Consider the following 141,888-nt stretch of genomic DNA (forward strand, 5'->3'; position numbering starts at 1 on the left):
AGAAGTTCTGTTCTTATTGTCCCCCAGTTGCCGTTTGGACGCAGCAGCTGAAAATCTATCTGCACCGAGCAACAAATCTGGACCCAGCCACGCCGCAGAGTCCGCCCTCAGCGGAGATTTCTGGATGGATCCTTGGAGCAGATAATTTACAACCAAAGCAAAACACAAGGAGAGGCCTTTTTATTTGGCACAAATGTTTCCTATTAAAAGCCTTCGGAAGCCCTGGTAACTAGAGCTCCCCTCTTCCTGCGCAAGCTCAAGGTGATCATATTTGTGCACACAGCGCCTCTTGAAAGAATCCCGGGTTTGGATGCTGATCCTGTCTGAGGAACAGTGTGGAATTGGACTGTGAAAAGGGATACGAAGGCAGAAGCATGCGAAAGGGGAGTGTTTCTGGGTTGATTTTAAATGCCTGCCCTGGAAGCTTTGTGGTTAGTGATTTTCTGCTGCTGAGAAGTTCCAAACAGGCAGGGGCATTTGTGGTAAACCTCCAGAACCTTCCGGAAACAGAATTGCCCCAAAGTGGAGCTGTTTGTGTGTTTTGGAGGATGGGATTTTTGTGGCCAGCCTTCTGGGACATCAAATGAGTTCAGTGCCACCTATTCTTTGGAATGGACCACCTAAAAGAAGTTATTGTTAAGTTTTGTTTTGTTTTGTTTTCCTTTTTTAAGATTTTAATTTAATTCTTTTTTTCTGTATTGGCAAAGACGAAATTTCTAGAGACGACTAGGCTCAGAAGCTCATCTTGTTGAACCTCTGGATTCCTCATCCAGATTTCCAGAATGGTCACTCCATGTAGCCATGGGGTGTTCTCGCTGTGAAGGAATAACGCAGCTCAGAACCGTTTTCACTCAGGCTCATGAGTAGATCTAAATAGAAGTAGCTGGAGGAACGCATCTTACTGTTTTGGAGTCAACTTGGGGGAAACTGCGTCTGCTAAGGCCTGAGGAGAATCCTCACGTGCAAACACCCAAGAACTAGCCAGAGAGCTCCAGGGGAACAATTGGGTAGAAGCTTTTCTGTGTCCTGTCGAATAAAAGCCCCAAAGAGAATTCAGCCCCAGAGTTGATGTCACCAGTGTTTCTCTCCCGATGCCCAGCAGCCAGGAGAGCGCTGGAGCCTGTCCTTTATTCCCAGAGGAATTCCTAAGTGCCCTCCTGGGACAGTGTAGATTAAGAAGCTGACACGAAGACCAACACTAGAGATCAGTCACCATTTCTCAAGTAGTTATCATATGTCAGGCGCTGGCAGCATGAGGAAGGTAAATTAGAGAAAGAATTCAGGCCATTTTACAGATGAGAAAATGGAGACTCGGAAAGGTTTGGTCAATGGCGCAGGCTCACACAGTGAATAAGTGGCAGGTTCCGATGCGCGGGCCTGAGTGGGCCTGAGATTCTGCTCCTGCTGCCGCCGCTGCTGCTGCTGGTCCACCCACCGCACTGTGAGTAGCAAAGATTGAGTGCAAGAGTCAGCAGATGTTTTGGTGAAGGGTCAGACTGTAAATATTTTTGACTCTGCAGACTGTACAGTCTGTGTCATAGCGATTCAACTCCCCTGCCATAACACGAAAGCAGCTGTAGGTAATATGGAAACAGATGGCCATAGCTGCATTCCAATAAAACTTTATTAACTAAAAGAGGTGACAGCACGGCCTGTGGGCCATAGTTTGCTGAGCCCTGACCTAGTGGATACAAAATGTCCACAGCTCATAAGGATGTTGGGAAGATGAATTGAATTAAGCCTGTGCTGAGGCAGATGCTGCTGATTGCTGGCCCAATGTCCGTTCTCCCTCCCTTTCTTTCTACCAGATTAGACCTTGTGGCAGTTCTCACTGGTTAGCCTCCCTGGCAGCTAAGGGTGCCTGTGTGACCCTGAGATGGCTGATGAGATGTGAGAATGAAGTGTGTTGATGTCAGGAACGGCTATTGTTTCCCCTTGTCCTTCCTCTCATTCATCCTGCCTGGAAGGCTGATGTGATGCCTGGCGCTGGAGCAGCCACAACACAACCATGAGGCACAAACTACAGGCTAAGGACAGCAGAACAGGAAGCTTCAGGGGAGGAAGGTCCTTGCACTCCTTTCTGAGAAGCTGCATCAGCCTTGGACGTCCTACCTGCACGCTTCCTGTATAGAAGCCCCCCTCGCCCCCCTTTTTGGTCAAGCTATTATGGATAGGTTTCTGTTACATACAGCTAAACACAGTCCTACCAATTCAAATACTGAGTCCAGTGCTGGGTACATAGTGAGCACCTAATGAGTGATTGTTACTCAGTGTCAGAATGTCAGAAGTAAACTCTTTGTCCTTCTTGGGCATCTTGAATGATAGGTAGGGTGGGTAAGTGACATGTTTTGGCATGGAATCAATTTTAATGCTTATTTTTTCTCTTGAATTCAATGAGCAGTTAGGAGGCTGGGCCCAGCACGGCCCAGACAGGACTCCCGTCTTGGACGTATATGTTGATTTGAGCTAGTATCGCTGGGACGTGATGGGCTCCTGACTTCATGTAACTGCTCTGGGCGACACCACACTCTAATGAAAGCCGGAGACGTCCTGCAGTGCAGAGACCTGTTTCTCTTTCTTGACTCATCGTTTCTTAAACCTACTTGACCAGGAAATCCTTTTTCCATGTGAACATTTTGATGAGAGAAAGAGAAAGGGCATTTCAGGTGATGGAACAGCAGAAGCGTGGAGGTGGTGTTTACAACATCAAATTCATCTGGAAAACGGGGCTTCGAGGAGGCTACTTGAAACCAGAGAGAATTATCTAGATCCCCAAACCTTCCTGTCTGTTGGAGAGCTCAGCTCCTGGGAGAGATCTGTGTCCACATGGGGCCACTTCCAGAAATGACTTCTCTGAGTCACGTTTCGTTGTTTTATCTATAAAAATTCTGCCTCGGAGACAGACCTGCTTTTTAAACACAGGATGGTTTTATCTGCTCGGCCTGTTTACTGCTTGATGCCAAGAAGGCTTTTTAAAGTCCCAGATGCCTTGAACTAACCTCCAAGCAAGCGGGACTCAGTGTGGCCACACTCAATGGACTTGTTTTTTCTCCTTCAAAAATGGAAATGAAAGAACCAAATGTCTGTAAATTAAATTTTCTGGTTATAAAGAGGCCTTTGAACCCCTGTAAATCATCCTTTTGTATTTCTGGTTCCCACCTCCCACCCCCAGCAAATTCCCACAAGACATTTGGGAATCAAAGAATATTACCCCGTAAAAACAAAATGAAGGCTACAGGGCCAGAGACATGGAGGGACATGGGAGCCACAGATTACGGCAGAGGGGTGGGGGGAAAAGGGTGGCTTGAGGCGTCGGGAGCTTCTGCCCTTCCCTGGAGCTCTCAGGACAAAACCTCAGACATGATATCTAAACAGCAGCTGCAGGAAGAGGTCTAGGTTTGAGGTGACCGCAATCTTTGCAACCTCTTTGATGTCTGAGGACATCATGCTTCCTGGTTTTGCAACTGCTGATAATTTACTGGGAGCACATTCTCCAGAGGTGGCTGGGGAAGGGCCTGGCTGATGAGGACACTGAGCTTCAGACCAGGAGAAGTGGACCAGCGCCCGGCAACACCCATGTCTAGACTCTGCTCGGGGACAGGGGTCCAGGCTGGGGGTTTGGGCTGAGTTCTTCAGGCTGTAAGAATTAGGCACCCACTCCAGCCACCGCTAGGAATGTGATGGTGTCATAAAGACACCCGTGTCTGGGGAGCTGGGCACAGGCAACCATCAGGCCCCAGGAAAAGTTGGAGTTAGAAGGTATTTCTGGGTCAGAGGCTCTTGGGATTCAGCTGAAGACCTTTGCACTTGACGATGCCTTCACTAGGAACACGCTTTCTGTTTGTCACACGCCCGGCTTCTTCTCAGACATCACCTTTTCAGAGATGCCTCTCCCACCTGTTGCTCTCAGCCTCTCTTGGCTTTCTTCTCTTCTGTGGCACTTGTTACTCCTTCTTGTTTCTCATCTGTCTCCCCCAACTAGAATATAAGGGAGTTTGAATGTCTTTCCACTGCTGCTACCTCAAGGCCCGATAAACTGTTACATGGTAGGAACTAAATAAATACATGTGAATGAATCAATGAATAACTGAAGTCCCAAGGCTGCCAGGTACAGTCGTTCAGGGTGTGCACTGCACAACTCTGAAGGTCACCCCTCTCAGAGACTAGGATGGGAATGGTGATCCATGAGTGTGCAGTGCACAACCTGTACCACTGGACACAATGGCCCCGAGCTCCTCTGTAAAGCCAGCTTGCTCATACTCTGTTATGGCCATGCTGGCTTCACTTTCTACCTCTTGACCTGCCCTGATTCCTGCTTTCTCATGGCGCACCTCATTTTCTCAGAATTTCCTACTTCAGGTACCTAAGAGAGTGAATCTGATAAGACTGGCTAGTTGTCTTACTCTAAGCCAGCCATGTCATTGGTCACTCAGGCCAGCTTGAAATGGTGGCCCCGAGGTGACCTCTTCTAGCTTAATTATCTCTGTCCTAGGAGGGGGCCGGGTTGCCGACGGCAGGCACCCGTGTTTATCACCTGCCCTGCCCATGCCCATGCGAATACCTCATACAACATCCCAGCCAGGCAACGTTATTATTATACCTGTTCTACAGGTGAGGAGAGCTCAGAGGCTGACATCAGGCTGTCTGTTTATATTCGACTCCGTTGCTTTGTGGTAGTGTAAACCTGGGAGAATTGCTTACTCTCTCTGAATTTCAGTTTCCTCATCTGTAAAATGGGCATAAACATACTAATCATGTTGTGAGGATTAAATGGGGTCATGCAGACAACGTGCCTGGAGACCGAGACTATTAGCTTGGTTAACAAGAATGTCTGCGGGTGTGTTTTCCTTCCATCTGACACAGAAGTGCTTTACGTTGCTGCTGAGTGGTGTGGATGGGGTGGGCGTGGGGGGCTCAGCGTACACACACCCTGAGCACTAGGTGAAAATGCGAAAAGTGGATTTTAGGGTTTGTGTCCCTGGGACTCATCCGGGGGCACGAGCCCTTGAAGGAGAAAAGGAAACCACACTTGAATACTTGGAACCATGGCCGTTGTTCTTGATATCCACCTATCAAGGCCATTTTGTCACCTGATCTACCCAGTGAGGCTGGGCTGTGTGATGAGCCCCGTGGGGGCTTGCCTGCCCTCACTCAGCACTCGGTGACAAGGTGTCAGGGACAGTCCAAGCCCCTGATTCTGAGTCAGGTGGTAGTCCAGACGGAAACCAAAACGTGTTGTCAGGGAATTCACACGGCAAATATTTGTTGGGTATCTACTACTACATGCTAGACACTGTTCTAGGCTCTATTTTTGGTAGTGGACAAATCAGACCAAAATCCATGCCCACACTGCAGTGGGGGAGAGAGCCAATAAACCAACAACCACGGAACTCTGTGATATTTCAGGTGGTGGTAAGTGTTAAAGAGAAAAAAGAACAGGGTGAGGAGGATAGGGAAGGCAGGGAGGGGAAACGCTGTGACTTTTGATGAACCTTCTGGGCAGACGGAACAGCAAGTGCAAAGGTCCTGAGGTGGGCATTTAACCACAAGGTAAAACCTGGGGCAAAGCTGATGCTTCCTGCTTTAGCCGGAAGAGCCCCTTTGTGTAGAATTGCCAGATATAAAATACAGGATGCCCAGTTAAATATGAATTTCAGATAAACCATGACTAATTTTTAAATACAGTCATGGTTTATCTGAAATTCAAATTTAACTGAGTGTCCTATATTTTTATTTGCTAAATCTGGCAGCCTTACTCAGTGGTCAGTCATCGTGTGAGCTATGGAAATAAAAGTTGTGAGCTGGCTTTAGGGAGAGGTCTGCCTGAAGTAAATAAGCGAGTCAGAATCAGGCCGCCCAGGGTCTGGATGCTGGCGTTTCCCTTCCTGGGCTACGTAGTCTGGGCCAAGTTCTTTAACCTCTGCACCTCCATATCTTCATCTGTGAAATGGGAGACATATCATCTAATTTCAGGGCTGCTGGAAGATTCAAGATAATCTGCAATGTGCCCACATCAGATAGCTGGATCATTAATACTAATTCTTATTTGTCTTTGCATCATATGTAAGATGAGCTCAAATCTGTTCATCTTCCCACATTATTTTTTTCCATGAGTCAGGACTAACCTATGTAGAGTGACTGTTTCCCAGGTGGGAGCCAATCAAATAAAACGCTTTTTGAAAAAAAACAAAACAAACAAAAAAGATGAGCATTAACATAATTAACATAGTGAGAGGCCAGAGACGAGTTCGGGTCCAATTTTGGCCGGGAGCAGGGCATAGGTTCAGTCTTTTCAACTTCTCACTCGGTGTTCCTTGAATAATGAATTAAACGGACATGCTTGAAATGCACCAGCCTTCATGGTTCTTTGGTTGGGGTCAGGGGAGGTTGGGTACATCCTCCAAACCCAACAGAACCATTTATAAGGCCAGGGGCAAACTGGTTTCGTGGAATCTGAGTGGTAGACGAGTTTTCTTTTGTCTAATGGTTAAAAAACAAGTTGAATTATTTGCCAACACATACACATGGAGAGCTGTCACATACAAACCGAAATTTCCAGCTTCTCTTGAAAATTAGAGCTACCTGGTCACATTGGAATCAGATTCTTGGAGGGCATCCCCCATGTAAAGGTGGTTTCTGTCCACCCTGGTCCCTTCCTCTCCCTATTGTATCTGGGCCCCATGACCCTGGCCATGTGTCATTGTGTTATTACTGGCTTATGGTCCCCAGTCGTGGGGTTAGGAGGAAGATAAGTATTCCTCGGGCCTCGCATCATGGACCCTACATCTCTCTGTTTATGTGCCTGCCTGGTGCCTGTAGGCATGTAAGTGTGTAACAGAGGAATTAAAGAGGAGCTCAGCGGTGCTCCGGGCATTCTTTGATCCTGCTAGGATGCCCACTGTGTGCCTGGCCTCCGCTGGCGCTGGGAGGTACAGACAGGACCAAGACAAACCTTCTCTTTTGACGTTTCCCAGGGTTGAAGGACTCAGGCTGGATGAAGAGTTGTCTTAGCATCAAGCAAAAGGGAAAAAGTCTGCTCCCCGCTCACTAAACCACATGGTGGTTAAGAGCCTGGGCTGCGTAGACAGATGTGGCTTTGGATAATGATTCCATCACAGATGACCTGTGTGACTTTGAGCAAGTCCCTCTCTGAACCTCAGGCTCCTTCTCTATGGTCTGAGAAGCAGAACAGACGCCTCCATGTTTCGTGGAGGGTGACATGGGCTAGGGCAGTGCAGGGCTTAGCAGGTGCCTGATGGAAGGGAAATGCTTTGGACTTCTCGGCCACTCTCATTCCTGTCGGGGAAGGAGGAAAGGGCTCCCTCCAGAGCTGAACCCAGAGAAGTAAATGCTCAAAATCGAAGCAGATGTCCTCCAATCAGGGAAGAAATAATAGTTATGCTAGTAATAAACAAAACCGCAGCTTCCTGCTGTATGAGAGACCCTGGAAATCCCGGCTTGGGCGTCAGCTTTCTCTGGAGTGTGTGTGTGTGTGTGTGTGTGTGTGTGTGTGTGTGTGTGTGTGTTCCATTTGGAACTGTGGCTACTGCCACTTAAGACTAATAGAAGCTGTTTAGTATTAAGTTGGTGCAAAAGCAATTGCGGTTTAAAAGGTTAAAAAAAAATCGCAAAAACTGCAACTACTTTCACACCAACATAATATCTTATTGCTCTGTTTAAAAAAATTGTCAAGGAAAGCCCCAGAGTGGCAAGCAGTGAGTCCGCAAGCAGTGAGTCTGTATCTCCAGGGCAATGAAAGTTTGCCTGGGAAGCTGCATTTCATCACAGGTGTGCTACAACGGTTTCCTCTCCAGAGTAGATCGCTTTGCACGCAAAGATTTTAAAGCCTGTGCACGAGGGGGCCCTTGCCTTCTAATCCCTGGAGGTCTGAGGCCCAGGTCATCAGGCTTCGGCCAGGTGGGTGGATGGAGAGAGCAGTCCTCAGGTTCCCTCAGCTGTGCTGGGTGCCCCTGGGGAGCCCCCAGGCCAGCTGAGCCTCCTCCCGGGCAGATGGTAGAAGAGTTCTGCCCATGAAGATGAGGTCCCCACCTCCCGCTGAACGTGTGTGTCAGCAGAATTCTTTTCTTCTTTTTATTGCCTTCGGGACACATGCTGACTTGGTCAAAATCGCTTCGGCAAGATGTGACTGATGATGTATGAAATGAAAACTCCTTGCCCAGTGCTGGGAGGCCAGCGAGCGAGCGAGGGGTGCGGACACTTGGCTGGGGCGGGCCAGACACAGTAACACCCCTCACGTTTCCAGCCCATCTTTCATCCAGGCGAGCTGGCCCCAGGTGTGGAGCAGACTGGGGCAGATCGGGTTACGGCCTGGGAGTCCAGCGCTGGGTGCCTGGGCTTTGGGAACCACAAGTGGGGGTGGCTGCTGGGGGAAATGGGATAGGCCCGGGAGAGTTCCTGGGCCCTGGATGGCAAGGGGTGGGGGAGGACAGAATGCAAGGATTTTCCTTCCACCTCCAATACTACTTGTCTGCTCTGCCCTCTTGTTCGCGGACTCCTGCACCGGATCTCTCAGAGTCAGGATAAATTTGCTTTTCTCTGCGTGGCTAAAAAGCAGACCATCATGAAACACTGTGTTGTTATTTTTAAACTTAGGAGGCTTTCCTGTTAACATATTTCCCTTTTCATCCAGATGGTGTGTAGCTGACTTTATCAAGTGCTTACTCTGTGCCCCAGGCACCTTGCAGAGTCCTTTACATGAATTGAATTAACTTCTGAATCCTCCCAGCAACCCTACAAGACAGCCACTATCAGTCCCCCAATGACACAGATGGAGGAACTGAGGCACAGAGAGGTTAAACGCTTGGTGTGCAATTGGAAGTGGCGGGGCTGGACTGAAACCAGGTGGGCGGGCTGCTGCCTCTCCCCCGACTTTCTCTAAACAACTGTGAAGCCTTTGCTGGTGGCCTCAGTTCTCACATCAGCGTCTGATGGAATCCCTGCCTGCGTGTTTGTATTCATTCATTCATTCATTCATTCATTCAGAAAGCTTTCTCTGAGGGCATGGTGACGTCTTGGGGGCTCCTTTGGGGAGAAAGCAGGGAAAATAAAGAGCCCACCCCTCCCCCAACATGGCTCACAGGAAAGAGAAGGCTAAATAGGGGGCTGTGGGAGTTCAGAGGGAACCTTATCTCTTCTACCATGTTTCCCCGAAAATAAGACTGGGTCTTATATTAATTTTTGCTCCCAAAGATGCATCAGGGCTTATGTTCAGGGGATGTCATCCTGAAAAATCATGCTAGGGCTTGTTTTCTGGTTAGGTCTTATTTTCAGGGAAACATGGTAGGTCTTGGATATGGAAAGCATGTTGTTTCGTCATCTTGCGTGAGGAAAGATGGCGTCCCCAAGGAAGGGCGGTGGGGGGAAGGTTCTAGGAGATGCCTCAGCCTGGCGCCTGCACCATCAGCCCTCAGTGCGCCATGCTCCCAGGTACTGGCTGTGCTTCCTAGTATTCATTCAGCAGGTACTTACTGAGCACCTGCTGTATGCCAGGTTCAGGTGGCCTCAAATGAGATGCACAGAGGGGTGGCTGGGGGGTGGTGGGGGGCACAGGGCAGATGATGAACAATCAGTTGTTTTTCATATGCAAATTGGTAGCACCCATACCTGCTGCCCCCACCCACCCCAGCCTCACTTGCTGGTTAAAAAATCTCCCTGCAAAGATTTGAGAGTGGATTAAAAAGCAGAGAAGGCTGCTGCAGAGGAATAGCATTTTAGGTTTTGCTAAGAAGCAACCACCTTCATCTCAGCTGGCATTGGAGATGGCAGGGCTGTCGCAGTGGCTTTGCCCTGGGAGGCAGGGGCAGCTCTGGGCAGCCTGGCGTCTGCTTCTGACTCTGCGGGCTGTGCCCTTGCTGGTCGCTTTGCCTGGGATGCCGTTCCCAGGGGAAGCCTTCTCTTTCTCACTCTCCCAGGATCCAGGCCAATGGCATCGCCTCCAGGAGGTCCTCTTCCCACCTCCCACCATGCCACCTTGTTTATTTCCCCGTCACTTATCACAGGCTGAAACCATCTGGGTTGCACACTCTCTAGTGGACGCTGGACGCCAGCCAGCACCCCTCCGCTGCCTCAGAGGGTCCCTGTGTCAGTTCCCCCCTCCACAGTGCCCATCCCTGTCTTTCCTCCTTGTGACCCTCCTGTGTGTCCCTCCATTGCACGGCCACATCCTTCCCTGAGAGAATCCGTGGACAGGCACTGCCTTTCCTCCCGCCCCCAAACCAGATCTGAGCTTCTTGCTTTGTCTCCTGTGGCCTGAAAGCCAGCCTCACGAGGGAGGCCACCCTGGGGGCCTGCTGCGTGCTGCACCCTCCAGCCCAGCACTGTGCTTGGCATTTTCAGGGTCCAGCACAAAATGAAAATGTGAGCCCTTTGTTCATAGATTACTAAGAGTTGTAATATGGCAACAGTAAAGCATTCACTACTGACGTGTGGGACCCTTCGGAGTGTGGGGGCATAGGTGCCTACATAGATTGCACACCCGTGAAGCCCACCCTGACACCGAGGAAGTGCTCAACAAACCTTTGTTGAAGGAAGGTTGTCAATGGATGAAAGGCAAGTGGAAGGGTGTTCAGAGTGCCTTGATTGACAGGTGAGCAGAGGCCCCGCCCTGGGCACTGGGGATTCAGGGCGGGTTCTATCTCGCAGCCTGGGGCCTATGCCACACGGCTTGCCTATGTGATGTGAGTGGCTGGGACCTGCAGCCTTGCATTTCTCTTCTCCTTGCCTGGACTCTGGCCTCTCCTGTCTCCACCCAAGTGGCCCCTCAGGCTGCCATCTTGTCCAAAAGCCCCCATAGGGCCACCTGGCAGAACCACCTCTGTTCCAGGAAAGCTAGCAGACCTGATTCCTCTGTACTAAGTAGCTCTTGGAATTTTCTCCCTGCTGCTAGATGAGGCTTAGCCAGATCCCCTCCCAAAGGAAACCCCGTCCCAAATTCATCCCTTGCCTTTCATCCCAAATGCCCTGGGCTGACGCTCCATCTAGCCCCTTCCAGGGGAAGCACAGGTTTGTGGGGCAGCCCCAAGAGGGGAAGGAGGCCTGGCTGAACTTTGACCCAATGGTCCTCACTGCCACGCTGGAGAAGTGTGATTTTGATCCCGTATTTACAGAAGAAGAAACCAAGGCTCTGAAGAGCAGTCCTCTTACTGTTCCATAACAGGTTCCACGTTGTGTGGGGGACCTGTGCCCATGCCCAGTGTGAACTTGGCTCAGCGGGTGGTTCCCTATTGTTCGTGGGGTGAACCAATGAGGGGAGGGAAGAAAGGAGGCCAGGAGAGGCTGTCTGTCCAGTGAGGTCCCCAGCACAGACCCCCGGCGGTGAACTGGATGCAAACTGGATGTCAGGCAGGGGCTGATGGGGAAGGTCAAACAGTGGTTGGGGCTGGGGGTCTGGTCTCAGGCGGAGGTGTGACTGGAAATAAACTGGGCCCCAAAGGGAGGAATGCTCCAGCTCACACAATGTCATTTATTTATTCAAAAAACAGTTGTGCAGCCCTTGTGGCTGCCAGGCCTGGGGTTCAAGGCACTTCCGGTACAGGGCAACTGAGAAAAGCACCGACCTGGTCCCCCAGAGTGTTGCATTTCTAGTGCGGGAGACAAGACGATAAAGAAAGCACGAATAATTCAAACAGTGATTCCAAAGGGTGAGAGGAGTTCAGGAAAATTAAACAAGAGTGTGTGTGGGGATGAGGCGGGGAAGGGACCTTAGCTACGCTATTCAAGGAAGGTCTCCGGGAGGAAGTGGCACCTGAGTGGCACCTGGAGGTGGAGAGTCGGCCAGCCCAGCACTGATGAAGGCCGTGGGGGAGGGATCAAGGGAGGGCAGAGAATCCTAGGCAGAGGGAATGGCAAGTGCAAAGACAACCTGGCGACAAGTTGGAGGGGCACAGCGGGGTCAGAGGCTGGAGTGACAGGGAGGGGGCAGAGCGACAGGAGGGGCTGGGGACACCTCCTTTGGGAAGCCTTCTCGGATGCTCGCGCCCCCTCGCATTCCCCCAGCTTCTTCCACCACGGCCCGAATCCCACGAATCCAGCTCAGGCCTCCTTCCCGGTCCGGATTGCGAATCCCGGGAGGGGGAAGGCCGGCTCGGATTCCTCCCTCGGCATCCCTGCGGCGCCCGGCCCGGCGCTGGGCACCCTGTGGGCACTCGGTAAATATTTGTAGAGCGCACTAGAAGGAATGAATGAACCCATTGGGCGCAGCTGGGGGGAGGGCGGGGCCGAGGGCAGGTGGGAGGCCGCGGGCGCGGGAGGGGCCCCTGGAAGGCCGTCCTCCTCCTCCCCTTCGTCCTCCTCCTCCCAGGCCCCAACGCGTACCACTCTGGGGCTCCCGAGGCGGCCTCTCGTGCGATCAAGGGCTCGCAGGGCCGGGAGAGCGACCCGGGGTCCCTGCTCTCCGCGATCGGAGTTCGGAAGAGGGTGGGTCGCCTCCGCCCGAGGGCCAGAGCGCGAGAGGAGCGGGAAGAAGGAGCGCTCGCCCGCCCGCCCGCCGTCTCGCCGCCTCCCCGGCGCTCGCTCTCCGGGCTCCTAGGTTTGCTGGCTGCTCCTCCCACCCGCGCCCGCCTCCTTGCTCGCTTGCTCGCTCGTTCGAGCCGGTTTCCAAGCCCTGCGGTGCGCCAGGGCGAGTGCGGGGCGAGGGGCCCCGGGGCCAGCGCAGAGCCGGGGGGCGGTGGTCCGGGCAGAGAGCAGCGGGCCGGGGAGGGGCCATGTCCGGCGCGGGCGCCGCGGGGCCCGTCTGCAGCAAGTGACCGAGCGGCGTGGACGGCTGCCTGCCCCCCTCCGCCACCTGGGCCGGCGCGGGCCCTGGGGCCGGGTGCCTGGAGCCCGGGTCGCGCGTAGAGCCGGCGCGATGCACGTGCGCTCGCTGCGCGCCGCGGCGCCCCCCAGCTTCGTGGCGCTCTGGGCGCCCCTGTTCCTGCTGCGCTCCGCCCTGGCCGACTTCAGCCTGGACAACGAGGTACACTCGAGCTTCATCCACCGGCGCCTCCGCAGCCAGGAGCGGCGGGAGATGCAGCGCGAGATCCTCTCCATCCTGGGCTTGCCCCATCGCCCGCGCCCCCACCTCCAGGGCAAGCACAACTCGGCGCCCATGTTCATGCTGGACCTGTACAACGCCATGGCGGTGGAGGAGGGCGGCGGGCCCGACGGCCAGGGCTTCTCCTACCCCTACAAGGCGGTCTTCAGCACCCAGGGCCCCCCTCTGGCCAGCCTGCAAGATAGCCACTTCCTCACCGACGCCGATATGGTCATGAGCTTCGTCAACCTCGGTGAGTGAGGACAGGCGGAAGGGGGTGAACGTCTGGGTCAGGAGGCGCTTTGGAATAGGGAGGCGGGGGCCGCTTCTTAGGTCCAGCCCGCCCATCTTTCCACGCCGGCCCTTTGCAAAACCATAGTGCCTGGCCAAGAGTCTCCTACCCCCGGTCCGAGTGGACCCCAAGCTGTGCGCGCCCTACTGTAGGGAAAGCCAGGCTAATTTGGCCTTGTGGCGTTTTGGGGAGCGAAGGACCGGTCCGAAGGCCCCTTCGGGTTAACTTGGCGGCCGCACCTCTGGAGAAGGAGGCGCCCAGCGGCCGCGGCTCAGTTGAAAGCGCGGGGCTCGGTCATGTGAGCTGTGCCGGGCCGGCGCGGCCCGCGCTACCTGGATTTAAAGGGCCCTGCTCTGCGATGCTGCCTTCCCGCCCTTTCTGGGCCCCTCTCAGCCCTGCCGAGCCCTGGCATCCCGGGCGTCGCGCCCCCTTCCCGGCCTTAGTAAGCCCTACCTGTCCGCTCGCGGTGCGCCTGCCCTAGCGTGCTGCGCGCCCTGAGCGCCTCGGGTCCCCTCTCCTGGCCGCCCCCCTCGCTCTCAACTCTCCTGGCTGGAGCTGGGGAAGAAACGTTGCCATTGCGAGCTTTCTATTTTAAATATTTAATGATAGGTCCCGGGCGGGCAGAATCCATTTTCAGCGTTTATCACATGTGGCGCGCAAACCACGGCTTTTGGCGATTGGGTGGCGCGGGATCTCGGAGGAGACGCCGCCGGGGGCGGCTGGGGGACCCGGCTCGGAAGTGGAGCCGCGACGGCCCGGGGGACGCGAGGCTGGGGCTGCGGCGGGGGTGCGGTGGCTCTCCCTCCATCTGTGCACGCACACTCACCAGACTTGCTCAAACTAACCCCCGGCAGCGCGCTGTAGGGCTGATGATCAAATATTTGGTTTCCGAGATAACACGCCCCGATAGCGCTGTTTCCTGAGCCGCTTTCATTCTACATGTGTAACTTGCTGCGAAAATCCGAACAGAGTCAAGACAGCAAACTTACGCCCACGGGCGCTGTGTCAACATGGAAATAATGATACTCAAGCCCCCCCCCCCCCCCGCCGAGCACAGGGGGCGTGGATGGAGGGCTCGGGGAAGCCGGGATCACCCTTAATGCTTCCCGCTCCAGATAAGGTCCCTGGAGGTCCTGGGACGCCATTGTCTTCCCTTAATAATAGCCAAAAATCAAACAGTGAAACAAGTTTCAGCGAGCAAGGGGTGGGAGGTTTAGATGCCAAAATAACTTCAAGAAAGTTTAAATTATACTAAGCAGCCTGTTAGAACGAAGCAGCTCCATATGTCCCGGTTTAGAACAATCTCCAAGATGTATGAGGTGGAAAAAAGCAAGGTGCAGATGAGTGAGGTTACATATGTGCTTGTAGATCATCCCTTCCCACTGGAAGAAACACCAGGAACTGGAAATAGATTTCACTGGGGGGTGGGGCGGGCCTGGCCGCTGGGGCTTAGGCAGTGGGAGCTGGGGTCTGAGCTTTTCTTGCCTGCACTTTTGTCTGTGGCTTTCTGTTTTGTTTTGTTTTGTTTTTACAATGTGTATTTATGACCTATACCAGAAACTAAAGAAAAAAATCCCAATACATACATATACATAAGTAAGTTAAAGCAGAGCTCTGTAGCTGTCCTGAAGCCTGGGTTAATCAGGGCCCTTTCTCTGGCCAGAATTTATGGTATCCTGTTCTGTTGGGTACCCATGACTACCTGTGAACACAGCAGGTCCCAGTGGCTGCCTTCAGAGCCTGGCTGGGCTCATTAAAAAAATATTTGGAAGCCCTGGCTTCTGTGGAAGGCTCTGCAAATCCCATGCAAAAAGCACCATACTTAGCTCATGGACCAATAGCAGGGGCAGACCTACGGCTCTCCCTGCCCCCCCACCAGAGAAGGACTAAGTTACCAAGTGGGTACCCCTGGGAATCTTAGGGCAGGGTTGTTTGCTCCCCCTTGGTGGTGGGAGCAAGCTGAGACTTGTTTGGGAAGGCCGCAGCTGGGTGGTTTTCCTCCTCTGGCTGTACACACACCTTTCAACCCCGTTAGTCCCATTTCTTTCATCTTGAAAGGACAAAGACCGGCTTGTCTGAGCCTCTTAATCAGGGCTGGCTTTGGGCTTTGTGGGACAGTCCTGACTTTCTCAGGTCTTGCTTTCTGGAACCTCACTCCAAATTAGACGGCAGAGTGGCTTTTAACAGAGTGCGCTGACCTTGTTTTCTTTCTTTCTGTCCCTAAAACGCGAGGTAATTAGTTGGGTGAAGACTTGGACGGCAGTTTGGCGAGAGTTTTCTGTAGATGCTTCGAAGGTTGACCTATTTCTGCTCAGCCCAAGGATCAAATTCCTGTCCCTTCCATTCTGTCATGGTCCCAGATTTTCTCCCCAGGAGGGGCTTGGCGTTGGCAGGAGGGGCTTGGCGTGGGACTGGAGGGGCATGTGCGAGACTCTCCTAGAAGCTGAGTTTGCTCAGAAAGCTCATTTTTCCTTGGATTGCAAATCATATTAATCTGTAACATACAAAGTTTCCTAAAGGTGGGTTTAGTCTGACACTTTACCTAAGTGTAAGAAAATGTCACTTGTCCATATCAAATGATTACTTGTTATCCTCCAGGGGCCCTGGGGGGAACTTTGGGGGACTTAATGGAGATCTTGAGGGGAGGCTGACTTTCTCCACTGGCCTCTCCTCCCCCCACTGCATACCGCCACTGTCCTGAAGTGCTTGGGAGACCTCTGCCTGAATTCTGAAGGCTTTTGCAGACCCGGTGCCTTTATTCTTCCTTCTGTCTGCAGCCAAACTGGTTTTTGTTCCTATAAGTCCTTCTCGGAATTCAAGCTTTTTGCCAGGCTGAGCAGGATCTAAACTAGAGAGGGAACTGGAGGAGAATTTACGACAAAACCAGGTGCCGAGAATAAGGACTTCAGACTGCACCTTATGACAAAGACCAGCCTGTACAAGAAAGCCCGGTGTCATGCTGGCTGAGCTGCCGAACTGAGACTCACGTCTTCCCAGCCTGGACCCCTTCGTTCAATGGCGAGAGTCGTAAACTGGTTTGGATTAACAAGCCCCCGACTCCTCGGAGTAGACTTAATTTTTGGAATTCAAAACAGTCTCTCCTCTCTTACATAGTGCCCAGGCATTGTGAATTCTGCAGACGGAACCCTGGGATGGCCCACACCATTCTTTCTTTGGAGAAATTCAGCAGCTTCTCTTGGAATCTTCTAAAGAAGCCGGCTGGCATTAGGAGTGTATGATGCGTGTTTATCTCTGGTCCGGGCTGTGAAGAAACCAAATTTGTTTAATCTTCAAAGCTAAATTTAAAAAAAAAAGAGAAAGTTGGAAACCTATCACGATTGGGCTCCGCGTATAAAAGTGGCTTTTGTGAATATAGCTGAAGAGCAGCGAGAGGCCTTGCTGTTTGACTTCTCCTTCATACCATCTGGCTGTCCTTTTTGTTGACAAGTGTTTGGCATTAAGCGCTCTCCCTTTGCCCCTTAAGAACAGGCCCTACCACTGTAGAGTATTAGAAAAAGATTCTGTTACAGTTTAAAAATTTCCTTCAGGGAGTGCTTCGAAGGGCGCATGGGCTGCAGCGTTTGCAGCTGTAACCTGGCTTGTGTTAAGATTTGGAAGGGGCCGTTCCACATTCCAGTACTCCAAGCGCCGGCCTTCACTGGTAAGCAGCCAGAGGTTAATATAGATGTCACACAGGCTTTCCCCCTTCTTTCTTTTTTTCTTTCTTTCTTTCTGCAGAGTGCCTTCCCTATAGGAGTGCACCAACAGCTGTGTTTTTAGTAACCCTTTCAAAATCACTTCTTTTAAACCTCGTTTTCCCACTTCTATAAATCAGAGATCTTCTTCCCCCTTCTCCCAAGGGTGTATGTGACCCAGATTTGAACTTTTTTGATCTTCTTTGTATTTCTCGTCTGGAACCCAAGCAGTTTAAGGCTGAGCCCTGGATGCCCGCTTGGGTGGTTATTTTTGGTTTTTATTCCAGGCTTGTCATTCGGTTGGGGAGTGGCCCATCGCAGGGGTAAGGGAGGTGGCCCAGATACAAATCGATTGCAGAGCAGCAGAGGAACGAGTGTCTGAATGCAGGGGGTGGGGGAGGATGCTGCTTCCGGGATGCAGCTCTTGTGAGCGGCAGTTTGGGGCCTTACCTCTGTCGACATCAACACAGCTGGCGCGCCATCCCTGACCACCAGAATGCCTGCGAGGTGCGCCAATGTCACATGTCCGCTGAACTCCGAGAGAGGTGATGACTGCATTCCAGGGAAAGTCCCATCTAAGTCGATTGATCACCGCGATCGCTTCAATATCTTTCCCCCCCTGTTGGGTAAGGTCATATTGGGTCCATTGCAAGAACCAGAGTGTCCTAACACCGCCCCAGTCCCCACCCTACGCCGGCCTGCCCATCCATTTAACCAGCTGCGTGTCCTGACTGGAGAGTCCTTTGCACCAAATGGCTGGCCACCTTAACTTTTCTTGCAATCACTCTTCAGACCTAGCTGGGGGCTGTCGACACACTGGGTTTTTTTTTTTTTTTTTTTTGCAAGTTGCTGCAAAGCTTCGCCTTAATGCACTCTGGCAGTGTCACCAGGGGTTGGGGCACAGGCAGGGATGTGTGGGACCTGTCATGTTATTGTCAGAAGGAATGTAAGGATTAGCCTTTAAAGCGTGGTGGTGGGGGAGCGCTGCAGCTGTGTACACTTATTGTAAACGATTTAAGTCCCACTGGTAAAATCAATATATTGCATTGCATGACCCTCTGCTTTTAATTAGTTTAAATCAAATGTGCCGGTGCCATTTGCCTCCTCTCGCCTTCATGGGGTGAGGAAACACCAATATTTACATAGAAACTGTTAATTTGTGGTGAAAATGATAACACATTTAGCTTTACACACCCAAGTGGCTCCAACTTGATGGATCCCAGATCAACGCAGAGTTGCGGGGTGACGTCACCAGGGCGAGGGAGCAGAGCGGCAACATGAGGGACATTTGTCGCCCAGACCCTGGAGGCCAGACGGAGGCAGGTGGGTGTATCTGTGGGTGAAGTGCCCTAGGATGCTAGTCTTCCAAGAAACTAGCCGATTCTTTCATTGCCAGCCAGAAATGTTGAGATTCAGTCACATCATCTAAAATCTTTTCTCTGAAGCATTCTTACGAAATTGTGAAGAGGACACTCGCCTTCTGGTTGTTTTGAGTCTATTCTCCCCGCCGGCTGGGTCCTTTGCACAGGCAGCTCAAGGCACTGCGCTTTATTTATTCCAGAGCTTCAGATGCTTTTCTTTCCAACTGCTGAAACAGTTTACAGAGAAAGGGGGTTCTTTCACTGCAAACCACCCCGTGTACGATCACGGCTATTATGTGAATCGTCCAGTATGAGTTGTGTGTTCAGTTGCGACTGAATTGTGGGGTTTGCAGCAAATGACATTTGACAAATAATATTTGACAGAAATGTGACTTGGTATTTCTTAATATGGAACAGATATTTCAGAGTTACCCTTCCCTGGCGAAACATCGCACGCACCCAATGCGGAATGGCAGTGCCGTTGCATACCAGGGCTGCTGCTGTGTGTTTTCTCCTCCCGAAAGTGGAGTGTTTATGATTTGGGGGGACATTAGGAGCACATGAAGTTTGACACTTACTTATGTGAAACTCCGAGTAGCATGTGCGATGCTGTCCTTTCAACATTTGTGTCGGAAGGCATTGTTGGGAGCCGCGCAAAGCCTTTGCTGATCCGCGTGGAGTGGATTGAATTAATGACAACTCAGAGAGCACCAGTTTTAGGGTAATTGCTTTATTGTTTTGGAGCCAGGGCGCTTATAATCCGGTTCCTGTACAAACATGTTTAACGTGTGTTAATGCATTTCCAAACCAGAGCCTCTCAGCACAACCCTGCTTTTCATTAATTGATGTCGGTAGCATGGTACAGTATTTCAAAGGGCTGGCCAAGTATAAACTGTGTTTCCAATTTCCTTCCTTTCCTGAGTTTGGAATGCCAATGTTAATTTGTTTCCATGCAGGAGCAGGGGCTGCCAACTGCGGCTTGCTCTAAAGGCTTCCCGGTGAAGGCTTCCAGCCCTCGCTGATGCTTGGAGCTGCCTGGCCAAGTCTCCTGACACTTTGCAGCTAATTCTGGATGATATATGGAGTGGGGGGTTGGGGGGCTTTACTGCCGTGTAACGGAAGTTCTCGGTGACAGCGGAGGGTGTGACTTGGCAGGGGAGAATGGCACGGCATCCACAGTGATTCTCTTTAGACACAGCTTAAACCCATGTGTCTGTTTCCACTAGGGTTGCAGATCAGCTGCGTGACCTTGAGCAAGTTACTGAACATCTCTCAGTTTGTTTCCTCGTGTTATGAGGCTGAATAGTAATCCCCTTCGCCACCAATCCTCGTGAGGACAAAATCACAGCACGTGTGTGTGGAGCCTGGCACACAGTAGGTGCATGATAACTGGTAGTTCTTGTTATTACGGTGGTGGTGTCCAGACGGCTAGTCACCTCGGTATTAGTCCAAATGTCAGTTTTTAAGTACTCAGTCTTATAATACCGAGATTAAGCCACCCCGTGTTATTTCAAACATGTCAGGAAAATGGCGTGTTTTCCTCTTCTTTCAGAGATCAATGAAATTTGAATGAGCACACCAAACGTATCTGAAGATGAGGAGAGCATAACGCTAATTCCTTCTCTCGCTTTTAGCATCTATGGCTATTTAAAAAGTTTACTATTCAGGAAGCTGAAACGGAGTGAGGGTTATACAGGAACTCTGTACTATCTTGCAGCTTTTCTCTAAATCAAAAATTATTCCAAAGTAAAGTTTTAATTTTGAAAAATCACATTACTGAAATATTTCTTCCCACCCCTTTCTGGAAGATGGTCAAAGTACAAATTGTCTTTTCCTTCAAGGGCGTGACAAGCCCAAAGCATTCATTGACAGAACAGCACAACTTCCCTACTTTTTATTGGAGCAGGTGCGAGGCTGCCCCCTCCTCCCCCAGCTGCAGCGCGGCTGTGACAAAGGCCTTGTGTGGGTTCAGTGCCTTTGGAAGCCTCTGAAGACCAGAGGACTCGGAGCGAAGCCGGTCTTCAGGGCCCGAGAGGAGGGGTGGGCTTTCTCGCTCAAGGCTTCCCGTAAATTCCCTCCAGCTCTTTCTCTACTTGTTTGAAAAATCTGACCTAGTGAGTATTGAGTTTCCCTGCATCTTTGAGGTCACGTGTTATTCTCTCACATCTTTATCTCCCCAGAGTAGCTTTCAAGTTTCCATCTTTTGTTGTCTGGCTTAATTAAATTTGGCTGTGAATACAAACTTGCACTGTTTCCAACATCGAGGGCTTGCAGGTTTCTAAGCACTGGAGTTAGGCCTGTACTGTCTTGTAACACCAGCCTCTCTCTCTTGCTTTCATGTACTTTGGAAAAAAAAAAAAAAATCTAAGCACTTAGCATGACAGTCAGTCTAGAATGGTCCTGTAAAGCTCCCAGGGCTCATCTGCCCAGCAACTTATCCACACACACAAAGGCAGGCGAGCTAGTCTGTGGTTTCCATGACTTGAGTTTTGGCCTTTGATAAAGGACTTTTTCTTGACTGTTTTTTCAGACATCCTTACTCTCTTGCACTGCCTCCCAGAACTCTGGTGACACAGAAGGTGCTCAGACTTTGGCTGTGACTGTGCACGGACGAGATGAAGACATGTCTTCTGAATGGTTTTTAATTTTGCATCCCCACAATACATTTTTGAGTACACACCCTAAATAGAAATAAATAGTATAACTATTACTGTTTTAGGATAGTCGGTACTTTGTAAAACAAAGACTGACACAGATATTTAGGAGGAGCTAAAGATAAAAATGATACAAAAATGTTATCGTGAGCTAATTACATGTTTTATCTAATTGATCGTTATTAGTTGATACAAAGAGTTTGCTTAATTAATGAGACAAATTTCACCAGTTTTGCTATCACTAAAATTTTCAATGTGCTGGAATTTGATCTTTCAAAATTGTGGTTCAACTGTTTGGGATCAATGAGCGAAAGGTCTGGTCCTAAATTTTGATAATTTTGATCCTTCGTATGTCTAGTCTGTGTAAATGGAGTTATCATGTGGTAACAAAGAACCCCACAATCTCAGTGAGTTAAAACACAGTAGGTTTGTTGTTCTCTCAGATTAACTCTTTCGCTGTGTTAATTGATTTCAAGTTTTTTTCCCTAAAATGTGTCAGAAATTCACAAAAAACAAAAAGTTGGTATTTTGACTATTTTATGCATTTAATAATAACAATTTGAGCTGCTTTGTATATAAATGACATTATTTTATGTATAAAAATTTCGGATATATTCATTCAGATGTATCTGACCATTGCGGCAAAAAGGTTAAGTTATGGCTTCACCTTGGATTGGTAGTGGGCTCTGCATACTGGCCAGGAGGTAGGGTGCTCAGATCCCCAGGCTGATGGAGATGTCACCCTTTTGAATGTCACCAATTAGTGTGCCACAGGGGAATGACAATGTGAATTGTGCATGGGCTTTTAAAATTTCCACCTAGAAGTGACCTGATCCAAGGTCGTAGGAGGTTCCAGTTCCACCCCTTGCTTGGAAAGGGGAGCACCAGAAAGAATCTGGGAGATGGCAGCAGTGATTGCCACTCTATCTCAAATGAAGGCCATGTCACATGCTAAAGACATGGAAATGACACAAGTGAATTATTGGCCGTATTACTAAAACAAGATCCTTATTTTTTCAGTCTCATCCTCCAGTAATGCAGAGATTGTTGAAGCACAGCTAGTAAAGTTTCACCTTCCCCAATGCCCACCAGTTCTTGAAATTTACTTAATTGTGATTGTAGTTTTTTTGTATCCCATTGGATCCCTCTTGCCTCCCAAGTACTTGTACCCCACTTTGGAGACCAGTGTTTCTAGAAGCTTCCGCGTCACTGAGATAGTCACGTGGTTCAACAAGAATAACCACTTCTCTTCATTCCCACTTGTAAAACAACTCACCTCTTTAGGACTTGTCTTTCAGCAAAAGCAAGCTTCAGCTTTAGTCTGGTTCACTACCCAGAGAATTAAGGAGCCTGCCTCTGGTCCCAGCTCAAGTGGCGCTTGTCCTGGCTGGCGTGTGTCCGGGCTCTGCAGGGCATTGCCTTGTCATGAAGTCTTGCTGTGCATAGGAGAGCGGCTCTTTCTTCCTGGGCCTCAGAGGCACTTCCTAGTCCAGGCAGGATCTTGCATGGCTGAATCTAGAAACTGAATTCAGAGACTCCTTCATTATCTAAATGCAGCACCGAGTGAGAGGGTTGAGTTGAGATCTTCCTGTAGCAGTAATGGATTTCTAACACCTTCCTTTATCAGGCTCCCCATTGAATTCTCTAGCATTCTGCAGAGCAAGTACTGCCATTCCCAGTTTGGGGATGAGGAAACTGACGGGGCCCAAACTTGCAGAGCTAGGAAGTGCTGGGGTTGGCATTTGAGTCCAGCTCTTGCTGAATGTAAAACCCTCCACTTTTTCCTCCTGACCTCGTGGGGGTAGGTGAATGGGATAGCGGGCCACAAGGAGAGTTGTGTTGAGACCACCAAAACAGACGCTGAGCCCTTGATCTTGACTTTGTGGTTTGGTGAAGCACCTTAAACCTTTCCCTTTCATTATCCATCCTACTTCTGATAACTGCCCTCTCCTCTGTCTCTATGGCTTAAAAATAATTGTCAGGGCAAAGGGCCCCAAGCGTCCATGGACTTGGGCTCCTATTGCACCGACACCCCCTGGATGGGAAATGCCAGAGGCAGCTAGAGATTGGTATTTTAATAGCAATATCTCAAGACACTATGGAAAAGACCACGGGGATGGTGTCTACCACATGTAGCAGAATAAAGATCGCATATGGTTTGTAATAGCATAAAATCACCAGCAGTCTAAATGTCTGCGAGCAGGGGATTGGAGAAATAAATTTGTAATCAGTTTATTTATACATTTGTAATAAACCAGAAGGGAATGCGAGGACTTCTTTTTTTATGTATTGACATAGACTCAAAACAGAATGTCAAGAGGAAGAAAGCACGTTGTGTGGAAGTCTGTAAGGGTGGAAGCATTTGTCAGTGTGTCACACACACACACAAGGACCCCAGCAGTCCTGTATGTGGTCTGTGGGTTCACGGCCATGTAGCAACACCAATGGGAACGGAAGCAGCCGGACTCCCACCCATTGCCTCTGTAGAGGCAGCGAAAGGCAGGGGTTGGGAAGAAATTTTAAATAGACTCCAACTGTTCCTGTCAAATTTTCTTTCTTTTAATGGTAAGGAATCATTGGGAAGTACAATGTGGTGTCCTGGGTTGGCTCTGGGACCGGAATGAGGGCATCCGTGGAAAAACTGGGGGCATCTATCTGGAAGAAGTCTGGCGTTTGGTTCACAGTCGCATGCCAGTGTTACTTTGTTAGTTTGACAAGTGTCCCGTAGTCATGGAAGATGTTGTTATAACATGGAGGGAAGCTGGGCGAGGGTGCGTTGGAACTCCATACTGTCTTTGGAACTTTTCTGTAAATCTGAAGTTATCCTAAAATAAAAGGTCGATGTAGGAAACAAAGTAACCACTGTATGCTAACTCTTGTTAATCCTTAGTTGTGGGTACCTGGATATTGGTTACATTTTTCTCTGCATTCTCAGCAATTCCGTTTTCCCAAGCCCCAGTGAACTGGAAAACCCTCCTACTGGAGACTGTGAGAGGTGACTGCTGGTGCGGTCGCTGTTCCCAGACTTGGGCCCCTGGAGAGCCAGTCTTAGAGCGTGTTCAGGGTACCACACCCCAAGGGCCAATCATTCATCAATCCACAGACCCACTAACACGGCAGGGCTCAGCCAGCAAACCCTGCTTGGCAGCACCCCGAGACCTTTAAAACTCTCTGCCTCTGTTCATAAGAAACCCAGTAGAAAGCAGTCATTCGTTTATAAGCAAGAAAGAAGGGGCAGGGGGGCCACTGTAGGTCTTTCAGTTTTCTTCTCGGTCCTGAACTTTGTAAAATGCCCCCCACCATCTTTCCCCTTCTGAGGTTCCGTTTTCTGACTGACTTGACCTAACAATTGTTGAGGGAGAAGCCCTTAAAAATGGCAGTGGGGCCTCAGAACCTTCCAGGGCTAGTAAATGTTTATGGGGTGGAGGCCCCAGTTGGTCATTTCCTTTAGGAGGAAACAATAAATGAAGCTACTTGCCTTATACCCACACAAACCCTGAGCCCCTCACTGTCTTAATATACTGGTGATGGGTGGGGTGGGGGGATGGGAAAGGGGGTCCAGCAATCTCTGAGTATCTTGTGGCTCAAGCACCCTAGGGGCTTGGAAGTGCCCCTTGTAGGCAGGTTTAGGACAGGGGGTCCCAGCGTTGGCACTACTGACGTTTTTAGCCAGACAGTCCTCTGTGGGGGGAACGTCCTGGGCATTGCTGGAGCTTGGGCAGCATTCCGGCCTCTACCCACCAGGTGCCAGTGGCACCCCTCGCTAAAGTGGTGGTGGCCAAAAATGTTTGCAGACATTGCCAAATGTCCCCTGGTGGTGGTGGTGGTGAGAGGCTGGGGGCAGAATTGCCCCCAGGTGAGAACCACTGGTTTAGGGTAACTTGCCTCAAACTTGGAAACTGCTTTGGGAGCCTTTGCTTCTGCCTCATCTGCCCGTGGCAGTGAGTGGGGAAAGCAGCATTTCTAGACTCAGGGGTTATTAACCGTCTGAAAGGAACCCAGATTGCAATCAACACGGGAGCCCTCCCCTGGGAACACAGCTCTGCCTGCGTTGCAAACACCCTGGAGACAAAACTGGAGGTCAAATCTCCAAAGAGTGGGCATCGTCTCCCAGGAACCTAAATATTTTGACAGTGCCTTTTGCCCAGGGATACTAAAAGATTCTTAAACACAGTCTTAGAACTGGTCCCATGTTTCTTAATTCCACAACTTTCCTCAGGAGGAAACAGGGGAAAACACCCTCTCTTTTAACTGTTCCTCTCTCTGGGCAGGTAACTTATTGGGGTGAAAGGACAGGTGAGCAGAGAAGCTGCATTTTTCCAGGTTTCACGTAGCTCAAAAGCTGCTTTTGAAGCAGGGGAACGTGGGACCAAATCCAGGCTGCTATCTGCTTTTGTACAGCCTGTGAGCAAGAATGGTTTTTATAGTTTTTAAAGGGTGATACATAATCAAAAGAAGAATAATATTTCATGACATGTGAAATTAGATGAAATTCAGATTCCAGTGTCTATAAAGCTTTATTGGAACACACTCCTCGTTTGTGTATTGTCTGGGCGCTTTCACATGGCAAGGACAGAGGTCAGTCATTGCAACAGAGACTGTATGTTCTCCAAAGGCTAGACTATTTAGTATCTGTCTCATTATAAAGTTTGCTGAGCCCTGCTTTAGACAGTCTATACCCTCAGCCTGGGAAAAGGTTAAAAAGTTAACAAGCCTGAGTTTTTATCTGCCCCTTTTGTCCCTCTGCGGATGCCGAGTGGCACACAGACACCCTCTCTCCTGCAGGGTGTTCAGAGGGGCTTCTTCTAGTTTGCAGAAACTCTGATTTAAACAGATTTCTCCTCTGAAGACTTCTCAGCATCGCTAACGTGAGGTGCGTTACAAATCCCCACAAAGGCCATGGAGCACGTTGCACGCTTCTTCCTAAATTTGTCGTCCCAGCAGCCCCCACCCATGTTCTGTTTTCAAAAAATTCTCCTGAAATATTTTAGGTGGCAGTTAAGATTCTCTGTGGTGAGACCACGTGAGTCTAAATCCCACCTCTGCTAGTTGTTAGTGTGGTGACCTTGAGCAGGTTACTGAACTTGGGATCCCCATTTCCTCCTCCGGGTTAATTTCGGCGCCTGCTCTTGGGCTGCTGGAAGGGTCCCCTGTGCAGAGACAGGAGGAGAGCCGAGCACGCCGCCCGCATGGCAGCAGGCGCCCGGCACGTTCACTGCTAGCAGAGACACTGTCACTTGCCAGGCCCAAACCTGGGCTGCTCTGCAGCTGGCCTGCCTGTGCGGGTCCCAAGTGCAGCTTCTGGCATTAGGGCGGTGAGATTCACTGCCTGCCCATCAGGATGAGAGCAGGAATTTGAGCTGGGGTGACCCCCCCCCCCGAAACGCGAAGCCCAGCTGTGTTGACTGGGCATGAGACAAACCAGGAAGCTGGTTTCCTTATTACGAATCCTGCTATTCTAGAAAGTTGTCTCATGCTGATTTAACATCTGTGTTTATCGATGCAGAGTTTTAACGCAACACCAAACCATCAGGACCTACATGCCTGCCAGCTTAGGGCACAAACAACCCCTCAGATTTAGACACTTGACAGTGGGCTGGCCTGCTCTTAAAAACCAATCAGTCAATCTGTCAATCACAGAAAATTGTTCTCTCTCTCTCTCTCTCTCTCTCTCTCAACTCCGTTTGTCAAACTTAGTAGGGTAGCATTTCCTGTGTCCCCCCCATTTTTTGATATGGACAGTTGATATTTCTCCATCTTAAGCGAGGATCCACCCATGCCAGTCATTCATCCAATAGCACGATTCCCACACTTGTTTCTGAGTGAGGAAACTGAGGCTCAGGGATGATCCATCACTTGCCAGCTGTTGGGACAACAGGTCTGTCTGGCTTTGAGTCCAGGTCACTGGTGTGTGACCTCAGGCTGGTCACTGGAGGTAGTGAAGCGCTGTGGGCCTCCGTCTTGGTCAGCTCGGGCCGCCCAGCTGGGTGGGCCGAACAGCAGACGTTTATTTCTCAGCGTCCTGGAGGCTGGAAGTCTGAGATCAGGGTGCCGGCACGGTCAGTTCTGTTTCTCTCCCGGGCTTGCAGATACCTTCTCACTATGTCCTCACATGCGGGGAGAAGGGGCTCTAATCTCCTCCTCTTCTTAGAAGGGCACAAATGCCATTGTGGGGGCCCCACCCTCATGACCTCATCTAACCCTAATGTCTCCCAAAGACCTCATCTCCAAATGCCATCAGGTTGTGGGGGAGGGCTTCAGCACGTGAGTTTTGGGGTGGCATAATTTGGTCCATAGCAGTTTCCCTGTAACATGGGGTGGCTCGGGGCGGCTGGGATTAAATGAGATAATGGCAGGGAGCTCACATACATGGAGTCCACTCCTGGGACCGCCTTTGGGGCCGCGTCTGGCTGCAGAGTCTCTTGTGGGCCATTCTGTGAACATGACGATGGACCACCGTCTGAAACCCTGATAAGCCCGCTGGGGACACCTGTAAGTTCCTCTCCGAGGCTGTATCTATGACTGTGCGTTTCCTTAAGTAGCTTCACATTAAAAAATTGTATTTTTGTTACTTACTCCGCTCTCATTATGGGTTTTGACAAATGGCCTGGGCACTTGGGAAAGAAAAGTGTGACCTGCAGTTGTGCCTTCCGTGGGGGCTGAAGGCAGTGGGTGAGACAGAAAATGGTGCATCGAAACCCCTTAGGAAGCTGCCATGAAGAATATAGACACGCTCTGTTGCTGATGGTAAGTCCCTGTTGCTGCTTTTTCTTCTGGCCTTGAGGCAGAGTACTGCCTCTTCCATTGAACATGAGATGAAATAGTTGGTTTAAGTTTCAGGTCCATTGTACCAAAATACTTACCTTTAAACACTAGCACCAGCCTCAGGGACAGGAGACGCTGAGAGATACATACCTCCCAAAGCCTGCTCCTCGCTTCCGTGGAGATGAGTGATGTCTCATTTGGGACTTGTTCTAACTCACAGAACACCTGCCTCAGAATGGCCTCAGCGCTAACACCATGTCATTATCTCCTACGACAGCAAATCTTCACGGAGGCGATTCCAAAGCAAGCCCAGTGATGTCATCCAGATGACCATGCTCTTTCTACTTTCCCTCCATCATCCTGAAATGCCTCGTGCCTGTTACTTCATGGTCGCAAGGTGGCTGCCACAGCCCCAGACATCACATCCTCATACAATCTCATATTCAAGGCAGGAGAAAGGGGAAGGGCCCAAAGAGCTCTCCTTGCTTATTTATCTCTTGGTTTTCCTAGAAGTTCTCTGGAAGACTTCTCCTTAAGTCCCATGGGCCACACTGGGTCATAAGACCAGGAGGAAGGGAAGGTATGAAACTGGCCTATGGCCACCACTGTGGAAGGTGGGTGAGGGAAACTGTCTTTGAAGTGGTTGCTGGGTAGCGACATTCAAATGATATGTATTGTTTCTCTCTCCCTCTTTGTTGTTGTAGCCTGTGTGGTCTGTAGTTGGATCTACATAAGTTATTTGCACATGGGATTTGGCTCAACTCTATGCACAGAGACCCTCTGCTAGTTTCCAAAGTCTCCAAATAACAGTGTGCTAGCGTGAGTATGTGTAGGTTGGTTGCAGGTTGGCATTATTCAGCCAGGGCCTCTGCAGCCCATGGAGAGACTTTAGTTTCTCTTTAAATTCAAACCTATAAGTAGGTACAACTTTAACCCTAACTTTGAAGAGTGCATGGGACTCCATCCAACAGCCACTTGTTTGCTGAGAACAAACTTCATTTTATCTACAGAACCCTCCTGATCTCCTTAGATAAGGGGCAGGAGTTGTTGCGAATGACCCGAGCAGGTCAGAAATCATTGTCCCTTGGGAGGACACAGAGGCCAGGTGGGGTTTGCTCCGAGTTCTGCTTGTGAGACAGGTGGTTCCCGTTTCCCGTGGGGCAGAGGATGTGCAGATCGTGATACTCGAGGCATTTTAAGAATCTATGTCATTGTTTGCTGGCCAAGGGTGGAGAGCTGCTTGGGCGAAAGGCCTGCCTGTCCCAGTAGCACCTTGTAGGCACACTGACAGCCTGAACGAACTTCTTTTAGTAAGTGGGTTTGGGCACCTGGGTTCCTTCTGCTTGTTTCCGAGAGAGACAGATGCGAGAGCGTCTGGTGTATCCCTAGGCCCACTGGTTGGAAGAGATGGTCTGGGGAAAGGAGGTAGAGCTATTCTCAGAGGTTGGTTCCGGGCGGTGGGTTGTTTGGTGTGAACCAACGTGCACGTAACAGAATTCTTTGGTTGCAGGCTAAAGAAATCTGTTCAGAACAGTTTAAGGACGAATAAAAGGAAATGAATGCATCCTCAAAGCTTTGGGAGAGGACACAGCAGCAAGTAGAAAGTCGTTAGAGAATCCAAGGGTGATTCTCTCCACATCCCTCAACTCTGTCACCGAACAGCTTCCCTCTTCTCCCTCTGGATTCCTCTGCTACCCTGCCTGTTGGGGGAAAGCTGGCCGTCCACACCCACTTAGCGTTACAGCTACCTGACTAGCCACATCCTTGCTTTCCCAGCATCCCGAGCAGGTCGGAACGGCCACGGGTGCTGTTCTAACCAGTGAGACGCAAGAGGAGGTCTGCTAGGGGGAGAAAGGGGTGGGAGGTGGTTCTGAAAAATATTTTGCTTCCTGATGAGTGACAGCTGAGCAAACAGTACTCTCTATCCTTTCCCCCGCTTCCCCGCCTTGAATATGGTTCCGTGATGTTTGGAGCCATGGCGGGCCTCTTGTGACCACGAGGTAACAAGCCTAAGGATTAAACGTCAGTGTTCGGACAATGGCAGAGCAAACAGGCAGAAGAAACTTGAGCTCTTGATGACATGGTTGAGCTACTGCACCCAGTTCAGATTCCTGGGGAGAGACTCTTAGGCAGCTCGAATCACATGTTCCCTCATGAGTCACTTGGGTCCAGAAGGTGGATCATGCTCCACAAACAGGGTTGGTGGGAGTCAGCCTCTGGCCCCTTGTGGCTGGGTTGGGGGTTTGGGGGTATGCCTGCTAGTCAATTATAGCTGTGTTAGCCATTATAATAATAATTAATTCATAATCATTGTCATGGCAATCATTCAGGTGGGGGCTATGACTGTCCTCCCTGTTGTATAAACCAGAACACGGAGCACAGAGAAACGAGGAGCTGGCCAGGACGTCCAGGGAGTGCATTTGAATTGGGAGGTTTAGTTCCCGATCCCGCCCTTTTTGACTTGATTCTGAACTGTTCCTCAGGCTGGGTTTGGAGCAGGTTAGTAAACAGCCTGGCTGGTGGGAGGGGCACGTGTGAGGGCAGTAAAACATAAGTGTTTCACCGCTGTGAGCTTCAGGTACAATATCCTCTTTCTTTGTCAATGTTTCTGAAACCAAGATGTCTTGAAATTGGTAAACGTGTTGGTATGTGTTCCCCAAAGAGCTGTCATTAACTTGATTGCACCTCTTACAGTTGAGGAACTATGGTCACAAATACTTCTTCAGTAGAACTGGAGATGGATCGAGCCAGCCATCTTTTATTGTTAATAAAGCTATTTATTAATGTGTAGTACGTGTACAGAACAGTGCACAAATCAAGAACAGGTAGGAATTTTTGCAAAGAGGGGAACACACCTGGGTAGCCAGTGCCCACCCAGATCCAGAACGGGACCCGACCAGCTCCCAGAACCCCCTCACCCAAGGTGACCCCTGTCCCGTCTTCTAATGGCATAGAGTAGTGGCGCCTGTTTTAAAACTTTGTGTAAGTTTAATTGTACAGGAATTCTCTTAATTCAGTGCTAATCATTTCCAATGGTTTGGAAAGATGACCTCGTTTCCGACTGTTATCATGTAAACCGGAGGCTCGCTTTGAAAGTCTGTTTGCAACTCTACTGGTGACATTCGACCAAGGACCCAAAATGTCATTTCAAAACCATTATTTGGTTTGATCTTGAATTCGCTTTCCTCTACAGGTTCAAAGGACAACAGTGCAATTTTAAGGGTGTTTTGATAGTTCAGCTTGGGAATTCAAGTGCAGGTTGTTCAAATGTGAACATGAAATGAATAAGGCTCTTGAAACTCTTATTTTGAAAGGCAGATGGGAGCCCGGCACGAAGGAAATGCAGAACAATCTCTTCCTTAGCTGCACCTGCACTGCCAGGGCCTAATGAGTTTAGGTTGATGGAACCCAGACCCCAGGAAGGATTATAAATTCTCATTTGATTTGATTTGCTTCTAAAATACCTTAAACCAGCTGCGTCTGCCCAGCTGACCCAGGAGTCTCTGGCTGCTTTGGGGGAAGGTCTGGGCAGGCACCCTCCTGTCCTGGGGAGGGTGGGGAGGCAGAAGGGGGGAGGGCAGCTCCTCTTCCACCCCAGCTACTCCCAGGGCCTGCTCTGGTCTGGCATATGTCGCCACCATGCCCCATGATGGCTAACCTCTGTCTCTTTCAATTCTCACAACAGTTTCATACTGGGGCTTCTTAATGTCCCCATTTTATGGAGGGGGAAACCGAATCTCCCAGAGGTGGGTTACCTTGTGCTGAGTCACCGGTGGTGAAGGGCAGAGCTTGTGTTCAAACCCAGGCCATAGGTCCCCGTGGCCCATCTCTGCCCTGGTTCTCTGCTGTTTCTGGAGCTGAGTGAGGTCAGCGGGGGGTTTGTCCTCCCAAGGGGGCCGATGGGGTAGTTTCCACAGTCTCTTCACTAACATGCTTGGGAACCTGCCACGTGCCAGGCAAATGAATGTGGTACCTAGTGCAGTGGAGAGCAACAAAATAATAATAGTCAACATCGTTCGAGACTTTCCTGTGTGCTGGCACTCCACAGATGTCCTCTAGCCTGTGATTCTCAAAGTGGGGTCCCCAGACAGGCTGCGACGTCACCTCTTGAGAGCATGTTAGAGAGGCAAGTTCTTGGGTCCCACCCCAGCCCTGAATGAAGAACACTGGGAGATGACTCACTGAAATCAGTATTGTCGCCTTCCCATTGTACAGGTGAGGAGTGACTCGCCAAGCGCCCGGGGGGCTGTAGAGCCGGGACCCACACCCCAGCCCCGCCCCATGGTGGACACCTATGTTTGTGCCCTTGCCGTGGTTTGACATCTTACAGTTAAAACCTACACGACAGTCAGTACACAGGTCAACGCGCCAATTAATAAAATGACAGCAGCTAAGTTCTAGGAAGGAAACAAAAGAGGCTGGGAGGGGAACGTGGCCGTGGGGCCATGGCCACCAAGCTGAGCCCAGCTCAGCCGAGGGAAAGAGGCCGCAGTGCCGGGCCTGCAGCACAGCCCCTGCCCCTGCTCCTGAACTTGGTGGGTCTGATGACTACACAGTGTGATGTCACTCACCAGGTGACAAGCTCCTAGGTGGCCCTGTGACGGAGCAGGGGTTGTTGTGCCAGTTTTGCAGACAGAACCGAGAGCCACGGAGCGTCCAGCGTCCATCCCAGGCCCCTCGCACACAGCCCTGGAACGAAATCCTCCCAACGTCCATGGGACTTCTCTTTTTGAAGAAAAACCCTCTCATCTGTTTCTGAGAACATATATTTGTACGCTCATTGGCAGAAAGCGCTTTTTGTCATCGTGTTGCTCTAAGAAGCCAGGTCACGGACCCTACAGAGCAGTGCGGTCTGAGAGAACTTTGTGTGACGATGGAAATGTCTGCGTGTGTGCCGTCCCATACAGGAGGCACTGGCCACGTGTGGCTATTTAGATTTAAATTAATTACACTGAGATAAATGTAGACATTGAGTTCCCAGCCACATTCCAAGTGCTCGGTAGACACATGTAGTTAGTGGTGCCGTCGTGGGCAGCGCAGATGGAGGATTCAAGTTTAGACCACACGTATGTATGTAGGTCGAAACTGGTAGACTGTTGGCAACTTTTTATGGTACGACCTAACAGAAGAGAAAGGGGCATTCAGACTAATTAAATCCATTCCTTTGTTACAAAGGGAAGAAGAGGCTGAGGGAGCCCCGAGTCTCTCCCACCTCGCTGAGAGCCCAAACGGGGCCAAAACCCAAGTTTTGTGACTCTTTGGAGGTTTCTTCACTCAGGGACTCTCAACTCAGCACGGTTGACAGTGGGGCTGGACCAGTCCCTGTTGTGGGGCTCTCCTGTGCATTGCAGGATGTTTAGCAATGTCTCTGGCCTCTACCCACTGGACACCAGTAGCACACAGAATGAGCCCAGGCATTGCTCAATGTCCCTTGGTGGGGGAGGGGAGAGGACAAAATTGCCCCTCATTGCAAATTGCTAGTTTAGCTGAAAATAGTAACTAGTTTCCATTCTTTGCCCTCATTTTCAGTTAACCAAGAATGGGATAGGGACCAAGAGGTCCCTGGGGGATGGGTTCCTCCCTTTGTGGAGATGGGGTGCCCATGGGTAGAAGGATGGCTGCCTCGGTTTATGTCGGAAAGATGGACATGTGCTTACAGCCCATTTTTCTTTTCAGCTCTACCAGCGTCTGGGTCTTTTCAGGCAAACAACTGGCTTCAGCCCTGGGGATAATTAAACCCATCTTTTCTCTCTCTTCCCGCCCCATCCCCGAAACCCTTTGGTCCGTTCCATTCACAATGATAACATTGTTCGAGCAATACTGCACACATGTTGACACTGAAGTGTTTAATCTTGCGGTACGGTAATTCTCTCTGCCCCACTCCCACCCCACATCTGCGGCCTGCAGTGCTGAGGACAAAAAGCCTGGCTGCCAGCGCTCTCGCCTCTGCGCCCTGCGTCTCAGGACGCAGCCCCCCTGCGTCTAACAAGGAGGCAGTGTCTCTGAAGACCCTCTCAGAGCTCCCGGCCCTGGGACTCCAGGTGGTCTTGTTGGCAACCCAAGCATTTGGTGGAAAGTTCGAGAGTTGAAGCAGCAGCTCAGGGGCGGGGGAGACAATGCCTCTTGTGTGCCCTCCGCCAGGCAGGACCCTGCCCGCCGATTTGGGGGGCTGGGGAGGGATGATGGGGAAACGGGTTAATGCCACGAAATCTGTAAGCTGCCAGCCTCGCTCAGGAGTGACTCTGGCCTTGGGCCAGAGCAAAATTTACAAACCAGAGAGAGACCTGAGTGGGGTGCAGAGTCTTCACTCTCTGAGTTTAGTTTTGAGGCAGGTGAATGCTGGGACCACGTGGTGTGTGCCAAGAGCTTGGTATCCTTGGTGTACTTATGTAACCGTCTTCACAGCTGTGAGGTTGGAGGTGGTTCCCGGGGCGAGGGAGAGAGCGTGGCCAAGAGCTGAGGACCATACGAGTGTTCACACCAGCCTCAGCGTCCACATCTGTACGACAGACACGATGCATGTGCGACCTCTGAGCAGGGGTTTTGTAAGGATTCAGTGAGACGATGTGTGTGACACGGGATGTGGTGTCCAGGCCAGTGGGAGGACTTGTGTCATGGTGGCCATCCACCTCCACCCATTAGGAGGGCTCCTAGCAAAACAAAGCAAAACAAAACAACACATCAGAAAATAACAAGTGTTGGCCAGGATGTGGAGAAATTGGAACCCTTGTGTGCTGTTGGTGGGAATATAAAATGGTGCAGCCTCTGTGGCAAACAGTAGGATCGTCCCTCACAAATTTTAAAATAGAACTACCATGTAATCCAGCGATTGCACTTCTGGCTATCGATGCAAAAGAATTGAAAGCAGGCTTTCAAAGAGATATTTGCACATTCATGTTCCTTATTCACAGTAGCCAAAAGGTGGAAGCAACCCAAGTGTGCATGGATGGATGAATGGATAAACAAAATGTGGTCTGTCCATACAATGGAATGTTATTCAGCTTTGGAAAGAAATTGTGACACAGGCTACAACATGGATGAATCTTGAGGACATTGTGCTACGTGAGATGTCAGCTACCAAAGATCAAATTTTGTTATGATACCACTTACAGGAGTTACCTAGAGTAGTCAAATGTATAGAGACAGAACGTAGAATGGTGGTTGCCAGGGGCTGGTGGGGACTGGAGAGTTGTTTAATGGGTACAGAGTTTGTTTTGCAAGATGAAAAGAATTCTGGATATCGGTTGCACAGCGCTGTGAGTGTGCTTAACTACTGAACCGTATGCTTAAGATGGTTAATTTTACGTGTTTTTACCACCATTAAAAATGAAAACAAATGTAAAATGGTGGCCGCTACCTAGCTGAGGGGTGAGGTCGGTGACAGAGTTGCAATCCGGTTGGGCTTTTTATCAACTTCTGTCCTACAGCAGGACCGCCGAGGGCTCTCACACCCAGTGGGGCGGTCAAGACATACTCATTGAATGAGTGCAGCAGGACGCAAGGAGTCAGTGAGGCATTTTCTTGGCAGCCTCTGTCAGTTTAGACTTTTATGAAATGTTCCTTTTCTCTGGGTTCAGGGCCGTCTCCTCCCATCTCCTGTAAGAGCTCAGCAGCTCAGCGTATCGTGCTCATGCCATTAAGAGAACATTTTCCTGTTAGAGTAGCTGGGGATGTCTGCTCCGTTTTCCAGAACTCCCAGTTTATGGCATGCCTCTGGCGGCATTTCAAGCTCCTTAATCTTGCCATGTAAATCTTTGCATGAGTGAAGAACCATCATCGACTTTCATATCCCAGAGCTGCGTGGCCGTAAATCGCCTACTGACAGCAGCCTTGGTAAGTAACATCAACCCCCGTGAGTTCTGGCACTCTGGCGTGTGCCAGAGCCTTCTGGATGAATTGTATTCCTGTGGGAAAGGAAGGAGCCTAGGTTGGAAGTTTTGGAATTAAATGGGGGTGGGGGATCCAAAGCAGTCAGGGGCCCTTGAAAACTCACTTCTGAATTCTGGTTCTATCTGGGCTCTGGGTGGTTCGGTTGGTTCCTAGAGCTTCCTCCTCATTTGAAGGGGCTCACGGAGTCTGTCCCCAGCCATCACTGGAGCTCCTTGCTTGGTCCGATCTCATGGAAACCAGACTCCGAGTGAGGAGCAGAGTGCTAATGCTGGACTTGCAGGGCCTTCACCCAGAAAGCGTGCCTTTGCTCAGAAAATATTTGGTCCTGTCTCACAGCTTCGTGGCATCTTTGGGGAGAATGAGCGAAACATGCGGTCAGGAAGGTTAACCAGGCTTTTTCTAACAACCGTGACGTTTTAGAAGGACCTGCGGGGCAAATAACCCATTTACCAACTCCTCCTTGCCCTGGCCAGGAGAGGGCCTGCGTGGCTGACAGCCCTTCCCACAGTGCAAACCCCTCATCAGCAGGTGCCCACAGTCTTACTCGTCAGGTGTCTTTTCTGCGTGGTTGTCCCCACGAGAGCTCCTTACTGAGGTCTCTGAGCTGCTGATGGCCAAATCCAGTGAATGACCTCTTCGTCATTCTCTTTTTATCTGAATCTCGCCACCATCCGGTCATCTTATTCTGCCTGTGCTCCGTCCGGCTCCTTCCCCTGGGCCCAGTTCTGCCAGTGGCCACGTTCTCCATCTCCCACGTAGCTGACGTCCCCCCCAGTGTCAGTCCAAGGCTATGCTGGTCTTTCTCACTGTATGTGCATTTTCCCCACAAAACTTACGCATAAGCCCCATTCAGCAGCCCCCAAATTAAACTTCCTTGTTGTTGTTTCAGACCTCTCTCTTCTCAACTGTCTGGTCAAATTTTCCACTTGCGTTTCCCACAGGTCACCTCAAGTCTAACCTGTCTGTGACTACCCGTGTTTTCTTCCCTCCTACTTCACCTGCAGAGCTGTTCTCTGACAAGTCTATCTGCCGGTGGCATTATTGCCTACTGGGCCATTCTGGCTAGCAGAAGACAGCCCTTCTCTCATCCTCTCTTTTCAAATGCTGACATTTGATCCATTGTTGACGTCTGTCTACTCCCATAGCTTCACTTCCCGTCCATTCCATCACTTCTGGAGTCCAGACCAGTGATGAAAACCAGTCATTTTTTCAGGCAGCCAAGGTTGGTAGTGGTTGCCTGCGTGTCCAGTTGAAGCAAAGAGTGTTATGACTGTTTAGTGATACCTACCTTGGGTGCAGGAAGGAAGAAAGGGGCCTGCATGCTCGATATGCATTATCCTGGACCAGACCTTCCTCTGACCTCCCTGTCTCTGATTTCACCTCATTCTCTACCTTCCATAGTGTTGCCAGGGCTCTGTCTAAAATAGATTTGGTCAAGACACCGTCCAGCAGAACAATGGGCCAAACCAGTGATGGTTGATGGGGTCACTGGTTGAGCCGGTACCATGGCATTCAAGAACCTTGCCTTTTTCCTGTAACTGCCAACAGACTTCTTCACACTCACTAGCAGGCTCTTTGCGTGTCTCTCAGGCCTTCAGCCATGCTGTTCCTTCTGCCTGCAGTGCCCTTCCCTGTCCAAGGGGCCAGCCACCCTCCCTTGTTCCTTAGGACTCCATTTACCATGTTTCCTGTGAAGAAGTGCCTCCTCCCTCACACCCAACAAATGCCCTGCGATTCACTAACATTAAGTACAACGAACAGTTTCTCTAGGGACTGTGTCTCATTTGGCTCCATACCTACCTGCTACCCTCCAATTCTTGACATGGAAGTAGTGAGACGCGTACACTAAAACTGACCTCCCTCTGGCCCAGCAATCCCGCCTCAGGGTGTGCACACAATAGAAACGTGTTCACCAAAAGGCAGATGCAAGAATGGTCATCACAGCACAATTTGTAATAGTCCCGAATCGGAAACCACTCAAATGACCATCAAAAAATAAACTGAGGCCTCTTCGTGCACTTCAGCCCTACACGGTATTGGAACGAGGGAGCCACCAGTACAAGCAGCCACGTGGTGGGAGGTGAGTGAATGCGGCAGACGCAGAGGGGACACTGCCGCAGGCAAAGTGAGCCTGTGGCGTCCACGTTAGGACAGCCATCACCACGGGGAGGGGGCCTCCTGGGGACATCCTTGGTGCTAGTAATGTATGTGCTGTGTCCTGCTCTCAGTGTGTTTACATTGAGAAAGTTCATCGAGCTTCATGACCACTTCTGATCTGTGTGCTTTACTGTGCATCTATTATGGATAGAACGGCTTCAGACTAGACAGGAATTACACGGAGGGTAATATACTCAACCTAATAGACTCACAGAGCCCTAAATAGCAGGCAGTGCTGGCCACTGGGGGGTCAGGATTGAGACGGTCATTGCCCCCGTCCCTACAGAGCTTGGTCAAGAGGTCATCTTGTACTTGGAAATTGTCCAAGTGTAAATAAAGCAGCTTTCATGGCCAATGGTCACCTGGAGGTAACCACCATTACTTGGGTGTGTTTCCTGCCTGTCCATTTCCGGGCACATATATGATTGGGCTCATGATGGCTTTGCTCAGCACTGTCTTGGCTGCAAATGTAGTGACGTGACTGTAGCTTAAAGGGAACTTGTTTGAACGGTCTCCATAGAACTCACATGTTGGAAGAACTGGGGAGCAGGCTCCACGTGTACATGGGGCAGAGGCCATTCCTGAATGTCGGAGGGTCATGAGAGGGGACGCCGGTCATTCCTGTTCCCACCTGCCCCTACACTTTATTGATACCCTGCAGCCCAGAATTTGCCCTCCCAGGGCGAGCTTGAGGGTTATTATTTCAGGCTTTATAAAAGGACACTAGGGTCAGCTTTGGGGACAGTCACGGGGCTGGTCGCTGTCAGGATGATGTTTTCCGGAATCCATTTTCTTTGGACTTACGGTTTGGTCTCGGGGATTTGGTCCCTTTTAATCCTTTGAAGATGAAAGTCTTTGTCAATGCCTGTGAGCTCTTTAGACAGTGGGGTGCTGGAATGTAAACGGCGGCTGAGAAAAAGCTGGGTCTCCAGGCTCTGGGTTTTCTTAAGAAGCTTTCCTTTATGGGCACAGCCTGGTATCAACACTAGACATTTATTCTAATGTCCAAGTCTTGGGTAATCAGCTATGGTAACTTAAGAAGATGGTGTAAAGACGTATTTTCTCCCTAAAAGTACGTACGTGCTTCCATGTACTTTAGCAGTGACAATTAAACTATCTCAGTCCCCGAGAAGGAAATGGTGTGGATTCCATGCCATGGGGTAGCTCCCATAAAAAATGGAAACCTCGGGACAAGACTTGGAATTTCGTTTGGACTTTGAGTTATTCACTGTTCTTTAAAAAAAAAAAAAAAAAAGGCTGTTTTTTAAATGACTATTCTTTCTAATAAATCGCAAAATTATTTTCAAAATGTGATTATGTGGGTTTCAGGAAGAACAGGATGGTAACATGGTTCATGCCTCTCATTGTCTTGAAATAATGAATGAAGGAAATTCACTCAGAAAGCCACCTCAAAGAACCAGGAAATATTTGCAAAAAGTTTAGTTGGACACTTTATTCATTTACCTTCTTAAAAAAATAAACTGTCTAACGCTAGTATCTTAACTGTCTGATATCTTAAGTGTCTGAACAGTTAAGATACATTTAATCTTACATTAAAAAAGGTTACACCTGCTATAAATAACTTGATATTTGTGATGATGTGTCAGTGTTTTCTTTCTTCACTGGGTGTGACTTCAGTGATTGTAACTTTGTTACTGTCGTGCTTATTCAAACTTTACTGTTTACAGTTTCTTTACTGTTTGATCTATTGTGCTTCCCCCCCCAATAATCGTAGCTGAACGATGTAAATACCCACAGTACATATTGCTTCTTCTACGCCGACTGTCACTCTCTTAGCTCATTTCGAGGTCCTGGAACGATGGCAAACATGAATCGCTTGTCATTTGCCAGGCGCTATTGTTAAGGGCCAACTCCTAGGACCTTCCCAACTGCTCTGTGGGAGGGTCCCAGGACGGGGCTACACACAGAGGTTACGTGAGTTGGCCCGGGCCACACAGCTGGTAAGTGGCACAGCTGAGATTGGAACTCAGACCACTTGGTTCCAGAGTTTAAAGGTTAAGAGTTCGTCTAACTTGTGACCTTGGGCAAGTTACCTGACTCCTTGAGCCTCACTTTCCTCATCTGTAAGATGGGCATCAATTCTGCCTCCCCAGGACCCGTCAGATGAGGGCACAGAGTGGAGAGTGTGCTCAGCAAGCCCTCGCAAACATCTCGTTTGCCTTCGGGGCTCTCCATCTTCATTGTAACCCGGGCGTCCAAACCCCCATTCTCTTCTCGGTTGGTGGTTGTGTTTGCCAGTAGGAGCTGTTTGAGGCGTGGTCTGACGCGACGCCGGGAGCAGGGAAGCTGGGGTTGCTGGAGTCTGCCTGCGTTCCAGGCATTGTGCTTGGGCTCCTGTGCGTGATCACATGAGCAGCCCCTTGCTGAACGTTGGAGCAGCGCGTTCCTCCAAAGCATTCTTTCTGGCCTCTGCTGGGGAAGGAGAGGGAAGGTGGTTGGGAACAGAGACTTCATCTGTGCCATCGGTGGCATGGGGGCGGGGCATGGCCTGTGGCACGCGCTCCTGTATTAACCCCCGTACGTGGGAATATCTAAGGGACTGTTTCATGGAGTGGCCAGAGCAACCTAAGAGTTCACAGCAAAGGGAGGGAGCCACAGGAAGGCAGGCTTTGTGAAACAGGAGCAGCCAGGTGTTGAATGCTGCTCCCGGGAGGTCCAGCAAGGTGGTGGCCATGCAGTGTGCTTCCCATTTTGTTAAGGGATGGTCTTTGGTCACCTCGGACCTGGTGGGGCTGGGAGGCAGTGCGGGCACGTTTGCTGGGTGCTCACTCACTGGGGTTCCGGGGGTGGGCGCACGGACGGCTCGCGGGGGTGCAGGATACTCTCCAGGACTTGCTGCTTCACCGGCTCCCAGCCCCCTGCAGAAAAGCACTGGAGGAGGCCCCGAGCCGTCTCCAGACTGTACCTATCTCCTTCTTAGACAGACTTGTCGTCTCCTCCAGGCACACTCTAGATCTCCCTGGTACAACATACTCTGGGAGAGCGGCTTGGCAGTGTTACAAACGCTGAGCACACACAAGCCCACTCCCCCGCCCCACAAGTCGCCAGAGTGCAGGTGCCCGGATGCTTGTAGCAGCATTGCTTGGAAAAGCCCAGATGGCACACAGCCCAAATGTGCGTGAACGGCAGAAGGGATAAAGGAATTATGGCACAACCAGACAGAATATTATACAGCAGTGGGGCTGCATGAACACCCACAGTGGCACGGATGAATCGTACTCACTTGTGGGGGGGGACAGCGCAGCCAGGCACAGAAGACAGGAACGGGCTGTATTATTCCCAGTTTTGGATGTTCAGTAACACGCACAAGCAGCCTGTCATTAGAGAAGCTGGGGGAGGGGCAGGGGTACTGGTCACGTTCTGGTTCTCCATGTGGGAGAAGGTTCCGTGGGTGGGTTCGCTTTGTGACATTCGCTGAGCGGCACACATCTGGTTTGCGTACATACTGTACGTATGCTGTAATGCAATGAAAGTTCTGACAAACCAGCAAAGGAACTCTCCTTCTGAGCTGTTGGCGCTGCCACTGAGACACGTGGTGAAGGCCTCCGGTGGGGGTGAGACCTGGGTTCGAGTCCCAGCTCTCCGATCCTGGTCAGGCCACTCAACACCTACTGGGTCTCAGGCACAGCTCCAAACAGCGTGCAGGGTTGAATGAGCTGGAAGGGTGACCGAGGACAGACCCAGGACATTTCCACAGTGACAGAGTCAAGGCTGCTTGCCATGCCCCTCACCCTGGGGTCCCCTCCTGAAGCTCAAGTAACCCCCACGTGGCTCCACTTCCCAGAGCTGCCACCAAAGACCCCTTCCTTCCTCTCCACTTTGGTGTAAAGGGAGGAGTGTGGCAGGACAGCTGCAATCCTGGGGGACAGAGGAACGGTTTCTTGGGAGTCTCTTCCTCTGGCTGGCTCTCCACATGGAGCCCTGGATTCCAGCAGCTGCAGTCCAGACACAGGGCCACTCCTGAGCCTGGCCAGAGTCCCCTGACCGTGAGGACATTACCTGCCTCTTCTGCCCAGTAGGGAACAGCCTCATGTGTGGAAAATATCTCAACGCCCCCTGCCCGCACTCCAGTATCTTTTAGAACTATTGTTAAGGTTTAACGCGGATTTTTTCTTTTCAATGGAGACCTGTAGGAAGGGGCCTTGGGCTGCCGGTGCTGTGAGCCTCTTTCCTCAAAGGCATTGCCATCTGCTTTCAGCCGGGGCAGCCCGAACTCAGCCCGAGAGCTTTCGGGCTCTTTCAGATGAAGCACGCTGGTCATGTTTCTCCTCTCTTCTGGCCAAGCTTGTTCCCCACCCCCAGGCAGGAAGTGCATGTGGGGCTGGGTCTCCCGGGAGATGAAAGATATCTGCAGATGCCGCAAACATGCCTGAGTTTGGCCCTTTTGCATCTTTCCAGCATCTGAGGACTCCCAGCCTCATCCCTGCTTTGTTTTGGTCCAGAGGATGCCTGGTCCTCGGCAGCACAGGTCCACTCCCAGAAATTGTTCTTGGGCTCATCTACTCCCCTATCTTGGTGTTTCTCGTCTATGAAATAGGCATAGTACCTTAGACTCATCTCACGGCCAATATACAAGACAAGCGCTGGGGACCTCTGCCTTATTTCGTCCTGACGTCGTTTCCCAAAGCCCGCCCCAGACCCTGCCATCCATCTCTTTTTCTGCTCTCAGCCTAAGGCTATAGTTGTAAACCCTGCTTGCTACTAGAAACGTCTGAGGTGCTTTAGAAAGGACAGGTTTCTGAACCCCGCTCCCCAAAGATACTGACTCGGCTGGTTGAGAGTGGAGCAAGAACAGCAGCCTGCTGGAGCCCCGTGTGTGCCAGGCTCCCCACCTCCCTCTTCCGTGAAGTCACTTTGGGAAGTTGAGCTCTGCCGAGATGAAAATTGGCAGCCACTACAGACAGGATCCCAGAGAGCCAGTTATTGCACATTTACCAGCCCGCCACAGGGCCAGGGCACCAATATTTCCTCAAAGCTCCCACAGTGACTATCACACACAGCAGGGCTGAGCTCCACTGGCCGAAGGTACCCCTGATCTGCCTGGTAAGGCTGAGGCTTGCTAATCATAGCTCACAGTTCTCTAGCCCGCCCAGAGCGTAAGCTATTTAGGTGAGTTAGATCACGTAACTGACGATGACAAATGAAGGAGGATTATTACCTCCATTTTTAGATGGGGAAATCAAGGTCCAGGTAGGTCACTTGGTACCTTGTCCAGACCACACAGCTAGCTGGATTTGAACCCAGGCCTGAGCTCTCGGAACCTGAGTGTGTCCCGGGCGTCTGGGGTGGCTGTAGTCAGTGCCCAACTCTTCTCAGTGGGTTGAATGCAGAGTCATTGCTCTTGTTGTTCAAAGTGACTGCAAGGTCTGAGCCTGTGATGCTCCTGTCTGCAGCGGGTCAGTCAGTGCAGGATGGGCAGTTGTCCCCAGGGGTCGCTGGCAATGGGCCCGTCTTCATCTAGCTCAGGCCAGATGCTTCGACTCGGAGCGAGGAGAGTGAAACCCAGTTACTAATGAGCTTTTGGTGCCTGTGTGTGTTTTTCCCTTTCCAGTGGAACACGACAAAGAGTTTTTCCACCCACGCTACCACCATCGGGAGTTCCGATTTGATCTTTCCAAGATCCCAGAAGGGGAAGCAGTGACTGCCGCGGAATTCCGGATCTACAAGGACTACATCCGGGAACGCTTCGACAACGAGACCTTCCGGATCAGCGTTTACCAGGTGCTGCAGGAGCACTTGGGCAGGTGGGTGCCGAGCTTCCTGCCAGGACAGAGGCAGAAGCGGGTGACAGCCAGAGGACGGGGCTACACTGGGGCCGGGATAGTGACGTCTGCTTCCCCCCGGGACACCCACTGTGTGCCGGCCCCTGTACTGAATCTTCTTTTTAAAGAAGGTGTATGGTGTATGTTGCTCTTTTAAAACTGTCACCATCCGTGAATCCTGTGAGGAATAGGGGTGAGCCAGTGAGCCTGGGGTTGTGTGGCCTCATGTGCGTATTTATGGTTGGTGTGTGTCTGGCATGGAAGAGGGGGATGGGGAAGAGGAAGAACTGTTTTTGAAGGTCTACCTCTCCCACTCATCACTCTGAAACCCAGCACACGATGTCAGGCAACCCACCACAGTGGCCATTTGTAATAAAGTAAGGGGATGAAAACCCCTCAAACCAAAAATAAACAGACAGAGAACTCTCAGCCTTCCCAAAATCAGGAGGTCAGGGACCAGAAGTTTCTGTTGAAAGACTTGAATTTCTTGAGACACTTTCATTTCAAGGTGTTCTGAGAAGACTAAGAGAGTGGGCTGGAACATCGAACAAGTACAATCTGCAGTCCCAAGGTGACATGGCCAAGGTCATACTACCCAGTGGCTGGGCTTTGGGACATCTCAGGTGTCAGAATTTGACTGCTCCCCCACTCCCCCATCTCATGCCATTCCTTGGTAATTAATGGAAGAAAGATGGATAGGTGTCTCCTGACGGGCAGTCCTAGCACGTCCGGTTGGCATGGGGACTTGTTACCACATTGGGACATAGGAACCATCACCACCTTGTTTGCCAAGCACCGTCATTTTTGGGGTCATCTTAAATACTGAGAAGACCAAACTTTTCTTGAGTGTTTCCGTTGTCTTACATTGCTAACCTCATGTCATATTCACAATAGTCCTCTAAGGTGGTGGCTCATCTGAGAAATAGGGAGCATTAAGACCTAAAATCAAAGGTCTTCCTTACCTGAGATCACCGAGAGAGAAACTAGACAAATTGGAACTTGAGTCCAGGCGTACACAAAATAATTTCTCTTAAGAATTTATTCTTGACTAGGTCAGACACGTTCGTAGTATAATGTTCAAAAGAGAGAAAAGCAAGTACAGTAAAAATTAAGGCTTCTTCCCACCGCGGAACCCCAGTACCCCGTCCCTTAGGCAGCCTCTGCTACCAGTTTCCTGGAGTCTCCTCAAATCAGCAGGTATAGTTCTATATTTTCATATGTTTGGGTTTATATATTTTCACAACCGATCTCTCATCATGTGTTTTCTCCCTCCCCGAACCGTCGTCACTCGAGTGGAAATCTTGACTGTCCTTCCATGTCGGTTCCCACAGAACGTCCTAGTTCTTTTAATTACCACACACCTTCCGTTGTGTGGGTTGTGCTGCAAGGTGTTTAACCAGTTTCCTGCGGGCACACAGTGGGCTCGCCTTTTTCCCACACCATAGATGGCACAGGGTGGGGTGGGGGTTGGGAGTTGGGGAGGTGGGGTGCAGGAGGGATAACTTCGTTGGCACATTATTTCACACTTGTGCACGTCTATCAGTGGGATACAGTTCTAGAAATAGAATTGTGGGGTCAGAGGGCGCACACATGGGTGACTGAGTTTAGAGTTTGCTAAACTGCTGTCCGCGGAGGTCATGTCGGTTTATACTCCCACCAGCCACCCCAGAAAAGGCCTGTTTCCCCCTGTGCTCGTCAACATGGTCTCTTATCAAACTGTGTTGATCTTTGTCAGTCTGATGGGTGACACATGTTATCTTAGTGTGGATTAAATGTGCTTTTAGAGCCCCCACTTGAATGTACGGCCTTACGGGACTGGAATGTGTGTGTGGTGTAGGGGAGGCGGCAAACAGCCTTGGCCGTCACCTCTGAATCTTACTGCAGGTGCCCTAGTTACCCCTGGCAGGCTGTGCCCTGGCCACAAGCCCAATTACAAGAAGAAGCATCGAGTTCCTTCTCGGGGGGTGACATATGTTTGCTCTGTACTCTGACAAATCCCCTGGGACTCTTGAACAAGAACATATGTTTGACTTTTCTCATGAAGGCAGATTCATTGGTGGCGAGGCAGGTACCACCCAGAGGCTATTCGTCAATTGCCCACTTGTGCAAACCCCGAGCCCTGCTCACGCCCGGGCCTCCTGGCGGGCTCCCCAAACCTGCCTTCAAAATCTCCATCAAGAGGTTTAACCTCAGGAATGTAGCTGCCCCAAGTGGGTTTGGCTGAACAGAACTGGAAGGGCTGGCTGGTGTCACCTGTGTGGTTCTTTCTGCCAGTGCTCCATGCAGGAGTGTGTTCTGCTCTCTGGCTGGGGTTGGTGGGATGCTGTCGGTGCATTGGGAGCTTGTTTTAGGACTGCCAGCATCCTCGGACACTGCTCTCGATGTGAGGGGTCCCCATGGGTCCCACCCTTCCCGTGCTCCCTGCGGGGGGGGGGGGGGGCACTGCAGACCCTGTGCCGGGCAAGCCAGGCCAGATCGGACGGTGCCTCCCTCATGGGGGTCAGAGGCCACGGCGTTTGGAGACACGTGACAGCCCAGATCATTTATCCAACCCCCACTGAGCACTCTGTGCCAGGCGCTGGCCTCGGAACTGGACTGTGGAAGCGAGCCAGCTCGGCTCAGGAGGGCAGGGACCTCGTCGGAAACGTGGGCTGAGGGGTGTACTGGTTTCCTGGGGCTGCCCTAACGAAGCACTGTGAAGCGGGTGGCTTAAAAACAATAGATCACTTTTCTCTCACAGCTCTGGAGTCCAGGAGTCTGAAATCAGTGTGTTCACAGGGCTGTGCTCCCTCCGAAACCTGTGTTCTCTCTGTGCGCCTCTCTCCTCTTTTTATAAGGAAACCGTCCATGTTGGATCAGGGACCCGCCCTACGCCAGTCTGACCTCATCTTACTTAATTCCATCTGCAAAGACCCTATTTCCAAGTCAGGTCACATTCCCAGGTACAGGGGTAGGACTTGAGCGTATCTTGATAGGGGATATAGTTCAACCCATCACGGAGTGCCGAAGAGAGGCAGTCAACAGGCAAGGCAGTGAGCAGACCACCGGGCCTGAGAAGGCACTTGAGCAGCCATTGACGGCCTTATTGAGGGGGGGATCTTTGAATGACAAGAAGCATCTGACAGAGGGACGCTGCAAGGCCTAAGGCAGGGGTGAGCCAGCGAAGGAGGCTTCCAGTAGGACTGCAGGTAGGACGAGGGAGGTGATGATATGGGGACAGGCTGAGCCACTTAGTCCTTAGATGAATAAAAGAGGAGCCTTTGGCTTTCCTACCAGGCTGCCAGCAGCTGCTCATCTCTCTGCCTGTGTCAACCTGCTGACATGTGGGCATCTGTTCCATTATGGTTTGAGGTGGCTACCTCCTCGACCCGACCCTGCCTTGGATCCACAGGGCGGGTCTGGAGGCCCCAGGGGAGGCGAGAGGGTCTGAGTCACTGTGGCTGGAAGAGGGATGGGCAGGACAGCTGTCCCGGGCTTCCTGGCAGGCAGCCTGGGCAGGTGTAACAGGTTACCCCCGACGAGCAGCTTGGCCACAGGTGATCTGTGGGGATGCCCAGCCTAGCTGGGGTTCCCGCCTCTGGGGGTTTCGGCTTGCTGGGAGGCCAAGTCCTTTGTCAGCACATGTTGGAGCGCCTGCTGTGTGCTGTGCACTGGAGAAAGTACCCAGACCCAAGTACCTGCCCTCTAGGAGCTCACATTCAAGCCCGGGAGGTGACATGGTAGGTGTAGCATACAAAGCAGGGCAAGGGGTGCAGTGACAGGCAGTGGTTGGGACGAAGGGGCTGCTCTCTTTAGATTTCTACATTTCCTTCCTGCATTTGAAAGAAGGAAGCGAGTCCCTCATTCTCTAGGAGTTAAAGCGTTAAAATTGTTTTTAATTGTTGTTTTTTTTTTTCTTTTCTGGGTGGGTTTTGTTTTATTAATCCAGAAGCAAGACAATCTTTTTATGTAATTCCCCAGGTAGGATAACCTAGCTATTAAGAGTGGATTTGAATCCCAACACTATGTGCCAGTGTGGCCTTGGGAAGCAGTAACCCCTTGGAGCCTGTTTCCTCCTGTATATAGTGGGGATCATGATTGCATCCAACTCCAGGGTTGTGGTGAGAATAAAGGAGGTTGACGTATTTACTTAGAACATAGTAAGTGCTCAATAAACTTTTATTATTAGTATCGTCACCACCACCACCACCACCACCACCATCTTCACCATCATCATCGTCACAGGGAATGCAGAGATCTTCCCAGGAAAATGGAGAGCTCCAGGTTTTAGCTATGGCATTGCTTTCCTCCCTCTCTGCTAAATCTCTCAATTTTGCTGTCTTCAGTGGGGTGAAGGCCTGAGCTTGTGTGAAGATGGGGACCTTGTTTGCATTTCCTCAGCCTGGGGCTATGCATATTTTTAGGCTGAAGACCTGTGGCTGGTCTGATTCCCTGAGAGGTGCCCAGATCCTGCCCCGCGCCCTGCTCTGTGGCCAGTCTTCTCTCTCTGCTGAGGGAAACACAGCCTCACCGTTGCCGGCCGCCCAGCTGTGTGGAGCTGGGACATCTGGCTCTCTGGCGAGCCTCTGCCTGAGCAACAGGAAAGCGCTGGGGATGCCGAAGATCAGCTGGCTTGGGGAGGGCGTCTCTCCCCTTATGTGAGCCACTTTGCACCGAGGCCTCTTGATCTCTCGGAATCCAAATTAAATTCCAATAATGAGCCTAGCTGGAGTCCTTCCACGGCCCTCAGGCCCTGCTTGCACTGTGGCCCCAGACAGCTGGAGAGGCTGCTGGAACCGCCCTTGGCGGGCTGTGGGGCTAGTGGGGGCTGAGAGGCAGGTCTGGGGTCAGTGGCCTTGGCTCCAGTGGCCTTGCTTGGGGGTGACGGTGGGGTGAGGGATCCGAGTCTTTCCCTCCTTTTCTGGACCCCAAGCCCAGGGCCTGACCAGCTGGGGCCCTGCTTCCCAGAATTGGACTGACTCTGTGCCCTTTGGCTCAAACTCTGGTTCCAGCTGAAGGTGAGGGTGTTTGGGGGTGGGCGTTGCCCTAGTTAACCAGTTTCATTCGTGGAAACTAGACCGGGCATTTTCCATCCTCCCCCCTTCTCTCCTCCTGCAGGTTCCAATCTTGCTCCCCGCAGTGCTGCTCTATCTGTAGGGGATGTGTGTGCTCTGTGATCCATCCCTGGGGGAGCCACAGGCCTGTCAGGGCAGCAGAACACACTCGAAGGGTGTCCGTCACTGCCCAGGTTGAGATGATGTTGGCAGCTGGATGAAAATGTCTCTTGGTTTGTCTCAGGGACTTTGGCTGCCAGGAGCGTGACCTCAGAGTGGTCTCCTGGGCCAAGATTGGATCAGCTGCAGCCTGAGTCACTGATGAAGAGGGTGCTGTCCCCGCAATGGGCCAGAGAGGGACCCCGAGGGGGGCGGCTTTTCAGCTCCCTTCAGCCCAAGGCAGCCCGCACTGGTGAGGAGGAAGGAGGCAAGACTTGTGCCCCCGTGCTGCCCGGGTGGGGGCTCTGTCACCTGCAGCCCCCGGCGGCCCTCCCCAGGGCTCCCTAGGGTTTCACCTCCCCAAGAGGAGGAGGCATCACTGGTCTCCTCAGCAGTGCCCCAAACCCTCCAGGAACACATGCACCTGTGCAGGTCTTACCTTTCCTCTGAGAAGGATGCTTCCTGCAGAGTTCCCCTGATTGATTGATGCAGAGGCATTCTTGTCCTGTCACAGCTCAGCACAGTCACTCAGTGCCTGGGGACCAGTGAAATGCACTTCGGAGTCTGCTGGCTGGGGTGGCGCCTGAGCTTCTGCATTTCTGATATGCCCCAGCGGTTGTCCTCAGATTTCGGACCACGGAAATGGGTGAGAAGGTGCTTGGGTGCTGTGTGTAGAGCACGTCTTACTGGGAGAGCAGTGCAGTCCCGCACCCCAGCCAGCGCCAGGGCTCTTCCCATCTTCATCGAGCTAAGTAAGGCCAAAGGCTCAATAGTGAGACTGACTTTTTCTGACTTCGTGTCTGGGCAAAGGGACATGGTCACCGTCCAGAGCACCTCCCGCCACCCGCTCCAGGCTTGTCATCATTTGGCGAGCTGAGCACTTCATCTTTGGGGTGTACCTTGGATGTCATCGTACAAAGACTTCTCATCCCATTTACAGGTGTAGAGACTGCGCAGAGAGGGGAAGTAACAGAGAGATCATGCAGCTAGCAAGTGGCAGAGTTTGGGCTCGAACTCAGGTCTTAGATTCTGGCGCTCACGTGCTTGGCCACGACGGTGCTGTGGTGCTTCCTGTTTGTACTGATTCCCTCCCCTGGGGCTCAGAGAGGGCGATGGTGAGGCCCCAGCTGTGGTTCTCAGCTGTGGCCATGCATGAGAATCACTAGGGCTTTTACAACCTGGACACAGGAGAGGCTGCAGGTGGGGCTGGGCATCGTTAGCCAGGGCTGTGAACAGGTGGCTAAGATTCCTTTTCTTTCTCCTGTGTGAGCCGTCTCGTGTCCACGAGATGGAAAGGGAGAGACTCCTCCTAGTACAGGTCACCATGTGCCCTTTTGCCTGGCCTCTCAAAGACAACTATTTTTCTCCCATAGAACTGAGCCCAAAGTGTGGTCCGGGCCCTTGACTGACAGGCTCAATGGCACTGGCTGAGGGTGGAGATCCCTTTGGGTTTGGCTCTAGAATCTTCCAGAAGCTTCCGGAGCCTTCTTGCTCCTCTTGAAGGCCTACGTGCCTGGTTCCATGTCTCCTGGCTTCCGTCGCTCACCACTACACCTCAGCCCCAGGGCGTGAGCTCTGGTTTGGAGCTGCTTTCTCAGGAGTTTCTGGTTTAGCTCCCCAGTGCCTCTTCAAAGGCAAAGAGGGAGCAGCTGGCTGCCAGGGCACCACTGGACCATCCTGAAAGGTCAGAGAGAGGAGCCAGAGAGCAGCCTGGTCAAGGATGCCTCGGCACTTTCCTTGCTGCCTTTCTCTAGGCCCCACTCCAGATCCCAGCTCGGAGCTGCTTGAGCAGGAAGGAAGGGCCATTAAGATCTCTTGTTTCCCCTTGGGCTCCTCTCACGTGTGAGCCCCCAAGGGGATCACTCTGGGAAAGGCTTGCATTCTGCTACGCCTCGCTGGACAGAGACGGGGCATGCGGTGTCCAGTCGAGTCAGTGCTGGTCTCCGTGCGGTTGGCCTGCCCTGCTCAGCATCCCGGAGCCAAATGGCCCCTTGGCTTCCTGTCCTGCGGGCTGAGGCCATCTGGTGGGCCTTGGTGGTTTTTTTGATCTTTGTGCCTTTTATTTCCTTGCGTAATCCGTCGCAAGCCTGGCTTTGCGGGAATACGGGTGATGGTGACAGATCCCATTTCTTTGGTGCTTGCAAGGGATTAGGCCGGTGCTTACAAGTTGCACGCATCGTGTCTCTGCCTCACAGTAGCCTTGAGAAGTCTACATCCTCCCGTTTTGTGGATGAGGTCCCCGGGGCACAGAGTGGTCAAGTGACCCTCCCAAGGCCACACTCTAGAGGGCGAATTCCGAACCAGGTAATCAGTATAATTTCGGGTGCCGGGGTCCCACCCTCTGAGTTCTGATGCAATGGTCCCAGTATCACCTTGACACTGAGAATTTGTAAAGCTCCCCAGAGTGGACTTGCTCTCTGCTCTGTCCTGTTCCTTTGAGGATCTGAGGGACCTTGGATGAGTCACTTTGCCCATGTAATGGGGATGGAGACACCTGTGTAAGGGCTGAGGACCGTGCTCGTGAGTGGCAGCCAAGACTCCCCAAGGTGAGTGGGAGGGGAGCGTCTAGATGTCTTTCTGGGAGAGGAGAATACAAATGGCGACATCAGGGAGATTCAGGAGGCACTTCCTTCATATCTGCTCTGTTCTCATCACTCCACATGGATTTAATGCTTGACTGTGAAGGTCAAGGTGAGCACATGTCCCATGCAGTGGACCCCTTGCACACCTGCCTTGTGGGAAAGGGCTGCTCCTTTTACATCACGACTGATTTGGCTGTTGCCTCCCAAATTCACCTTGTAATCTTCAGCCCCTCTTCTGTGACAATACTTCTCTCAACTGGGAGAAGAGACGGCTGCCTTCTCGAACGGTGGTGATGACACAGGTCATTGTCGAGAGCGCTGACCAGGCGACATTCTTTAGTCCTTCCTGTCACAACCCCCAAGGGAGGGACCATCACCTACCCCGTTTTACAGACAAGAAAACTAAGGCACAATAAATACCACATTAGGGGTTAAGGAAAGAAAGCTTGCATCTTCCCCAGTCCCATTTGTTTGTCTTTCTTGGCTGTGGATACACATTTTCTTCTCACGGCAATCCTAGAAATTGGGTAACGGTGGGGAAGTGTATGTTCTGCAGAAGGAAACTGAGGCAGAGAACAGAAAAGACGTGCCAGCTTGTCCCAGCGGTGCGGACGTGTCCTTTGTACCTGGAGACTGGTACATAGGAGTCATTCAGTCAAACGCATTCGCATGAATGGATAAAAGAAGGAGCTGGTCTTCCAGGGCGTGGGCTTCGTCAGTGGACAGACCATCTTGCATTGAGGTGTTTCCAGTGCCAGCGTGGTGCCTGGCACCAGCGAGTGTCGCTGAAGGGGCACTGACCCTCCTGTCACTGTCCCAGCATCTCCAGACCTGGGCCGGTCCATCACCGCAAAGCTTCCCACGTGTTCTCTCTTCCAGAACTGAAACCCGAGAATGCCTTGTTTTCAGTCTTTCTCCAGCATCTGAGCCCAATTTCCAAAAAGTGAAAATTGCCCATAATTATAATACTTTTCGATCTTAGGGAAGTTCCCCTGTGATGATTATAATTATATTATTTAGAGCTTGTGTGCCAGTGGGAACCCAAGGGTAGATTGATTCTCATCTGAAAATAGGGGAAACGTTGTGTGTGTTGTGGCCCCGGGCCCCCGACACTGGAATGGATTTGGGGGAGAATGGGCGTTAGTATTGGGGGCTGGCTGGATAACTTGATCCGGCGCTTAATTCCAAAAGCACTTCATACTTGGACCTCTGCTCGCCTATAGGAGCTTATTTTTCCAAATGTATTAACATCTGTGTTTCATATCAGGGCCTGTAATTGCTTTAGCCTTTTTGGCAGGAGACAAAGAGAATTAATATTTTTCAATTTGGTCCTGAGCGGTCATCTGTAGCTGGGAAGAAAAGTGCCTGCTCAAATGTGAACTCAGTAAGGATGCGGAATGCAGGCTCACCAGAAGATAATGTTTTACAGGAGTCAACCGTGGTTAACGAAGTCCTCGGTGATTCCAAACTCAGGGCGGAAGTAGGCCTCTGGGTAAATGCTCAAAGTTCTTCCAAACACTGGTTCTTCCTTTGTCTTTCTCCTGCCAGCCCCCATCAGCGCCATTTTCTTTTCTTTCTGCCTCTGCAATGCCCATAGCTTCCCATTTGGCCAATCCAAGAATGGAGGGAGGAAAGCTGACACCTGGTCTGCATTCCAGCATGCATGCTACCACTGCCCATCTGGGACCCCACGCAGGCATTACTAATGGATAGCAGCACTCCTTCCTGCCAAACCTGGAGTTGGCCGGGGTCCTCAGCACAGCTCCATCGCATGAGGCAGCCACTACTAGTGGAGCCAAGCTGCCGTTGACTGAAGCCTGCTGGCCATGAGTCTCAGGTCGGGTTTCCCTGAAGATGACTCTGAGACGAGGACTGTGTGTGAAAGTGAATGGTTAGCAAGTGTTCCCAGAAGATGTAGGAGTGTGTGAACGTGTGTCTGGAAAGGCAGGCAGCTGTGCCGTGCAGTCCCACGAGGGTGACTTAGGCTCCCTCCTTGTGCAGGGACTTTTGAAGGCAGAATTGCACGCGTCACCCCAGTCGGGTCAAGGAGCTGAAGTGTTTATAACCTCACATCCATCCGTATTTAAGACAGGAGTTCTCAGCTTCGGCACTGCTGACATTTGGGGTGGGCCATCCGTGTTGGGGGCATCTATTCACTGTAGGGCCCCCACCCACAAGATGATACTACCAAGCTTTGACAACGCAGAGTGTCTCCTGACGTGGTCAAATGTCCCCTGGGGGGCAGAATTGCCCCTGGTTGAAAGCACTGGGGGGGGAGGGAGGGGTGTCACTCCCCAGGCACATCTAACCTGGATGGTCACAGGTGAAGTGAGTGCCAGCACCTGGCAGGGGAAGCGCCCTGGAGCCGTGGAGCCAGGTAGAGGATCTGAGACCCTGCACTCCTGCACAAGCCCCGGGAGGCCACTCACCCTGACCACGCTTCACCCCTGCCTTCTTCCCACCTTCCTGTCCATCTTGCTCACCGCTTTCCACCCCCTAAAACACTGCTCTGCTCCAGCCCTGCACCTGCTCACAGGCTTCTGTGGGTCCCATGGTCATGGACGGTAGGGCTTCTTGAGTGAAAACTGGATTATAAGGGCCTTTTAGGGAGAGGATCTTTTTTTCTGGCTCTTCCTCAGGGTCTAGTTGGGGACTCTTTAAAGGAGACACTTGGATCCGCAAGCAGGCTTCTTTTTCCCCTCGGTGTTGTGGGTTAGGGCTGTGGGCTCAACCTTTGTTTCCGCGGCTGGGCCCATAGGTGGGGGGTGCAGGGGTGGAGGAGGGGGTTTACGAGTCAGGTTTGCAGTGATGCTGAATTAGAACGAGGAGCACCTGGAAAAACCTGTCCTTGTCACGGGAGGGAAAACGGGGCTCCTCCTTAGAAAGCTTATTTCCGAAGGAGCCCTGCTGGGATCCCTTTACACGCGAGGTTCCATGTGCACGGGCCCTGAATCCCTCGGGGGAAAACCTGTGAGTATCCACCTGACAGGACGGTCAGGCGTCAGTGGGGTAAAGCACGGGTGGCACTGGCTCAGCAGGTGGCCTCAGCCTCCCCGCTTCTTGCCACCACTCTTTGGTTTATCAGAATGAAGTCTCAGACACCCCTCCCCCGCTGCATGGAGTTTTTCTGATCTGCCCTTTGTTCTTGGAACCCTTGAATCTGGTCATCGAGACACATGCTTCTGTCTGCAAAGTCCCCTGTTAAGTTCATTTCCTTTCTCCCTCGTCTGCCTGCTACACTTCACTTTTCTGCCTCTGGTTTGGGATCTTAAAACAGCCTGGGGTTCTTAAAAAAGAAAAAGTGAGGAAAGATGACCCGGCACGATAACTGTGTCTGTGTTGGTTTGTTTATTCCTTGAATGTGCGTGAAGAGGCTGAATTTACCTCCTTCTATTTTGGTCTGGAGCTGGAGGCTGGAGGAAATGGGGCAACCAGGGAAAGTCTCGGAAGATGAGTCTCCTGTCCTTGGCGTCTCGCCCGCCCACCTCCATGATGCCAGCCGCACGCAGCTGCCCAGCAGCGTGGGATTTCCAGGGCCACCTCAGACGCTCTGTAATGCTCTCCACAAGGCCCGATTTTTCGGGGGGCACCCCAGAGGTCATTTTGTTTCACCACAGATCTGTCTCTCTCTGAGCACTGCCGTCACCAGTGTACCTCACTTCTCGTCACTTGGGAGGTTGAATGGAATGACAGGGCCTCTGGTTTCCGGAAATTCTGGGGCCCAAGCCCTGGAATCTTAAGCAAGGGGGAGCAAGAGTTGGGTCCAAAAGTAAATCTGAGATTGGCTTCCTTCCCAGCTGCGGCTCCCTGCCTGTCTTTGTCCTCTTGGTTCCTCTTGGTTCCTCCTGACACGTACGGGTGAAGGAGCTGGCCCTGATGAAGTGATGGCACAAAAACGGACGAGGTGAACCCCAAACAACCGGCAACTTCCATCGGGGGGTCGGCTGGGGGTAACTTGGCACCCCATCCCTGATTCCACAGGCAGGCCCATGGAAGGTGGGGCGTGGAGGTGTCTGGGGGCTGACTAGTGTGCGTGACCAGTGGGGTTGGGCTGGGGTGGTGGGCTGAGGCCCAGGAACTCGAGGCGCGTCCATTTCTGGAGGCTCCTGAGTAATTTGAGAAAACATTCACTCTTCCTCTTTTACGAACACAAACTATAGAAAGTGGCACCAGAAAACCTCGTTGGCTGGTGAGAATACTCCAAAGGTACCAGCACATCCACGCGATGTGTGTTTGATATTCACTTTGAGCCATGCTGCTTTCTAGGTGCTGGGCGACAGCAGTGGCCAGCAAAGTAGGTCCTTGCCCACAAGGAGCTTACCATCTGGTGGGGAAAGAGGAAAACCTGCAGAACTGGGCAGACAGGTTGAAACAACAGCCTGAGTACTGGAACGGAGGGCCTTGAAGGTGTCTAACGAGGAGGCGTCCATTAGTGGATGCTTCCCTGGGGAGCTGGAGGATGAACAGGTGTGATGGAGGTCGAAGGACAAGTGTTCCTGACAGCTGGAACAGCATGTGCAAAGGCTGGAGCACTTGAGGCTGGATGTGGGAGAGGAGTGAGAAGGGGTGTGAGGGATGCGGGGGGACAGACCACCCAGGCGCTTATAGGTAGGGTGATTAAACGCCCCCCCCGTGCCTCCTTCCTCTCCCCAAAGTTTCCCAGTTCGGACCATCCATTTCATAGTCTCCCTTATTGTGGAACACATTTGGGAATTTGGGCCTTTTATCCTAAGAGCTAATGAACGTTTCGTGGAGCCAGGCCTGTTCTAAGATGTTGTGTTTCGATGAGGGTCAGAGCCATGTGGTAGTGAGCTCCCCGCTTTAGGGCCGGGGCAGCTTAGATCCAGCGGGAGAAGGCTGACATTGGCATTGAGGCCTGTTCCAACCCAGAGCCTTGAGACTCTGGCTCTGTACTGGCATTGGACATTGCATCCCATTTAATCCATTCTTAGAACACGCCTCACTGTTATCCCCTGAAGGACAGACTTTGGCTTGCCCAGGGTCACTCCCCTGGGATTTTACTATAACTCACCAAGGACCCAAAGCCTTTGTTGTGATGCCTACACCCCTGACCCCCCAACGTGTGACCCAAGGACCACCCCGGGGACTTCATCACAAAGAGGGTCCTGGGCCCCATTCAGACCCCCTGATTGTTTTCTCTTGCTGATAGGTGCATCCCTGATGGGAGAGAACCTTCCATTTCTACCTGGGTTCCTCTTCCCGTGGCCCACGTGTACCCACAAATTCGAGAGCCTCTTTATCGCAGGCCATTGCTGGGATAGACATTTCTTTGCAGCAGGACTTCTCAGAGCCTTTAAAACGCTCATGTGCATTATGAAATCTCAAGGAGCAAGGACCGTGTGGTGCTTCCCAACCTTATTTAAATGCAGAGCCTTTTTTACTTTGGACCCCCTCATTTTCCTCTCTTGGATATCCTATTAACAGGAGGCAGTTTTCAAGACCTTGATAAACTCCAGACTCTTCATTTTGCAGATGGGGAAACTGAGGCCCAGACTTCAAGGGCCTGACTTGCTTCCTGATTTTGACAACACGAGCCTCCTGGACTCTGGACAGGAGTGGACTTGGCCCTCCGGTGAATGCCCAGGTGGTGGGCCGGGGAAGGGAGGAGGGAGAGAGACAGACAGACAGACAGACAGATGGTCACGGGGAGGGGAAGCTGTGGGCTGGTGACTTGTGCCCTGGCTGTGGGAGGAGGACCTCATGCTTCTTGGTGTATTTTTTCACCTTTCTCCCAAATGACTTAATTTTAGTCTTCCTGGATAAGCACCGTCTTAAAGTGAGTTTATAAAAAGCCTCGGACCTCCCTGACTTCATCTTCCCGCCCTGGGGACGCCAGGGATTGCTTGGTGACTTGGTAGCAAGACAGGGCATTCCCTGAAGCTGGAGGTGGGGTGCTGGGGCCTGGGCTGGGTCCTCCCCAGCCTGGGGCTCAGATGGGGCGCTCCCAGCGGCCACACCCGACTTCCTCGTGGCTCCTTTGATCTCCTTCCCGGTTTCCCTGCAGGGCTGGTGTTTGCATGCTGGTCTGACTCCAGGTGCGTGGAGCTGGCTCCCCAGCCTGACTCATCCTGAGCAGTAACATGCCTGCTCTCCTCCATGACATCACGTCAGCCTGGGAAAGCTCTGGCTTCTCCATCGCTCTCTGTCTCTCGCTCTCTGTCTTCTGAGGAATGTTCCTCAGGCCCAGCAGCAATTCACAACATGCAAGGTTTTAAAATGTCCAGCCTTGCAGTTTTCCAGAGCCGCAGGGTGAGGATGAGAGCAGGGGTGAGGGAGAAAGTCTGCCGGTAACTGGTAACCGCTAGTGGTGAAGCCCATTATTTCCACTCCCTTGTAATACTCTTCCCAGCTTCCCTGTTCTCTTAGGACCAGATCTTCCAGGGGCCAGAGGCCGTGCAGGCTCCAGCCACTGTCCACCTGCACACTCTCCGTGCACCTGCACCTCTCCTTGTCAGCGTCTCTCGTCACACTTCGCACATTCTGTTCCTTCTGCTGGAATGCCCTTCCTGTCCTCGTCACTGCAGGGCCCTGCTCATCGCTCTGCCTTCCCTCAGGAGACGCTGCTCACACCCAAGGCCAGTCCTTCCCTTCGTCTGCTGGCCCAGAGGACCTCCTTCTCCTTCCCGCTACCCAACCGGGGTTGCAGGACCCCCGTGCGGCACTCACAGCCTCTGGACCCAGAGCTCCGTCTCTGGCTGCCATCGTACCTCTGGCTCCTAGCAGAGCTCCAGAGACACAGGAGCTGCTCAGGGAGGGTTTCAAGGAACGAAACTACTAGTTCCTGTGGCTGCTGGAACCAGTTACCACAACTTAGTGGCTTGAGACAACCCCAATGGACTACCTTACAATTCTGGTGGTCAGAAGTCCTAAATGGATACCGGACTAATGTCGCAGTGTCCCCAGGGCTGTTTCCTTTGGAGGCGCTAAGGGTCAATCTGTGTCCTTCGTCTTTTCCAGCTTCTAGAAGCTCCCTCGTTCCTTGGCTCATGGCCTCTCGCCAGCAATTGCATCACTGACCTCTGCTTGTCTTCACATGTGACTCTCCTGTGTCCCTCTTTCACTTACAAGGATGCTTGTGATTACATGGGCCCACCTGGATAATCCGGGATCATCTACCATGTCAAAAATCTTTAATTACATCTGCCAAGTCCCTTTTGACATGGAAGACAACAAATCCATAACATCTGGGAATTAGGACTGGGACGTCTTGGGTAGGTGTGATTATTCTGCCTACTACGGAATCTGAAGTTCATTTCCCTCTCTTTGATGGGGGACCACTTGGCACTGGGCCAGACTCATTCTCCCTTTGACTTTCTTCCCTTCTTCTAACCCTGGGGAGGGATTTCTGGCTGGGGTGACAGATGGCTCCACGTGCCGCATGTCACTTCCTGTCTGGGGCCTGCCGCTCGCCACCTGAGGACACTTTCTTAACTCCTCTGTACCTCAGTTGTCCCATCTGTAAAGTGGGGATCGTGATTGGATGTACCTCTTTGGAAGAGGAAGGATTAGGTGAGAGAATGCCATTTACAAGCTAGTGCACAGTAGATGCCCAGAATAAATTGTTGGGGTGCTGAGGCCTCCAGCACCAGCCACACGTCCTGGAGTGAGCTTAGATGACTCTGAACGTGGCCCTTCCAAACCCCAGCATGCGTCTCCTCCTGAAGGTGATGGGCTGTGTCTGAGGGACCCCAGAAGGTCGGGGGGGTCAAGCTGGGTCTGGGGCTGTGACGGCAAGAGTGTTTCCATTATACCACCGTGCACTGAGGCCCAGAACTGGGTCCTAATTCTCACGCAGCCACCAGCGGCATGTGCACAAGATACAAACTCTGGGCTTCCGAGCTGAAAAGCACCTGGAGTAGATTTCCAAGGTCTTGTCCAGCTGTTAAGACCTGACAGCTGGGACCCTCTGGCAGGTCAAAGGAGGTGGCATCCCCACTGTCCTGCAACATAGGAGGGAAAAACAGTGAAACAGGGTCCTAAGACTGGACTGGGGCTGTCCCAGGTGCTGCGGCAGTGGGTGCTGGGTGACCCGGTGGGAGTCCGTGCTTCCTCTGGCTTTCGCTCTGGCTGGAAGTCCCCAAGGCCAGAGGAATCCTCCAACTTCCCACCTCGGCCTCGTTTTGCCCGTTTCAGGGCTGGATTCCCTAGAGCTGTGTGTGTGCCACATGCCAGGGGTGGCACCCTGCATCCCACAGGGGGCTCTTGCTGGATTGTGGGTGAAAGCCCTTGATAGTACAGTCTCTAAATAGTCTCTAAGGAGCCAGAGGACTAAAAAAAAAAAAAAGGACTTTCCATCTTCCCACGTTGGAGATTTAAAAATACGCATTTTTCCATCGTGGTGGAACTTTCCAGGGGAAGGTGGGCTGAGAGGCGCTGGATGGTGTGTGTGGCTTCTCTGGCTTTTCCCTGTGGGTTACATTTCCCCAGTCCTCATGGGTGTCCCTGGGTGGGGGAGCCTGCAAGCCCCAGCAACACTCTATCCCCAGGCTGCTGGTTAAATATTAACACCCCTCACCACCAAGGAGTTGGGGTCACCGATGGTTCACGCCTCCCAGAGAGCAGGGCTTTGGGGAAACCTGTGTTTCAGGAGGGGAGAAGGTGACCTCCTGAGTCTGGCTGCTATTTCCTTAATCAGAAGCAACATGAGAAGAGGGAAGAAATGCCGAGTTCATACCCCAGGTCTGCTGCCTCTCTGTGAGCTGGGAGGACGAGGCAAAAGTGTCCACACCCCTGCGAGAGGGTGAGAGCCAGGCCACCCAGCTCGCCCAGGTTTGTTCCACAGTAGAACATGGAAATATATTGCCCCCAAATGGAATCTCGCTTCTTGTAGAAATAGCACTGTGCTTGCTAAATTGAGACAGTATTGATGTATGGGTGTAGACGGCAGCTACATACTTGAGTGAATTCTTGCTGAAACCCGAGTATGGCCATATTGGCTTTTCATGAATAGGTGTGTAAACCTTAAAAATATTATTTGCGTAATGATGTCATGCTCTATATTTAGGGCTTATGTTGGCCTTATCGAAATTTAAAAAATACAGATTTATTGAGATGTAATTCACATACCATATAATTCACCGTTGTAGAGTGTATAATTCAGTAGGTGTTTTTTTTTAATGTATTCAGAGTTGTGCAACAAATAGCATTTTTCAATGTTAGACTATTTTTATCACCCAAAAAGGAAACTCCATGGCCACCCCTGGTCTTCACTTGGTTCTCCCCAGTCACCGAGCAAAGTGGTATTATCCCCACTTTATAGAGGAAGAAACAGAGGTGGAGGAGTTAGTTGGCTTAACACTTGCCTTCTCTATGCTCTACCACCTAGATCTCATCCCCTTCTAGAATTTTCTCTGCCTCACGCAATGTTGTGACAGTAACATGCACCACGCAGGATTCAACAACTTCCTGAGGTGACATAAGGAGGTGACGGGGCTTAAGTACTCAAGTTCTCAGGTCAGACTGCTACACCGTATGTGGGTTCTGTCACTTCAAAGTCTATCCACGTGGACAAAGGCTTTACCTCTGAACCTCACTTTGCTCACCTGTAAGTTGGGAACGATAACCTCCCTGTTGGGGAGATTCAGAGAACTGGCGCCAGGAAAGCCCCTAGATTTTCAGTAGTGGGGAAGGTGAAAGAATGCATTTAGTTAGTTACCTTGGGGCCCTTCCCCCTGAGCCTTTCCCACCTCTGCTCTCACCTGGGCTGGGTCGGGGAGGCCAGTATGTTCAATGTGCATAAAAATGTCACAAAGGGCTTGTTCAGTTCCTCCTGGTTATAAGAACCATTGTGTTTTAATAAGATGCTCCCAGTGGCAGCTAGAAATTCCCCCTTTCCCACCTGTCAGTCTGGCTTTGGCTGCTGAGCCAGGTCTCCTTTGTCCTTTTAGAACCTCGTGCCCAGGTCTTCCTTCTAAAAGCAAAGCCTGTTAGTCTCTTATTCTCTCCACGTCCACCAGGCTCTCCGGTCCTGATGCCTTCAAACGAAGAAGGTTTGGCTCCTCCAAGCATGCCTGGAACAAAGTGCAGACTGTGGAGGACGGGAGCTGGTGCACTGACGTTGATTCACAGATGAGTCAACACTAGCCTGTAGCATCTGCCCCTGGGCGTCACGACCTGTAACAAGAGAATGCTTAGTATCGTTTGGCAAGGGCTTCACGCATCAAAGGCCTGGTTCTGTTCCCTAAGTTACGACTCATTGTTCTACCGCCCAGAAGGGCCTATCCAGCTATCTGGTCACATTTTCCGACACATAACAATTTTCCAGCAAAGACACCACCCAGGTTTGTGACTTCTGTGCTGTAATGTGGTTGTTCCTACAGGGGCGCTGGGAGCCTGACTCAGTAGGGGAATTGTTTGGGTCCCGAGTGCTGTTTCTACTCTCACTGAGTTGTCGAGAACAGTTGGCTGCTTCATTGACAATCTTGGTAGCTCTCCATAGCCAGGAAGGTCATTGAGGCAAACTGGAGATGAAAACAGCAGGAAAGTCTTGTTTGTGAGTTTAAAATCGGTGTGAACATTCCCCAAGCCAGTTCTGAAACTACCTCTGGAAGGGCACTGAGGAGTGAACAGATCGTGGAGGATTGTCTCATGGTGTTTATTCAGTTTGGACGTGAGAGTCAGACTCAGGGCCTTCCAAATCCTTTGTGGCTCTAAAAAGACCTCTTCGCTTCTATAAGTGTTAGAGAGGGGAGCTTCTTACACATCCGAAGGGACTTCAGTCTGGCTGGCTAGGGGACAACGTGATGTCTTGTGGCTACGTTTTGTTGGTTATAAGATCAAAAGTCATATTCCATTCACATACATTATATAATATGATTAAGCAGGTTCTGAATTTAGTTCTGGCAGTTGTTGGGTAGAGGGGACTTGGAGGCGGGGGGCTGGGGCGGATAACCCCTGTTCCCACCTTGTGGTCTTGGTGCTACTGTCCATCACCGTGGAGCATCCTGCCCTCCCACGGCAAAGGACTGGACATGGACTTGACTAGGCCCATTAGATTCTCTGCCCTCAGACTTTTGGATGGAGAGATGCCAAGAGGGAAATACAGCTCAAGTGTATTCCTTTGACAACCGTGATGAGACAGCCTACACCGTCACACTTCCCTTGGCTCCCGTGTATTTCTCAGCCTGCTTTGCCATCCCTACGTAGGCTTCTCTGAGTGAACAGTTAATCTCTCGCTACACTTCCAGTGGGTTCTGAGTTAAAGTCAATTTAAGACACTGGCTACCACTACCGATTTAGTCCCTGAGTGCCTTCTCATGCGTCTTGTACATAGTAATGTGCCTGGTAGATGTCCAATGTGTTACGGCATGCAGCAGAATTATAATTTGGCCAAACTCACAAACGTGGAGATCTCCAGGCCACACAGGAAAGACGTAGCTTTAGGAGGGAGACTTGGGGACAGGGCCCGTAGGAGCTGCATGCCTCATCCAAAGGGGGCGTCTGCTCCTCAGCTCCAGCCTGGCTTAGTGGGTTATATTACAGTGAGTTTACTGTTTGATTTGCCAAAGGCTCTGAAATGACGGCAACTACACCTGAGCGAAGGTCGTGTCCAGAAGAACTGTTTCACGTGTGGTCCCAAGCTGGGGTTTGCAGGTGTCCTGGGCGGGGTCCTAGCAGTGAAGCCGGGCAAACAGCTCTGCCTCTCTAAGCCTCAGTTTCGAGCTCTGCACAATGGCACAGCTGTACTCAGAGTCGGCGTAGACGTGACGCGGGCAGGCATTTCAACCCAGGGCCGGGCACGTGGTAAGCGCTCCATAAATCGCTGCTACATCTGATGTCTTTTTTGTGTGAACAGAGAAAATTCCCCTTAATTCTCGGGGAAATTAGGTCACTCCAGGCACGAGGCAGATTGTCAGTTCCCTGGGCCAGGCGCCGATTGGGTGTTGTTTATCGGTGTACCCCATTGCCTGGCACAACACAAGGGCCCAAATATTTTAATTGGCTACTGAAGGACTCCAACTATTGCAACTGAATTTTTATGAGTGTGAAAGAGACATTATGATACTTGATATATTAGAATTCGACTATCTAGGAATGTGAAACTCCATCCACCCGTCCATCATCTATCTTCCATCCACTACAAGGCCAATTGTGGTTTTACTCCATTTGCTACTGTAAAATCTGAGGAAGAGAGAATTAAAGGGCTACCTCCGTTAATAACATCAGTGTCCTAACACCTGGTGGGCTTATGAAGAAGTTCTGTGGCCTGGAGACGAAGAGTGTCTGCTGCACTGGTACCCGATTGCCTGGGCTCAAGCCCCCCCTTGGCAGCTTCCTGGCTCACTGACCTCGGGCAAGTCATGGTTTTACCCCGTATTCAATGGAGATGGTAATATCCCCACAGCTTAGGGTTGTGACAACTGAATGAGATGCTGTGCATAGACCCCTGGGGACAGTGCCTGAGAAATGGCGAGTAGTCCAGCAGCTGTGAACTTCTGTTCCCTGAGACTTCCAGCAACACAGAAGCTGTACAATTCCTGTCTTCCCGGACTCTGTCCCACAGGCATCCCCCTAACAAATCTGAAGGGCGAGTTTGCCTCCTAGCAGCGCCCTGTCGCCTGTGTGTAAAGATACGTCTTGTGCACTCCCTTTCCCCAGCACAGCTACTAAGTGTCTCCAGCCTGGATCTTGGTCTGATGCACCCACGTTTGGGGGACTGGTGGGCCTCCTCCCGCCTCACACGCTCCTCGTCTCCGTCAGTGGCTGGACGACTGGGTGACTGGGCTGTGACGTGCTGACCTGGAGCCTGCGTCTCTGTCCTCCTCTCTTGCAGGGAGTCGGACCTGTTCCTGCTCGACAGCCGCACCCTCTGGGCCTCGGAGGAGGGCTGGCTGGTGTTTGACATCACGGCCACCAGCAACCACTGGGTGGTCAACCCACGGCACAACCTGGGCCTGCAGCTCTCGGTGGAGACCTTGGATGGTAAGTCCTGAGCCACTTCTCCAGCTGGCGGTGATGCAGCCCATGCTCCTGAGCTTATGGAGGATCTCAGCAGTGTACACGCTTGTTTCCATCAAGGAAAGGCTTCCCTGGCCCCTTTCCCACTGGTACTCGGTGTTCAGCCCTTTGATCCAAACTGAAAGCAGCTCCTGGCCCTTTTGCACGAGACGATGACACAGTTGATCACTGCTGGCTTGGGTAAGGCCTTGGGGCTCAAAGTGTGGTCCCACACCTGGGGGTCAGAAAAGCAGAATCTCTGGCCCATCTCAGGGCTGCTGCATGAGAACCTGAACTCTAAGGAGAGCCCCGGTGATGCCTGAACACGTAACAGTCTGAGACGGGCTGTTGCAGGCTCCTCCACCTCAAGACACAAGACATCCTGGGGTGTCCTGTGCCGTGTAGGATGTTTAACAGCGACCTGTGGCCTTTACCCACCAAATGCCACTAGCACCTCCCACTTATAATACCCAAAAAGTGTCTCCGTGGCTGAAAATTCAAAAGTTACAGATGTGTGCCATGGTGAATAGTTTCCCCGTGACTTCCCCCAGCTGCCAAGTTCCATCTCCCACTGGCAACAGCCGTTTTCATGTTAGTGGATATCTTTTCAGAGATGTTCTCTGGGTATTCAGGCAATTACATATAGATTCTGCTTCCTTTTGTATTTTTCTGCCACACATAGTGGCAGAGTATTAACAGTGTCTTCACCCACAGCCTTTTTTTCACCTGACAACTGTCTTTCGGCCATTAAAGAGCCTCCCCATTCATTTATAGGCTTGTGTGTGTGCACACGTGTGTGTGTGTGTGCACACCTATGGCATGAGTGTGGTTCTGCCCCTTGCTCACTGTGGGACTCTTTACCTTTCAGAGCTCAGCTCCTCGTCACACAGGTAGTAAGAGGGCCTGCGTCATTGGGTTGTTCAGAGATTAAATGAGTTAATACTGAAGGAGTTTAAAACCAGTGCCTTAACCCGCATGGGAACCCCCTGGGTGTCTTGTTAAAATGCAGATTCTGATTCAGCAGGTCTGGGGCGGGGCCTCAGAGTCTGCGTTTCCAACCAGCCCTCAGTGGTGCAGAGGCCACCGGTCCCTGGGCTGTGCTTTGGGTAGCAAGGGCTGAGAGCAGGAGCTGGCTCAGAGTCCACACTCCCTGTATGAGAGCTGTTGTTATAGTTACTGGTATTGTTGTTATTACCACCAACAGGGACGTACCCAGTCCCCCCGGAAGGACATCTAGGTGTTTTCTAGTCTTTTGCTCTTACAAACAGGGCTGCTGTGGAAAACCGCGGGGTACACGTCACTGTCCCCTCCAGGGAGTGCAGCTGTAAGCTCAGTGCCTGCAAGCACTCTGTCTAGTCATGCTTTTGAGAGGTAGTGTTCATTTGCCCTCCTTAGAGATCATTCCATTCGCACCCCACCGGCAATTCCCGAGGGCACCTGTCTCCCCGTCTTTGTCAGCACAAGTTTTCAAAAACTCATCCTGCTCTGCCAATCCGATAGACGATGAATGAGGTCTTGTCCTTCTGCTTTGCTTTTCTCTCTAATGTGTGAGGCTGGGCCCTTCCGCAGGTGCGCCCTTGGCAGTTTCTTCCCCGTGTACCCGTCTGTTCACACCCTCTACCCACTGTTCTGATCAGGTGTTGGTCTTTTTCATCTTTATCTTTTAGGGGCACTTGGCCCTTTGTGATTTGAACTGCAAAGTTTCCCAGTTTTTTTCGTTTTTCTTTTTACTGTGGCCATGCTGGGCTTTGCCAAGTGGAGGTAGACGGTGTAGCTGTTTTACAGCCTTTGCCTTTATCACTCCTGGGCTTTGCTTCTTTTCCTTCCTATTAAGGGCCTCTACTCTTTGGTCTGCCTGGGCTGCAGAAAACCAGAATTACACACCCAAGACCATGAGCCATAGGGGAGGGAACCACAGAGTTTAGGACCACCCTTGTCTTGTTTCCAGGCCAGTCTTTTTTCTACTGATGGTCCCCTCATCTCCTCCTCAAGAAGGCACTCAAAGGTGCTAGGTTTTTCTATTTTTTTTATATTGTGTTGGCAAACTATGCTCAGCGGACAGAATTCGGCCTGCAGGCTGTTTTTGAGTGGACTGTGAGCTAAGGATAGTTTTCGCATTTTTAAAGGATTGAGAAAAATCAAAAGACGCCTATTTCGTGACATGTAAACTTACATGAAATTCCCACTTTAGTGTCCATTAAGTCTCGTCACACAGCCACATTCATTGGTTTCTACGTTGTCTAGGCCTGCTTTTGTGTATAAGAGCAAAGGTGAATTGTTGTAACAGAAAGTCTATGGCCCATAAAGCTGAAAATTATTTTCAGAAATGTTATTTACAGAAAAAGTTTGCAACCCCTGCTGTGTACCAGCATTTCTCTAACTGTGTCCCGTGAAGCGTCGGTGGGGTTCCAGGGAAAAGGGAAGGGGGTTATCATTGGTTCAGTGTGAGAAGCATGAGGATGGATCTCTGCAGGACTTATGAGAGCTTTTGTTTTGCTGCTGTCAGTTGTAAGTCTGCTGACAGCACAAGGAATTCCAAGCTTATTTGGCAGTAGAGTCATTCAACTCTTCTTTTTCCTTGGAAATCCTGTGCCCCTTGTTGGGGATACAGTAAAAGTGAGGCGAACACAGACATGAGTCCTCTTCTCAGACTGACCGTTCCCCTGGACTGGTAGGCATTGGCTAGACCTCCCAACCTGACCCCAATGAGTCCTGTGCTTCTCTGTCCTGTCTGCTCCGCTGGCTTAGGTGGCCCAGGTTTGGTTTTTCTCTTACATGATGCTCAACTCTGTTCCCTCCAGTGTTAGGTTTGCCATCATCTTTCTCCCCCAAAATCAGGGTCTTTGTGCCCCTTTGCCTCCGGCTGCTGCTCCCCCCGAGGCTGTGGGTTAGGTTCTTACCGACGTGGCACAGCCTGATGGTTACAGCGTCGCTCAGGAGCCGGTCGGACTCCCCAGGTTCAAATCCCAGCTCTGCTGTGTCTAGCCACGTGAGCCAGGGTGAGTCACGTAATGTCCCTCCCCTGGAAAAGGCGGTTAATAACAGTTTCCACCTCCCAGGTGGTTGTGAGGGGTTGTGAAGGATTAGATGAGCTCACGCAAGCAAAGAGCTTCACCACCTAAAATGCGCTGGCTCTTCTCAGCACACATCAAGTGCTGTACGTCTGTCTCCCGTAACCCTCACCGTCACCCAGTGAGCTAGATGCTACTGTCACCATCCTGTGGTCCAGGGAGGAAACTGAGGCCCCTGAGAGGTGACAGGGCCCCACATCCTGGCAGCTGCCCGGACCCAGTGAGCTAGATGCTATTGTCACCATCCTGTGGTCCAGGGAGGAAACTGAGGCCCCTGAGAGGTGACGGGGCCCCACATCCTGGCAGCTGCCCGGGGACCGCTCTGCATCCGCGGGGAGTGTAGCATGGTGATTGCAAGACGCTGCCTAGAGTCAGGGTAGGGATTAGACGCTGTACCCCTGACTCCGTGCCCCGTCTCCTCCCCTCCCAGGTGGGCACGGGGGCGCTGGGCATGGGCACCACCGCCCTGGGACTTGGCCTGTCCAGGCGCTGTGCAGGCTGTTTGGTGTGGTTGCCTGGCTCAGGGAAGGGGACAGTTTATCAACTGGCCAGTTGGGCCAGTTAGGCATGTGAATGTTTAGACTTTTGGGGGATGAGATGGGAAGCAAGTGAGCCTGGAATTTCTGAGACCATAGGCTGTGAAGTTCTTTTTTTCTCCCCCTGCCATGGTAGTTCTCCAGCATGCTGTCCATCAGAATCCCCAGGGAGGCACGGTGAGCATACAGATTCCCGGGCTCCGCCCCAGAGCCACTGGGCGCGTCCCTGAGGGGGGGCCCGGGAATCTGCCTTTTCTCACAAGCTCCTGGGTAACTTGGAGACTGGCCTGGTGATAACCCTCTGGCAAAGCTGTGCCTTATGTTTTAGGGTCCCCCATTCATAAGATGGTTCACTGGCTCCTTTCAGGTTCCAGGTCTAAACCTTTTCCTGTTAGATGTCTACACTGGTGAAAGACCAGCAGGGTCTGCTGGGGAGTCTGTGGATTCTGGGATCCGTTTGCTGGGCAGCCTGGTGCCCACCTACTGTGTGCCAACCCTGAGCTGCCTGTAGAGACAGCCTGGTCCCTGCCCTGGGACCTCCTACCACATTAACATAAACTCCAAGAGCAAGGTGGCCTCACACTGCACCTGGACAAGCGGAGTCCCTGGGCGGTGGCACCCAGGCCCAGCTCCCAGCCCCCCACCAGGGAGGGGAGGAGATGGGGCACCGAGTCGGATATGGCACCCAGGCCTTGTTTGGACTCGCACAGCATCTTGCTGCCACTAAGCAGCTGCTGGGATATGGAGCCCCGTCACCTGTCAGGGCCTCAGTTTCCTCACCCCCCACGAGCACCTGGTGATAATGACGCGGGTGAACTTGCTTGCATCCCAGGGAGGCACAGACACCACAGGGCTTCAGAAGCCTTATGTTTGGCACGAGGAGCCTCCTGCTCACCTGGTCTCCAAATGCCTCCCTAGACCACCCAGGAAGCGTGTGTCTGTCCCCGCTTCCTCTAGCTGCGGCCCTCCTGTTAGTACCCCTTGGAGCTGCACAGCTGGGCCTCCGCTCTGGGAGTGTTCCCCGGGGGGGAGAAGCCCATAAACTCCCCGGCACCTGTGGCTTATCCAGAGCCAACTGGGGAGCACCGTCTCATCTCTAGGACAGGACCCCGCGGGAAGAAGGGCTGGCGTCTGCTTGTCTTTCCCTTTGTACAGAAGAGAGAGGAGAGGCTCTCCCCAATCCCAGCCAGGGGCAGGTGGGAGAGGAGAGAAGGAGGGGCGCCCTGAGCGGAGGGATCTGGACACATCCTGGCCCCACTGGAGAGGGCAGCTGGCCAGCTGACAAGGGGCTGTCCAGGTGGTGCTGGGGAGAGCTGAGCCCTGGCTGCAGGCCTGGCCCCGGGCTCTCGGCTCCTATGCCGGGCCAGACGTGGGACAGGCTAGCGGCTCCCGCACAGACGGCACTGCTCCCTGAGGCAACGTCCTGTGAGCTGGGGCAGCTGGTCTGACGAGGTGCCTGGTTGGCAGGAAGACCATAGTGAATTCATGCAGAATGCTGAGCCCTGGGCCCAGCGCCCTGTCTGTGCTTATGCGGGTTAGATATTATTGTTGTTGTTGTTGATGTGTTTAATCGTCACACTGACCCTGCCCAGGTGGCACCACTGTTATTGCCAACATCTTACAGATGAGGAAACCGAGGCTGAAAAGGCCAAGGAACGCGACTGCAGTCGCTTAGCTCTGGGTACACTTGGACTTCGCCACGGATTCTGACTCCAGCCCTTCTCTCTTTACTGGAAAGCCTTCTGACAAAGTGGTCACCGGGGACCAGACTCAGGGTAGTGTGTAATTCACGAGCCCCTGCTGGGTACACGGCCAGGCCACATAGACAGAGAGCCCAGGACCCTCCAGCATCCCGGTTCCCGCCCGGCTGTTCTTGCCACATCCCCTTTCCTGGGGAGGAGGAAGCTTGAAAAAGAACCCAGAAGACGCTGGGCTTCGCTCAGGACTAAGTGAAGGAGCCCGCGACACAGAAGTGGCCAGGGCTGCCTCCCTCCATCTCGTGGGCTCCTCCCTCCATTAAAAAAAAAAAAAAATTAAATTCATGTTTTATGACCACGTCGGTATAAAGACGAATATAATCCTGGCTGGATTAAAAACTAAAACATTTTCTCCGACCCTAAACAGTTCATGTTTTGTCTTCTGATTTTAAGAGACATTAAAACATTTTCATGGGCCCCTAAAAGCCTCGTAGGCCTGGGCACCGTGCCTGACGGACAGGTTGGCCCTGGGCCCTGCATCCCAGGCCGAGGAGGGATGCTGCGCTCTCCCCGCCGCAGCACCTGGCTGTGAAAACCAGCTCCTTGCAGTCAACAGCCTCTTCGTCTGTTTGGGACACACATTTATTCACTCAACAAACACTTGTGTGTTCCTCTGATGTGCCAGGGACTGTTGTAAGCACAGGGGGTACGGGCCGGACAGAACAAAGCTTTTGCTGTCACATTGCTCATTCTCCTAGGAAGAGGCAGAGTGTGAAGGGAGCGTATGCTGGAGGTCAAGGATGAGTCCGTGAAGACAAGCTCTGCGTTCTGAGGATGGCTCAGGAGGGCCGTTCTCCCGATCAATACACTCGGTGGGCCCGGTGCCACCGTCCATCCCAAAGCCGTGGGCAGATGAAGACTGCTTTGCACTGGAGACTCTCTTCCCTGCAGCCATCGAGGCACCTGGTCATTTGTTCCCAAGATGAGGACGCCAACGTCTTGTCCTAGTTTACAGGACCCCTCTCCTCTCCCTGGTCCACAGAAGAAAGCATGTAGAGGCTCACAAGGTTAGCATCCATGAGCCCTGCCTCTCTGATCCCAGAGCACGACCTGGCAGTCTCATTTCCCCACCTCACACCTCCTCCTGGTGGGCTTCCAGCTGCTGCCCGACATCCCCTGAGCTCCATGACCAGGAGGGCCCCTTCTCCTCTCCCCACCCAATCTCTGCTTTCTGGAGTCACACACATGTGCATTCTGGATGTCTGTTGTGCAAAGAGCCTCGGGCTTCCCTCCTTGGATGCGAGCACACGTGTCCCTCTTGTCAGTCATCCAGATGGGATCGGATGGAATTGCAAGGCATGTAAGGGATTGAGGGCGTATGCCGTCCAAGTGGGATGCTCGTGCCGCAGCAGCTGGGACCGGCCCGGGAGGGGAGCCGTTCGCCCACGGCGGCTGTGGAGGCCGAGCCCTGTAAAGCTGGGCTTGGCGAGTGACCCACCCCCAGCACAGCTGGCTCCAAGGTGCCTGCCGATTGCTTCACATCCTGTTTGTCCAGAAGCCAGAGCTAGAGAGAAAAGGCCTTGATGACCCAGAGGCTGGGATCGGTCCTTCCAGGGCTGGGCTGGCAGTGATGGCCGGGACAGGATTGGGTAATCGGGGCCAGGCAGATGTCACAAGTGTTAACTCTGGTGTCTCTTGTCACTTGGGCCTGGGTCTGTCGAGAGAAGTGGCTGGAATTAATGTGTTTTTCACGATTAATGAGGAACATTCTTACGCTGTGCGTCTCCGAGGGGCAGCCGATGGCCTGGGGCCTGGAAACTAAAGATGCCACAAGAAAACCAAGATGCCACCCTGTGTGTGGGCGGGTGGCATCCTCTCCTTTCCCACGAGGCCCCATCTGTGCTCTGTGCCTGCCCCGGGGATCTCCCTCTGGGCTGGGCCTGCTGATTCTGCTCGTGCCACTGGGCTGTGTCCTCCCCTCAGAGTCCCGTGTCCTTCCCAGAGTCCAGTACCCACACCACCGCCCGCCTGGCTTTGCTCCCTTCCTTCCTACCCCAGGAGGCCCCGGAGGTGCCGTAGGCTCGAGTCAGCTGGACCAGGGTGTGGACTCCGTCTCTGCCCTTCCCGGCAGTGGGTCCTGGGGACATGGCTTCATGCCTGCGACCTCATTTTGCTCATCTGTAAATATGGGATCAAGAGTCCTGCCCATGAAATGGGCTCAGCACAGTGCCGGGCTCAGAGCAAACACTCAGAATGGGTGTTCCTTTGTTGAGAACCAATAACGGACAGAACCAACTCTGTCAGGAAGACTTTCGTTAGCAAATAATAGAAATAGAAAGCCTTATCTCATGGGGACATTTATGGTTTTCTTTACAAGTCTGGAAGTCAGTGGAAGTAGAGTTGGTTAGAGAAGAGGTCAGCAAACTTTCTGACATGTTCCAGATAGTAAATGTCTTAGGTTTTGTGGGTCCGACATTCTCTGTCAACTGCTCACCTCTGCCGTTACCAGCGTGAAAGCAGACAGACGATATGTGGATGGATGCACATGGCTGTGTTCCAAGAAAACTGTTTGCAGAAACAGACGCTGGGCTGGGTTTGGCCTGCGGGCTGTCGTTTGCAGACCCCTGGGCTAGAGTATCAACAGCAGTTAAGCCTTTTTCCCTCCTGGCCCCGCCATGTTGCGTGTGTTGGCGTTGTGTCCTGAGACTCATCACAGCACCGTTGGCAAGACAGCTGGCTCCACATCCCTAAGCGTGGAGGAAGGAAGCAGATGGGCTGGAGGGAGGATGTTCTCTTCTTATGGGAGGAATTCTTTCTTAGGGAGGAAGACATTTCTGAGAAGGCTGCAGCATCCATCCTGGAAGGAGCTGCAGGTGAGGCTGGGAAGGGTCTGATTGGAAGCCTCCTTGGGTGAAGGAGAGCAGGGACCAGGGGGCTGGGCATGGCAGCGGGGTCTGCAACCAGACGCTCGGCCTCGCCGGACGCTCCTAGGATTGGACCTTCTCCACTCAGCTCTGGAGTGGGAGCAGAGCCTGCTTGGGCAGCTGCCCTGGCCTCCTCAGGTCGCAGGTGTGGTGAATGGGAACAGGTGGACACCTAGAGTGTGCAGAGACTGGGAAACAGGCCACATGACGGACCTCACTTCGGTGTGATCACAGCAACGACAACGTTGGTCCACACAGGCTCCTGTGGATGCGTCTCACAGTATTCACGGTGGTCCAAGCGGGAAGCAGTTGAGATGTCCGTCACCGCAACCTGCGTTCATGCATCCTGTGGAACAGCGCTCAGCACCAAAAAGGAATGGACTGCTGAAATATGCCACACTGTGGGCAAATCACACACAGGCAGATTGACATACGCCGGGGCAAAGGACTGTGGGAGTCCATTTATATGAAAGGCCTGGAAAACGCAAAGCTAGAGGAGGACCAGTCAGTCTTTGCCAGAGGCTGGAAGGGGTGAAGGTGTGACCCACAGAGTTTTTCCACCTCAGCAATACAGACGTTTTGGCCCAGATCTTTCTCTGTTGTGGGCCGTCCTGTCACTGTAGGACGTTACCAGTGTCTCCGGCCTCCCCCCACTCGAGGCTAGTAGCATCCTCCCCAAGTTGTGACAACCAAAAATGTCTCCAGACGCTACCACATGGCCCCTGGGGAGCAGAGTCACCCCGGGTTTCGACCCGTGAAATAAATGGCAGCACAAGGGCATTTCTTTGGCGTGTGGAGATGCTCTGCGTCCTAACTGAAGTGGTAATTATGGGAATCCATACATGTGTCAAAATCTACAGATCAGTCTACCGAAAAGAGCTCACGAAACATTTAAAAAGCCAAAAAAATCAAACAAGCAAAACACAGCTCAGAGAGGCAAGCCATGAGCTCCAGTAAAGAAGAAGCCAGTGAGCTCCTTGCCCTGGGCCCGCTTCCGTGCCTGTCCCATGGGCCAGACTCCCCCCCTGTCACCGTGCTGCTGGCTGCGGAGGGCTCAGCTATAACCTTTCTATCCTAACTTAAGGCACACTTCTTGGCAGATGAAACACAGGACACCCAGTGAAATTTGAATTTCAGGTAAACAAATAATTGCTTAATACAAGTATGCCCCACCTACTGCAAACATTATTCATTTATCGGAAATTCACATGGAACTGGGAACCCTGTATGTTCATTTGCAAAATCTGGCAACCCTATTCTTGGGAAAATCTTTAGGTGGTTTTTTTTATGTTTTTTGTGTGTGTGTGTGTGTGTGTGTGTGTGTGTGTGTGTGTGTTTCATAACCTGTTAAGCCCTTGGCTACAATATCAATCTTTTCAACTTTCCCAACGATACAGACCTGTGTTAAAATATGATGTATGTATCTTTTCTTTTTTTCTGCCTCAGTCAATGAATCCACCTACCTCAGTTCCTCTGCCAAATACATTTGGCCTGGCTCGCTATTCACTGTCACTTGTCCCGGACATTTAAATACAAATAATCCAAACCAACGCTTGCACGTGCTAAGTAAAGCCTGTATATTTGTAACATCATAAAATCAGAAGGAATTCCTGTCCCAGCCAAACAACTTGTCCTCTCCTGCAATATAATCTTTCCCGGCCTTTTCGGGGAGCGTTAAAACAGAACTGGTCTTTATGTATGAACATCCCCACAGATGTTCATGCAGGCTTTAAATGTCTTTCCTGTCACGTGTAATCACACTGTTACTACGTCCAGCCCCTCCCTTAGGGGCTGCTCTGAGGGGCCTCTCCTCCTTGGGATCCACGAGAGCCTGGGCCTGTCTTGTTCCAGGGATGACCCCCCGGGGCGCAGAGCCACACTCGCCTGGACACTGCGCCAGGAATGTTGGTGACTAACGGCATGAGTTGTTTAAGGGGTGGTCGCTCCCCCATGCCGTGGCCCTGAATGTAGTGGCCTCGTCTTGGTAAAGCCCCACGTCGTCTCGGGTTTTGCAGTTAAAGACTTGGCTGCAATGAACTTACCTTGGCATGACCATGTAGTTTGGGGAGGGCAGATGGAAAGCTGTGACGCTCCACCTGGGACATTTTGCTGCCCAGGGGAAACTTGGTGTTGTCTGGATACATTTTGGGGAGCAGCCTGGATCCCGCTGCACACCCTGCAATAGCCATGCAGAGACAAACATCCAGCGCCGGGGGGAGAAGCCGTTGTGTTCTCGGTCACCTGTCTCATGACGGTCTTTGGGCCCAGTCTTTGCATGCTCTCTGGTGCTGGCTGGGCAGTGGGTGAAGGGACCATCCCTGCCCTGCGTCATTGAGCTTGTTAGAAAAGGACAGCAGCTCATGAGCTGGGCCCGAGGAGGGCATGGAGGGAGGAAGGAAAGGAGGAAGGGAGGAAAGACGAAAGGGAGGGAGGGAGGGCCCTCGTTTCAGCACCACCACTTGGCTTCCTCTCCCCACCCACCCCTGCCGCCATCTGTTCCCCACACACCAGCCCCAGTGCCTCTCACCACAGAATTCTGGCCACTGCCCTCTGCCAAACCCTCTGTGGCTGCTGTCACACCTAGAACACGATCCATAGCCCTCCCATGACCCGGCCTCATCCCCTGCTGCCCCTTCCCTCTCTCCAGCACCACTGCCCTCCTTTCTGTCCGGCAAACACAGCACATATGTCCCCATCTCCTGCACCTGGCATCTGCTGTGCCCTCTGCTGGGAATGCTGCTCCCCCAGAACCCCATGGCACAGCAGCCTTCCCTGACCAGTCCCCGCTTGTCCCTTCCCTCTCTGGTCTGCTCCTGAGCTAACCATGGTACCCACACCTAGCACACTGCCTGGCCCACAGTGGGTGCTCCATAACTAGTTGTTGAATGTACTACTAAAAGAATAAGAGGCATTTGTTCAAACCTGGGACACAACCTCAATGGCCGTCTGCAGGCCAGGATGAGTCAAAGCAGTTTCCAGATGGAGCCCTTCCATGGCCTCGAGCGCTGAGCTCAGTGGAAAGGTGTCCACGGTACAGTGTGTAAAAACCAGGTTTCTGTGAAACAGCAGCGATAGCACGATCCTAATTACGAGGAAGTGCACACACGTGTTTCTGTGTGTCTGCATGTGCATGACCGGCTGGCTTCACCGGGGTGACGCTCACGGACCCCGTGTTTGGTTTAATGGCTTTGCTGATGCTGTCTTGAAATTCTTAATAACTTTTGGACAAGGGGTCTGCATTTTCATTCTGCACTGGGTCCCTATAGGTTCCGTAGCTGGTCCCGGTGTCCGGGGATGGCTGGGAGATGGGTCCCCCAGACCGAGCCTCTGTGTAGGAGTTCCAGGGGATCTGCTGTCTTCTCTGCGTGTTGCTCTGTTTGCAGGCACAGGTAGTGCTTTTATAACCCCCAACACCCCAAGAAGCAGCCAGGGGGATGAACCCACTTCAGAATCTTCCATTCCAAGTTCTTCCAAACGACTGTGGTCACATATTTGACATTTCAAGGCATACCGGGGAGAAGACCTGCCGCTGGGAGAAAGTTGTCTGTTCCCCCCCCACCCCATCATGCTGGTTGTTCAGGATGTGGTCCTGGGCCAAGGGGACCTCCAGGTTCACATGCAGTCCCCGCTCCATGTTGGGGAAACTTGGCCCTGTTTAGCAGCAGCTCCGGAAGCGGCCCAGGAGGGAGCCATGGGTTCGAATCCTGATTCCCCCACCGACCACCTGCCCAGGCCTTAATCATGGGAGCCTTATTTCTCTTTGCAAAGTGAGATCACGTGTCTGCCCATGGGGCTGTGTTGTGGGTTGGGTGGGCCGTAAGCGCTCCATCTGCTGTTGGCACAGGGTCATGTATTCACTGAGAAAATGGTCATCAAGAGCCAATGAGTGCCAGGCATCCTTACTACAAAACACTGTCGCCCGGTGTTTGGTTGGCAGATCATTCTTACCCCTGTTGTTTTGCATTTAAAAAAATTTGAGCTAACATAAAATTCACTTTTTTAAAGTGTGCAATCTGGTGACTTTTAGTATATTCACATTGTTGTGCAATCATCCCACTACTTAATGCCAGAACATTTCTCACACCCTGAAAAGAAATTTTCTATCCATGAACACTCACCACCCCTCCCCCCCATTACCTTCCTTCCCCCAGCCCCTGGCAACCACTAACCTACTCTCTGTGTCTGTGGACTTACCTGTTCTGGACAATTCCTCCGAATGGAATCACACGCTGTGTGATGTTTTGTGGCTCGTTTCTTTCACGTAGCGTCGTGTTTTCAAGGTTCAGCCATGTAGCAGGTATCAGTACGGCCTTCCTCTGATGGTGAATAATATGCCACCGCTCTGTGTATCTCTTCACCTGCTGATGGATGGACGTGTGCGTTGTTTCCACTTCTGACTTGTGACTCGTGCTGTCGTGAGCATTCGTGCACAGGTTTTCGTGAGAACCTGTTCTCTTGAGTACACACATAGGAGTCGAATTGCTGGTCCTATGGGAACTCTGTTTAACTGTTTGAGGAACTGACAGATTGTTTTCCAGAGTATCTGCCCCGTTTTCGTACTTACACCAGCAGCATGGGAGGATCCCACTTTCTCCACATCACCCCAGCCCCGCAACACTTGTGTCTAGTCTGCCTTTGTTTTAGACATCTTATCTTAGTGAGAACGAAGTGATGCCTCATTGTAGTTTTTCATACTCTTGGCTTTTGTTGAAGGTAAATGCCTGCTGTGGTGTCATTCAGCCTTTAGGGTGAAAACCTTAATCTGTTGTCAGACTTGGTGATACAAGGAGAACAATCCACACATGCCCCCGAGTGCCTGCTCTATGTCAGGTCCGGGATGACTCTTCACCACATTCTTTAGTCCTCAAACCTCTGAGGAAAGGGCCAGAACAACCCCCAAGTAGCAGCTCAGACTAAATGACCAAGGGAGGAGGTATTTGTCCTGGTGGCTGGGACAGGAAGTGAGCTTCAGGACCGGTTTGATCCAGTGGCTCAGTGATGGCACCAGAGACAGACATCCTGCCTGTCTCTCTGCTCCACCTCCCACCAGGTCAGCCCCATTAGAAAACGTGATCCGCTTGTCACTAGGTGGTGGTGGGTTTTGGGGCTTCATCTCTCCCTCCTCCCTCAGTCTTGTCTAGGAAGAGAGAAGGTTGCTTTTAAATGCTAGAGTGGGAAGTTTTCAGAATAGCTCTCTTCCATTCATTGGCTGAATTAGATCATGTGCCTGTACCTGAACCAATCACTGTAGCCAGAGGCTTAGTTGCCATGTATTAGACCACCAGCCCCACCAAGGCCAGAGTGAGGTCAGCCAAGGCCCAGCTGCCGAAATGAAAATTGGGTACCAAGAAAAGGGGGCAGGGTGAGACGAATGGCATCATCCCCATTTTACAGATGAGACAATCGAGGCCCCAGCAGGCATCTTCACCTCTCTTGGCCCAAGCAGACTGATCAGGGGCAGATATGGGTATAAATCCCCTGGAGACGCTCTTCTTTCCACTCTGTCACCCAGTTCTTAGCTGAGGCCATGGAGCCCTAGCCCTGGCTGTCCTGATATCTGCAGGAGCTGCCAGACCCCCACCCTCAGTAGTGCGGTGACCGCTCTCAGTGATGGATTACTATATCTGGAGCAGCCTCGGGTTTTCAGGCGAGGCATTTTTATTTTGCCCTAAAAGCCTTCCAGGGGGGAACACAAATCCTAGGGGCTCAGCTTTAATGGTTCCTTTTATAGAATCGTTCCAATTATAGATGGGTGAACTCAGGGAAACCCTGCTAAAGAATGCGGGAGAGCCAATGTTAAAGGGGTTAATTTAAGGGAAAATAGCAGTGGATGGGGAGTTTGGTCTTTGAAACGCTCGTTGTTAAAAAACCAAAGCGAACCCCCTGGTGCTTGTCTGGTCCTCAGGAGGCTGGGTTTCCTGACTTCCACCCGTCTGGGGGGCTTCAGGTGTAGTTAATTCCAGATGTGCATGGGCCCAGGGCCTCCAGAAGCACCACTGTCGCTGGCCTCTGACCCCTCTGACCTAACTCGAGGGCATTATATCTGTCGTGGTTACACAGCGTGACCTGGGTTCAAATTGTGCTCCCTCACTTCCAAGCTGGGTGTCCCTGGGCAGTTGACTCATCCTCTCTGAGCTGTTCTGTCATGAGTGAGATAGGCTTTCTTTGTCCTGTTTCCTGCTTTTATCTCTCTTTGGAACACTTATCACCACGAGACGTGCCATTAAATACATACTGGCCAGTGGCCTCGTTGTCAGAGCCCACAGCCTGTTCTCCAGCTGTCACACTGGACCCAGGCGAAGAGCACAGGACACCGGGATCGCTCCGTCCACTTCCTCCCCTCGGTCTCTGGGATCCCATACCCTCTTGGAGCTCTCCTTCCTCCTGTCCAAGCTGCTTCCAGATTCTTCCAGGTCCTTCCTCTCTGGTCACTCCTGCGCAGCCTCTGTCCCGGGCGCCTGACCTCTCAGGGGTGGAGACAGGCTCCTGGGCTCCACCCTCACGTTGCTTGTCCACCTGCACGCTCTTCCAGGTGAGCTCGTCCAGTCTCCACACCAGCCCCGACCACTGCTGGAAGTGGCATTTATTGAGCACTTTCTATGTGCAAAGCTCTGCTCTGAGGAGCATCTGTGTGTTGAGCGGTGGAGGCTGGACTTGAATCCAAGAAGGCTGGCACCGGGCCAGAGCACGTCGTAGTTCCAAGTCTGTCTCTGCCCCAGATCAGGAGCCAAGCCCAGGGGACATTCCGCTGCCACCCGCCAGTTTCCCTTGGGTGTCAGGTGGGCATTTCGCACAACAGCTGCTAACCCACACTGCATTTTGCCTTCCAGCCTCCCCTCCCGGCTGACCCCTGCCGTGGCCCCCACCTTGGTTTCCCCACCTCAGTAAATGGCTCCTCCCTTCTTCCAGGTGCTTCAGCCGAGAGTGAGGAAGTCACATGTGACTCCTCCCTTTCTCACACCTTTTACGTCCAATCCCTCAGCAAATTCTGTCAGTTTTCCTCACAAAATAGATTCAGGATTGATCGTTTTTCAGGTTTGAACGTTTTGCTCCAGTTATCTGACCACTGGGTGAAACTGGGTGAAGGGTACATGGGGCCTCCCTGTGTACTTTTTCCCCCTGCAACTTCCTCTGTAATTATCTCAAAACAGAACATTAAAAATAAAGTAAATTCTAAAGATGGATTTTAAAAATGAACTGTCAAGTTTCTGGCCATCTCTGGCCAAATCTGCTCCCACTGCTTGGGTTCAATCCCTGTCACGTGTCCCTGGACAGTTCACGTCACCTCCCCTGGGTGTCTGGCTTCCTTCCTTGATGCTACAGTCCAGTCTCCAGGGGCAGCCTGAGATGGTCTTTTGCAAACAACTCAAGTTGCCCCCTCCTCGGCTCGAACACCCGTGGTTTCCACCTCATGCAGACTATATGAGTAACCTGGGGCTGCAGTAACAAAGTACCACAAGCGGCGGGGGCGGGGGGTGGGGGAGGCTTAAAACAACAGAGCTTTGTTCCCTCACTGTCCGGAGCCCAGAAGACCAAAATCAAGGTGCCCCAGCAATGCACACCCTCTGGAGGCCCCCACCTTGATTCTTCCAGCTGCTGGTGGCCCCTGGCATTACTTTGGTGTTCCTTGGCGCTTCATCTTCTCATGGTGTCGTGTGTGTGTGTGTGTGTGTGTGTGTGTGTGTGTGTGTGTGTGTGTGTTCATGCGGCCTTCTTCTAAGGACAGCAGTCATTAGATCAGGGCCCTTCCTAATCCACTATGACCTCATCTTAACTAATTATATCTGCAAAGTCACATCCTGAGGTTCTAGGGGACGTATATTTGGGGGGACGCTCTTCTACCCAGTAAACAGAGGAAGGAGGAGCCCTCGCTGACGCCCACAGGCCGTGTTACCTGTGCCCTGCCGCCCCCCACCACTTAGCCCTCTGCTCGCCCCTTCTGCCCCTCTCCCCCGTCCCTGCTCTGATCCGGCCAGGCCAGCCTCCGCACTGCTCCTTGGACACGCCCACCTGGCTCTCACCTCGGGGCTTTTGCCTTCTCCCCACATCCCCACGGGGCTCCGTCCCTCACTGTTACCCAGTTCCCTGCTCCAACGGCCCCCCGCAGACCATGGCAGGCACCGGGGCTGTGTGCAGCCGTCGCCACCCTCCTTGGCGCCGAGCAGGACTGCGCCCAGCTCTCGGGATTAGGTAGACGGTGGGACCTGCTATGCCCAGAGAAATGTGAGGGGAACTCTGAGTAGCTGGAGGCCTTCTGCAGACCTCAGCCCGGCTCCTGTCACTCCCCCTGCTTCGTGCTTTCACCACGAGACGCCTGCGGTCTATGTTTCCTGCCCGCCTGCCCCACTGGCACGCACGCCCAGGGACAGGGGTTTCTGTCTGTGGTTCCCCAGTGTGTTCCAACCTCCTAACACGACCTGGCATAGAGTTAAGTGCTGAATAAATACAGGCTGGACCGCTGGGTAACGAATGCGTGCGTGAGCTGTGAGCGCGAATGCGACCACCCGCCAACGGCCTCTCCTCTAACCTCTCTTCTATGCCTCTGGCTGCTTTCGGTCTAGGGCAGAGCATCAACCCCAAGTTGGCAGGCCTGATCGGGCGGCACGGGCCCCAGAACAAGCAGCCCTTCATGGTGGCCTTCTTCAAAGCCACCGAGGTCCACCTCCGCAGCACCCGCTCCACGGGCAGCAAGCAGCGCAGCCAGAACCGCTCCAAGACGCCCAAGAACCAGGAAGCCCTGCGGGTGGCCAACGTGGCAGGTACGCCCGGCGGGGGAAGGTCAAAGCACAGACCCCGGGGTCCCACAGGGCCCCAGCGGGGAGCGACTCGAAATCCACTCATGTGCTCCACAGATGGTTCTGGAACCAACACAGCAGGAAGCAAAACCCACAAAATCCCTTCCTGCTCAGAGCTCACCCTGTGCATTTTGTCCAAGCCATAAATTTATTCAGAAACGCAAGTACCAAAACATGAGTATAACACGATGCCAATCGTGTAAGTTTCTAAGTAGACAAAACAATGGCTGCAAATAAATGAAAGAACTATGAAAACATGCGTGGGAAGACTCCACACCAACTTCCCCAGGGAGGCTGCTGCTTAGGCGTGGGGAAGAGGAGAAAGGGGGGACTTTGCCCATCTTTCCTTTATTTCTTCAAGTGAAAAGTATTTGAAGCTCGTGGCAAAGTTTAATACTTGTTAAGTGTGGGGTTTTCTCACCCAGAGTCCTTCCTCCAGAGCTCTGGGTTGGTCATGAGGTAGAGAAAGATCCGAGGCTGGAGAGCACATCAGCTCTCCTGCCTCCTGGGCCCGGGGTGAGTCTGAGGGAGCACGGAAAGGGAACATGGGAGTATTTAGAAAACAGTAGTGAAGTGGCAAAGCAGCCCGCCCCCCAAATACCTTCATGTTGTCAGTACCGTCTTTTGCCTCACCTAGTCGATTTTGCACTTTCTGTTTCTTTTCTTTTTCGAGGGAGAAGGTTGCTGTGGTTGGTGAGGTTTTTAGGAGCAGGGCCCCAGATGGAGCCCCATGTGTGCAGGGTTCTGTTGGGGTTCTGTTCTGACAGGAGCATCCATCCTTTTTTAAAACAGGTCTGTGAACCCCCACCTCAAAAAGCACCCAAGTCTCTGAATTTGATTGGAAACCTCCTCTGTGCTGGGGTTCAATGGTGAAAGCCGGCATAGTCTGCCCTCGGGACTGCAGGAGCAGGCCGTCATTCACAGCCACACCCATGACAGGGCTGAGACTTGGGGGATGGTGACTCACCTTTGGGGAAGGGGGTTCAGAGCAGACTTCCCAGCCGAGAGCTGTGGGAGGCGCAGGCACCCACGAGGCCAGGCTGGGTCGACTCCAGCTCTCCAGGCAGCGGGACCTGCAGGTGCAGAGAGAGATCTGCGATGGGAGGTTGCACGGCACCTGTGAGGGGCGGGGAGAGGGCCCGGAGGCTGGGACAAGGGGACAGGGGCCACGGAGGTGAGCGAGATCAAGTGTCTTCTTGGGAGGTATATCTTGAGGTTGAGCTTCATCCAAAACAGATTTGGAAGGCTTGGCAGAGTTTCAAGCTATGGTGTGGGCTGGGGGCGATAGGACGATCGTTCTGATCGTCCTGGCTGCTCTGAGAATGATGGGGAGCAAGGCGGGGGGGTCAGAGTAGGCAGCCTCGTTAGAGGCCTCTCCGTACAACCAGGCAGGAAGTGCTGGCAAATTCCATCCCAGCAAACACTCCTGTGTCCTGGAACCTATCAGGGGTACCTCAAAGTCTCAGAATTCGACACCTGCTTTCCCCCACTGCATCCTCATCAAACCCTCATCAGGCCTCCATTTACATACCCCCCCAGACGGGACTCTCACTACCTAACATGGCAGCTGTTCTACCTTGCCGGGAATCTGCCTCCTTCCCATAGCTGTCTACTTCCTGGCCCATTGGAAGTTCATCTAAATCCTACCTGGAAGTTTAATAAGAAAAAAATCCCGAGTCCTGGGTCCCATTGCAGGCGTAGAGAGCCAGACTGAGTGTGTGTGAGACAGTATTCATGCCCTTTCGCAGTGCATTACCTCACATGGCAGCTGGCCGTCCAGTCGTCGGGCCACACATGTTGAATCGTGTCACGGCAGCACTTGATACGTTGGAAGGACACATGCTGTAGCGTGCTGCCTGCCGTGAAGCTTCCTTTCTTGCAGGCTAACCCACCCCCAGGGCCTTCACTGCTTCACAGGGTGTGGGTTGGGGTTGAGAGACTGGGCTCGTTGCTGCCCTTCCGTTTCCGTCCCCCCACCCACATTTGGACTTGACCTCCTGGAAATTGGCCATCCTCATCAGATGCCCCTCGGGGCTGGAAGCTGAGCCCCAGCACTCGTTCGCTGCTCAGGCGGGGTCTCCTGCAGATGGATGAAGCAGCAGCCTTGCCTCCAGCTCACCAGCTGGCTGTTGGGATAAGTGAGGCAGGGCGGGAGGGTTAGCGGGGCTGGGCCTACTACTTGAGTGTCCCTTTTCTCCCCCTTTCTGCACCAACATTGCCAGCTGCTTGGTGCACTGAGTAAAGAAGGATTTGAAGCTATCTGAGGGCTCAGGGAGAAGAAAATGCTGTGATTGATTAGCAGTGTCTATCAGGAGCAGCGGAAGGGCAGGTAGCAGCCTGAGTGCCAATTTTCCCAACCCTGTCTTAAAGCAAAGCTGTGATATTTGGTTTAGTGTTGAAACCCAAGGCCCAACAGACCAAGGCTGCGAGCATTTCATGGAGCTAGTTGTGGACAAGCAACTGTGGTGTGTGGTGTGTGTGTGTGTGTGTGTGTGTGTGTGTGTGTGTCAGACAGAGAGAGACAGAGATTTCTACATGTTTACCAATGCTCGGTTCCTAACCCCAATGCCTACAAACCTTACATACTTCTGGAAAACCCTGGTGCATAATTTTCAGTCCTCAGAGAAACCTCAGTAGTGTGTTTTTCTAGGAAGCCAGTGGGAGTTGACTTTCTGCCCTCTTGTTTCTTCTTGGTGGTGGTGCTGATGGGGACCGATGGGCCCTATCTGTGCCCCTTCTCATTCCCCAGGAGGGGTGAGCATTGCGTGGTGAGCTGGCCTCACTCGGTGAGGCTGGTTGGAAGATCCCTCCTGCAGCCGGCCTTGTGGGCTGTGGATGGGCTTCCATTCCCTCCGGAATCCAGGCAGATGTCAGCATCTAAACAACATGTGTGTATAAAAGAAACCAGTGTCCACAGAAGGGTCCAGAGAGCGCTGTGAGCTAAGACTGTGTGAGCGAGGGAAGGGGACATTGGCACCTCCCTTGTAGGACCGTTTGCTGGGGCTGAAAATGAGAGTTTTAAGGCTACAGGTCCTCGAATGGCATTTGTGTCAGAAAAGACACCCTCCAGCTTTCTGAGTTTGTGCTCCCACCAATGCCTTAGACTGAGGACACGTGTGTGTGTGTGTTTCCTGTCCCGCTCCCCCACTTTGCTCCTCTGCTTTCTTGTCCATGCAGAAAACAGCAGCACTGACCAGAGGCAGGCCTGCAAGAAGCATGAGCTGTACGTTAGCTTCCGTGACCTGGGCTGGCAGGTAAGGGGGCGTGGCCGGATCCACCCTCCACGTGGGCTCCCCACTCCTCCCCCAAGGCTGTGTCCCACATGGGCGCTGATTCGTGTGTCTCGTCTACATCAGTTAATACTTTGGTATCAAGTGTCCTGACTAAGGTAGAGGATTTAGGTTAAGGATCCGGGGTACCTCATGAAAGCAAGAGCAGAAATGTGGTTGAGACTCAAGCTAGAACCAGGAACCCAAACACGTTGGACTCTGAACCTCATTCTTCACGTGAACCCTATTTCCATCCTGCGGCGGGCTGTTTCTCTCAGATGTGGCCAAGCCTGTGTGCTAGAATCCAGCAGCCTGGAGAGCTGGCTCCTGCCCTCTGCTCTGTTTGCCCCTCCTTCCCCCTTTCATGATTCAGATTCCCAGGGAAGGGACTGATTGGCCCAGTTCGGATCAGGTGCTTGGTCCTGAACCAATCAGCTGTCTTAGGGGTGGGATCATGTTTTAGGAACATGACTGCCCCCTCGGGCACCATTTGGATGGAGTGGGGCAAAGGGAAGGGGATGAATCCTAGGAAAGGAGTGAGGGTCAGAGCGTCCCACACCTTTAAGCCCCTAAGACATCCTGGGCCCCTAAGATGTCTGAGCCCCTAAGACGTCTTCCATGCAGTGGAGATGCAGCCACCAGCATTGCAGTGTGCCTGCCCCATGGAGCGCAGATATCGCTGGACGGGGCGTTGTCGTAAGATCACCAGGTCAAATCGGAGAGTCCAGATTCTCCCCTAGGTATCATCATGCCCACCTACATTCCCAGGGCCCCTGTGCACACAGCCAGCTTGTACCCCCCTTGATTCCGTCCTCACACTTATGACAACACCCGTGCTCTTTCGGGGCACCGGTTTCTGCTCGAGAGCTGGAACAGAGCCCCCGACTCCAGGGTCTGCTGGAAGGTTCCATGGACTAGAGTCAAGGAGGGTTGTATTTATTGCTAGGACAGTATTTCCTTGCTGACCCAACCCTAAAGGCAAGCTTGGCCATGCGCTCTGTTTAGGAGCAGCACGGGCGTACCAGACACTGTGCTGGGCCCTCTACTCTATCGTTAATTCTCACCTTTACGGGTTATTAGTCCGCCTCCCAGGTAGGTGAACTGACGCAGGGACGTTTTGTTTTTGCAAACTGCCAATTTGTTATCGCCCTGTAAGGGTAAAGTTGATGCCACCCCAGCCACCCCTCTCTGTGCCACCTTCCGATAAAGCCACTCAGTGTCCATTCGGGGCTCAGCCCGGCCCTGCAGTGGTCCTTCTCTCATTTTGCATTCCGCTGGGACCATGAAAGGCTGCCACCCATTTCTCCTGCTTCTGCAGGACCCCCAGCTGCTCAGGAGGGCGTGGGCCGTGTCTCTGATCTCTGGCCCACCGGAGGAGGGTTTTGGTCCCGAGGGTGGGACCCTACAGCTACACTTTCCATCTGGTTCTGGACGCAGCTCTCTGTGTGTGTGTCTCTCTCTCTCGGCCTCTCTCTCTGACTTGCTGTCTGTCTCGCTCTCTCTCTGGCAGGACTGGATCATTGCCCCCGAGGGTTATGCCGCCTACTACTGTGAGGGGGAGTGCGCCTTCCCTCTGAACTCCTACATGAACGCCACCAACCATGCCATCGTGCAGACACTGGTGAGTGGGGCCCACCCGCCTCCTGGGGCGTGGGCAGCTGGGGAGCAGGACCACACGGGGGCCTGGGCCCTTCTGTTTTCAAGAGCTCCTTTCTCTAGTAAAAAAAGATTAAAAATTATATTTTACTACTGTGTTGGCATAAAGGTGTGGATTCTTCAACCGTAAAGTTTATCTGTTTCTCGTTAATTTTAAAAGAAATTAGAACAGTTTCGTGGATTCCTAGAGGATTGTGGGTAGCAGTCACTGCCTGACGGAGACGGGCCCTGGCCCTGCCTCTGTCTGGGGACTGTTGTCCTCTGCTGGCGCCATGTCTGCTCCACGCCTACAGGCCTGTCCCTACCCCCCGTGTCTGGTCTTCCCCTGGTCGGGAGCTGGAGAGCTCAGAGCTCGTGTCTCCCCCTCCTACTAGCCTTGAACTTCGCAGTTCAGTCCTTCAAGGGTGTTTATGGAGCGTCTACTGTCTGGAGCCCCTGCACAGGGAGCTGGGGACACTTTGGGGAACAGCACAGACTGGTCCCTGCCCTCAGGGCCTCGTTTTCCAGAGGAGGAAACCATACAGTAAACAAAGGAGTTTACTATTCCTCCTCCTTCTGAGAGGGAGGAAGTGACAGGAAGATGACAAACAGGATATTGGGATAGAAGACGGGCTGGGTCGCCATGGGGCTATTTCAGGTTGAACTTCCATGGGGTCATTGGAGGGGTCAGTGTGATAATGAAATTAAAGCTCTCAGCACGGCATCCTGCACTGGTGACACTCAGTAGATGTCATCTGTACTACTCTACCGATAGCCGCAGGAAGCTTAGGGACTTGGTTCTTCAGCTTAGAATCTGAGGTTCGAAGACCTGGGTTATCTAGCTCCCTGCCATGACCTTTATTTGGGCCCTTCCTGATGACTGGTCATCCTCCCTGGCTTGAATGCTTCTGATAACAGACAGCTCACTACCCAGGTCCCTCCCTCTGTCCTGCACTTCTGTTTGTTACGGAGCTTTAATGCTACTGTTGGTTAGTAGCCCTTCTCTTCCCTTTCCCTGCCCCATGTGTTCCGTCTTAGAGGAAAAGCTCCTCTATTCCTTTCAGCTGGACCAGGCTCTACCCTTAAAGGGGAGGCCTCTTTTCTTGGCATTGCTTTGCCAGGACCCTCCCTCCCCCAACAGGAACCTGCAAGGCCTATTTAGGATTGACGGTTCCCAGGCTGGACATGAATAGTCCCCCAGCCTGTTCCCCAGTACAGTATCCCCCCTAAGCTCCTGCTCTGAGGCCCCTGGGAGGGGCCGGGAGTGCCTCCCGGGCTGCCAGGGGCACACCTGTACCCTTCTCTGACCTTGCCTGGAGAGCCCTGGGACCACCCCCTCAATCTGTGTTTTACCAGAGACCTCTAGGATCAGAATGAATCCTCCAATTATTCTGAAATGGGGATCTTATAAGGAGGTGAATCCTCGCTTTCTAGAGAGTCCTAGTGACATACAGAGGAAAGGAGTTGACAGTTGACAGCTGGGGTTTGCTTTAAAGGTATTCAAGAGTGAAGGAGATGGGGAAAGGTTTCGATTTTAAGGTTTGAAATTGTCCCTAATAAAAAGTTTAAAAAGTGTGCTTGTCTATGTCAGAAGTCACAGACTGGAGGCTGGTGAGCAGGGGCGACCAGAGTGCTGTCACTTGGCACCCATGGTCTGTCGCAGACATGGGAGTTTCACCTTTAAAAAAAGCAAAACAGGAACCAAATCTCCGGTCTGCCCTGAACACTCGGCACGTCTGCTTGCACTGGCTTCAGTAGATTGTAGTCAGTTTGCCCCACTCCTCACTATTCCCTATTGTCTCACTCCTGGCCTTGTTCACTTCATTGGTGGCACTCGTGTGGCCCCTGCAGGCATTTGAATTTGTTTGCTGTTGACCCTGGTCCTCTGTGAGGTACACAGAAGCCCATTAGTGAGAAGAAGCAGTAAACCTGAGTGACTGGCCGGCTTCTTTCTTCATTCTTACCTTCTGGATAGTCTGCTTTCTTGTTGACGTCCACTCAAGTGTTTGCCCTAGTTCTTTTCCTCTTATTTTTAATTATTATTTTTTTAAATTATTATTTGCCTCAAGAGGCAAATAGTCTCGTATGGTCTAGACCTGTGGCATCCAATACAGTAACCGCTTTTACAGGTGCTTCTTGAACATTTGAAGTTTGCCCAGTCTGAATCGAGATGTTTCTGTATAAATATAAAATACACACTGGGTCGTGAAGACTTAAAGTATTAAAAAAAAAAAGTGAAATGTCTCATTAAGGATATTTTATGTTAAGCACATGTTGAAATGATAATAGTTTTGAAATACTGGGTTAAATTAAATATATTATTTAAATTAATTTCACCTGCTTCTTTCCCAGCTTTTTCAGTGTGGCTGAAAGAACTTTTAAAATTACACATGTGACTTGCATTATATTTTCCTCAGACAGGCCAGGTCGAGCCCAGATATCAGCAATATTTTTCGGAAAAGGGCCAGGTGGTAAATATTTTTGACTTTGAGAGTCGTAAGTTCTCTGTTGCCACTGCTCAGCTCTGCCCTTGCAGTGCAAAAGCAGCCTGAGATATCAGTAAAGGAGTGGGCCTGGCTGTATGCCAACAAAACTTGATTCACAGAACCAGGCAGTGGGGCAGGATTCGGCCTGCAGGCGGACCCTAGTCTAGCTCAGTGGTTTTTAACTTGGGACAGGTTTGTCCGCCAGGGAACATTTGCTGTCCAGAGACTCTTTTGAATGTCATGATGGGGATGGGTGGGGTGGGGTGTGGAGTGCTTCTGATTTCTAGTGGGTAGAGCCCCGGGGTGCTGAGCCTACATCCTACAGAGCACAGGACAGCCCCCAACGGAGAATGATTGAGCCCCTAACTTCCCAGCTATGTGCGGACAAACCTCCAGATAAACACTTTGGTTCCCTCGTCCATGAGACGGGGATAATCACAGAACGAAGTGATTAGACATCACGCGCATTGGGCGTGCTTGGTGCATGTCACCTGTAGTCATGCTGCCCAAGCAGTAGTGTCCCTTGTAGACATAAGGAGGCCGGAGAGAAGGGACTCACGGCTTCTCACCGCTGCCAACGTTTTGGTGTGTGTGTTCCAGGTCCACTTTATCAACCCGGAAACAGTCCCCAAGCCTTGCTGCGCCCCGACTCAACTCAATGCCATCTCTGTCCTGTACTTCGATGACAGCTCCAACGTCATCCTGAAGAAATACAGAAACATGGTTGTCCGGGCCTGCGGCTGCCACTAGCCCCTCCCGGAAGGCAGACCCTTTGGGGCCACATTTTTCCGGACAGCTGTCACCGCCCAGCGTCTCCCACTGCTCGCCGTGGCAAGGAGCCCGCAGACCACCGCCTCTCGCGAGACCTTCCCGTCCCCTCCCCAGCTTTAACGGTGTAGGAGCACTAAGGAATTTGGGAGGCAAATGGCTTTTCATCAGTCTTTTGTTGTCGTCCTAGGGACAAGATCCTACAAGCTGCTGCCGGCAAAACCTAACAGGAAGGAAAATAGATCAAGAAAAACTGCCCGGCCACGATCATTGGCTGTGAAGTGTCGGCCGTGCACTGACTCGTTCCCAGGAGTAATTAGGGGCGCCCTTCGGCCAGGCCACCCAGCAGCGGGAGGAAAGGGCGCGGAGAGGGGCGGGCACGTTTGTGTCTGTGCTAAAGGAAAACTGACGCGGAAGTTCCTGTAACAAATGTCACAATAAAACGAATGAATGAAAATGGTTAGGATGTTACAGATATATTTTCCTAAACAATTTATCCCCATTTCTTGGTTTACTCTGATTTCGTAAACAGGAGCTGTGGCTGGCGGAGGGCGGGGGAGGCCCCCTGTCCGTTCCATTCGGGTTCCGTTCTGAGGCTTGCAGAGGCCCAGGGTTTACGCAGACTTACCCAAATCCAAGATTTGGCTGGGAGGGGAAAAGGCAACTTCCTGCCCAGAGGAAGGGGCGTGTTGACCCTGAAGGGAACATGGGCTTCGTCCTGTCCTTCCGCTGGGCGTGTGAGGGCAGAAATGAACGGAGGCAGGTGAAGGAAGGCCGGCAGATGTTGGCAAGTGGCTCTCCAGCTTCCCTCCGTGCTAGGACGTCAGTGTGAAGGTCAGAGTAAGGAGGCCAACATTCAGTACAGAACTTGCAACTTCACCCTGAACTCCGGCCAACGTGGCCCTACTTACAGAAGCACCAAGGAAACCTAGCTCTCGATTAGGGCTGGGCAGGGGGCCATCCCTCCCCAAGTGGGGCCCTCCATCTGTTGTTCACGAGCAGCAGTGTTCTGAAGTCTGGGTTCCAACTGGGCCTCTGGGCTTCCTCTTTTCATTTGCAGACCCCCGTTGAGGGCTCTGCAAACATTCCACTCCTTGAAGCATAGTGGCGGTCTGCTGGGTGTAAGGTCTGCTGGATGTGAATCTCAAATGGAAGGCTCTAGAAACCTTTTTGAGAGTGACATCCTAATCAAGTGTCCTGACTCAAAGGTGCCATTTCTGATGTGGCTCTTGGCAAGAGCCTTCCTTGCCTTGGACGGTGGGTCCCTTAAAGGGTGTGTGTCTGGCCTGCAGCTACAGCACAGGCCTTGGGGAGTACAGAGCTGTCTGTGAACAAAGAGCGGGGGTACCCATGAGGCCCGGGGCCCCTGGAGTCTGTTCCAGTGGAGAACTGTGTCTCCATCGTGACCAAGTTGGTTCCTGGAAACTTTGGGGCCCTGTTTTTACTTTCTTTTGTTTTTTCTTCTCCAGTAGCTTGGGCTGCAGCCTTTGCTCTGCCTGGTCGACAGGGAAGAGTTGCTGTTTTTGTGATAATTTTGTTTTGTCTGTCGGCAGGTCTGGGGATTTTTGTATGATTCCCTCTTGGTACAAGTTTTCTCACCACTTATGCCCCAAACGGCCTCTCGTTGGCCTCGTTTGTACATTGAAACGTGTAAATAGTTGTTACAAAACAAAGAAATTATTTATGTCCATCTGAAGCTCTTTTTAGACCCTCCTCCAACCCCTCGTTCGGGACCATGAGCTCGCTTTCCTCCAACCTGCTTGTTTTGTTATTTAAGACTATTTATTAACGGTCAGACCAATGTACCTTCGGCTGTTGCACAGAACAGTCCTAAGCGAAAATTCTGTACAAATAGACAAAATAAAAAGGATTTTGACTTTGCAATAAAAGGAGACATTTGGTTCTGGTTCTTGGGCCTGTGTGTCTTGTTTTTTTCCTCTCAACTCCGACCCTGGAGTTCTCTTGGTCTGCTGAGAACGCTCTGGACTCCACCGCGTACGCGCTGTTTATCATCCAGGCCCCGGGGAGAAGGGGCACTCGTCAATATTTGGTGCAGCTGTGTGGGGCTCCGGGCAGGAGAGATGGAACCAAACAACAAATGTGAATTTGGTAGGCTCGACTACAAAGATCCTTCATTGAATTACAGTGCAGCTGTCAGCAGCTGTTTCAAAAAGGCAGGGGGTAAATTAGCTGTGTTTACTGCTAACATAGTTGAAAGGTTGAGTCATCCTAATAAAATAGAGGCACAAGAAAGAAAAAAAAAGGATGGGGGGGCAAAGAGTACACCCAAAACTTTAAAGCAGGACAGGCGCCAGACCTGACATTGTCCAGTGCAAATTATTTCGGTGGTTCGGGGACTCCTGCTGGCTCCAGGCTCCGGTCGTGGATGGTCGGTCCACTTCGGACCTGGGGACGGCAGGCAGCCGGGGCTGCTGCCCACCTGCAGGGCGCCTCACCTGGATTCCGTTGGGTTTTGAAGTGCACACTAAGGTCACCTGATGGATGTCAGAATCCCGGGCGTTCCTTGGCCAGGCTGTTTGCTCTTCCCTGGGTGCCTCAAACAAGCGGCCGCTCTTAACAAGTTCCAGCCCCTGTGATTTCCAAACCCTCTTGACATTGTCCTAATGCGCTATTTAGCTTTTGTTCTCCTTCCAGGCTAAAGACCAGAGCCACAAACCAGAGGGCCACATGTGCCTGCAGACGTGTCTTATTGCCCCCTGCGTGGTGTTGATGCTTTTTTTTTTTTTTTTTCACAAAAAGGGAATTCATTGCCAGTATGTTTTTGAAAAATAAGAAGATTGGGGTGAGAAAAAAAAAAAATCCCACATTCTGGCTTCTCTTGAGAAATTGGCCGTCGTGGCCACTCCGGGCCCCGTTCCTGCGGGAAGGTCTGGGCTGGAGCCCAAGCACCGTTGTGGCTGACGCCTCCCCTCCTTCCTCTCACCTCTGCACAGAGACGCACATGTTAGCTGCTGTTTTAAAACTTGCAGATTTCTATTTGTCTCTCTTAAGAGTAGGACAGTGAAAGCTAGACAGAGGGCCACACACTTCAGGAAGAAGAGAGGACAAGCCTTCTTTTGTTCATCCCTGGCTCACATTCCCCATTGGGCACCTAGGTTGGCTCCTCAGGTGGGGCTGTTGGTGGCAGTAACCCCACAGATGGCCTCCCCTGTTGCCTTCACCTTCCCCCGCTCCTGGTTTCCCTTTCTTATCCGTTTCCACCTTAGAGCATTATTTCGTTGCCTCTTCTCCCAATCCTGTTCACTGAGCACCTGTGGCAGGTACCGTTGCTCCCACTGCTCGGCGGTGCTGTGCTGTGCTGATAGGGCACAAGAGGGCATTTCTCGGGGGCAGAAGTTTAGGCAAAGTGTAGCTGGTTCTCTGCTCCTGAACTCACAAGCTAAAATCCAGGTGTCCGTCAGCAGCTGCATTCCCACCTAGAGCTGGGGTCCTCTTCCAGGCTCATGCAGGTAGCTGGCCAAATTCACTTCCTGGCAGTTGTAGGTCTGAGGTCCCCATTTTGTTGCTGGCTGTCAGCCACCACTGTCAGCTCCTAAAGGCCATTCCCACATCCTTTCCATGTGGTCCGCTCACAGTGTGGCAGCTTCATTCTTCAAAGCCAGCAGGAGAATCTCTTACTTCTTTTAAGGATTCACCTGCTTAGGTCAGACCCACCCAGGATAATCTCCCTTTGATCAACTCGAAGTCAATTGATTAGGGGCCTTAATTACATCCGTGAAATGCCTTCACCTTTTGAAGTGATAATTATATATTGGGCAGAAATCTTGGGGGGTCGTCTTACAATTCTGCGTGCACACTACCCAACCAGCCCTAAGTCTGGAGTATCTGATGGAGAAGGGGACCCTCTCTCCCAGGCCCCAGCCCCGTGCACTCAGGCCACCCCTCTGAGGAGCCTCAGTGACCTCTCGCAGACATGCTTCCCCTCTGGTGTCTGGAGCTGACGGATGGGCTGGTGTGCTTGAAGCGGAGGGAAGGTCGATTTGGTGTCAGAAATGTTGAGAGTGAAAACAGTTAAAACAAAACAAGTCACCTTCTGTAAGGTCACATATCCACAGGTTCCAGGAATTAGGACATGGACACCTCTGAGGGGCCATTACTAGCCTCCCACACCCCAGCCCCGTCCTCTGCTGCAATGGCACAACCCTGCTTGCTGTTCTCCACACCCCAGGACCCCCCCTGCCTCAGGGCCTTTGGACTGGCTCTGCTCCAGGCCCGGAAAGCTGTTCCCTAAGCAAGGCCAGATCTGTCCCCCGAGTTCCCTTGTGCAGCCCTCCTCAGATCCCTGTTGATAACGACAGTCCCCGCTCAGCCCTCTCTGTCCTGTTCCATAACGCCCAGTGCAACACAAAAAACTAAATGTTTTACTTACTTACGTGACTGTTATCGGTCTCCCTCTTGAGGGCAAGGGCTTTTGTCTGTTTGGGTCACTGTGCTGTCCCCAGTGCCCAGCCCAGGACTTGGCACACAGCACAGCTTCCTTGACAAGTGTGATGCATAAATGTCATTAGAGTTATAACAGGCCCTGCCCCCAGTAGCTGAACGGCCTCGGAAAAGCCTTCACCCCGGCCCTGTGGGCCTCGCCCTCTCAGATCAAGGGCAGAGCCAGGGGGCTGTTGGTCGGCTCCCTCTGGGCCGTCCTTTGGCAGCTGGGCAGCCATTGGGAGTCACCAGTGACACCTTTGCCCAGGGGTGCCCGGGAGCATGCTCCAACGGGCAGTGACCTGACCTCGGACTGTCATCCCAAACCCTGTCGCTGTCTCTCCTGTTTTTCCTGCTCTAGGAGAGGAAGGCACTAGGGGAAATTAGCAATGGTGAGTCTGACCGTAGGCCCGGGCTCTCCCAAACTCGCCTCATTATTTAATGCCAGGGGCGCGCCTCCAAAGAACACATTAATTCCCAGGAAAAGTGTGTGTGTGTGTGTTGGCGTGTGTGGGGCGACGGTGGAGGTGGAGGTAGAGGTGGGCCGGGGGCTGAGAGGTCGGCCACCGTTGGCTCAGAGGCCCGCACCCTTGTACTTGACCCTCAGTGGCGTATACCCAGCTCAATTAAGTTACAGAAATGCTGAATAAAAAGGGTTTCAACTGCTCAAGCCGAGAAATTCCATATTTGAGCTCTGACGCTTTCTAACCACATTCAGACCCGGGATCTCTCTGTTTCAGGCGGTTTTAGCAGAAGTCGTCCTACCGTCTCCGTGGAGCCCAGACTTGAAGAGCAACGGATTTGCCTCCCCACACTGCTCCCAGCACTACGCATCGGTCTGTGGGTGAGTGGGTCACCCAGAGGTGCCATGAGGGGGATGGAAATTGGGGGTCTGAGCAAACTCCTTCCCAGCCACCTTTGGGGCATGGTTTTCCGGCTCTGTGGAGCCTCTCCCGCCCTTCAAACAAGCTCTCGTCTTCATTCAACCCTTGTTTAGCGTGTTGATGAAGGAAAGGATGACAGATGACCTGGGCCCCCATCCCATCCTGTCCTTCTGAGTGGTCCCTAAAATAATACCATTAGTGGGGCCAGGCGAGGCGCTTTATCTCTGGAGCGGGCCTGCTGATAACGCTGAGCGGGTCCTCCCGGCAGCCCTGGGTGGGAGGGGGCGGCTATGGGCTTGGAGCGCGTAAAGGGGCTTTGGTTCCCAGCAGCCTGCTGACATTCCAGGGGTATAAATAGCCTGCAGGTTCGCAGCCTGAGTATGCACGTGTGACGTCGGCGGGGGAGCCTGGTCCCCGACACCCACTGTGTCAGGTGTGCACAGAGACCCGCCGCTGCTTCTGTCCTCAGGCAGAGTGGGGCCTGTGAGCTGCGGGGTGCCAGGTGGACTGACCCCGACATGTTTCCCCAGCCTTTGCCCAGCTGTGACCTGTCCCTGCGATCGGCTAGGAGGTGCTCACCTGCCATGCCATGACTTAAGCCTTGGTCTGGCTGCCTCTGGCTCAGGAGCCGAATGCTCCTCTGGTTAACATTAGTTCTTCTTGATCCTGGATTCGGAAATAAAGAACAGCACACAGGAAAAGATAAAAAAAAAAAAAAAAAAAATCACCCAGAAATCCAACCTTCTCCTCTTACCGGATGTAAAACACTGTATTTGCACTCCTCTGTCCTGGCGATAAATGTCTGACTGGTCCTTTCGACAGCCAGCACTCATAGACTTCCTCAGCTCTGATTCTGCAATAGGCACTGTTCCAGAAACGGGGAGACAGACAGACGAGCTCCTCTCTCCCGTGCTCACGGCCAGGCAGGTGTGACAATCGCAAGTGACAGCCCACCAAGCAGAGACGAAGGCGCACAGGAGAAGTAGCTGATGGGGACGAGGGGAGGGTCACCGAGGGTGTGGCAGCACTGATGGGTTTCCAGAGATGGCTTCACTGAGAAGGTGACACTTCAGCAGACAGGATGACAAGGGGAGTCACCATCGGCCCCTTGAACGAGGGAAATATGGTTGTGTGACTGTATTTATTTTCAGTTGTCTGTCCAGTTCTGATGCCCATGCAGCCAGGGCACAAACGTGTAAGAGTGAATATCCACAGTGTGAACACAGAGTGATGGTCTCTGCATCCGGAACAAATCCAGAACCAGCATTGCCGTCCCCAGAGGTCCCCTGGGCCCCTCCTAGTCGTCACCCTTCCCCGGGATAACCACTGCCCTGAATTCACACTCCATAGACCGGTTCTGCCTGTTTCAGAAAGTTATGCAAACACAACAGGATAATATGTGCTCTTGTGTGTCTGGCCTCTTTTCTTCTACATCCTGTTTGTGATGTTCACCCCGCTGGGTGCGTTTAGCTGCCGTTTCCTCATTTTCGTCGCCGAGTAATACTCCGCTGTGCGATGCAGCCGATCTGTTTATCCAGTCTGTGCTGAGGGACATTTGCTAGTTTCCAGTTTGTGTCTGATGAGAAAACGCTGCTCTAAATGTTCTCGCCTGTTGGTGAACACGTGAGTCTGCCTCTGCGGGGTCGATTCCTGCAACAGCACAGCCCGTGAGAGGATGTGTGACTGTCCACTCCAGCTCATTCTGCCACACCGTGGTCCGAGGCGGGTGGTGGAACTCTCCGTCTTCACCATACGAGCGTGCCATTGGCTCCACAACCTCACGTGGTCGGTCGTTTTTCCCTGTGACATATTCTGGTGAGTTGTTTGGCTGAATCTTAACTTTTGTAATTTGAATTCATCTTTCTTTTTTTTTTTTTGAGGGGGCTCCACAACCACACAGAAGTATTTTGGGCAGGCTCGGGGCCAGAGACACGAGAGGAAAGCTCTCTGCTCATTGCTGCATGCATTGCCAACCCCTGTGGGCCACGTGCTGCTCTGGGCCCTTGCAGCCATTGCCCAGTCTGTCCTGTCCAGGACATGCTGTGAGTGGTACCCCAGCTGTGTGGAGGCCACATTTACCCAGAAGTACCACCCGACTCACACAGAGGCGCTGGGGAGGCCTAGAGACAGCCCCGAGCAAAGGGTTTGGGCCTAGAGACAGTCACTCGCCACGCTCACACAGCTGGGAGCAGGTGTTTGAGCCCCAGTTCGTCCCCCTCCAAACCATGCTCTGTACCCGGCGCTGTTCCACCCATCAGGGTGCTCCCCCTGCCCCCAAGTTAGGGGAGGCCACGGTGAGTCTACGCCCACAGACCAACGCCGGTTTCTTGTTCCTCTTGGCCTTGCCTCAGGCTTTGAACGTCACCCACGTGGGTGCCCACCATCTGGGAACCTGAACCGCAATCCAACAGCCTCTTGCCCAAACCTGCGTGTGGATGAATTAGAACAAAAACAAGTGACCTCACTGGTGGTCTCCCGAGCACAGCCTGAAGAGGACCCGGCAGTTGTCCTGTTCACCCGCCACTCTGGTTCAGCCAACCGGATCATTCAGGCTCAAGAATTCATTTCGCTCCGTGGGTCCCAACGCGTTGGGGGGCCTGGCAACTCTGCCGTGAATGCCAGAACAGCTGGTGGAAAAGAGAGTGACGTATTTATTTATTTAGGATTTATAGACGGACTGCTTCCCCCCAAAAAAAGAAGTTTTGTGGGAGGCTTAACAAAAAACTTAAATCCATGAAAAACAGGAAGATTAAACATAAAATTGGAGTAAGAGGTTTGTAAAAAGGAGCAGGGAAGTTAGTGGCGGGGCGCACCTGGGATGGGATGGCCACACAAATGTTCCAGGGGCCACTTATGGGCTCTGAGCACGATGCCGACCCCCTGGAAGGCAGATCAGAGAGACGGAACAACTGGCCTCTTCCTAAGGAGGGTGACCTGCTGTCCCAGTCTGCCTGGGACTGACAGGTTTCCTCAGAGTGCAGATATTTCAGTGCTCAAGCTGAGGACGTCCCAGGCAGAACGGGCCGAGGTGGTCACCCTAGCCCTTGGTGAGCTCACTTGAGCTGCTGAATCCAGCTGTGTTTGAAAGCAGGCCACCCCGTAGCTTTGCAGATGTGTGTACCAATGACTTCCTTTTATGACTTTTTCCCCCATAGAAAACTGTCCTTTTTTTTTAACCTTTTAAATGTAATTTCTATTTGTGCAGAGGTAAATAAAAAGTCAGACTATAATATAAGGTGTATAATAAAGAGCAGTTGTGTCCTATCCCTCTAAGGCTCCTACGCTTAGGGGGAATACAGATTGGTACCCATCATTTTGAAATGTATTGTAATGGCCACTTGATGGGCACTTTAAATCTGGACGTTAGTGCCCTCTAGAAGAAACCACTTTTCCTTTTTACTTTTATATTAGTGCTTCCTTTTCATATGTGCTTGTGTTTTTAAATAACACGCTCAGACTGTTGTTTCTTGATTTCCTGTTTTAGACGCTCTCCATTGACCTTTCCTATGGAAAAAGAGGACTAACAACCTCTCGCCACCTTCTCCTCCCACATCCCCTGGGTCTATTGATCCTAGGTTGTAGTGAAATTAATATCTAGGGTTTACATGATGGTTGTTTACCTCTGCCTTATGGAGTTTATACTATAGCATCGTTTCCTTTCTTGTGAAATCTTGTGGTTTTCCTGGAGTTTATAATTGCCTTTAGAAACTAATCTGCTCGGTGTGCTCTGTATTCACCCCTATGTCTTTCTCCAGTTCTCAAAAAGATAGTCCTGAAACTTTTCTCAGCACAAACACAACAGGTAATCGAGTGGGTGGCTTTCGTTGGTGTTGTTTTGGTTGGGTTTTTACGTCATTCCTCCTGGCTCCCTCAGGAAGGCAGTGGCTTCCAAGCCTTCACACCCCCGGGGAGTTGCCCTCACTTTCCTCCTTCCTGTTCCTGGATCCCACGCCTTCCCCTTTCACGGTTTACACCGGTGTATGGCTGGATCAAGTTCTCCAGGAGCTGCTTGCGATGAGACATGGGGGAGGCAAATTTTGAAAGTTCTAATAGCTGAAAACATCAATATTCTATCTCACACTTTGATTGGTGAGCCCAACACAGAATTCTAGTTTGAGAAAAATTTCCCTCCGGATGTATGAAGGCTAATAAGGCTTGGCTCCATGCTATTCATAGTTGCAATAATTCCGGTATTGCTGTCAAGTTCACGGCTATCCTGATTCCTATTCATTTGTGTATGACCTTTTCCCCTCTTTTCTCTTTGAAAACGTGGAGTGTCTTTTTTTTTTAACTCCAGTTTTCTGAAAATTTTTGGATGCCACAATAATTCCTCCCTCCGTTCGATTTCTTCTTTCTAAAACTCCTGCTAGTTGGACGTTGTGTGCCAGGATGCAAGCTCTAAATTTCTTATCTCTTACTTCTAGTTTTCCACCTCCATGTCTTTATGCCAAATGTGGGGATATTTCTTCACCTTTATCTCAATTATTTGACTGAATCTCTCTTTACAGTTTTACAAGAGTACAGTCTTGCTTCTCTGAAGGGTCCCTTTTTTTAAAGGTAGCATTTCCTTCTTGTTTTACAGATTTAATCTTTCATCTCTGTGAGGCTATTAACTATGTTTTTTGTTTTCGTCTTCAGCATGTGTCTTCTCTCTGCATTGTCTTTGTTTCCTCCGAGTTATATGGTTTTCTGCCTGCGTGTGCTGATTTCTGGTTTGGATGTGGAGGCAGCCCTGTGACGGGAGAAGGTAAGGCCTCACACTGTCCACAATGCCCTGGATATGAGTGTCCTGTTTTCACAACAGGTGGCCCCATTCTTTTCTGTGCTGCCATTCCTAGCTTTGGAGGGTCTCAAGTTTAATCTGTCTCCAGGGTGACCTCCCGTCTCCTGCCAGGGAGAGGATAGAATTAGAGAGCCTATTTTGGGGGTCCCTCTGTTGTTACCCACCCATGCTTCGTAGAGGCCAGCTTTTCTGCTGGACTCAGTAGACTGTCCCTCCCCATTTGATTTCTACCTTCTAACACCTTATCGGCACCCTTCATCTGCTGTTGTCCCTTCTTCTATACCTATTGTTTTTTAGGTTTATAACTTCATTTAAAAATTCATTTGTTTTCTTTTTAGAAGGGTCTCTCATTGGAGCAAAGAAAAAAGGCACACCTTCAATTCCTTGGGTTCACCAGGAATAGGGCAACCAACTCGTCCTGGTTTGTCCAGGACTTTCTTAGTCTTAAAACCGGAAGTCCTGCACCCCAGGAAATTCCTCAGTCCTGGGGAACTATCTTTCTCCAGCTGTCACTTCTGATCTCCTTCACCCCATCGATTGTCTGAACCCATCTGAGTTTGGAGTTCCCTGAACAGCCACTGACAGCGTCCCGGCTTGTGCAGGGAGCGAGTCCTCCCAGCCCCCAGAAGGATGCAGACCGAATCACTCATATCACAGACACTCATGAGTGTCTGGAAAAGTCCCTGTATTTCTGGAAACCCCAAAGATAAACGGTATGCATGACTATCATTATGGAAATTGCTGGCTGCAGCAGAGACGTGCAAGTCCAACGGCCTCCCGGCGGTGCAGCCCCCGCCTTCACAGCCTCTGTAATTATGAGAGAGCATTTTAAATTGTTCCAGTCCAAACAAGACCTGGAAGCGCAGAGAGCAGGCTGGTCGTTAGGGCTGGAGACTAACGGCCGCCATGGAAGAGCCTGGAAGGACTTACTCACGGCCACGGGCAGGGCCACAGGTGATGTTCTCACCATGTCTGCTGCCACAAGGTCTGTAGATGGAAGGAGAGTCAGCAGGTCCCCCTCGGCACCTGCAGTCTGCCCCCCGGGAATGGGCATATGGGAGGTGCCCTTTGATTTGGTAGCTGCTACTCCTTATCTTCCCAATGAAGTGTGCACTTGGATGAACTAGCACTTAAAAAATACAAAGGCAAATAGTTGTAGGATAAGCTGAGCTTAGCAGTCACTCACATGTTAGAAGAAATTAATTTACACCCAGAGGGAGGGAAGCCCAGTACAAGGCTAGAGGGTGGGTAGAAGGGCAGCAGGAGAGGTGGCTGGGGGGAGCGTGGACCCTCCGGTGTGTGCCTTGACGGTACCCCTGCGTCAAGTCCCAACTCCACCCACCACCTGGCTGTGTTCTTCGGCCTCCCTGAGCCTCAGTTTCCTTATCAGCAACATGGGTATAATTATAGCACCTACTTCATAGGGCTGTTGTGAAGAATAAAAAGGAAAATAAATACCATGTGCTCAGCACACTGCGATAAGATGGCACATAAGACGTGCACGCTGACTGGTGTCATCACCGCGGTTATTACCATCAGCAGGCTTGTTCTGCCATTTTCCAGGGACGCACCTGACGCTGCCAATGGAAATGACCTCCACCCTGCCGCAGGTTGCTACCTCCTGATTGGAAGGCACGAGAAAGAGCAGACCTTTAGCCAACCTTCAGCTAAGTGAGCCCACAATTCATTGGAACTCACCTGCCCATTTAACCAGATCCTGCTTCCCCCAGCACTGCCATCTCTACACCCCACAGCAGTGAGGTGTAGCGAGGACTTTCCCAGCAGGTCCTGATAGGAGGCGAGGCCCAGCCCATCTCCTGGAAGCATCTCCACCTGCCTCCATCACTTGAAGTGAAGCACACGGACACTGGGGGAAGAGAAAAGGGAGGGAGGGAAAGAGAGAGAGAGGGGGAGAGGAGGAGAGGAGGTGACCCCACATGAGTCGCCACAACTTTATTTGAATGTTGACTGCTCTGGGAAGACCCCGTCAGGGCACCACTGTCCTGCGTCCTCTGTCATCTGCTGCCTGAACCAAGGCGAGAAGGCTCTTCACCTCCTGGCCAGGTCAGAAAGCTGTCCCTGCCCTGGGGAGGGCCCCGAAGGGCCACATCATATGTTGTCCCACCAGGGACTCTTTCTGACCTGTGTTTCTGGTTTGGAATGCAGGATGGGGTGAGCAGCAGGAAGGAAGGATTCCTCTGGTTGGTGTATTTATTCAGGGCCTCTCCCCAGAGGACTTGGCAGCAGATATGTTTTCCTAAAGATGGAGAATAAACAGAGACTCCAAGAGGGCAGTAGTGCAGGTCTGGCCTAGAGAGGGTGCGTGCATGTGTGTGTGCACGTGCGTGTGTGTGCACGTGTGTGTGTGCCTATGTGTGAGTGTGCATGCGTACACGTGAATGTGCATGCGAGCTTGCATGTTTGTGTGCATGTGTGCACGTGAACGTGTATGTGTAAGTGTGCATGTATGTATGTGTGGGTCGGGCGCTGTGCTGTGACCATCGTCACAACAGCCACTGTCTAGCACTTTAGAATTTGAAAAGCACCTTTTCGAAAATATAACATCCACACAACTCACCCCCTAACAGTATTTTTAGTACATTCACAGAGTTGGGCAACCATCACCACAGTCACTTTTAGAACGTTTCCATCTCCCCAACAAGAAACCCTGTGCTCATTCCCCACCCCCGGCCCCTGGCAACCACTCACTGACTTTCTGTCTCCATGGATCTCCCTATTCTAGACGGTCCATATAAGTGGACTTGTGAAATATGTGGTCTGTGTCTGGCTTCTTCACGTCACATGTTTGCAAGGTTCAGCCATGGTACAGCACGAGTCAGTCCTTCCTTCCTTTTTAGGGCTGAATAGTATTCCATTGTGTGGACATGCCACATGCTGTTTGTCCAGTCATCAGTAGCCGGGCGTTTGGGTCGTTTCCTCTTTGGACTTTTATGAGTAATGCTGTTATAAGGATTCATGCACATGTTTTGTGTGGACATATGTTTTCATTTCTTGGGTGTATTGGGAGTAGAATTGCTGGGTCATATAATAACTCTGTTTTAACTCTTGAGGTCCTGCCTGGCTTTTCCACAGTGGTGGCACCATTGTACAGTCCTACAAGCAGCATCTAAGAGTCCTGATTTCTCCACATCCTCGCCAACACTTGTGACAGTCTGCTTTGTGACTCTAGCCATTGTAATGGGTGTGGAGTGCTATCTTACTGTGGTTTTGATTTGTGTTTACATGATGACTAACGACGCCGAGCGTCTTCATGTGCCTATTGGCCATTGTACATAATTTTTGGAGAAAGATCTATTCAGCTCCTTTGCCAGTGTTTTAATTGCGTTAGTTGTCTTTTTATTATGAGCACACACGCTGCTGCCCCACATCACTGCTGCAGGCCAGGTAATAACATCACTGTGTTGTCACCCCATCTTACAGACGAGGAAACTGAGGCCGAGCAGTCTCATCAGATGACTGCATAATTTGCAGACCCCCATGCACAATGGAAATGTGGGCCCTGTGTTCAAAAGCCATTAAGAATTTTAAGATAGCGACAGCAGAGCACTAAACCAGGCGGGGGACTCTGTGACTGCACAGTTCTCTCAGCCCTAATGCTGTCCCGGGTCTAACTGACTGTATAATAATAGCTAACATTTGGTCCCTGGTTACCATGTGCAGGTTCTATGTTAGACACTCGCCCTACAGAAAGTAAGAAGGTTGACAAGTCACTTCGAGAGTGGCGGCCATTATCACGTGCACGTTACAGAGGAGAAACGGAGGCTCAGGGACCCTGTATCTCCTGTCCAGGTCCCAGCATGCACATGGCAGAGCACTCCCGGCATGGTGAGCTGATGCTGCCAGGGGCGCAAGCCCACCCTGAGACAGCAAATCTGCAGGAGGGTGTGTGGGAGGGAGGGGAGGGGGCAGTTGGACAGGGAGGAGAGGCAGCCAACAGGGGGACAGCTCTGAGCCTAACCTTGCTGGGGACTCTAGGGGCAGTATGGACCACGCACTTCAGAGAAGTGAGGCTATTTATGCCGGGATATTTACCCACCATCCTAACGAGGGCTGAGAGGGCTGGGCTGCTCCTGGGGGTGTTAGCTTCCAGACTGACCAGCATGTGCCATGCGTTGTGCTAACCACATTCAATCCTCCCAACAGAGTCAATCCTCCCAACAGGGTAAGTACCATTATTCCCATTTTACAGGTGAGGAAATTGAGGCTTAAGAATTTGTGTAAGGTTATAATCCTCACGACTGGTCGAGCTTGGATTTGAACCCAGGCCCCCAGGTCCAGAGCCCGTGCTCCTATCTGGCAGGACATGGCCCCTCCCACACCTTTGTTCCACTCCAAACAAGTTCTCAGCACCGTCCCTGACCTGGGCCTGCTCAGGCCACTGTCACTGCTGCCCGCTCTCTGGCCCAGGCTCCATGCCTGGAGACGGAGATGGCTCTGTGCAGCCTGGGTTTTTATCACCATGCCGTACACTTCTTTGGTCCCTTCCTGCTCTGGCCTGGGCGCCTGCCACTTTGATGTGGCTCCTGCTTCCTGCCGGGCATCTGGCCTGCACATGGAGGGGTGGGCATCTGAGCCTGTCCCTTCCAGCCCACCCCCGTCCCCTCTGCTGCTTCTCCGCAGCTGCTCAGGAGCCCAACATCTTCCAGATTCTGTCTTCCCACTTGGGGCTCTGCATTCGGAAGGGCTCATGAGTCAGGGCCTGAAGGCAGCTCCTGGGAGGAGCAGGAAACCCTGGCACCAGCCTGCTCTCGAGGGAAAAAGGACAGGGCCCATGTTCGTTACGGCTGCAGCAGAAAGCTTCAGGTTGGCAAGTGGCGCTGCTTTGAGCCCTGTGAGTACCCCTCCCAATACCCCAGCCCCACCCTCACTGCCCCTGTCCAGCCTCTAAAGGGGCAGCATCCACACGGTGGGGACCCCAGCGCCCTGCTCCAGTTGTAGGTTGTTACGTATTTTGAAAAGCACCTTGCAAAAGTGGGGGGCCTGAGTCCCTAGGGACAACTCAGGATCATACTGTGCACCCACAGATCACAGCCACCAGCCAGGCCCTCTCGCCATTTCCTGGGGCCAGTGGTGAAGGCGCTCGTTGCTCCTGGGGCAGGGGGCTGTACAGTCATCGGTCAGTGAATGCAGCCCCATGGGTGCGTTCCGGATGCCGAAGCATCTGGCTTTGAATCCCAGCTCCCACTCTCAGGGCTGTGTGACTGAACCCCTCTTCCATTCTGCATCTGAACTTGCCCCGGGCAGCAGCCTCTTCACAGCAACTGCTTGAAGATTAAGTTAAATAATAGATTCCAAGTGCATGCCTTAGCACCCAGGGCATAGTCAGCACTCAAAATATGTAGTGTTACGTATAAATTTAAAACAAGCAGGGGCCTCCAGGCTGATTTGTGACCTACTTTCTAAACTGAACCCATGGAGTTTTCCATGCCTGTGGGCATAGTTCCACAGCGTGACTTTAGGCAGTGTAGCTAAGTGCACCACAGGCTCTGGGGCCAAACTGCTTGGTTGCACATTCCAGCCCTGGCAGCTGAAGGCTGTGTGACCTCGGGCAAGTCACTTAACCTCTCTGTGCCTTCGTTTCCACATCCATGAAACAGGAATAAAAATAGTACCTAGATCAAAGGGTGATTGTGAGAATTAAATCAATTAGTACATTAGTCTCTGGCATGAAATAAGCTCTTGGGATAAGTTGGCTATTTCTGTATTATTTCAACATGGAATAGCTACACCTTAATTTATTTAGTTCAACTTCTCATTAAGCAACTTGCCCAGAGCTGGAATCTGAAACCAAGGCCTGTCGGTGTGACACCAAAGCCCAGGCAGCCCATCCAGGTGGAAGCCTAGGAACTTTTGACATTGGGATGGAAAGCTAAAGAGGAACGCATTTCCTAAACACCCGAATTGCCAGAGAATGCTCTCCTGGGATGAAGACAGCTTCCGACCCGGCGTCTGAGTTCAAGCGCAGCTCTACCTTTAGCCCTATGATCTCAGTTACATCATTCCCTGTCTCTGAGCCTCAGTTTCCCTACCTAAAAAATAAGGATAATGAAAGGATCTACTCCCAGGTTTGCTGTGAGTCAAATGCGATAATAGATATAAAGGCAGAAAGTATATAGTAAATAAACCCCTCTGGCTTTGAGGTCAGAAAGAGCTGGCATGGACACTCAGGTCAGCCATTTCCTTGTTATTCAGCAAATCATTTCACCTATCTGAGCCTCAGTTTCCTCATCTTAAAAATGGGAAGAAAGAGCAGTTTTCGTGAATCAGACCTAGGCCAGACAGTGTCGCCCAAACTTCGGTGCTGATGGCCGTGGCTCAGGGCCGCCATCAATGTTGGCCAGGCCTCAGCGCCTGTGGAGGGCACAAAACCTTCCAGGATGGCTCCGCTGCGGCCCTCGGAGTCCCCGTCACTCAGCCCTCAGCTGCTGAAATCAGTCTCTGCTTCCCATGGTTAAGCTGATGGAACCTGAGTGTTGCTCTGTCGGCATGTTGTGCCATCACTGCATGTCCCGATGACAAAAACAACCTCAAAAATAAGAGCTGCTTAAAGCATGCGACCCACCAACGGTGTATTTCTTTACATACTCACTTTTAAAAATCATTTGGCAGGCTGCAATGTGCACACATTACTTTTATAGTGAAATAAAATTAAGCTGAGAAGATATGAAAGGAATGGGATCTCGGGCAAGTTTACACAGTGACTCAGGTTTCTCACCTGTAAAGTGGGCTTGAGACTCCATCACACATAGAGTTATCACGTGACCAAGACATCCCAGTCCTAGATAACATATCCAAGAGAACCGAAAGCAGGTGTCCAAATAAACACTCGCACACAGACATTCATAGCACCATTAGTCACGATAACTACAAAGTAAAAACAACCGAAACACCCAGAAACAGAGGGATAAACAAAACATGGTCTATCCATACAATGGAATATTACTCAGCCAGAAAAATGAGAAAAGTACTGACACACGCTACAACATGGATGAACCCCGAAAACGTGACGCTACGTGAAAAAAGCCAGACACAAAAGGCCCAAAATTGTATTTCATCTATAGGAAATGTCCAGAACTGGCGAGTCCATAGTGACAGTGGTTGCCAGGGGTTCAGGAGGAGGGAAAGAAGGAGAGGTTCCTTAATGGCGACGAGGTTTCTTTTTGGAGCGATGAAAATATTCTGGAATTAGAGCGGCGATGGATGCACAAAATTGTGAACGCATTAAAAGCCTTCGAATTGCACATTTTACAATGGTTAAAGTGCTGGATTTTGTTCTACGAATTTGACCTCAATAATACACAAAAGCAAACAATATATACCCCCCCAAGGAGTTGGGCCTGAGATGAGATCAGCCCCGTGAAGCAGTGCCTGGCAGATAATAAGAACCAGTGGCCTTTATCTTCCTGGAAGTAAATGGTGAGGCTTGCGTACTTCTAGCAGTCTTCCATTCATACCACCAAGCCTGCAAATCTTGCTCAAGAAAGCCAACGCTCTGTCCCGGGCCTGGGAAGCTGAACAGAAGACGCCCTCTCCGTGAACTCCCCCAGTCTCGTTTACATGGCACCCGAGGACCAAAAGGAAATTAAGGCCAAACAGGAAAATGGCAGGGGAAGTAACTGCAATAAAGGGGAATAACCTGGAACAGCGGTGTGTCCTCTCTCTTCATGAAGACCAACTCAGGAAAAATAAAAGTCTTACGTGTGGCATTCCCTCCCCCCCGTTTAATAATGAAAATCGTTAAAGTGTGTCCCATGGAAAATATATAATCTTACAACGTAGACTACACACCGTTTTGAATAACAGCACCGTCAAGAGTGCAGGCGTGAGAACCAGATTGCCTAGGGTCAAACCCTGCCTCCGAGGCAGAGGCTGTGGAGCCTCGGGCAAGCAGCTTAACCTCTCTGTGCCTCAGTTTCCTCTTCTGTACCAACCTGATGAGGTGGCCATAAGGATTACACGGAAGGTTGTTGGGTCTCTGTGTGGAACAACACCGGAGTTCATGAATGCTAACTCTTATTAAAGATATTATGATACGACCTTCCATTCATGAGAAAACATTCCCACATTTTTAGCCAATGAAATGTTCATTTCTGGGCACACTTCAGGAATGCAACGGAAACAGGTTTCTAGTCCTTCCGTCTGAGGTTTGAGTTTGTGCTTTGAGGTGAGTCGTGATTATTGCAGACCAGAGTTTCTCAGCCTCAGCACGATTGCCATGGGGGGCCAAATCCTTCGCTGTGATGGAGACTTCCCGTGCATTGCAGGGTGTTAACAGCTGCCACCCGCTGCCCATCCCCATTCGTCACAACCAAAAATGTCTCCAGATACTGTCAAATGTCACCTGGGAGCTAAATCACCCCTGGCTGACAGCCACCGCTATAGAAGGAAAACTGAGGACAAATAGTCATCACATTGTATCACATTTTCTCTGCTTCTACAGAAGTCTTGAGAAACACTACAATGGGTGAGTTTGTGAAACTCACGTATTAGGGTGACAGACAACTAACTTCTCAGCTTGGTGGAGGCGACAAGAGTTAAAAATCCAGGTTTTCACCCTGGCTCTTCATCGTCATACGTGTGACTTGAGACATATTTCTCACTGTCCTCCCTCTATTTCGTCTTGTCACCTGGAGACCATCGCACACATCATCAGATGGACTCTCCAGAACTTGTGTCCATCGGCTGAGCATGTATCCCCAAACGTCCGTCACTCACCTGCATGATTTTTACCAGAACCCATAAAATAACCATATTATTATTCAACATTTTACACAAACCAACTCCACTCCCTCCTCTTTTGTTCTCATGTAAATAATCACGTTAGCCTTGACTTAAGCAACTACTTCTAACTCATGTGTTTGATGTGCTTGTCATATGCTTTTTAATATAGTTAAAAGTAAATATGTGACACGAAAAAAGTTGTCTGAATCCTACCTAAAACCATCTTACGTGCCACCAGGGGTGTTCAGAACAGCCTTTATGAAACATCAAAATAAACTCATACAGGTGAAAATCCTTTGCAATGGAAAGAAATATTATAAATGCAAACTATGACTTAGATTAATTCAAACCAATACTTGATGACAGAATTGATTTGGAACATTTGAAATGAGACTGGTTGCTTCCTGTTCCGCATTGCTGCCTGTTCCTCATCCCACTTTTCTGCCACTAGGACGTGGGGCTGTGTGACAGGGCTCCTGTCTCACCCTGGGCCAGTGGTGACCCACCCCAGTCTTTACACCCAGGGGATGTCTCATGAACTAGACACAGGGGAGCAAAGCCGGCTTTGAAGTCCTCTCTAAAGATCCCTAATCTGTCCAGAAAACCTCTCATTTGCTTGGGCAGTCACAACCAATCTGATGAATCCGAGAAAGCAAAATGAATCCAAGCAAGCCTCCCCCTGGCCAGAGGGAGGAAGGAGTGCATGAGAAAGAAGGCTTGTTGTCCAAGAGGGCAACTCTCTGGGCCTGTTGCTCAGAGCCTCTTCACCTGCCCCTTTGCCTCTCAGATGTGGCTTTTTCTAAACTTTTACAGCCTTTTCTAAATCCTAATCCAACCCCCCAGAAGCAGGGATAATGCTGTAAAAATAGACAGCTGGAGTACACCGCTCCTCCCCTGCCCACACCTCTCTTTTCAGAGGGTAGTCCCCTTGGCAGCCAGGTGTGGCCACATACCCTGCCTGGGCAGCCACAGCTGATTGGCTCAGTGGTGACACGTGACTCACACTGAGCCAATCAGAGGCTCTTTCTGTGGAGTTTGACCTGAAGTGGGGAAGGGAGCTAGGGGTGATCACCTCTCCAGTGGCTGTTCTGTGTGTCTGTTTTTTCCTGGTGGTACCTCTGGAGCAAGCCCTGGTTTTCCGAGGGCATCCCTTGCGTCTGCTGAATGGAGATGATGAGTGGAGGTCCACAGACTTCTCACCCAGGCCTATCTGTTCAGACTCAGGGGTTCTCAACCTGGTTGAAAGTTAGAATTCCCATGGGGCTCCAGCGCCGATCCCAGAGGTTCTCACTGACTGGTCTGGGATGTGGCCTGAGCATGTAAACGACTTAAGAGTTTCCCAGGTGGTACTCATGTGAGGCCAGCATAGGCCCACCTCCCTCCCAGGTTGTACCAGATACCTCAGGCTCTCTCCACCTGATCTCCGAGAGGGTGGATTCTGCTACTCGCAGCCCAGAGATAAACCAACTAAGATGGCTCTAAAGTCTTCCATTCACTTCCACCTCTGTAAACGTGGGTGGGCTGAATGAGAATGGGACTCTTTGCCTCCAGAATCTTACACATTGTTTTCCCTATTTTTCCAGCCTCTTCCACCACCACTCTCCTCCTTCCATTGGTTCCAGCACAGGACCACCTTGCTATAGCTTGAACTCCCCCAAGCCTATTCATGCTTCAGGGCCTTTGCACGGGCTTTAGCCTCCGCTGGAACTTCCTGCCCCAAAATCATTGCATCCTCATCTCATTCAGGGCTCAACTCCATTGTTGCCTCCTAAGAAAGGCCTTCCCAGACCACTGATCTTGGTCCCTTTTGGACACATCCCACCCTTTTTGTTCTCCTCATAGTGCTGTCATGACCTGACGTTTTCTTATTTGTTAATCTATTTGTTTCTTTATTGGTTAAAGTGTTTATATCCAGAGTGTAAAATCCACGAGGGTAGGGACCTGGTCTGTACCACCACTGGATCCCCTGTGCCCAGCCCAGGCTCTAAGTATTTTCAGAATGAATAAATGAAGTCCATTTTTCAGATGAAGAAACTGATCACAACTCTTCCCCAAAGCTCTGAAGGAGTTCCCTCTGAACTCTAACCCGGGGCCCGCTTTTTCCAGTTGGTCACTTGGCTGTTCTATCTGAAGACCCCTGTCCCCCCACCACTTGGGTTCCCACACCTTCAATCTGGCTGTGATTACTGGTCGCTGCCACCCACCCGCAGACTAACAAACGTGGAACAGCTGTGCCGCAGGAAATCGCCTCCAACTCAAGCCTGATGCTGCAGGGATGTCTTTAGTTAACGTAAATAGGCTTTTAACATTCATTTTTTTCTCTTTGTGCAAAATACCTATCATTAATTCTGACTTGCGAGATCAAACAGTTAACAACGTGTTGATCCTAGCTTACTTTCAAGTGATGTATTATACCGTTTTGGAGACTTATGGGGGGTTGATACTTTCTTTGACAAACACATCCAAGTCCACAAGAGAGGGGCTAAGCAGCGTCCTGGGGAAGGAAGCAATTAACAGCTCCACTCCGAGGGTTCCTAGCACCATTGCGTCATTCCTCCATGTTTTAGTGAACACTGCCTTTTTCTTTTGCATTCGGGTGTGTGTTTTGTGTGTGTGTTTTTTTTCTTTCAACCAAAGGAAATGAGCCTCTCCAAACCATCACTTCGAACAGCATCAGAGGCAGAGCAGAAAATAAAAAGACTTCATTGAGCATCACTGGGGCTTTTTCCCTCCCTCCACACAGCCATGGCTCTGCAGGGCTGTTTTATGAAAAGACTTTTCTTTCTTTCTATTGTGGTCCACCCCCCCCTCATCCCAGAGAGGAACCCATGGATTTTCAGCACTTTGTACTCAAAATATCAATAATTCCAAGACAAGGATACATACCAGGGTCCAAATGAGTATATAAGCCAGTCACATGGTCTAGGTATAAGACACTTGGGAGTGGCGGGGACTGTGGCAAACTGTAGAACCCATGCCCAGCCTGAAGGGGCCGCCACTACTCAGAGTCACACGATGGCACTTTTGGGACCATTTTCTAGAGAACCTGGAAATGTGTTTTTTTGTTTTGTTTTGTTTTCTTTCTGTGAAAACTTACAAATACTACATGGGCCAAATGAAAACAGAAGGCCAAAAGGCCACCAGTCTACAAGCCCCGCTCTCGGGATGAGCTTCATATTTAACCTCTGGGACAAGTCACTGAGCAAAGGAGTCAGAAAGCCCCAGAAGAAATGATGTGCAACCTCTGGAACCATTAATTTTATTAGAAGTTTTTTTGGAGGGACAGTTTGTGGAATTTCACTGATAGATCACTAAAAACATCATTTTTATATTAAAACAAACAGATATAGAGCAGAGTGTAAAAACCAAATCAACATAAAAAATCAGACCTTCAAAGACATTTAGCTTTGGCAGCAGGTAGACTTGGGAAGCCCCTCCAAGTGCCGAGCTAATATGCTCCTTTTCTTCTACCATCAGGAGCATTTTGATGGAAAAGTTTGAGACACCCGAGAGACTTGGTTTTCTCATCCGTGAATTGGGTGTAATAATTATACCTACCTTGAGGGGTCATTTTGCAGAATCAGTGAGATAATGTGTAGGAGGTTTCTGGCCTCCCCAATCTGTCACCCTTCCTTCCAGTCCTCCCTCTGTATGTGTGACTCGGTCCCTTCACTGTCCCCATACTACCCCGAAGAGCACAAGCATAGCAGAAGATGGAACTCAAAGCTTGTCCTGGATTTGATCTTCTGTCTCCATGAGAAATTTGTGAATTTAAACCTCCTGAGAATAAACAGGCACGTGTCCTGTGTCTCATGATCTTCATAACTGATTTCCTGTATCCTTGAACACCTCTTCTACTACAGCTCTTGCAATTTTAGCCTCATCTGGGATGTAGAGACACGTATTGACCACAACTCCCCTCTCTTCCTTCCAATGCTAGGTGTAGGCTGACACACAGTAGGAGTGCATCGAAATTTGGTGGAAATAAAAGCATGCCAAATAGTTCCCCAAACAGGCCATCTGCTTTAGTGAAATCATTTCTGCCAGAATTTTGATGAGATTCAAGTATGTTGAGTGATTTATGGAGCTGTTAAACATACACTAAATCAATCTTGCTGTTTTTTTGTGTTTTTTTTTTTAAGGGCGGGGGTGGAGACGTGGCATCCTTAAGGGATAAATAAAGTCTCTGAGCTAGAATTTGCAACCTGGAGCCTGACGTGGCACAGCAAATGGCCACCCCCGTAATACGAGGCCAGCCAGTCAATTTGCGTGTGATAGTTTTAATGCTCCCCAAATCTTGCAAAATGTGTATCCAATTAACCACTACTGAAGGGCTTTATTTATAAAATAATACTTCTGTGGTCAGGTTGCACTTTTTCCATTCATTTCTGGTGCGCAGGGCCTCACGTTGCAGTTTCCTTTTGTGGTTAATAGACAAACATCGGATTTCTGGGGGCGCCCACGATCGGGGTGGGGTCCGGCCGGAGCAGACTTCCCTGTGGGACTGAAAGCCTGAGACTTCTCTTCTCCTCGCGGCCTCTCCTGCGAAACACTGGGGTGAGGTGGGCTGTAAGACGTGTGTGGGGTGGGCGGAGGGTGGTGGGAAGGCCGTGTGGGCAGGAAGCGGAAAGTCATTTTCCTCAGGCAGGAATGGGTACAAATACCATGAGATCCAGGCAGGCCCCCGACACATCCCGTTGGCTAATTGAAGGGGGAAGCCTGAAGAATTTTGTGGTATGTGGGAAATAGCTCCCTGGCCCACTCAAGGCTTTGGTTTCCTTTTATAAAGCCAATTTTATTCCTGTTAATGCGTGTGCATCGTTCTCAAGCATTTGTGGAGTGACTACAATGGCAGCAGAGGCCAGTGAGGGGGGGAGTTAGAATTTGGAGCTGGTAAGAAAATCAGAGATGGTTTGCTGCAGAGGTTGACAAGCTTTATCAGCAAAGGGCCAGATAACAAATATTTTCAGCTTTGCGGGCCAACCATCTATCTTGCGTCTACTTAATCCTGCCTTTGTAGCCATGTAGCCATGTGTAAACAAATGGGAATGTCTCTTCCAATACAACTTTATTTACAAAACAGGCGGTGGGTCAGATCTGAAGCCCGGCCAGAATTTGCCAGCCCTGGTTTAGCCCAATGGGAACCCAGACACACAAAATTGAAACAAGCGGACCACCCTACCCAAGGACGAAATAAATCCCCTTTCTATTGTGGACATGAACTTTAGTCTACCATGTACAGTGCGCAAGGACTGTAAATCTGAAGTAAATTTCTCTTTCCAGCCCCTTGCCACCCCCACCCTCCCACCCCCGGCCCCAGCCAGGTGGCAGAAACCTGATTTTGAAGGTCTGGGCTCACCCTTTGCCAGGAGCGTTGCTCAAGGGGCCCGTATAGCCCCCGGTGTGTGAGTGGTTTCTGGTCTGCGCTGTCCCCAGGCAGCCCAGCACCTGCAGAGCCTGCCTCCTTCCCCTCTGCCCTGGTCCTCAATTCCCACCAGCCACAGCTGTGCCCTCTGCATCTTGAGAGCAAAGCCGCTCCAGGGATGCTGGGTCCCTCCACCACACCTGGCAGAGCAGCCTGAAGGCCCATGGGAAGCCTTCTTTGGGTACTCTGGGGTCCTGAGCTGAGCAGACGCTGGGAGGCTCCCCAGACTGCTGTCCCTTTGTGAGTCTTGGGAGAATGCTGGGAGCTGGCCAGCTCTCTGGGTCCTCTTCTACTGATGGCTGGCATAGGTTTTCTGTGCTCTTTAGATCCCTGAAGTATTAGGAGGTTCTATCGTCCACCTGTACCTAACTTCGGGAGTCCTGGGGAAAGAGGACAGTGCACACCTGTCATATGTTCGTCATTGTTTGTCAGCTGTTGACACACTGTCCCTAAACTCAGTGGCTTGCAGCAACAAGCTCAGCTGACCTCGGCTGCAGCCCAGCTGGACTTTGCTGAGGTCGGTGCCTCAGGCTGAGGGTCTGCTGGCCTTGGTTACAGAATGCAGTTGGACCCACTCGACTCCAGGGCTCAGGCAGAAGGGGCCGCCACCGGTCATGGGCTTCTTCTTCTTCTGGCAGATCCCTGGGACACAAGCGCCCAGACAAAGCACGCAAGCACTTGGAAGGCACATTAGTGCCACACCCACTAATGTCACCTGGCCAAGCCCGGTCAGTGGGGTGGGGAGGTTATTCTGCCATGGCTCTGGGTGGTCAAGGGGGGAGGCCAGGTGTGACCTTGGCCATTGTAAGGAGGGACACAGGCACATGCACACGTACTCGTTAGAGAGTGGCTTCCGTCCAGTGGAACTGTCCACTCTGCAGCCCAGCGCTTTTCAAGGTATAGTCCCTGCACCCCTAACTCAGAACCATTTGGGGTGCTTATATGGTGATGTGCTCATGCCTGGCCCACCCCACACCTGCCGGGTCCTACTTTCAGGATGTGGCCAGATGCCGGCCTCTTTAACATGTTCCTCGGACTCTTCAGTAGACTCTGGCAAGTGGGGTTGGCAGGGGCTACTCCCCAGCTGAGCCCTGCACCCCTTGAGGGCAGGGGTGCATGCCTAAAATTCCGATTCCTCGGCACAGGGTCCTTCCTGCTTTGCAGCAGGCAAGCAGGTGCCCCAGCGCCCTCCGTGCTGAGTGTTCCCATGCTAGTGGACCTCTCAGCTTCCAGCTGCAAACCCGTGCCAGGAAAGTGCTTGAGTTGGGAGTTGATCCCAGGATGGGTTAGCTAGGGAGATGGACGCCAGCAGGCCCTGCTCTTTGCCTGACGGCCACCCCCAAGAGGCTGTCACCCCTGGCACATCTGGGGAGTACCTGCAGGTGCTGGCATGGGAGCAGTTGGGGTTGCTTGCTCAGGAAGTTTGAAGGCCCAGGGGATACGGCAGAGAACACAAGGCAGCTCCTGTGTTGAGGGGAGGACGCCTTTGCTCGCTCACATGGGTGGAGAGCGGTGGGCAAACCTCACAAGCAAGAACGTAGCCCAAGAACAACACTGTCTGCTGGCAGAATGGGGGGATAGACCCGTGAAACATCAAGAGATCTCCCGGATCCGAGCTAAGGCCTTTTCTGGTGGGAGTGAAATTGACCCCATAAAACTAACAGTTTATCTTCAGGCCTAGGAATACATGTGAATCCAGGGGGAATGATCAAAAGAGAGTGTTTGAAGGAAATAAAAACGCCTTTGGGGTCACAGGTTAGCACCAGCCTTGCCTTCGGCAGAGCAATTAACAGTCCTTCAACAGACAGGCGGGAGTGGGGCTGACCTCTCCCTGTGGAAACACTCCCTGCCCTGAGCCACCTCGAACCTTCCCAGGACGGATCCTGGTCCTGCCTCTCACCTGCCGCCCTCCCTTTTCAACCCTCTGCACAGCTCAGAAGAACCGGCTTCCCTTCCAGCTCCAGAAGAAGAGCAGACTGAGTCCCCTGGAAGCTGTCTGCACACGCTCTTGTTACCAAAAGACCAATGGGCATCCAGCATCCTTTCTTCCGTGAGTCCCGAATTTTTATGATGCCAAGTTCACTGGTGGTTCTGGGTGTCCCACGTCCAGGGTAGAAGTTGTTCTGACAGTTCATTTATTCATTCAGTCAACAGATAATCATTGATTAAGTATCTACTACGTGCGATCTCTGGCAAGCTGCAAGGTGCAGAATGAGTGACTTTCGGGGAGAGGAGACAGAGAACAAACAGAATCAGCCTACAAGCAAAGAAGGGGCTTTTGCATGATGGTAATGCCTCTACAGAAAACAAATAGAACGAGGGGGTTAAGTGAGTAACCAGGAGGGGGGCGGGTTTTGTATTAGGACGCGTGGCCAGTCAGGGAGGGTGCCTTCCTGCAGGGAGCAGGAAGAACCACGGGCGGCATGTCCTCATTCATCCTCACGTGCTTCCAGAGTCTGTGTCAGGTGCAGGGCTTAGAGCAAGGTGCACGACAGAAAAAGACTGCTGTCAGGGAGCTTATTTTCTAGAACAGGGTCCTTCATCCTTGGTGTAACTGAGTTGGAGCCAAATGAGTCTGTTGTGGAGGTTCTTCTCACTGTAGGATGTTCAGACACATCTCTGACCTCTACCCACTAGACGCCAGTAGCATCCACCTCCGAGCTCTGACAACCAAAATGTCCCCAGATATAACCACTAGTGCCCTGGTAGGATAATTGCCCCCAGGTGGAGAAGCACTGCTGTAGGGCTCAGATTTGGAAAGTGACAGGGAGACTTGCCTGCAGGAGTTTGGCTGGGGAGGGCCCTGGGGATAACCTGTGGGGAATGAGGCCAGCAGGACGGGAAAGAAAACTCCAACGGTGATGTGGTGGCAACAGGGGTCAAAGAATCCCATGGGGGTTCGGGAGCTGGGACACTCCTGCAGGGCTGTCCCACCTTGAGCCAGGGGCTAGGCCTCTGTGTCCCCATGAACCTGTCCTTTGGTCACATGGCAGCTATCCTGGGTGGGGGGTGGGGGTGGCATGTTGGTAATGTGGCTGCTCTAAGGGCAGGTCCCAGAAAGAGACTCAGCTGGGAGCCGTGGCTGCCAACTCCCCCAGGAGCTGGGCGAACAAAGGCGGAGCCTGGGTGCACAGCACCGGGGTAAACATCACAGCATCTGGGACAGCCAGTGCCTGTCTTTGCATTGACTGAGCCGTGGGGGCCTTGGGTGAGCACGAGAAGGCCTGTCACGTGTAGGCCAAACAGTTAGGGACATCCCTTTTCATTTCAGGGCTGTTGGGGAGCATCCCGGCCTCCAACCGTGTCAAGAAGTTTCTGCACTGGGAGATGATGCACTTTTAAAAAATTGAGGTAAAATTCACGTGACATAAAATGAACCATTTTAAAGTGCACAATTCAATGGCATTTACAAGTAGTACTTTCACACTGTTTTGCAACCATCTCTTCTATCTAGTTCTATACATTTTCATCACCCTGAACGGAAACCCCGTGTCATGAAGCCGTCTCACCCCTTCCCTCAGTCCCGGCCCCTGGCAAACCCTCATCTGCTTTCTGTCGCTATGGATTTACCTGTTCTGGACATTTCATATCAATGGAATCACACACTCTGTGGACTTCATGTCTGGCTTTGTTCACTCACCATGACAATGTGAATGTAAATGGTATGGCCATGTCTTCAATGACAGATATCGGGTCCTTAATACCTTAAGCGGGTATTAGATTCCAAACATTTCCCTTTCAATGGAGTGGTACTAATCCAGGTGCAGAAACATCACAGGAGACAGCCCTGCACCCCTGGAAGTGTCCAGCGTCTCTGGTTTTTAAAAGCCCATGTGCAGGGCGGCCAGTTGGCTCAATTGGTTGGAGCATGAGCTCTGAACAGCAGAGTTGCCAGTTCCATTCCCACATGGGCCAATGAGCTGCACCCTCCACAAGCAGATTGAAGACAACAAGCTGCCGCTGGGCTGCCAGAGGGGTGGCCGGATGGCTCAGCTGATTAGAGGGCGGGCTCTCAATAGCAAGGTTGCCGGTTCAATTCCTGCATGGGAGGGTGGGGAGCACCCCCTGCAACTAAGATTGAAAACAGGCGACTGGACTTGGAGCTGAGCTGTGCCCTCCACGGGTGGTTTGGGGGACAGCGACTTGGGGCTGGTGGGCCCTGGAGAAACACAGTTCCCCAATATTCCCCAGTAAAATTTATTTTAAAAAAAAGTCTATGTGCAATTCGGAGGCAGCCCCCAGGCAAATAAATTCTGCAAAACGTTTTTATGTTGTAGCTCATCATCTAATTTGACATCTTTATTTTTTTGCATTTGATGAAACTGTGATTCCGTGAGCTACCAAATTCTCCCAGGAGGAAGGCCCACATGCTGGCGGAATTTCAGAACATTTCTTCCACCGGTTGGGACGGCTCTGCCTCCAGACCTGCCTGAAGGAGGCCTCAGGAAGCTTTACCTTGGAGATGTCAGATCCTCCCTGTCGTAGCCTAGCTTCTCAATGATGTGTTTCCAATTACTCTTCCTCTGGTTCAGGAAGGGGGAGAGCTATTTACATTTACAACCGTGAAATACAAATAATATTTCTCTTGGAGACTTTTCTCACTCCCAAGGCCATTTCCCTGAGATCCAAGAGTTCAACAACATTGTGGGGTGTTGCTGAGTTGTAGTTCTGAAACCCACAGAGCCCACTTAATATTCACTCTTGCCGAAGGGCTCACACTTTTATTTTTACGATTTCAAGCACTTCCTCCTACCTCCATCTGCCCCTCCATTCGTTCTCTGGTTTCTCCTCTGGACTCATCCCTTTTAAGTTGACTCCTAGGACGTGGGACGGGCTGGTCTGTGTGAAAACTGGTCTTTCCTCGCTCTCATATCTCTGTGTGTCGTTGAAACATTTTTGCCTAAATTTTCCTGCATTTGCTGCAATCCTTAGAACGTTTTACAAAGTGCTGATATTTGAACGCCCGTGATTTGTTTGAATGTTACATTTAAAAAAAACAGGGTTTGCCAATCATCAGATCCTGCTTACATAATTGGCATTTATGAAGTCTAAATTGAATTATATGATAGTGGGTTTTACACGCACAGGCTGTCGGTTGAGTAAGTTATTTAGTCTTCCTGAGCCTCAGTTTCATCCAAAAATGTGAATAGTAATAGAACCTGGTTGAGGTAAAATCTGCTAATTATCTCTCACTAGGTTTCTCCCTTAGCAAGAAAAACTCTGATTCTTACCTGGGCCTGTAACCCGCTGGAATACAAACTGTATTTTGCAGCTTTTCTTATACCAAAGTCTTATACCAAAGTCAATTCTGTTAAAAGGACCCCAAACTGATACACCTGTGCAACTTCTCGAACGTATCCTTAGGGAGGGAGTGTGCCCTTTTTGTTTCTTCTTCCTTCTGCCTGGCTGGAATTTTACGTAATGGCTGGATCTCCAGCAATCATCTTGGAGCGCGGCTGGGGTGACCTTGGGAATGGAGGTCACACATGGTAGAAGAGGGAAGGGCTGGGGGTCTATCAACACCCCCCCCACACATTGCTCACCTCTGAATTTTTGAATTTTCTTCAAACCACTGTTAGTTTGGGTTTCCGGTCACCTATATGAAACTTAACCCTAATTGACAGGTTTACCTCAAACACCTGTCATGAAGACTAAGTGAGTGAAAATTGGGTTAACAGCTTTGAAATGCTCAGTACACAGTCTGGAACAGAGTTGGCCCTCAGTATGTGGTGGTGATTACCTTTTAATTATTCTTTTAAGCAAAACTAGAGTCCCATTTGAGTTGCTGTATGTCTCACAAGGGGAACCCAGGCTGACTTGTATGTAGGATATGAGTCTGGGATGTTGTCTGTGAACGTGTGACACAGTCCCCGACCTATTCAGACCCTGTATTCTAGACGCCACGATCCTACTAGTGTTCCCAGATAAAACACAGAATACTCAGTTAGACTTGAACTTCAGATCAACAACGAATAATGTTAAAATAGGGGTATGTCCCAAATATTGCGTGGGACGTACTTTTACTAAAACATTATTTGTTGTTGATTAATGGTGATTAAATTCACATTTAACTGGGAATCCTGTATTTATATTTGCTACATCTGGCAACCCCAGACCCCCTCCTCTCTCGCTAACAGGAGGAGGGATTCTTACAGAACAGGCTCCTGAGGAAGCAGACGCTGAGATAAATTCTTCTTCCCAAGTTTTGCAGCACTCTCCACAGCTCAGGTCCCACAATCTCTCCCTTGAAGCCCAGAAAGCACTCAGAACCCACAGACCTCCATTTAGCAGGGGCCCCCCTCCCCACCCTCCATGGGGGTTATGTAAAGAACACACCTGGGGCAGCAAGCAGTGCCTTGCCCAGAGCAGGTGCTCAGCGGACACTGGCTTCTCCACTGGCTGGCTTGCGTTCTGCCTCCCTTTTCTTTAGTTCCCATCGCCTTGCCTGCTAGACTCCCCCACAGCTCAGGGTGAAAGGTGTGTGCTCAGGGGTGTGGGAACCTCTCTCCAGGCGGTGATGGAGGCCAGCTGGACGAGAGGCACCTCACCAGCAGTACCCTTGTCCGGTCCTGACAGCCAGCTTTCTGCGCCTTGGTCCTCAGGCCCTCCTCCTGGCCAGATCACATTTCCATCATCATTGCAGGTGCTGGAGGCTCAGGGATGGGAGGCAGGGAGGGGGCATGTAGGAGCAGAGGCCCCCGGAGGTTGGAGGTTCCGCTGGAGAGAGCTGTGTTCCGCGCAGCGATGGGAGGAAGTCTGAGAGGAGCCGTAAACCCAGGAGACTTGGAATTGAACCTTCCCGGCTGCCAGCACCTGCTTTTCTCTTCAATAGTCCCTTCCCAGGCAGGGATGAAAATTCCTGGAGTCCCAGGGTCAGGCAGGGGTGACTCAGGTGAGTCACCTACTGGGTGGGGTTTCTGGCAGGGAGTGCAGGGGTCAGAAACCTCAGACTCCTGTCAAGAGCAAGCAGCCCCATTCAACGCTGGGATGACTTTGTACCCCTCGGCTGATTCTTGTCTTTCAGCAGGCCCAGTGCGGGGTACATGGTCAAAGACAGCTCTGGAAACAACACGTCCTGTGCACAAAGGTGGCATAAAAAAAATAAATAAACAAAAAAGACCAGTATCGTGGGTGGGGCTCAAAAATCGATCTAAACTGAAAATACCATAAATGTCCAGTAATGGGAAACTTTTAAAAAAAAGTAGCAGCATCATCACAAGATGGAATGCTAGCCAGTCGCTGAAATCTGGGACTGTGTTTGGTTGGACAACATGTCACTGCCATTTTCTGTAGGTCACAACAGCTGGATCTTGGTGATATCATGTGGCTCATACTTAGGTCTGTGTTTATATAGAGGCCCATGATAATATAAGTGAAATGCAGGTTATAAAATGAGACGCAAAACAGGATCTTAGTTTTGTACAACACATGTATCTATGTGTGTCCACATAAAAGTTACAGATAGGTAGAGAGAGATACCAAATGGGTGGCAAATGTAAGCAAACTAAAATAGTTTGTATACCTTTCAGTATTTGATTAACCTGCGTTTACAGTGTAAATGTGTAACTCTGACAGTCAGAAAGTAATATTTTATATTCAGCAATAAAGACGTAGCAGAAACCTGTAAGGTATCCGGGACGCCCATCTGCCAGTTTGGGGGCATGCCCCTCCCCCACTGCCCTTTTAGTCACCGGCTAGTTCCCAGGAGCTATGCTCACACCACGGACCTCCTCCCACCTCTGGTGACCACTGAATGGTCAAGGGTGGGCACTGACCCAAGATGGGCCCGTCAGAGTCACTTCCCTGAGAACTTGGGACTGAGAAGAGGTTGTCAGGTGATGGTTTTGAACCGTAATTTGGGGGTTGTGGGACAGCCAGCACCAGCACCAGCACCAGCACCAGCAATGATAGAGCTCACGTGCACACGGTCCTCACTACGGGCCAGATACTAAGTGCTTTTCATGTCCAAACTCATTCAACCATCCCCATTTTAAAGACAAGGACACTAAAGCTTGGAGGGGTTAAGTGACTTGCCCGGCTCATTTCCCTGGTACGGGTACAGCTGGGATTCTAGCCCCAGCTCATCTCTTGTCCACACGTACACTACAGAAGCTTTGACTCATAAGCTCCCCCTTTGGGGAGCCATTTGCTTCCGCTCTGGAGGAGTCCAGCTGGCCCAGGACACCTGCATCTCCTCCCTCAGCCACATTTGTCCCCTTTGGCCCCTCTGTTTCCCTTATCACTCACCGATCATCCAGGGCTCCTGGCTCCCCGTCTAAGATCCTCCTTGGATCTGGTCACCTATCGTTTCTCCAAGCCGCTGCAGAAGCCTGGTTCCAGCCACCACCCTCCCTCTCCTGGATGACCCCAGCAGCCTCTCTCTGGTCCCCCTGCCTCCAGCCTTAGAGATGCACATGTGCCCCCATCACAGCCCTGCACCAACCCTCCGGGGGCTCACCTTTGTCCCTGAGATAATGTCCACTGCACCGGAGGCTGTCAGTGGCGTGGCCTGGCCTCTCCCGCTACTGCCCTGCTTCTCTCCTTCCCCTGCTCCCTGTTGCTTGCACTTCCTGGAGGATGTGGTGTTCTGTTTTGCCTCCAGGATTTCCCACACACTGTCCCTCTGCAAGGAACATAGACCAGATAAGAATCGCTTGTTGAGCATTTACCATGTGCCAAGCACAATTCTAAGCACTTCACATTTACGATCTCATTACATCCTCACAACGGTTCCATCACCCCCCTGGAGTCTTTCAGGAAGCCGAGGACGAGAGTGGCTCCTAAGTAATGGGGTTGATGGGCCCCCAGGCAGCCTGGTTCCAGGCCCTGCTCTTCCAGCTACTGCCCACCCAGCCTTAGGGCCCATCCATGATTCTCTAAATCTCCAGTTTGGAGTGAGTGAGGGGCTGAGTGAATGGCAGAACTGTACCTGGAAAGAGTTCTCATCAGGACCACCATGCAGTAGGATGGGGTAGCTGGAGGGCCTGGAGCCAGTGAACTAGACTCCCTTGGCCTCAGTTTCCCCTTCTGTAAAAAGGGAGTTAAAAACAGTAGGTCACTGCCACGGTGGAGGTGGAGGGAACATGGGATCCTGCAGCTGGAATAATTCACTGCCTGGCACATATGAAGTCAGGCCCTCAGCAAACCGCGGTCGGAGCTGTTGTTTCCGTTATTATTACGACAATCATTCTGTGTGAGCGGAAGAAGCCTGCTCAGACAGCCTGACGAATCGGGGGTCAGCTGGCAGCTGTCTTCTGGAGCGGTCTTGTTCTTTCTGGGGGCCTCGTTTGGTCCCATGGGTCCCTTAAATTGGAGCTGCCATTTTCTGGAAATTTTTGTCTAGATCGGGAGCAAGGACTGTTTGCGGGAAGAGAAGGGTCCCGGCCTCAGAGTCCACTCCCTGCGCGTCCCTTTGTCTAAGTCTCGTCGTTACCGACTTAGAGCCCTCGTGCGGCTCCATCTCCTCATCTGCAAAAGGGGGAGGTGACAAGGAAATGGGGTGACGCAGGTGACGTGTCCAACCCAGCGCCCGGCCCTTGGTGGGCGGTCAGTGGACACTGTTTGTATTATGAAGTTAAGCACTGCCCTCGAGCCGGGTGGCCTGGGGCGGCCGTGGCCTCTCTTGGCCTGTTCTCCCCATTGACAGAGGAGATGAGCCCTGTTTTCCAGGGTGTGTCCCTCAGTCTCTGGTACCAGAACTGGAACTAGAACACAAGCTTCTCACTGCCGGTGGGCGTGGCTCTTCTTCCCTGCATATTCCAAGTCACTGAGACATGCCCCAAGCCTGCACTAACAATTAGAGCTGACGTTTATGGAGCTCTCCTGCATGTCCCTGCGTTCTGCCTCGCAGTGACCCAGGCAGTGGGTGGCCTTAACCCTTCCTTGCAGGTGACCAATATGAGGCCTGACAATTACGTTTGCGAACTTGTTGCAAGGATGTTGCTAACTTTTTCAATATCAGAGGGATTATTCATTATGAATTTGTACCAATTGGACAAACAGTTAACCAAGTTTACTATTTGGAAGTGCTGAAAAGGCTGCATGAAAAAGTTAGACGACCTGAACTTTTATCCAATTTATGGCTCTTGCATCACGATAATGCACCAGCTCACACAGCACTGTCTGTGAGGGAGTTTTTAGCCAGGAAACAAATAACTGTATTGGAACACCCTCCCTACTCACCTGATCTGGCCCCCAATGACTTCTTTCTGTATCCGAAGATAAAGGAAATATTGAAAGGAAGACATTTGGATGACATTCAGGACATCAAGGGTAATACGACGACAGCTCTGAGGGCCATTCCAGAAAAAGAGTTCCAAAATTCCTTTGAAGGGTGGACTAGGTGCTGGCGTCGGTGTATAGCTTTCAAGGGGAGTAGTTCAAAGGTGAACATAGTGACATTCAGCAATGAGGTATGTAGCACTTTTCCTAGGATGAGTTCACGAATTTAATTGTCAGACCCTGTGCATTCAGAGAGGTTAAGCCATTTGCTCAGGTCACAGAGCTGGGGAGTGGCAGATGGTGAACCCAGGTGGTGTGACACTAGAACCCACCTATGACGAACCACACTGTAGTGTACCAATCGGAAGGGCCCCCGTGAGCCCCCCTGAAGTCCGCTGGCCTGCACAGACTCCCCAGCCCAGCAGGGTTTGCTCCCAGCCCTCAGCATTTCCAGCTCCCGCCTTCCAGAAGAGCTGCAGTCTGCTTCCCGAACTGCCGCCCCACAGCTGCCCCCGCCAGCTCTGTGGGGACTGGGAGGGGGCACTGAGATCACGGGGAAGGGCTGGCCCCGTGGCTGGAGGCCTCACCCCAAAGCAGCTCTGGGGACGGGACCGCAGAGCCTTTGTCAGCTCACGCACTCATTAAACCGGGTTGAACCAAAGGTCAGATTTTACTGCAAATCTAGAAAGATCCTTGCTGGTCAGGCCAACCCAGAACCCAGCTCCGTGAAAGGGCTAGGGAGGCTTTCCTGGCTGTTTCCACAGAAGCATGACCTGGTGGGTGGAAAATGAAGGGCCAAGCTGAAAAATCCTCTGGCTCCCTTTGAGTTGGCAGCATCCTGGCACCAGTGGCCAGAAACCTCCAGCACTGAGGATGGAGCCTGGCAGGGCCATGTGGGCCTTTTCCTGGCTCCATGAAGGCAGGTTTGCCCCGCAAAGGTGACCTGGGCTGGAAGGAAGGAAGATTCACCAGAGGCAGCAGCAGGAAGACCTTGCCAGAGGAAGTTTCCCGACGTGGTCTGACCTGCTGAGAGACGTTGGAAGCTTTCCTACAGACTGGAGGTGCAGGGAGAAATGGAAGGACCTGGGAGGGTCTGTGCATTCATCCTCCCTGTAGTCGAGTTTGTGAATGGCCGTGTCCTCCACCCCTCCCTCTAGCCCCCCCCCCCTTTGCACTGTGACACATCATGCCTCCCAGCACTAGGTGGGGTCTGTCCTACCCTCCCAGAACCTGGGCCAGCCTATGACTTCCTTTGGAAAATAGCAATGCTGTCCCCCCTACCCTAGGCCGTGAGCAGCCTGGCATGCTTCCATTCCATCTCTAGGGCCCCCTACCTCTGCTGTGCAAACAAGCCCAAGCTGGCCAGCTGGGGGATTAGGGACACAGGGACCAGTCACCCCCCTTACCCCAGCCACCAACATTCATTGAGCAAGGTCATTTTAAACTAGCTAGCCTCAACCTGTCTCTCTAGCTGAGCATAGACACAAGTTAAAGCCCAGCCTTGATCAGTGGAGACCATCCTACATCACTAGAACTTTCCAGCTGACCTAACCACTGATGAGAAATAGTAAGTGGATGTTTGAAGTCACCGAGTTTCGGGGTGGCTTGCTGTACAGCAGTAGATAACTGATACATAGCACCACTCTCCTTTTCTTGGGTCAACACCCCCTTTCTGGGCTGGTACCTCTCCCCATCCAATCCTCCACGGCCATTGCATGTTTCATTGTCTTCCACTCTAGAGTACACACTCCATGGGGACAGAGACTTGTGCCTAGTACAGGGCTGGTATATATCAGGCCTTCAATAAGTATTGGCTGTAGATTAATTAATGAATTAGAACTTATTTGGTTCAATGTTTATGTCCCACAATGGACCGTAAGCTCCTTCGGGGGGGGGGGACCGTGTCTGTGTCTCCATCATTCCCTCTGTGCTGAGTTCAGTGCCTAGTACACAGTACATGCTTCGTAAATGTTCATTGAATGAATGAATGGATTTCTGTATGTGCCACGCATTGTAGGCAACCTAGAAAAGGCAAGAAGGAGACTGTGTGTGTGTGTGTGTGTGGTATGTGTGTGTGCGGTGTGTGTTGGTGTGTGTGTGGTGTATGTGTGTGTGGTGTGTGTGATGTGTGTGTGTGCAGTGTGTGTGTGGTGTCTGTGTGGTGTCTGTGTGGTGTGTGTGGTGTGTGGTGTGTGTGGTGTGTGTGGTGTGTGTGGTGTGTGTGTGTGTGAAGTCTACTTTGTTCCAACCCACTGCAAGTCCCAGTCTGCCACACAAAGCAGATGTCCTCTGGCGTGGTCGGGATGAAGGAGCAGGCGCGGGGTGAGTGGAATGACCTCTGTGGTAGGTAGAATAATGGCCTCCAAGGATGTCTCAGTCCTTTTCCCCAGGACCTGTGAATATGCGGTATTGTATGGCACCAGGGACTTAGCAGATGTGATTAAGTTAAGGACCTCGAGATGGGGAGATGATCCTGGATTATCCAGGTGGACCGCATGTGATCACAAGGTCCTTACAGGAAGCAGCTGTGCAGGAGGGTCAGCAGCAGGACCGAAATCCGGCCATGCTACGCTGCTGGTGTGAAGATGTAGGACGGAGCCATGAGCCAAGGAATGCAGGCGGCCCCTAGCGGTTAGATGAGGCCAGGAAACGGATGCTCCCCTGGAGCCTCCAGGAAGAAACATAGCACCTTGCTAGCATCTTGATTTTAGTCCAAGGAGACCCGTTTTAGACTTCTGGTCTCCACAACTGTAAGAAAAATAACTCTGTGCTGTTTTAAACCACTGGGTTTGTGGAAATTTGTTTCAGCAGCCAGAGGAATCTCCTGCAACCTTTAACCATCTTCCTTAGTAAAAGTTACTCAGGTGTCTCCCAGGTGTCTCTGAGGGCAAGTGTGGTCTTCCCAGACCGTGTAGAAGGGCTTCACACATCACCTGCTTCTGAAGAAGCAAACACAGAATGCTTCCCTGAGGACGAGAAGAAGCATCTTTTTTCCGGCTTTAGGCTTATTTCTCCGGTAGTTAGGCTTATTTTGAAAGTCAAGGAGAAAAGCTATACGTACAATGAAAGACGGACCAATTAAAGTGAAAAATGAGTTTAGAAAAGAGGAGAGAGCAGGTGTGAAATGCCCCACTTGGGGCTATACAGTCCAGACCGAGGACAGTCTCGGGGACTAAGTGCAGTTGCACGCACCAGCTATTGTTATCAGCCATTCTGCTGGGTTTTTCAGCTGTTTTGGATTATGTGTGTCATGACTCCCTTCCCTGAGCTGAGATCACCAAGGAGTGACCACGGCTTGGAGCCCACGCCTGCAAGCTTCAAAACTCGGAGCTGACAAGTGGAGCGGCCCTACAATCATTAATGGGAGGGAGGTCAGCATGGGGCTGCTGGCCAGCACCCTACAATGGCCTGGGGCCTTTTGGCAAATGCAGGCTGGAGACAGGGCAACAGGCCAGGTCCCATCCTCGCCTGCTGACCCTCACACTCGCTCTCAAGACCCAATGTCCGGGACGTGCCCTGAGCAAGAGCCCCAGCAGGGCAAGGACCGTGGCTCGGTCCACCCTGTACTGTAATTGTCCCTCTGCTGGGTGACAGGAATCCAAGTGAGGAGCTCACACTCCTGAGAGGAGGAGAAAGAGAATTAAGTATGGGACCTGTGAAATGAAGCTGGTAAATAGAGAAAGATGAGGGCACCAGGGTGGCCTCTCTGAGGAAATGACATCCTAGAGCACACGCTGGAAGAAGAAATGGAGTCAGTCAGGTGGATATTGGGGGAAACAAACTCCTGCGTGGAGGGAGTGGCTGTGCAAAGGCCCTGGGGTGGAAACATGTGCTAGTGTTCCTAGCACAGTAATGGCTGGGCGGACAGAGCTGGGAGATGGGTCAGAGATGCAGCAGCAAAGTTAGAGCTTGAGGACATTGACCCAAGAGTAGGATGGCGTTTATTCAGAGTAAGATGGGGTGCTGAGCCTTGAAGAGTGAGAGCACCGAGGCAGGGCCCTGTCACCCTTCCATGCTGAGAATGGAAGATGCAAGGCAGCGTGTTATAAACAGCCGTGAACACCGCGCCAGGGCTTGTTTCTAAAGAGAAGCTTTTAGCCCCTTGTTGGAGGCACCCACACTTCCTTCCCGCCTCCAAGTTTTCTACCTTGGGGAACAGCACCAGGGCTGTATCTTGAGGATTTGCTTTCCTTTCTTCTAACAACATAAAAAAACTGACAAGAGAGAATTCGCCTTTTCCTCTCGCCAGGACCCACATACGTCTGCACGTATCTTTGAAGGGATCACCTGCCATGAAATGTGAGACCTGGGACGGGGCCACAAATCAAATGGATGTTTCGGAGTGTCCGCGCGAAACGCGTCCATATTTGCCAACAAGTTAAAAAAGTTATGTTTCGTATGATCCAGGATTTACACAGTGCGATCTTGATGGTGTCACCTTTCTCTCCTTTTCTATCCCAGCAATCATCTTAAATTCTACTCAAAACAAAGAGCTCCCTGTTGGCAGCTAATCCTCAAAGGGAGAGCTTTGTTCGAGACTAAAAAACCTCATTCAACTACATTGGCAAGGAGCTGGCATTCCTGGTGCCAACTCGGCCTGGTATTTCCAGCTCTGACTAGGAGGCTTCATTTGAGAGCTTAAGTTCATTTTTTTGATCACCCCTTGCAAGGAGAGCTCTCTGTCACATGGCACATTTGTTGAGCAGGTATCGAAGGGAATAACAGGGGAATTAGAACAGCGGCCAGGGAGAAAGGCAGGGTTGGGGATGAAGAGATCTCTGGATGTGCCGGGAGAGGAGATTTCTGGGAGAATGGGGGCCCGAGGATAGTGGGGGGCGCTGGGTCTTCAGTGAGCTTCCTCCTAGCTCAATAGCCACGTGAAAGGATCCCCTTCCGTATCAGTTTGCAACACTGCATAAGGAATTGCCACAAACTTAGTGGCTTTAAACAACATCCGTCTCTTCTGTCTCACTTCTGTAGGACAGAAATTCAGGCACAGCGTGACCGGGTTCTCTGCTCAAGGTCTCACCAGGCTGGGCCGGTCCGGAATTCATGAGGCAGGTCGTCAGGAGGGGCTGGAATTCCTGGGCAGGGGCCGAAGCTACTGTCCAGTCAGAATTTCTTCAGGAAAACTTCAGCCCTCCTCTTAGGGCCTTCACCTGATTGGACCAGGCCCACCCAGATCACCGAGGGCAATCTCCCTTACTTGGTCAACTGATTTTGGACTTTATTCACATCAACAAAACAACTCCACCTGCAAAGTGTCCAGATGAGTGAGTGATCGATTGACTAACTGGGGGCTGGGACCTCACCAAATTGACCCATCAAATTGACCATCACAAGCCCTATCTGGTAGGTGGTGGAGCTGAGATTTGAACTGAGGCCTGACCAGGAGCTGATTTTGATTATCACGAACAATTAATTAATCCTTACAACAACTCCATGACAGGGGGAATATCCCCACTTTACAAATGAGGAAAACATGGTTCAGAGAAGCCAAGTCACCAGCCCGGGCTTACACATCAACCCCCAGACAGCAGCCCAGAAACACTGCTTTGAAGGATGAATTTGTTGAGCTGAGATTCATAGCCTTTTCTGCCCAACTCCAGCACCTGCCCCCACCTCCACCAGCCCGTCCTGCCCTCACATGTCGGGAGCTGCCACTTGATCTGAGCAGTAGGGACTTTAATTCCAGTGAGGGAACCTGGAGTGGGAGAAACTTTTGTAGAGGGAAATGAGGGTGCAGCCCAGACCAGGGAGCCGACGAAGCTTGACAACTGCCACTGGGGTCTGAGGTGCAGCTTCACAGTTGGCAGAGACCCTGAGTCTCTGCCCTCCTGCCCCTCCTGGGGACCCCGCGGGGAAGGTCACTGTCCCACAGAGAGTAATCGCGTGGCTGGCACATTGTCACTTAGCACCTGGCATCCGCAAGCAGAGGAAACACATCCTCCGGCCCTGGTGTGCCCCTCCTGACCACCCGCCAGGATGGGGCTGGGGGCGACGGAGCTGCTGCTTTGATGCCGGGCTGCTCTCAGCAATTACCCAGACGGCTGGCTCGTGAAATCGAATATGAGGGATTGGGAGACTTTTATAGGGGACTTCTCTGTTTCCAGCAAATTCCAGGGCACGATTTTACAGTCCCTTGATCCCAGGCCTCCCTTTGCCCCCTACTCTGAGTTGCTGATGGAAGGACTGGGGCTTCCACAGAGGGTGGGGGTCACCGGGGGAGACAGCGATGGCGGCCGGCTGAGAACCAGGGAGGGGCAGGGAAGCTGGGCTGAGCCCTTCGGTGGAGTCTCCTGTCAGGCGACCCCAGCCAGTGTGCTCAGGGCCACCACCGGCCCCCTTTGTCCTGCACCAAGGTCCTGGACTCGGTCCGTATTGAAGGGGAACCTGAGAGGCCCGTGGACACTGAATTGCCCTGAGAGTCTTCAAAATCCGTCCACCGGGCCCCACCTGCTCCTGCCCAGGCTGGTGGTGCAGGGTGGGCCTGGCTGGGGGGAGACACACAGAAACATGCGTGGTGAAGCAGAGGCGGAGACCGAGTGGAAAGACAACACAGAGACAGACAGACAGTGATGGAGACACAGGGACGCACGTGGAGGAATAGAGAGGGACAGAGGGACAGAGAAATACACACAGAGACAGAGCACAGGGGAGAGGTGCGTCAAAATGACAGAGAGATGGAGACACACAAAGGGAAACAACGGATGGAAAGAGAGCAAGACGGAGAGAAAGAAAAAAGAAAGGGTGACAGAACAGAGACCCAGACAGGCCGAGAAGCGAGGAGAAAACCAGAGAAAGGGAAAGGAAGCAGCGGCGTGGCTGGGTTTCTGATCTCCAGAACCAACCACAAGACAAGGAGGTTGTATTGTTTGAAGGCACCAAGTCCGTGGAGATTCATCACAGCAGCATGAGATTTACCACACCTGACCTTGGGCTGGTGACAAGTGCTCAGTGCCGATGGGACACTCAAGGACATTAGCTCTCCTTGTGTTGTTGCTGTTGGTGCCAGTGTGGCAGTGTTGTGCAGACAAGACTCAGACTCAAAGTTAAACTGCTTGGGTTCGAGGCCCGGCTCTGCTTGCTTAGTAGCCTGGGCAAGTACTGTAACCTCTCTGTGCCTCAGTTTCCCTTCCGTGAAAGGAGGATTATAACGGTCTCTACCTCCTAGGGTTGCTGTGAAAATTAAATGAATGACAGCCACCCGGCCGGTCCATGGCCCTCGCGTCTGCCAGGCCCTCCTGGCAGGTCTGAGGTTCTGCGGTCACCCGTTGAGCCAGGGCCGGAAGCTTGTGGCAAGGTCCAGGCCGGGTTCCCGAAGAGGAGCAGACACTTGCCTGGGCCAACCTGACTGCTGGCTCTGTGAAAAGGGATGCCAGTGTGTGTGCATGTCCGTGTGTGTATGTGTCAAAGAGAAAGAGAGAGAGAGAGAGAGGGAGGGAGGGAGAGACAGAGACAGAGAGACAGAGACAGAGAGAGAGAGAGAGAGAGAGAGAGAGAGAGAGAGAGAGAGAGACCGTGAGCTCGCCCCCCAGGGGCCAGCAAGCACAAACGCCCCCTGGTGGGTGGGTAGGGTCATTTCAACCAGTCACAGGAAACGGGCTGGAAAATCCATACTAAATCTATGCAGACCATTGTTTAATTTTACAGTTGTTCCAGAATTTACCACACACAGATAATAGTAATAAAACAACAACAACATAGCTACCGTTCACTGAGTAAGCCTACATACTACTCACTCATTCACCCAGCTGTTATTCACTGAGCACCTTCTATGTGTCAGGTGCTATAACACTTACATGATAACAAGTATTACTCCCATTTTACAGATGGGTAAACTGAGATTCCAAGAAGTTACTGACTTTCTATGGCTATACTGAGGGTCCAAGCTGGGGTCTAAACCCAGGTTGTTACTGCTTAGTCTATGCTCTCACTACAATGCTCCTGTGGACACCGCACCATAAGCCTCCTGCCACCTGCCCCATACACCCCTGGGGTCCCACTATCACAGCACTAACCACAGCCCACTACAGATACTCATGCCTTCCCTGCCTCCTATGCTGGGCCATGAATTCGAGGGCATCTCTTTATCTCCAGTTCCTAGTCCACTGCCCAGACCATAGTAGGTGCTTTATATGTGCTTACCTAATGACTGGATGAGAACAAAATCTCCCCTTTGACTGGCTACCTAGCTCCTAGTCCTTAAGACGTCCCTTCCTCCAGGAAGCCCTCCTTGAGGTCCTTCCTGTTCCCAGGAGCTCCCTGGCTCCTGTGCTCATCCCATCGCACCGCACATGTCTGCCTCCTCCACCAGACTGTCTTGTTCAGTATTGCATTGCCTGGCACATAGTGGGTGCTTAGTGAATATGTATTTGTAAATAAGCTGAGGGAATAAACACATGGATGAAGGCACGGATGAATGAAGAAGTGAGGGAATGGAGGCTTCTTCGGGGGCATGGGGACGGGGAAAGAGCTGAAGGGAGGATGAAGAATTTTGACTAACACAGAAGAGACAATAAGGACAATCCTGGTGACCTCCCTCTCTTGTTGACCTTGCTGAGGTCAAGGAGCAGCTGAGCTGGGCCCAGCCTTTGACCAAACCAGGCAGAGCCTCAGAGCAGGACTCAGAGCCAGCAACCCAGGTTCAAGTCCCCGCTTCACCACTTCCCCTTGCGCATGGAGGGAGAGGCACCTTGGTGTATGAGTTTCCTCTTGCTGTTGTAACAAATTAGCACAAACTCAGGGGCTTAAAACGCACAGATGTATCCCCTTACAATTCTGGAGGTCAGACATCTGAAATGGGTGTCACTGCGCTAAAATCAAGGTGTCTGCAGGGCTGCGTTCCTTCTGGGGGCTCTAGGGGAGAATCCATTTTCCTGCTTTTTTTTTCCTGCTTCTAGAGGAAAGCCGGCAATGGCCTGTCACGTCTTTCTCACGCTGCGTCACCCCGACCTCTGCTGCCAGGGTCACATTGCCTCCTCTGCCTCTGCCTCTACTGCCTCCCTCTTAAAAGGATGATTGTGGTGACATCAGGCCCACCCACATAAACCAGGATCCTTGACTTAATCACATCAGCACAGTCCCTTTTGAGGTGCGAGGTGACATGCACAGTGGATTAGGATGCAGACCTCACTGGGGGGGCCATGATTTTGCCCACTCCCCTGGGTAAATCTCTCCCCCTCTCCAAACCTCAGACCCCGCATCTCTAAAAGCAGAAGAAACTGAGCTCGCCTCGCGGGATTTTCCTCCTGGGGCTTTGCGCACCTGCACTGTCATTGCCCTCGGGAGTTTGCTGGAAGAGTGAGGAGCCTCAGAGCAGGTGGTGGTGAGAATGTGGACTCTGCCACCTGTCTACTGTGTGACTAGACACCTCTGTGCCGGCCACAGTCCTAGCAGTGCTCTCTCTAAAGGAAGGGAAGGCAGGTGGTGATCGTGCAAAGCCCTCAGCCATGGCTGGCCCCTAGTCAAAGCCATCTGGGTCCCCACTGCTGTCACTATGTCAGGGCACAGACAAGAGACACCTGGGCGTCTGGGCAGGGCCCCTGTGCGGGCTGCCTCAGCTCTGGCCTGCTCTGGCTCCTGGCCTGAGTCGCCCTCCCTTACAGATGCGTTTGCTGCCCTCTGGTGGCCACGGGCAGATCTGCCAGGCTCCCTGCGGCTCATTGGGGCTGCCTCTCCTTGGGTCTCCTGGTTGGGGGGATTTTTCTGGGTCCCCACCTTGAGGTGGGCCCAGGCATGTGCCTCTACAAGCCACCATCAGTGCTGTAAAGAACAGAAGTCCATTTCCCAGAATGGACTGAGGAGGCCTGAACACAAGCGACCCCTGCTTTTTGCTTTGGGCAGGAATGGTCACAACTCAGGGGGTTCCCCCTCGCCGCTGTCTCAGTGGTCCCACAGCCTGGGGCATACTCGTTGGCATTCTAGAGCCACCCAAACCTGTGTACCAACCCTGGCTCTGTCACTTCCTGGGGTGTGCCCTTGGACAAATTACTTAACCTCTCTGAGTCTCAGTCTCCCTATATGTATTAGATAATATGAGGTCTGACAATTAAGCTTGCGAACTTGTTGCTAACCATTTTTGATATTAGAGGGATTATTCATTATGAATTTGTACCAACTGGACAAACAGTTAACCAAGGTTACTATTTGGAAGTGCTGAAAAGGCTGCATGAAAAAGTTAGACGACCTGAACTTTTCGCCAACAATTCATGGCTCTTGCATCACGACAATGCACCAGCTCACAGGGCACTGTCTGTGAGGGAGTCTTTAGCCAGTAAACAAATAACTGTATCGGAACACCCTCCCTACTCACCTGATCTGGCCCCCAATGACTTCTTTCTTTACCCAAAGATAAAGGAAATATTGAAAGGAAGCCATTTTGATGACATTCAGGACATCAAGCATAATAGTACGACAGCTCTGATGGCCATTCCAGAAAAAGAGTTCCAAAATCGCTTTGAACGGTGGATTAGGCACTGGCATCGGTGCATAGCTTCCCAAGGGGAGGATTTTGAAGGTGACGGTAGTGATATTCAGCAGTGAGGTATGTAGCACTTTTTCCAGGATGCGTTCGCGAACTTAATTGTCAGACCTTGTATGTTATCTAATATTTGTTGAGTGTATACTATGTTCCAAACCCTGGACTGGACGCTTTATTATCACATTAAATCTTAATCAGTCTTGGGGGCGGACGGGTGGCTCAATTGTTTAGAACCCGAGCTCTGGGCAACGGGGCTGCCGGTTCGATTCCCACATGGGCCAGCGAGCTGCGCCCTCCGCAACTAGAATGAAGTCAATGAGCTGCCGCTGAGCTCCCGGATGGCTCAGTTGGTTGGAGTGCATCCTCTCAACCACAAGGTTGCCAGTTCGACTCCCACAAGGGATGGTGGGCTGTGCCCCCTGCAACTAACAACTAACAACGGCAACTGGACCTGGAGCTGAGCTGCGCCCCCTGCAACTAAGATTGAAAGGACAACAACTTGACTTGGAAAAGCCCCGGAAGTACACACTGTTCCCCAATAATAAAGTCCTGTTCCCCTTCCCCAATAAAAATCTTTAAAAAAAGAAAAATCTTAATCAGTCTTATTAAATCTTCTCAAGAACCTTAGGAAGGAGGCATTCTTGTGATCTCCATTTTACAGATGAGGAAACTGAGTCTCCCAGTCGTGATGTCTCCTGCCCCATGTGGACACAGCCAGAAGCAGAGAACCAGGATGCAAACCGTGGGTTGTCTAAACCCACAGCCCGTTCTCTTTGCTTCATGTCCCTTAGTTTCTGGTGCCAGTAGAAGTCCAGATTGGCCAATACATATGTTCTTGATTGTTTTTCAACAAAATAAAGGAAAATAATTAATGAGAGCATTTTGTTTGGCAGTCATTTTTTTTCAAAACACGGGGTGGCTGTGATATTAAACAAGGTTCTTGGGGGCACAGAGTTGGGACCCCAGCCTTCCATCTAGTCCAGCCCTCTGCCTCGACCTGCGACCCACAGCAAAGATCACAGACAGCGAGACACCCCTGGATTCTGAAGCCCCCAAGAAAACACATTCTTCCGACTCCTGCCACCCAGCAAGTTGCACAGCACCCCTTTGGAGTTGTATTGTCAGCTCTTTCTGATTTTAAAAAAGCTCCTGAAACCAATTCTAGTTTGGGTCATTTGACTTCTGTAAGAACAGGAGTGATGTTTTGATTCTAATTAGTAAAGCACAGATCCCTTTGGAAGCCTCTCTTTTGGGGTGAGTCTAATGGCATACAATTCATTAGAAAATTCTTGAAGGGAATATAACACTCTAGGGCCTGTTTTGTACCAGGTGCTGTTGGTCTGTCACCTCGTTTAATCCTTGCAGCAGCAGCAAAAGGTTTTTCCTCGTTACAGACAGGGGAGCTAAGCCTCAGAGGGAGGGGCTCCCGAAAGACATGTGGCTCGTCTGAGCCAAAGCTGGGTTTGAACCAGATGCCCCTGGGTTCCTGCCCAAATCATCCCGCCTCCTCTCCAGCCCCTCCTGCACTGGATGAGCTGACATGCTCACGGATGGCCCCTTCTGTCCCATGTCAATCTTTGTCCATCTAAACCAAAGTGTGCAAACTTTTTCCATAAAGGGCCTCCTGGTAAATATTTTCGGCGTACGCTCTCTGACACAGTAGCGTGAAAGTGACCATAGACGATATTTAAATGAATGGGGATGGCTATTTACAAAAGCAGGTGATGGATGGATTGGGCCCCCAGCCCCTACTTTGCCAATCCTTCATTTTAGCCAATCAGGGTATTCAATCCCCCTTGCCAAGTGTTGTTAGGAAGGGTTTGGGCTATGGTTTTGGCTCAAAGGCCTCAAGGGGATGTCCGCTGAAGGGATTCTGGGAATGAGTTTCTTCAGTCTTAAAAAAAGACACTAGATAGAAGCTTTTCTTTTCTGCATTCAGATGTGACGGATGAGGAGGTGATGGTTGGAGTTGGTGCAGCCCTCTTGTACTTTGAGGAGAGGCACCTGAGGACCAAAGCTGACTTAAGGAGGATAGAAGAATCCTGGGTCTTCGATGATGTTAACAAGTCCCTGAATGAGCCATTTGGCACTGCCACCCGTCCTCTGGACTTGTGATGTGAAATCATAAAGATCTGTTTTAAAGCACCTCTGGCGGACGTTTGTTTCTTTATAGCTAAAAGTCTCCTAACTGATAAGTTGTCCACAGTTTATTCTTTCCCTACTTCCCTCCATGGTTTTCCTGGTTAACTGGGTTTATTTTATGTGGCGCTGAGTAGAAAAAACACCAACCTGTTTCCTGCAGGAGGAAAATTAGCTGCAGCCTGTCCGTTGGCGCAGTCTTCACAAAACCACAGGTATTGATGTGTGCGGAAATGGATGGCTTCCCAGTGGGAATTTTCACTCAGGCAACTTTTGCCTTATAAAGTCAGTTCTGGAACCTGATGTGTTTGAGTCTCAACTCCAGAGCAGGTGTGTTTCTGATTACAGGGAGAGGTGTGGCCTGCCGCCTCTCAAATCACCGGATTGGCAGGTAAGTGCCTGGGAGCTCACAGGTAACCGAGCGTGCGTGTGGGTTTTTATGGAAGAAGGGCAGCGGTGAGCTTGGAGCATGGTATTGCCTGCTCGGTGGTTCTACAGCAGGCACGTAACCAGGCAGTAAGTACAGGTGGCCCTAGGAGCACCAAGGTCTGAGAGGTCAGGGAGGTCTTCCTGGAGGAAGAGTTACCCCATTCAAGCCCTGCCTTGCGGGCGCTGTTAGAAGGCAATGGGGAAGAAGGGCTTTCCACAGAGAGAGAGCAGCTGTGCTAAGGCCACGTGTGAGGGTGAGAGAGCGCCAGAGCTCTTCTGGAAATTGTGTTCTGATGCCCAAATTTGCATTTTGGTAGCACGATTTTTGAAAATCTCCATTAAGTGATGCCTATAAGTAGAAACATCCTTAGATTTGTGTTCACAACCTTGTATGACGAGTCACTGAGCCAGACCAGTGGTGTTCACCCGGGGCCCCGTTGGCATTCTGGGTCTCCGATGGCACCATCCTCTGTTGGTGTCTGGCTGGCGATGAGGCGGAAAGCTAGGCAGGCTCTGGGGAGGGGATTACGCCCCTGGCTGACGCCTTGTGGTTTGGGGATGGATGCTAACAATAAACCCAGGACTCTTCTACAAAGTGGGGGCAGACCCACCCACCCGGCTGCCCCAGGGCCTCTGCCAGCTCTGCTTGTGGTACAAAAGAAGCACTTCCCACAGTTCATTAAGGTTTTTTTATGTTCCTTTTTTATTAAAATTAAAAACAATATAAGTCAAAGGAGACTAAAAACAAGAAAGGGCCCCTCCCTGAAGCCACACGGTTGCCCCCACACAGCTGAAGCCCCTCTGAGGCCCCTGGAGGCAGTGTCTGCTCGTGGGTCGGAGGGTGGGGTGCAAAATGAATCCCGGCTGTGCCGGGCTGAGGTTGGCGTCCCCAAGTGCCCTCGCTCTGGGTGCGGGGCCCTGGGAAACCCGGCCTACTGGGGGCCTCACCAGCCGCCCAAGGTCTGCACCCCCACCTCCTACCCCAAGCCAGCTTCCTCCGGATGCAATGGAAGAGCCTGTTATGTGTGTGTCCCCAGTCACTGCCAGCAGGTAAGCATGACCCATCGTGGCCTCCCAGGTGGGTGGCATGTGCCTGAATTGGGGCAGCTTTGCCCTCCCCACCGAGTTCTGAGGCCTGTGGGGGGGCCCATCCCAGCCAGCACCCACCACATGTTCCCGGCGGTGGAGGAGCTGCCCCCCTCACCTAATGGCCACCCAAATGCCAGTGGGTCCCCTGTCTCCCCAGCTGATGCCACAAATGCTTGGATGTCCTGAGATGTCTTCACATCTCCTGGGCTGTGGCTGCTGCCCCAGAATGCGGAGGGGCGTCTTCTCCCGGCCTGTTTTCTCACCCCACCTGCCTGTTCCCCCTACCCCATCGCTTCTTGGACCAGGAGGACCCCCTCCCCCACCCCCTGACTGTGGGAGGTGGATCCTGTTTCTGCCGATCAGCACACATTTAATGGACTCCGTGAAAGGCATTATGGGGAGGCTGACCTTACCACTGATCTGTTGGCAGAAAAAGGGAGTTGTGTTAGTTTCCCGGGGCTACCGTAACAAACTGTCACAAACTGGGTGGCTTCAAACAACAGAAATGTGCTCCCTCACGGTTCTCAAGGCCAGAAGTCCAAAATCCAGGAGTCAGAAGGCTCGTGCTCCCTCCGAAGGCTCTAGGGGAGACTCTCTCTTAGTCTTTCCCACCTTCTGCTGGCCCCAGGCATTCCTTGGTTCACCATCACTCCACTCTCGGCCTGTCGTCACGTGGTCCCCTCCTCCTCCGTCTCTCCTCCATGTGTCTCCTATAAAAACACTTGTCATTGGATGTAGGGCCCACCTGGATAATCCAGGATGATCTCATCTTGAAATCCTTAACTTAATTCCATCTGCAAAGACCTTTTTTCCAAATAAGGTCACATTCAGAGGCCCCAGGGATTAGGGTGTGGACATATCTTTTGGGGGCCACCATTCAACCCCCTACTGGGGTGTAATTATAATGACTACAAACAGAATGGCCTAGACAGTGTGGATGCATGGTCAGAATAATTACGAAAGAGACACGTGGGAGCCAGATGCTACAGTGTTTCCCCAAAAATAAGACCTAGCCGGACCATCAGGTCTAATGCGTCTTTTGGAGAAAAATTAACATGAGACCAGGTATTATATTATTATATTATATTATGTTGTTATATTATTGTGGGGACAGAGCCCCAAAAAGCAGTTTCCAGGCTCTCGGCCTCACATAGAAAGGTGCTGGCTCAGGTAGTAAATGGCCATCGACTGTGATCAAATGGCCATCAGCTGTGGCTAGTTGGCCGTCAGCTGTAACCAGTGAGCCATTAGCCATGAATATAACTGCCGTGGCTAGGCTAGCAGAAAAGGGGGGCTAGCAAGAAGACGGTGGCTGAGCCTGCAAGCGGCATAGTGAGGGTTGAGAATTGTGTTGCTCCTGTTTCCGGTTTCTCCAACCCAGCCGCCAGCGAGAGTATAGAGATATGATTCCCCTACTTATGGCTCCGTTGGTGTTCCTTTTTGGCCTCACCATGTCCTGCGTTCTTGTGTGGGGAGCGGGACCAGAGGCCCCGCCTGCCGCCCCGCACGACACTTGGCGAAGTCGGCAGGATCCCTTGCACTACAATTATATTGTATTATATTATATTATTATATTATATTATATAACACCCGGTCTTATATTAAAATAAGACCGGGTCTTATATTAATTGTTGCTCCGAAAGACGCATTAGAGCTGATGGTCCGGCTGGGTCTTGTTTCCCGGACAACACGGTGCTGAGCCATTGCATCCCCTCCTGTCCTCCAACATGTCAATGTCACCGAAGATAAAGGGAGGCTGAAGAACTGATCAGATTAAAGGAGACCACAGAGATGTGACAACTAAAGGCATTGCCCAAGCCTGGGTCGGATCCTGGATGGAAAAGCAGCATCCACCCCTGGTCAGCTGCACTGGCTGTCTCCCTGGTCCCTCTCTGGACTCTCCATTCTAGTCTTCACATGGGGGTCAGAGTGGCCATTGTCACCCATGTTTAAAGCCCTCCCATGGCTTCTCATCGTTTCAGGACAAAGCCCCAGCTCCTTCCCCAGGCCTCCAAGCCCTGTGTCATTGGGCCTCTCTCTGCTTCTGCAGCATCATCTCCTTTCCTGGTCCCTGGGGTCCCTACCCCAGCCACACAGACCTGCCCAGGCCTCAGCTCACCTGCTCCCCACCATCGCTCAGCCCCATTTGTCTTGCAGTGCCTTATGCCTGGGATGCTTTTCGTCTGGATGGCCACATCCCTGTCTCCTTCTCGTGGCTTAGATCTCACAATCTAAATCACTGCCTCCAGGAAGCCTTCCTTGACCACCCGACACACACTGTCGCTTCACAGCCAGTCTTTTCCACATTCCCTTGCTTTGTTTTCTTCACAGCCCTCTCTGAAATGTATAGCCGTTCTGTTTGTTTCCTATTTCCCCCAGCTCCAGTGCAAGCTCCACGGGAGCAGGGTTTGCTAGTGGGGTAGGGCCATGAACAGATGGACAAAGATGCCGAGCTGACCTCATAGATCTCACGGGGCAGACAACCTTCATAAAGCCAGCCCCCTGGGACCACCATTCCTTTCATGGACCAAGGAGACCGACCATGTCTTGTATTCAAGAGAAGCCAACCAGCTGGACACTCGAACCTTCCCGGGCTGATTTGTAGCTCATGACGTGCAGCATAGAACAGGCATTCCAATTTTAGTTCTACAGGTTCACAGTCAGGGTCTGGGTCGTGGGAACCCAGAGGAGCTGGAGCAGGGTCTAGACAGGCAGCTCCAACTGTAATCCCTGGGGAGTGGTGCAAGGTGTGCCCTCCGCACTGCTGATTAGTGAGGTGGGTCTGGGAGGGGTCCACGCAGCCGACGGGAAGACAGGCACCTCTGCTCCCCATGATGCAACCTGAGCCTGGCGATTGGTGAGTCAGCACGTAGCGAGGCTGCCTGATCCTGGAATTTGGCACTGAATGTGGCACGGCACTGGCGTCAGCAGGAGAGGTCTGTAGAAAGCCAGTCTCTTCATCTCACAGGGTTGTGAGGTGGTCTGGAAGGATCAATGCATAACGTGCCCAAGTCCAGACCATAAGCACCATGAGGCCGGAGGTCTGTGTGTAACTGGAATATAAACTCCCAGAGGCCAGCCTGGGCCTTTTCCCCAGTGCCTGGCATACAGTGGGTGCGGCACACACAGCTCATCATGAGTATGAACTAGTGTGGTGTTTGCCAGGTTTCTTGGTCTTAAGTGATAGGAACCCAACCTGAACCAGCTTCAGAAATAGGGGAATCCGACAGCAGGTGCAGCTGGGTCTGGGAACCCAGCAGTCAGGGCTCAAGCACCTCTCCCTTTGGCGTGTCTGCCTCATTCTTTTCTTTCAGAAAGACTGGCTTCCTTGGCTTCTCAGGGCCACTTAGAAGAAAATCCGGCCACCAACAATTTCCAAGGTTTACATTCAGGTACACAAAGAGCATTTCCCAGGGAAGGACTCTGATTGGCTTAGCTTGGATCTTGTGCTCATATCGAGACCAATCAAAGGAAACCAGGAAGTCAGGGTCATATTATAATATGACTGGCATATATTATAACATTATAATATGACTGACATATAGTATAATATGACTGGCACCCAATGAATGGTGGGGGGAGGGACATGGGGAATACAGAGAAAGGTTCTTTTACTATTATTGCCTAATGATGACCAAATAATCCCATAGGTGCCCATGAAAGAAGTCTGTTTCTATGTAGGAATTTGTTGTTCAAAGTTTACAAATGTAATAC

General features: G+C 51.5%; 2 protein-coding genes across 2 annotated transcripts; both read left to right on the plus strand.

Annotated features, from left to right (window-relative positions):
• Nucleotides 1–9,395: 9,395 nt before the first annotated feature.
• Nucleotides 9,396–12,855, plus strand: LOC117016250 (collagen alpha-1(I) chain-like). The gene is made up of 3 exons (XM_033095448.1): nucleotides 9,396–9,447; nucleotides 11,931–12,167; nucleotides 12,320–12,855. Exons 1-3 carry the CDS (start codon nucleotides 9,396–9,398, stop codon nucleotides 12,853–12,855), a joined length of 825 nt encoding a protein of 274 aa, XP_032951339.1.
• Nucleotides 12,335–89,996, plus strand: BMP7 (bone morphogenetic protein 7). The gene is made up of 7 exons (XM_033095432.1): nucleotides 12,335–13,283; nucleotides 43,417–43,609; nucleotides 64,195–64,343; nucleotides 81,148–81,345; nucleotides 84,559–84,635; nucleotides 86,161–86,271; nucleotides 89,372–89,996. The coding sequence occupies exons 1-7, from the start codon at nucleotides 12,866–12,868 to the stop codon at nucleotides 89,519–89,521; spliced, it is 1,296 nt and encodes a 431-aa protein (XP_032951323.1). The 5' UTR covers nucleotides 12,335–12,865; the 3' UTR covers nucleotides 89,522–89,996.
• The last annotated feature ends 51,892 nt before the right edge of the window (nucleotides 89,997–141,888 follow it).

The sequence above is a fragment of the Rhinolophus ferrumequinum genome, chromosome 23 (assembly GCF_004115265.2).
Source record: "Rhinolophus ferrumequinum isolate MPI-CBG mRhiFer1 chromosome 23, mRhiFer1_v1.p, whole genome shotgun sequence".
Classification (NCBI taxonomy): Eukaryota; Metazoa; Chordata; class Mammalia; order Chiroptera; family Rhinolophidae; genus Rhinolophus; species Rhinolophus ferrumequinum.

Bases quoted from the DNA above. Each gene is read 5' to 3' on its own strand.
- BMP7 (XM_033095432.1), top strand. From the start codon at position 12,866: ATGCACGTGCGCTCGCTGCGCGCCGCGGCGCCCCCCAGCTTCGTGGCG. The intron at 13,284-43,416 runs GTGAGTGAGGAC...TTCCCTTTCCAG, and splicing joins CATGAGCTTCGTCAACCTCG to TGGAACACGACAAAGAGTTT. The intron at 43,610-64,194 runs GTGGGTGCCGAG...CCTCTCTTGCAG, and splicing joins CTGCAGGAGCACTTGGGCAG to GGAGTCGGACCTGTTCCTGC.
- LOC117016250 (XM_033095448.1), top strand. From the start codon at position 9,396: ATGCCTCAGCCTGGCGCCTGCACCATCAGCCCTCAGTGCGCCATGCTC. The intron at 9,448-11,930 runs GTACTGGCTGTG...CTGGAGTGACAG, and splicing joins TCAGTGCGCCATGCTCCCAG to GGAGGGGGCAGAGCGACAGG. The intron at 12,168-12,319 runs GTAAATATTTGT...TCCTCCTCCCAG, and splicing joins GGGCACCCTGTGGGCACTCG to GCCCCAACGCGTACCACTCT.